This window comes from Rhamphochromis longiceps, linkage group LG5 (genome assembly GCF_057381845.1).
Source record: "Rhamphochromis longiceps isolate RC_006_pf linkage group LG5, R_longiceps_female_GT1.1, whole genome shotgun sequence".
Classification (NCBI taxonomy): domain Eukaryota; kingdom Metazoa; phylum Chordata; class Actinopteri; order Cichliformes; family Cichlidae; genus Rhamphochromis; species Rhamphochromis longiceps.
In genome coordinates this window covers 22,597,529-22,732,383 of record NC_140561.1, presented here as the reverse complement: position 1 = coordinate 22,732,383, position 134,855 = coordinate 22,597,529, and the positions used below count along the sequence as shown (strand labels likewise).

Below are 134,855 nucleotides of genomic sequence, written 5' to 3'. Positions count from 1 at the left end.
GTGAAAGGAAAAAGCTGAAAATTTAAATAGTTAAAAGTTGAAATGTGAATAGTTGATTTTTGTATTATATGATTTATTTATTACATTTTATGTGGAGTGAATAAATAAAAGTATATTTACGGTGGCCCCTAGAGACAAAGCACATACAAACTTCAAATCACGTACGAACTCTGAAGCATGTACAAACTCCAAAACACGTAAAAACACGTACAAACTCCAAAACACGTAAAAACTCCAAAAACACGTAAAAACACGTACAAACTCCGAAGCACGTAAAAACTCAGAAGCATATAAAAACTCAGAAGCACATAAAAACTCAAAACACGTACAAAAGACAACAGAAGTGCTCCAGGATGCTGGGCGCAGTGTTGAGCCTTTGTTATCTTGTGGCTACACAAGCCAGCAAGTACCAACGACCGGATTTGGTGTGTGGTAATAACAGGTAAATGAACTTTTTTTTAAATTATTTGAATATATATATGAGTGCCTGTGTATAAATATACAAACAATACACACATGCTTTCAATTGTGTAATTTAAGTGATCTAGTAGCTCTGCTTTGGAAGTTCAGTTCATGCTAGAAATGTGTTTTGGAGTTTGTACGTGTTTTGTCTCTAGGGGCCACCGCATATATTTATATATAAACATATATAAATAAAACCACTTGTTTTTACGTTAGTAATTCCTTTTGTGCATAATTTTATATTATTGTTAATAATAAATTAATTAAAGCAACAAAACAACCTGAAGAGCCGGTTCGGAGCCGAAAGAGCCGGCTCTTTTTAGTGAGCCGAACCGAAAGAGCCGGCTCTCTAAAAAGAGCCGGAAATCCCATCACTAGTCCACACCGCTGTCCGCCCTCATCGTGACGCGCTAAGCCTCCAATGGGAAGATGACTGAAAGCCTACCAACCAAGAGGCACGCTGTGGGTTACCGGATAACACGCACCGGACCCTGTCTTAACAGTAGACTCATCCGGATGGATGACGTGCAGACAGACCGACACATGAGAACATCTGGTGTATTTCTCCAAGAGCTATCATAGGTTTTAGTCCCCTTAGACATTTTATTTGTGCTTACAGGATTTATTAAACATTTATTAAACAGGGTTAAACGGGGTCTTTGTATCCATATCGTAAAACAAAAACAAACAAATTATAAAAATTAAGTTGGAATTAAGTCAGAAAGGTAGCATATATTAATACATATTTAACATATTTTCATATTATCTCTGTGACAAATATTATTTTCATTATATTAATAAACTACGAAGATCTGATAACAGTCTACATCACATATCTTTAAAGTATTTAAACACTTTTTATGGTGATCTGAAAGATGTACGAAATATGTTATTATCTTTATTTTAAAAATAATATAATATATTTATAATTTTAATCAGGGCATTTGGTATCAGCAAAATTAGTGGAAAAAATGTTGTCAGCACCTGGGGTACTGACTTTTTGTTTTATACTTTGTGAAGCACTTTGTGATCTTTTTATCTAGAAATGTGCTATATAAATAAAATTTTACTTACTTACTTACCAGAAGCTCAAAACAGAAGTCAGTATTGGATAAGCTGTTTGGCATTGGCAGGGAAGATTTGACAAGTTTATAAGGGCCCAGCCCACACACTCAACTCGCTGCTCAATCCACAAATGCATTTTCCTTACAAGTGTGGCACCATTTAAGGGGAAATAAACAGGCTTTCTAACACTATGAGATTTATTTCCAAAAAGCATTGTTACAACAAAGAAATAATTGACCAAAATAAAACAAGTGGAAGCTCAGAGGAGGACATAACCAGTTTTTGAGACACCTGATCTGGGGCAAAATGATGACCCCAATATCAATTATGGATACCAAGTATTGTGTAAGGCAGGGCTCTGAAGACGTGGAGCTCTGAGGTTTGGTTTCTCAACTGCTATCTTTTCCCCCTCATTTGTTTCTGTGATGGACTAATCTTGAAGAATCTGTCCTGATTTATTGGTTTGGCAATAACTAGGAACCACTAAATATGGATCTAATGTTATCCGAGTCATGCTGTGAACACAGATATGCTGATGAATGTTTGCAGTTTTAAGGCCATATTCGGAGATGAAGCACCTCCGTTTGGCTTGTGACATTTTTTCTACTCTAAAATCTGGTTTCCTATTTTCTGTGTGATGTAATCAGAGGACCAACTGTCTTGGTGTATGTGGGCAGCATTGTCATTTTTTCACCCAATTTCTGTATCATCTAAATTGAATTGATAAAGACAGGAAAGGTACGGTGTAATGCACTTTTAGAATAAATACTATAAATACTAATACTGTCAAACTTTAAGCTGATGCTTGTGCTTCTCATCTCCTGACAGCTCTAGGTCTGACTCCTTGTCCACGATTGTGAGGAAAATCGTTTCTGCCTCAGGCTGCCCTCTGCTTCCTATAATTTGAACACAAAATGCGAGGTCCCTACAAAGGACACTGATTAAAAGTAAAGAGGTAAAAAATAAATAAATAAATAACTAAAAAGGTAAAATTGACATACATCTCTTAAATCCTAAAGCTAGGAGTCTCAAACTGAAGAAAACAATTTGATTTTAAGCAACAGAATCAAAATATTTGCAATATTATCACTTACCCTCCCTTTTGGCCATAAAATGTGGAAACTGCCATTCCCCTCATTTAGAGCCCAACAATCTAGCACACAGTATAGTATCAAGGTTTCTTTCTTTCTTTCTTTCTTTCTTTCTTTCTTTCTTTCTTTCTTTCTTTCTTTCTTTCTTTCTTTCTTTCTTTCTTTCTTTCTTTCTTTCTTTCTAAGACTATACTGTGAAAGTATTTTTACATTGGATATAAATACAATGTGAGTGCAAAAAAGAGTCAGTTCATTTATTCCAATTCTGGTTTTTGTTTTAAGGGCAATACAGTGTTACCACACTAGATGGCAGTAAAGTCATTCTTCAACCGTCTGTCAGCGAATAAGTGTGACAATTATCCAAATAAAATTCCATTTATGTGTATTTGTTACTATAAGTGTGTCGTACTAACCCCATATATATAGTATAGTGATACCCAGCCCTCCTCGCAGTTCTGCTATCAGTCCCCCGCTTTTCTGAGGACTCATGTTTTAGGGGCGGTAGTCTGAAGCTATTCGTCCTTCTTCCTCACATATTCATTGTACAAGCCTGTAAGGACCGACTACAGCCGCGGCTTCCCAGAGACCCACGGCGGAGCTACATGAACATCCTCTTCGACAAACATTGACAATAATGGCTACTGAAAACTTCGAACTGACCGGCGATGCGGACAAAAACGGCGAGGCAGAGGTAAGGACTGCCAACAAATTCTTGTTTAGCAATATTAAGCCCCCACTAACATCCTGCTCAGGCTCAGCCAAGCGCACATTCCCACAGAAATAATTCCCAGTTTGTGGCAGTGTGGGATATTCCCGGTTTACACGGGGTTTTTCCCCCCATTTCTCTCATCTGTTCACTCCTCCTCATAATGTCGCTTGATGTAGACCAGAGTGACTGAACTTGTGTCATTCAAAGTATTAGACATGTAGTGAGCTAACTGTAGCCAGTTAGCTGGGGTTTGCTTTAATTTGCCTCAAATTCCAAGGCTAATTTGAACATTTTCTGACATTTTCCACTTGGTTTTGTGGTGTGAGAGAGAGCTCATCTGCTGTTGTCCAAAGGCTCAGTTTACTTCAGATGATACATGAGGACGGAGTTTAAGCATTGTTCTGTGGAGGATCAGGTGGATCAGGTGGACCAGCTCACCCAAAATCAGTGATAACATGTAACTAAGTGGTTTGTTCAAATAGTACACCTTTGACATGCCTTTGTGTCCGTAGTCTGAGATCAGTAGGAGCTTTATTTATATGAGATGTTTAGAGTTATCTATGACATTAAAGTAACAATGACATTTTGTGTTTTATCAAAACGTCCAAGGTGTCACTTGCATGAGAATACACTGCATGCTGACCTTAGCAGATGAGTGCAGTGGAAAGCTACAATAAAGTGTTGTGGGGTACACTGCTTATTCTGCGATAGTAGTCCACAGGAAAGACTCTGAAGTATGCAATGGGTAATCCAAACCCAAGGCAGAGAAACCCAGTCATTAATGATTGACAGGCTCATTTGAGTTGTATCAAAATTATTAGGTTACTTGATTAAGTGAATCTTATAATCAGTTTGTTACTACCACTATTAAATAGCTATTAGTTATGAATTTGATTAGTCATAATTTGAGTCGCATTAGTTGCATTCCCGATATGTCAGTAATAATTAAAAGTAATAATGATCAAGTCAGTGTGAGAGACATACACCAAGTTCTCACCTCAGAGTTCCTGTGCTCCTTAGACTGCGTAGTACATTCAGCTTGATTTAATATTAACCACAGACATTATATAAAACAGGAATGGCAGCCAAAGGTCACTCATTCCCATAGTAGTTTGGGTTATGGTGGCCTTTGGTTAGCTACACAATGAAAACCACATCACACATGAGCAACAGTCAAAGACTAAACGCAGTATTACAAGCTGATCATCCAGATTGCCCCATTAATGTTAGTGTTATGATTTCTAATCTTTACTAGTAATAGGCTTTCTTTTGATATGTAAAATAAAATAATACTGCTGATAGATGATGTGATCACATAAATAATGCAGCCCTGAGTCCAAAAAATTGAAACAGAGGAATTTTTTTTGCTCATTCTGTTTACCACTGTGTTGTCATAGCTCTTGTTGCAGCACAGTTGTTGGTAGATGTTGATAGAAAACCAAAAGCCAATTCAGAAGTACCTCAAAAAATTCTATCTGAAGATGGTTAAAGCTGTGGTTGTAAAAACACTTCCTGTCCTATAGAAACAGCTCTCTCTCTCTTGACCTCTGTAAAGACTTCCCTGCTGAGTTTGTGAGGTCAGTCCCTCGAGTTGGGTCAGAATGAGTTAAAAAGGTTGCTCATTGGCTAATGAGTTGTTAATCAGAAGTCATCACTCACCAGCCAGCGAGCATATATTGGATTTTTACATCACTATATATCAGTATTGATCTTAAAAATTGTAAATTGGTGTGGCCTTACTCTCTGACAATGTTTGAATCGAGGAAATCAGTTGTTGCACTAGAAAGCAAAGTATGTTCCCATTGCCCTTTTTACCCAACAGTTTGTTGTTTGACTCTTTTTGTTTTTTTGAGTAATGTGGGGTCAGGACATAATTCCTTTACTATAAACCCACGCTGCTGGAATGTGTTTGAAATTAGCAAGAATGCTGCTAGTGCAGTTTCATCTGAAGATCAGGGCCATTCAACTGTTTGTCAGATAGTACTGCAAGTGTCAAACAGAGACTAAAATATGCAGATGCTTTGATGATATTAATAACAATAATGGATTGCATTTATATAGCGCTTTTCGAGACCCTCAAAGCGCTTTACAATTCCACTATTCATTCACACACTGGTGGAGGTAAGCTACAGTTGTAGCCACAGCTGCCTTGGGGCAGACTGACAGAAGTGAGGCTGCCAAATCACACCATCTGGCCAACACCAGTAGGTGAAGTGTCTTGCCCAAGGACACAACGACCAAGACAGACAGAGCAAGGGATCAAACCGGTAACCTTCCGGTTACAAGATGAGCTTCCCGACCCCCTGAACCACGGTCGGCCGTAACCGTGGTTTCATCCATTAATGATATTTAATGGATGGAATCCCCAAAAGTTCTTTGCAGTTTTATATTTACGATAGGTGTTCTAACCGTTTTGGAAATAGGACTGTAATTAGTTGCCAGCCTACTTGTATCCCTTGAAGGAAGATGATTATCACATGTGGTGAACTATCTAGAAAACTTCAGCTAAAAATAGCAAAGACTAAACAAAGAAAAAGTAGCTCAGAGAGAGAGAGCACCAGTTAGGAGTTTAAGTATATAGTGAGTGAAAGCTGGTGACTCTCAATTCTACCTCATAAGTATCTTTTTCTCCCTCTGTGGCCTGGCAGGCTTTCATGGCTGCAGTCAGAGTCAGACCTCAGCCTATAATGTTGCCAACCGGTGCACACGGTTGGTGTTGTTGGGCAATTAAACCTCCACCCAGCTGAAACTTTGAGCAATTTGTATGAGAATCTCAATAGGAGAAACTGGGGTTTCACCAGTGACCATAGTTTCCTGTGACGAAAAGTTTTAATTTTTTTTTTTTTGTTAGTTCCAGTTAACTTGGAATAGAAACTGAAGATAACTACTACTTTTTTTTTCTCTTTTAGTGCTTTCTGTTCAGTATTGAATAAATAATCTTGAGTATGTCGCAGTAATCAAACATGTAACTCTGATAGTGGGATAAGTGTGGTGATTTCACCCTGTATGATGTCAAATGTATGCTCTAACAAATACTTATTCATGAGATGTTAATAAGCGTCTTCACTCACTTTCCCCTGTGTTTGGATAGAGATCATTTTGGGGGTTTTGTGACCTGGTCACTTGGGAAAAAAAAGAAATAAGAGGATGTGTGTTATTTATGACATTTGGCCCAAATCCAACTCCTTCTCCTTCTACTTGATGAGAGTTGCTGTTCAGTTTAAAAAAATACTTTCACTTCCATTAATATCGTCCACATCGCTTCTCAGGTTCAGCATGTGACATGTTGAAACAACACCCAGACATGGACAATGCACCATATTGCTAAAGACATTCAGTGAGATTTGAGAAGTCATGTGTTGACTAAAGCAGGCGATAAACAAACTCTGGGCTGTTTGTCTTACGTGAAGCTTAGTCAAAAAATATCCTGTTTCTGCTGCATTATTTTTGTCATTTATAGTTCGGAGCCGACGAAAGCTGAATACAAAAGAAAGTCATTCTTAATCATGACATGTTGTTCTAGGGAAACCAAAACTGTAAAGTGAGCCAGTTACATTTTGAAATAAATTCCATTATGATGGCAGCAGCAGAGGACTTCTCCCTCTTCTGTATATTAAAGTAACCTTGTAAATACCCCAGTTTATGCAACAGAACAAGATCGCTGTGCTTTTTAGTTAAATTGTGCAAAACAAGTACTACATTCAAGTGTGTTTATTGTGATTTAATTTAATAATTACTAAACCGGTAACTTACCTGAATGTATTAATGTTTTGAGCTTTATCGAGAGTAGAGCTGTTAAATGTGATTGTGTGTAATATTCACTGTCTTTGTTATACTTATGTTGGGGTTTGTGTTTGTGTTCAGACCCCGCGGTGGGGCCATGAGAGGCGGCTACAGAGATCCCTGAATATGAACCACTATGCCAATAAGAAGAGTGCAGCAGAAAGCATGTTGGATGTAGCTCTGCTCATGGCTAATGCCTCCCAGCTGAAGGCAGTGATGCAGCAAGGACCAAGCTTCACCTTTTACGTGCCCCTCATTATTCTCATTAGCATCTCTCTCACTCTGCAAATCCTAGTCGGAGTTCTGCTCATTTTCATAGGTAAGTCTGGAGGTTGTTGCCAGATTTCCATTTGCTTAACTTTGTTACAGTTTTCTTGGTATTTTTGGCTTGAAACCTTTAAAAAAATCAAAACATGAGCCTATAGAATTTTTTTTAATTCAGTGTAAACCATAATGTTATTATCTTTACTACTTTAATTTATAAAGTGATAAATAGGTATTATTCATAAATGTGTTCATAAATGCAATTTAAAAGTTGTTTTTTTCTAGTCGCTGTCTAGGGATGGGTATTGATAAGATTTTCACGATTCCGATTCCAGTTTCGATTCTGTTTAACGAGTCGATTCTTTATCGATTCTCTTATCGATTGCAAAAATGGCAAATATTCATTGTCAGCTATGTGAAGTCTAAGTTTAAAGCATGTACTATAACGTGAAGGAAGATTGTTAAGCCTTTTAACCAAAATTCTCAGCAAAATTCTCAACTTTAAAAGTAAGCAAAAGAATTTTAAAATTAATACGATATTTGACAGGAAGCCAGCGTAAATTTGCTAAAACTGGAGTGATGTGTTCATTCATTTTAACACCTGTTAAAAGACGGGCAGCAGCATTTTGGACTAACTGCAAGCGATGGAGAGATGAGTGTTGAAGACCCAAATAGAGAGAATTGCAGTAGTCTGTTGCGGACACTTGCTTCTCTAATTTAAAAGAGCTACCTGAAAACACTCCGAGATTCCTTACAGTTTGAGAAAGATGAGAAGCAAGAGGACCAAGGGTAGTTAGCTTAGTCAGTTAGCTTATCAAAAGGGACATGACTTCCAAAAACCATAACTTCAGTCTTATTTTCATTTAGTGTGAGAAAATTCTGAGTTAACCAGTCTTTAACATCATGTAGACAGTTTAGCAAAGCCTGCAGGGGGACAGAGACATCCAGATTCAAGGGAAAGTAAATTTGGATGTCATCAGCATAACAATGAAAGGAGATGTTGTATTTCCTAAAAATAGACCCCATGTATAGGGAGAACAGAATTGGACCCAAAACAGACCCCTGTGGCACACCACAACACAACGCAGAGGAAGAGGAGTATTGCCCAATAGTAACAGAAAAAGAACAACAACGTGTTCAAGTCTTGATAAAAGAATTTTATCATCAACTGTGTCAAAGGTGGCAGTCAAATCTAAAAGGACAAAAACAATAGAACAACCTGAGTCGACTGTTAAAAGATCATTAAAAACTCTTAAAAGCGCACTCTCAGTACAGTAATGTAAAAACAAAGAATTACCCGATTTTTTTTTTTTACCTGATTTTTGTTTCTAAGAAAAATGAGAGCCACATATGAGGATATTCGTTTAAAGAAGAATTTCGATAGAACAGTAGCAGTATAATGTCCTCGTAAGTGGATATCAGGCCCTTGTAGAGAAAAATTGAGTATTTTGGTCTAAATAACCCAAAATGTGATGTCCCCATATGTGGACGCCAGGTCCTAGGAGGCTAACGCAGAAAAATTCACTGGCTCAAACTGCTGAAAAACAGCTGAGCATTTAGAAAGTGAATCTAGGTCTAACACTGCCTGTGAATGCAGGGACCTTAAAGCAGAGATTTTTTCAGTGAAATGTTTCAAAAAGTTTTCACAGTGCAAAGGAAGCTACACTAGGAACAGTGGCACAGGGGTTAACCACAGAATAAAAATATTAAAAAGAAATCTGGGCTTGTGACTACTGGTAGAAATTACACTGGATAGGAAAGCAGATTTTGCAGCTTTATCAGTTTTCTGATATTTTGTTAAGCGGTCATGCAGGATGCTTTTTCCATTTTCTCTCTGCACGTCGTGTCTGAGAGCACGGGTGGTTTCATTCAGCCAAGGTTGACGTGAAGATTTGGTGCATTTAGATAGCATGTATCACTTGATTATAAACAGACCCATAAACATTGCCTTGTTATGTAGTGTCTCACTGAAGGAAAGAACTAATTATACATCTGAGGGCAGCAGCTGTCGGCTAATTCATATCTTATCTTTCAGTATTGATGTGACAGAAAACGGTATTGCCCCCATGTGAGGAAATGAGGTAGTTCCTAGTGACTGTGCACAAACAGTAATAATGACTAATGTTTCCATTCCTCTATACTCACGATTATGTTTTTCTTCTTCTGTTTAGTTAAGTGGAATCTAAATGATGAAAGAAATCACTACAGATTGGACATCTTGGAGAATGTGACCACAGCTTTCGTCTTTATCATAGTGGTTATCAACGTCTTCATTACGGCCTTCGGTGTCCAGCAGCCCAGCTCGAGCGATTGATTGTGTTTTAAATAGTTTTCAATCCCTACTGATCAATTTAGTAAAGGCAGGACATCCAGACAGGGAGAGACAAGATATTTATTCACCAAACTGGCTGGCATGCAGGTGTATTTGCTTTTCTGTAATTCAACCTATCAGGTCTCAGGAGAACCAGTGAACTCAGAGAATCAAGTTACATTATATTGTCTCCTGTGTGTGTGTGTGTTTCTGAGTAAAAGGAGTTCCTCAGACCATGGCCAGTCATGTAGGGGAGACCGGGGACAGTTGTAACATTTTTGACATTTCTGTCTGTAAATTGGAGCTCGTTGAAGGTAGTGGATTCAAAATGTAATGCAAAGTATTTACATGTCTCTGCTATTAAATAGTGCAGCTATTTTCTCTGCAGCACAATTACCCATTGCATGGTATGGCTTCAAACACGAAGAGTGAAATGTTACAATTAACCCCATAGTCTGGGTTAGTTGTAACATATCCTGGGGTAAAATGTAACACAATGAAATAAGGGTACTAACAAAACATTAACATGTAATCTTTGTTTATTCAACACATGAATGCACTTAGAGCCATTTATGTAGCTGTGTGTGTGTGACAGAATGCAGAAATCTAGCTTTTGAACATATTCCAACCCCCCAAAAAAGACAAATTATGGAATTTTCTGCAACTGAATATTTCATTCATTTTGGTTGGTCTTCCTTGAGTTTGGCCTCATTGGCTCAGTGGGCATTATAACCTACAACTCTTGCACCAATTTTGAACATAACAATGAAGCTGAAAAAATGTAGTTGTTCACCAGCATCGCAATTCCATTACTTTTTATCATACCTTGGTGTGGTTTGCAAAGTGCTTCAGAAAGATGAGGAAATCTGTTTCTTGCACCCATCCTGACTTATTTCCACTACCAGTACTTCCTACTGGTCCATCTCTGACACAGAGGTCTGCATAATGTATGTGTTGGAACACAAACAGTGGAGGAATTGTGTTGCCAATGGCATTAACCGCATATACTAAAGCGACCAGTGAACCTCTCTCTGCTGATGTCGTTGCCCCAACTTGTTTAATATAAGTTAAAGTAATAGTGTGGTAAGTTGTAACATCTGCATTATTGTTACAACTAACCCAGACTGTTGCTGTTACAACTGACCCAGACTCCTATAGCCATGAACTAGCTAACATTACAGCCAATGGCTAAAACATTAGCACTAAAGACCTACACAGAATATATCCCCATAGACATACAAATAACATAATTTAAGTTTGATGAGTTTAACTGCAAAGCAGATAATGCTATTACAAATTGAAATAAAATAGAAAAACTTACTTTTTGGCATACAAATTACTTTTTTTCATGTTAAACTGTCTGTGTTTGACAAAATGTGCTGATTTTTCACATGTGATAGCAGAACTGAATTGGGCATGCACAGGATGTGTCATGGCTACTGAACGGACCCACACGCAGACAGTTCTTTCAAGGAAACAAAAGGGGATTTATTTACAATAGGGATCACCTTAGTGCAAAATATATGTACAGTGAGTTGGGAGGGGGTCCAGGGCTCCAGGGAGAGAAGGGGGGGGGGAATCCACACACACGCTTCCTCTTCCACTCAGTCACCGCCACCGCTCCTCCGCACACACGCACTCCTCTTCAGCCGCACTTGCTCCAACACTCCACACACTGCCCCACTTGGACAGGTCCGGTGATTCGGTCCAGAATTCAGGTGGTTCGACGTTCCAGCGGTGAGCTGCTCTGTGCCACTGCCTTAAATAGCAGCTGGGGAAATCAGCCAGATCAGCCGCAGGTGGACACCATCCACAGGGGTGCGTGGGCCAAGAGTGAGAGCCCGTAATGAGCTCCACCCAGGCAGAGAGGAAGAGGAGAGACAAAAAACTAAAACTAACAACAACAAAACCTGTAGCCAGCGTGGGCCAACCAGAGAGACACGGGGACCGTGACAGGATGAGTCACATCATTTGAAACTTAGCCCTGATTGGAGAAATTGGAAGTGTTACAACTGACCCACATTACAACTATCCCCAGTCTCCCCTACATGTGTTGATCAGTTCTTATTTCATGTGGCTATTAACTAGTCTGTTACCTCAGATCTTATAATGCTCAGGTTACTGATGCAAATAAGTAATTGTCTGTATGCAGAAAACAAACATCAGGAGCAATAGTCACAATCACTGTGAAGGTTTCCCAAACAACAGCTAAAGAAGACCACCTGCTTTTATTTTGAAGTTCTGAAACAGGGTAGTATGCCACAGTTACTACCACAGAATCCAAAGAAAATTAACAATGGTGAGTGCATCATGATTCATTCTGTCTTGCTGCTGTAAGAGGTGTTATATGTGTAACAGCTTTACCATTCTAATAATGTTTACAGTGGGCCTTAACTGCTTTATTTTTTAAAGAGCTATGCAAAATCTGTCTAAAGAAAATTTCAACCTCCTAGCATACACCAGCTCATTGTTGACCCACCTATGGTTAAGAGTTTTTGGTTTGGTTAATGTCCACCACGTTTCTTGGTCGTGGCTCAAAAGTTGGGAGGTCGCCTTGCAATCGGAAGGTTGCTGGTTCGAGCCCCGGCTTGGACAGTCTCAGTCGTTGTGTCCTTGGGGACGACACTTCACCCGTTGCCTACTGGTGGTGGTCAGAGGGCCCGGTGGCGCCAGTGTCCGGCAGCCTCGCCTCTGTCAGTGCGCCCCAGTGGTGGCTGTGGCTACAATGTAGCTTGCCATCACCAGTGTGTGAATGGGTGGGTGACTGGATGTGTAAAGCGCTTTGGGGTCCTTAAGGACTAGTAAAGCGCTATACAAATACAGGCCATTTACCATTTTTATAGAATTTTCACCTGAATGGGAAACCCCAAATGAACCAAAAAGAAATGTATTACACCTCATCAACGGTGGTTGAAATAAAACCAAACCCTAACTCATGATGGATTACCGGTGACCTGGTGGATGTTAACAGGTTAAACTTTTTTCCTTGCTTTACGAATTAGTTTGTTTTTCTGTTTGTTTGTTGTGAATTATATGGTTACTTTTAGACTTTTTTAAATGCATTTTTAAGGATCACTGTCTTTATCCTTTAATAATCTCCTGTTACACACTGCCTATTTTTAAACAATTTGTTATACAAAATAAAACTACATAACCATCAAGTTGAGTGTTTTTTTGTTGTTACTGGTTTATTGTGCGAAGACAAGTCAGTTTTACAAAATAGCATCCCCACATGTAAGGCACAGGACACACAAATCATGACAAACTGGCTTTATGTTAACTAATTTTCACCACAAGTCAAATTTTTATGTTTAGAGGTTGTTGATTACAAGGCACAAACACAAAAATAATTTAAACTACAATTTGCCACAATATTAGCATCTGACATCCTGAGAATTAACCTTCAAACCATGAAGAAGGTTTAAGCACCATTACTAGTATATCTTGTGTGCGTTTTTACAGAAAATACTATGAAGTTGTATTTGTTTCAACATTTGGTGCAAGTTAATTTATTGCTAGACAGTATTTAAAATAGGCAGGAGAGGCACAGTATGAACAACAAGACAAAAATATCCATACTATATGATACAATATGGATTTATAACTGTAGCAAACTAAATGTAACTACTTCAGTGAGAAGTTTGACGCCGGGTTTTCAGTGCATTCAGTGGTAAGCCAAACGAGGACATTAACAAACATTAACGTCCTGCTCGAAACAGCGGAAGCAAAGAGTATGATAGATTTCCGTTCTTCAGCTGCTCGGTGGAAAAACAGGGCGCGGTAAGTGACACAGAGTCAGCTAAACAGTAACGGGGAAGGTCAAGGAACGGTTAAAAACAATTTAAAAAAAAAACATGGTTAGAGATGCCACGAAGTAGGTGGCAATGCCTTAACCGTATGTGTGTTGCAGGCCACTAGGGCCAATTCCATCCTTGTCAAGGGGAGTGCTAACCTTCTCTCCTTTCATACAACACAACCTCCCTAAAGCAGGACGTCGTCATATATACCCGCGAGGACACAGCTTGGTTTCACTCACGGTGTCACTTCCAAACTTTAGTCTAATTGAAAAGGTCGAATATTTGTGGTTTTCTTCAAACGAGTGGTTCACTATTTATGTCTTCTCTGTTTTCAGTTACATTCGATATTTATGTTTTCAATTGGTTGCAACTCTACCCACACTGCACTGCGGTAGGAAGCCGTCCCCGCATTGGTAGATGCAGTCACGTGATTGTAACATTCGCTATAAAGACATTTAAAGCATTACTTTTATGGATTTGGCTTGCCCCATGTGGCACTGGATTGTTCACACGTTTAATATCCTTTTTGTATTGTGAGAGGCGGAATTTGGGGAAGTTCTTATGAAACAGACGTAAATTTAGTGATGTAGCTCCTCTTTTAACCACAAGATGGCAGCCAGGGGCTGTTCTTGACCTAACTGAAGAGCTTAAAACTAGTTCTTAAAAAAAAAAAAAAAAAAAAATTGTTCTTAACAAATCATAGATTAAAGTCAAGAACCACCCCATTATTTAGTTTTCAAATTTCTCAGTTTGAAAAAAGTAATAAAGTTGGATGTTAGGGAAAAAAAGTTTTAAACTAGTTTTGTGGAAGCATTCCACAGCACAAATCCTCCATTTCATTTCCCTACACCAGTTTTAACCTCAACTGTATTAATCCCTCAAAACCATTTAAATGGGATACTTTCAATTGCGAAGTACCAAATGCAAACAAGCAAAATAAGCGTATATATCATTTGCACTGTGTACATGATTACCTTAAAACCCTTGAAAATATATAGTGTGTTGTGCTTTGGTAAAAGCAGCAAGAGCAGAACAACTGAAGAAGACTCCCTTTACTTTATGAGGCTTTCCTCAGTGTACCATATAAGAACTTCTTGAGCTTTTCTTTTCAGTCCAAGAGCAGCCATCCCAAGTGCCCGGCTTCCTCCAGTCACTTTAGCTTCTACACAATAAGAAAGAAATAAAAATTACCTCTGGAAAAGTGAAAATTGTTTTCACACTATTAAAATGAGCATTTATATAATCCTGACAATATAAAATGAAGTCATGTGAAAAATTTGGGAGAAAAAAAGTTTACCACTGTAGTAATAGAAGAAAGCCATTCCCACTACAAAAGTGAAACAGCCCATAAAGAAGAGGGGACCTGCAAAACAGGAAGCACATAAAAAATTAGGCATCATGTCAGTGCTAAATAATTAGACAAGTTTTGCCTTGAATAGTTTTGTCACAGTTTTGAAAGTTATTTTTTAAACATGTGTAAAGCCCTCATAGCTTAAAAGCAGCATCACTGTTTATGTTTTATAGTTTTGTTTCTTAGTTATATACATAAATAAATTACACTGTATATTACATGGCACACATGCTGGCACTAATTCTTTACTCTCCCTCCAAATCTTACCTCTGTCATTCAAAGCATGTCTCTGTTTGATGACCCGTGGAAGTTTGAGCGGATCCAAGGAATCTGGAAGCAGGATGGAATAAAATGTAAAATATGCCTACATATATAACCACAATTACTCCCCATAACCTCCAAAAAAAAACTGATATGTATGAAAGTGGTATGATATGAGAATAAGCCATTTCAGAGACTAACCTCTGAGGTGAAGCCTTGTAGGCAAACTGTAGTAGACCTCCTCAACATGCAAGTGAAGCGCCCTGTAAAATTCCCTGCATGCTTCCTCTCCTTTCCCTTGTAGGTGTGTCAAGAGCTCACCCAGTCGAACACTTGTGGGTACATCCAAGTTTCGGAACTGGACAACAGTTAACAACAGATATTATTTGTTAATCTTACACTGAAATCATTCACTATGGTGTTTAACCTCAAGATTTTCAGAACCGTGAATGCTTTCCAGGTGTCTGTATAGGAATATTTTCACTTGAAGCGATGGGACATAAATAAATACATTTATTACTGGAATTTAAACTAGTTTATGTAAGCGTGCCTGCTGAAATACAATGTTAAAGGCACCTGACGATGCTTGAGCATTTTAATTTTATGCAGCTTCACGCTTTTCTTTCTTTACTCCTGCTATCCTGTTGACTATGGTTCCATTTTCAGAATGAGGTTCTGAAAATCTGCAATCACTACAATTATAACAACTCTCCAAACCCCCTTTCTTTCTTCTTCTTCTTCTTCTTCTTTTTAAACCACAGACCTGACAACTTTTTTATAACTGAGCATGAACAAAAAACATCCGTTATTGTGATGTATTTCCAATCAGCGCACACTTTAATGATCTTTGAACACAGCAGCTTTAACCAGACATTAACACCTCCACGTATATATCACAGTAAGGAAAGATGAAACTGTGATACAGGTATGCAGATGTTTCTATAGTGGTTTTGGTCTGGGTTTCTAGATTGCTACACCCCTAGCAACCACTGCATAAACCATAGCAGCTACCATAAACAGCTATAGCGAAACCAAATGCTGCATGCAAGTGATCAAACTAGTAATAACAGCATAGTTTATACAGCTTGTGAGCTCATGGCCATTCTGTTGCTGTTTGACTGGTTTTATTATGCACTTGCAACTACACTAATAAACACCGCAGTGTATTTCTAGAGCAGTACAACTTCGATTTTTTTTAACATTGTTTTACTTGAATGTTATTCCGTTGCACCACTGTCAGTATGCGACAGAGACAGTAAAAGGCTGCTGAGGAGGACTCACTTTGGTTGCCTCCTTGTCAGTGAGGATCTGCGGGTAGATTCTGTTGAGCTGCAGGATGAGTTTATCCACGACTTCTGTGTCCAGTCTCGGGTCATGTTTGAGGAAGGTGCTGTCCTCTGTGAGCTGCTCACAAAAACTGTCTGTCGGTGTAAACGGAGGCGTTAAACCCATTCGTTATATGGGCAGTTGTTTGTCAACAGGCTAGCATTTTTCTTTGGAAGGGTACGTAAGTAGGCAGTGGTTTACTCATAGAAAAGAAACGTTAAAGCCAGTTATTTTTTCTCTCTCGAAACTTTAGCAAGAGTGGAGTATAAGGCGTGGCGAAGTTAAGAAACTTCAAAGTCCCGAACATGACTTGGAATGAGACGTTACATTATCTTTGGCAAAGCGCAAACTTCAGCTTGCCACTGCTGTCGTAATATTGGTCACTCCAAGCTAATCGGGTCATATTATAGCAAAACTGAGGGCTAGATAATGTAGAATAAGCGTTATTTGTTATTTTAGGTAAAGAAATACACAAACCTCCCATTGCAGAGTCCCCCTGTGCCCTCTGTTGGACACGCCCGCTGACGTCATGCCGCCGGCAGGGATGGGCTTACGTCAACGTCTCCCATTAAGGAAAAAGAACCTTTTTCAGCGCAAAGACTTTATACAATGCAGCTTTTGCTGTAACTAATTAGAACTGTAACAACTTTATTTGGATCTATTTGTATCATAATTGATGTATATTTTTTATGTCTATACACATAAGTGCAAAATGAGAGCTCTATGTAAAACCACCTAGTTTCACTTAATGTTAATAGCGTAAATAATGTTGCTAATGTTAGATGTGATATAGTCCATCACTGACCAATGAGTCATTCAAGCATAAAATGGGTATCCGAACTCAAGGGAGGAAGCAGCATTGTGTTTACACTAACATGTCAAATAACCAATTTTAAATAGTATTTTCAGGTACTTTGCTACTAGCTGGAAAAACACGTTTTTTTTCCATTTCTTTTAATAAATATAAGAAAAATGCAGAAGATAACATAGTTTGACAACCACAAAATACCATTTTGCACCAACATGTGATTCCCACAGAGCTATTAGCTTATTAAATCTGAGGAAGCTGGGCAAAGTGAGGAAAAACTATTTACAGCAGATGAACAGTATCTTGAAGTCATGTCCTTAGGAATTTGGGAAAAATCCAGCAGAGACCTGACACAGGACCTGAGAGCTACACCTGGCCCTTCAGTTTATTCTTCTGCTGTTCACTGAAGCCTCAATTGCATGAGAGCTCATTTTGCCTTATATACTTATATTTACATGTATGTTTGCAGATGTTTCCTTGAAAAATATAAAGACATGAGTTAAAAAGATAAAAATAAAAAACCATCAGAATTGTAAAAGTTAGATTTATTTCTTCACCAGACATACTGTAGCAGGAAGCAGTGACAGGATCTTACAATTAGGATTTTTGCTTGTGTTTTTTTTTTTTTCCATTTCAGTACTTTTTTTAAGCCTCAACCTGCCAGCTAAATGCACACTCCCTTATGAAATAAAAAGGATTTCAAATCCTGTAGTCTGAATGAACTGAGACAAATAAATACAATTACAGTTATAGTAAAAACTGCAATCAATTAGGACCAATAATGTGAGCAACAAGATGTAAAATATTATTATATAGCACAAACACTTAGGGTTCTCTTTTGTTGTCATGTCTGAATGTGGCACTTGTATAAAGAAAAAAAACACACAATGGCACTGCAGACTTATTTGAAAAGCTTTACAAAAAAAATTGTATTAAAACAGTAACTTTAAAAATTCTTTATCATGAATAGAGTTTATGAATACTATACATCTGACCTTAACTTATAAATCCTTAAATAAGATTTGCATTTTTATTCTTTTTCCAGACATAACGAGCATACTTTTAATTTGTAACCGCTCTGCTTTATCTGTTAGGAACATAGTGATACACAATGTAGTTAAGATCCCGTATTTGAAGCTTCATATTTCCAGGATCATAGAGTTATGACAATACAGCACGACAGAAGACACGGTTGTCAAGAATTCTGGCTGTCAGTATGTGTCAAATACTAAATCTAAGGCCAACAGACATCAAAATCAGAGACTTACTTCTGGCTTTAAAAGCAATCTGTGACTTTGTTGCTATGAAATAAATAAGGTTAAAGGTATGTTGGAAGACAAGCATGCACACAGAGTACAAACATTACACAATACTTGAAACAGTTAGCATCATTTTAGAAAGTGGAATAAGCTTGGAGCAAATACGTGAAACAGAAAAGTGCTAAGTCAGTCAGGCGTTAAGTAACCAACCAAACACCCATTGTGACTATTCCACCGGTTGAGTAATCATAGTGGTTCATATTTTGGAAGACTGATGGACTGCACCGGGTAGCTGGTGTGTTATTTTCTGCAGTTTTCATAGAATTTGATGCCATTTTAAATAGCTGTTCTGGCACTCTAAAACAAGGCTCTTGGCTAATACTGTTTGATATATTCTCGTCTTAGTAGTGACACGATATGGCGTGTGATTGAGAGTGGAGAAACCAGGAGAGCAGACAACTGGCCACCGACGTGCATAACCTGACGGAGCTCGTTAAGGACACTTGGCTTCATGAGTTTACTGCAAAGACAAAAGAGAAAAAAATGAAATTAATTTCAGTTTCTCCTGCATTAAGTGAGATGCACAACAAAGGTGTTGGGTGTGCTTTGCATGCAGGGTTCAGACATGAATCACCAATAGACTTTTAGGCTACTATAGGGGACAAGTTCTTCCTCTTTCCACATTACACCTGCTTATACTTCGTCAAAACAAACAAATAACTCAATGCTGAATATCGAGACCTACCAGTAAAAGAAAGAGTTATTCTGACCCAAATTATTATTTTTTTTACATTTTGAAAACATCTAGAAGAGCTGGCCTTCACTGAAATTTTGTGCCTTAGAGGTCGTTCTGCATTACAGCTCGTGACTTACACTGCGGCTGGAAGAGGCTCCCTTGCCCTTCGTTTTGGCCTTGCCTCCCACTGTTGTGGCGCTGTTGCGGCGTGCTTGTTCGTGGTCAAACTCCAAATCCTCTAGGCGCTGAGTTAATGCGAGTTTTTGCTGAATGGCCATACGTAACAAAGAGTTCAGCGTCTTCTTTTCATCCTCAGCAGCAGCCAGCTGCCTCTGCATGTCATCCAGCTGTGTAACATACTCATCACACCTGAGAGGAGAGGAGAAGAGAAGAGAAGAGAAGAGAAGAGAAGAGAAGAGAAGAGAAGAGAAGAGAAGAGAAGAGAAGAGAAGAGAAGAGAAGAGAAGAGAAGAGAAGAGAAGAGGGGGTAAACTTTACTGCCAGCAGGTGGAGCAATTTGCCTCAAACTACTGCGGCTGTCATGATTCCCCAGACTGCATTTTCCAGATGGGAGGATGATTACCACGCTAACTGACTGCACAAGTATTACATCAGACTGCTCCCACAATGCTTTGCATCTTTCTCAGAGAAATACACAGAAACGCAAAATATTTTCTCTCGAGTGAAAAAGCAGAAATATTACAAATCTATATCAATGTTCTTTTTAATGTCTCCTGTAACCGAGAAGGATTCGTTTGGTCTGAGCCACCTGATTTATTTATTTATTTTTAAATTATATTTGCCCAATTTATGTACATAATGGCTGATTTACATTGAAAGTATGTGTCGTACCTTGTAGCAAACATGGCCCGGAGAGATGAGAACGTAGCTGCGTCCTCTTTCAAAGCCTTGAGCTCATTACGGAGCTTCATCATAGTCTCGGTCACCATGGTCTTCTCACTGTCATACTTACTCTTGAGGTTGGCCAGAGCAACCTCAGCTGTCTGAAGGGAACAACATAAAAAGATTAATGTAAAGTTCTGCAGTTTTTAAATTCTGTGGTTTTTGCATCGCTATTCTATTCTATGTGTGCATTAATAAACATCGTTCCCCTGACACATACACAAACCATCCTCCCACCTGTTTGTTGGCCTTGAGAACAGCTCTGAGAGTGGCAATCTGCTCCCTTTTGGTACTAAGCAGGGATTTCAGTTTGAGAATCTCCTCCATGCACGCTTCTTTGTCTTTGTCAGCCACTGCGCTCAGTTCCAGGTTGGCAAGTCTCTGACGTGACAGCTCTGTGGTGCGGTCCACCGCTTGCTGCAGGTGGCGGATCTGGTCCCTGATAATAGCAACAAGGTTATAGATGTTCATGGGTTCCGGCCGGTGCTCGTGTGCTGGAGCTGCAGTAACTGCTGCGCTGCCGGAGTCTGACTTTCCAGATTCAGTCTCACCGATTAACCCGTTAGTGAGAAGTACTGACTGGTGATCCTTTGCTTCTTGCCCCTTTCTTACGATGGCCTTACCTTCCTTGTAATAGTCGAGCATGACGCGGTTAGGGGTTTCATTGTTGCACATGCACACGTGGTTGTAGAGATTGGCCAGCTCTTCACTGAAGGCTACGAGCTCATCCTGCGCCACATTAAGGCTGCCAAGCGACTCTCCTGCAGCTTCGCTGGCCAGACGGAGCTCCCTCTCCAGACGTGACATCGCTGCTTTATCTGCTTGGCTAATTTTCTCCAAGGACGACAGCTTTGACCTCAAGTCCTGGACGTCGCTCTCCAGCCGCGCTCGCTCATCTTCATATTGGGTTCGACACTCCTCGTATTGCACCCTTAGTGTTTTCAGCTCTTGCCTCAGTTCTCCAGCTTCAGACACTGCAACGGTGTATTTACACTGCAGAATCTCAGGCCCGTTAATGTCCAGTTCATAGTAGTCTCCGTCGTCATGGCTGTCCCTGTCTTTCTCACTGTCGAGGGCAGACTGCCGCTCCTTACTGGCCTGAAGTTTCCTCATTGCACTTAGATTTTCAGTCAACCTGTTGACCGTTTCCTTTTGCTCGGACACAGTCCCATAGGCCTGTTCCAGCTGCTTCTGGCTCTCCTGCAGAGAGTTGATCAGGGCAACTTTTTCCCTCTCAACCTACAGAAATACAGACAAAGAGTTCATTAGTCAGCTAGGCAACTTTATAGAAAAAAAAAGAGAAAGAACAAAACAGGAACGGCCTTTTTGGCCAGGTGACAGAGTGCAATTAAAGTTTCTTAACAACCTTTCAGGAACTTTTGAGTGACTCAGTTAAAGGTGTACCCAATAATACCTATCTCAGTGTGACCTGCCAATCCTGATGATTACTAGTAATTTAGTATCACTACATTACAGATTTAGTTCAGCTACTTAGTTAGTTCTCTAATTTTCTAGTACATTTGTATAAACCCCACACAGTTTGTGGTGTTCTGTGGTATACAAACTGAGTTACTGCACACATGGGTGACATTTGTCCATGCTGGTTTAGCCCAGTTTCCCTTTTTACGCTCTAGATCCACAGAATACACAGCGACAGATAAAGTTAGGGATGCATTAGACTGACAGCATTTCCTGTTTTCTCAAAACTCCTGTGATAAGATCTTAAATTCTTTTGGCCACGATAATCATCTAGCGAAAATAGCATGGCAGCCTTTCTATGACATCTACAGTAGAACTTGAGCTTTTTACTGAATGTGAAATCATGGCATCAGGTATGCTGCAGTCAGATAATGATGGCTCTTGATCCAAGTGCATCTGATGGATCTCATACCTGCACCAGCTGTTGTTTCAGTTTCTGTATCTCTGATATGTTGAGCTCACTCAGCAGGTCGTCCACCAAGCTAGGGACTGGTTTGAAGCCCTCTCCTCTCTTGTTCACTGCAGTTCTATTGTCTTCATCACTTTCACTCAATTTAACCAAGCCGTTCTCAAAGCCTCTTATTAGATCATCATTGTCCGGTTCATTGATGGCCGAAGGATCCTCGTGGAGTTTGGGGTTATCGATGGAAATATTGAAAGAGCTACTGTACACAGAGCCGCCGATGGTCATATAGTGGGAAAGCTCTTTGCGCAGCGAGGCCTTCTGCTCACGCTCTGTCTTGATGGTCTCTAAAGCTTCCGTCAGCTGCCGCTCGGCAATTTCTCTCAGGCGCATTGCTTCCTCCAGCTGGCTGTGCAGACACTGGCTGTCTTCCTCCAGGCGGCGGATCTCATGCTTTAGACCTTCAAATTCCACCTGTAGAGACAGCCAAAAATATAAATAACACAGCTAATACTTTTACACCAGTAGGCAGCATTTGTTATAATTTGTGAAACAGGCATGAGTGCATCGTGGTTGGCCAAAATATTATACACAGACCCATTTTTTGAATGTAAAATTTGGTGCGTGCTCATATTTTTAAATTGTAAGGAAATGACATAATGACTGTGTAGTGATATTAGAACCAAAATGATAATATGGTTAGTCTGACTCATAAAAACATGAACAACACAGCTATTTCTGAATGATTTCCACCCACTACAAAACTTGAGTTTTATGGCCAGTCTCACCTGGTTCTGTTTCAACACAGACACTTGTTTCTGAAGTGAGATGTTCTCCTCCTCCAACTCACTGTAGTCCTGCAGCAGTCGAGCCTCCCGAACCTTGTACTCTCTGATGTCGTCTCGCAGCTGACTGCGCTGCAGCTCTGCCAGCTCTGAATTCTGCACACAAGAACGGGGACAACGGGAGAATAACTGGATGACCTTTCATTTAAACCTATGTTCACCATTAGCAAATGCAGTGTAAACCACAAACTACACGCTTGCAATAGTTCAGCAAATAAGTTAAAATAAGGGCAAGAGTGCTTCACATGCCACAAGTCTTTGGCAGCCATGTGCAATGACGGAAGGAGGACATGGTCCACTTACCAATTCATTCTACAGAGAGCCGCGGTGGAGGACATCCTTTGTGTCACTCACTGCGGACCATTACATCATCTTTCCTGCTGGGCTCAGTGCAAACTGGCCCTCCCGCATGATAAGAAGCAGCTCTCTCACAACCAACACTGGCAACTTTTCGTAGTCTACAAGTCAACTTCAGTTAGCATTACAAGCTTTCATTGATTTCCCAATCGTGCTGCAAATAGCAGATCTCCGATGATGACACATAAAAGACGCCGATTCAAACTTTGGCCGACCATATACTATGATAAGAAAATGCTCAACAGGAGTTAAAGTGAGCATTTGAGTGTAAATTGTGAGAAGAAATTCATATTGCAGCACTCTCAATACCTACCTCTCTCATTTCCAGGACAATGGATGACAGGCGGTCATTTTCAGCTTGTGCACTGGCGAGGGAAGCTTTGGACTGTCGGAGCTCATTCTGTAACTCCAGGACCTTCTGCTGGTAGAGAGCCTCCTTACTGGCAGACTCCAGTATCAAAGACTCTTCCCTGCTCTCCCCATCTGCTGCCACCTTTCTGTGGGTTGAGTAAACATGTCCAAAGGCCTAAAGACAGACAGAAAAAACAATAGAACAAACATGTTTGATTAAGGATTTGTTACAAACCTGCTTTAAGACACATGCACACAACCACGAGCATGGCCAACATAACTAGTTAGAGACTTCAGTTAAATAAAGATCTACCATTTCAGAAAATATCACAAATGTGTGTGTATGGGGTACTGGACAGCTCTTTCTAATAACAATGACCTAAGTAAAATTCTCCATCTCAAGAGAGGAAATGAAACCACAGATAAGGAAATATACACGAGTATCAGTTCTTAGTCATCACTCTAAATAAAATTGTAGTTAAATTGGCGATGCATTTTTACATGCTACATTCACTGCGTTTATTTCTTTGGTTTTTATGAAGAGTTTTGCTGCAAACACAGATTACATTTGAAACTTATTCATACAACAATTTTGGCCAAACTGATTTTTTAATGATAAAATGTTTCCTAACATGAATTTATTTCTCTATTTAATGACGATGATGTCAGCGCCTTTATGGATGTAGACATTCATTAGCACAAAAAACATCAAACATGATACTGAAACTAGCAGAGACAACAATTATACTGTAACAGAACAGTACAATCTGCATAATAATCACAAAGATAGACTAAAAAAAAGTGGATGTGACAATAATTAAAGCACATAGGCCATAAACAAAAAACTAACTGCCTTCAAGTGTATTTGTAAATGCTTGAAGCCCAGTAATACATGAAACCATGACTAATAAAAATAGAGCACTGCAGCATATCTGTCATAAATAAATGATAGAATATTATTTTAAAATATAGAATCTTAAAAAAAGTATCCAGTATAAAATAAAATACTCTGGCTTCATACATGACTCCCACTTGGTAAAACAGTTCAGTCCCTTGAGGATTACAGAAGAACTCAAATGTAAATTTCAAAATGTGTCAGAAATTTTAATTTTATTGACATTTTGACAGGTCAGTGTTTTTCTGCAATTAAAAAAAACACTGTTCAAATAATCATCAAACACAAATCTGTATAGATATTGCTTTGATATTATAAAATAAATATTTATCTACTTTAAAACAGATTGGATAAATGGCTAGCAATATTCCCAAAGCTGCAGCATGTGTTTTACTTTCAATGTTTAACCAGCTACTAGGAACAGTCTTTTTGCAAAATGTCAGTTGAATGGTTTTACTAAGCAGGTGAACTAATTTTCAGAATAGCAGTAAATTGATGAATAATTTGATGCCATATCTGCACAGTTACGAACTAAACAGCTAAACACACATTAAGTCAACAGTTACTAAGTGGGGATGTGAGAGCAAATGGACCTCACTGTAGAGCTAGATGTCTTTTTCTGGCCAATTCTCAGTCAGACAAACAGATCTGTGTAACTAGGATCATAGTCATGGTCAGTCATGATGATGTGAATCAATAGGAGGCTGATAGAGGACGAGGATGGATGATTCCTTTACCTTACATCACTCTCAGCGATGTACTGTAGTAAGGAGAAACTGTCACAATCATGAGATACTAAGTAAATGACCCCAACAATTAGTCACTTCGTGATGCAACTATAATCTATAAACCAGAAAATTACTGGTAGTGGCAAAAATCTCACATCCTCCTTTTTAATTTACATTTCATGATATTAGACTAGATTTCCAGTATAAAGGTATTAATAAGACTGCGACCCATTTAAGCCCAGCCTACACACAATGACCTATCGCCATTTCATGTGAACACAACCACTGAAGGACACTAATAATAGAAATTGGACATTTAGACATACAGCTGACAGACAGCAATGTGGAAATGCTTTAGGATGCACTTCCTCTACTGACTGATAGACTGGATGTGACAACAGTCTTAAGACTGAACTGAAGGGAAGTTCCCGACCACCCCCAACACACACACACTTCTTTATTCTCTAATGAAATACAGACAGATTTTCCCACATGTTAGGATCTCAGTGGCTGGCGGTGCATCTCATGAGTTGCTGTGAAAAAGTGTTGCCAAGTTATCTTTGTTCAGCTTAATGTTTACTAGATTGATAGATGCCTTCACCTGTCATATTTAGCTGTAGAGGTTATTCCTCTACTGTGAGACTGAAGGGCCTTGGGGTTGGCTGACACTGTGGGTTAATAATGTCTCAACAGACAAGCTATTAGGAGATGAAAAGAAACACAGATATTCAGGGCTGTTAACTTTTTTTTTATGATTTCACCACTGGAAAAACTTATTTTTAAACAGGTTAACAGCAAATTGGCCAAACAGGCTTAAATGTGACATAAGCCACTGCAGCTACAGTCTGATTTCAAGGCCTCAGCCTTTGGAGCAAGTAATCAAAACTAATGACAGTTTTCATCCTTTAAGGCGAGGCAACATTAGGTAACACTGCAATATTTCTGCTTGGAGGTGGTTATGCATATTTCAAACTTCATATAATATTTGAGGAGGCAGGAGGGATATAAATAGACATGGCTGGGGCTCAGGGGAAGCAAACCCCACTACCGACTGCTTCTAGTTTGATCCCCGATGTCACTCTAAATTCCCACCGTGCTGCTATTATAACATGCACTAAGTTGCTCTCCTCGCCTTCACATACTGACTGATGCCAGGACTTATATCTGGCTGCGTGGCGGTGACCTCGGGTTACCTCCTTCAGCTGATCCAGTTCCTGTCGGACCGTCTCGTAGTCCGTCTCCAACTCATCAAATCGCTGCTTGAGCTGCTGTTTCTCCTCCAGCACCGCCAGCCCATACTCAGCCGCCTGGATCTTCTCCTGGGTCGTTTCGCGAAGCTCCCGGGTCAGACGCTCCACTTCGACTTGGAGCCACTGCGGCCCGGCTTCTGTCACCAGTACCGCCTCAGGATATTCCTGCTCCTCCATAGACATCTTGGCGAGCCGCCGACTCCCAACCGTAACGGGACCCAGCCCTAACTAGCGGGAGCAGCGGAGCAAACCACCAAGACCGCAAATCACTGCCTTCTTTGTTTGGGGCGCATTGTTGGGCTTAAACTGTGTTTAGCTTCCCGGCCTTTCACTCACTGCGGACCTCGACGGAGCTCAAACTGGACAACAGTTTGCTCATTCTCGATATTTTTCTGCCTCTTCTTGAAGCTGAGAGAGGAAACTTCAGTTGAGCTCATCGATTAGAAAAAAACGCTCCCCCTACACGGCATTCAAATCAGCGTGACTACGAAGGGAAATGTAGTTTTCAGTGAGGCGCGCTACCTCAAGGACTCCTTGCTTCTGAAGCCGCGTTGACTTCAAGTACCAGAATGCATTGCGTCTGCCGAGACATGACCCCACAGTTTATTGAAACGCCATCTAGAGAATCAACTGTGAAACTGCAACTATAATTACATTGCATATTTATTAGGATCTTTATTAGAGTTTATGGGTATTTTTGTTATACTCACTTGTCGAATGAACAGTAGATTAGTTAATTATAGAAATATGATCTTCAGTCACTTTATTTATTAGGTACACCTGTTCAACTGCTCGTAAGCGCAAATATCAAATCAGCCAATCACATGGCAGCAATTTAATGCATCCAGGCATGTAGACATGGCCAATATTATCTGCTGAAGTTCAAACTGAGCATCAGAATGTGGAAGAAAGGTGAGTTAGGTGACTTTCATTTAAGTTTTATGATTGATGGTGTCAGGCAGGCTGGTTTGAGTATTTTACTGCTGCTCGACTGAGATTATTGCAGACAACCATCTTTAGGATTTACAGAGAAAATATCCTGTGAGCATGGTTGATGTCTGCTTCAAGCTCATAGGAAGGCAACAGTAACTCAAATGGCAATTCACCACAACTAAGATGTGCAGAACAGCATCTCTAAATGCACAACTCGTGCAACGTTGAAGAACATTAGCTACAGTATCAGAAGACCACAGCGGGTTCCATACAAGTGGCAGCTAAGAACAGGAAATTGGACAATAGACGATTGTGGGGAAAAAAAACATTGCATGATCTGATAAGTCTTAATTTCTGCTGAAACATTCTGATGGTAGGGACAGAATTTGTTATAAGATGAAAGCATGGATCCATCTTGCCTTGTATCAGCTGCTCATGCTAATGCTGATGGCGCAATGGTGTGAGAGATATTTTCTTTGGAACACTTTGGGGTTCTTAGTACTAACTGAGCATCATTTAAATGCCACAGTCTACCTGAATTCTGCTGTTAGCCATGTCCATCTGTTTACACTGTGGCTATCTTCTATTGACTGTTTCCAGCTGGATAACTGTCTTCAAATGATCTCAAACTGGTTTCTTGTACATGTTCACTGTACTCAAATGACCTCCACAGTCATCAGATATCAATCCAATAGAGCACCCTTGGGATGTGATACAATGGGAGATTTGGGTCATGGATGTGCAGCTGACAAATCTGCAACTATCTGTAACTAAAAAAGGGGGCTAATGAATATAAATATATTTTAAAAAATCACAAAAAATATTTAATATTTTGTTTATGTTCTTCTTTATTAGAGAATGGAAAACGTTTATTATAAAAGTAGCTGGCAATTAAGTACTTTTAGAAGTCTTGTTAAATGGTCAAAAGGTATCTGTCATAAATCTGCTCATGAACTACGTTGACTGACACCAAGTTGTGGTCATGTGATCAAAGAGTGCAAAGAGTGTCGGTTTTTTTGTGTAAAAATTTGAATGCCAAACAACTGAGGACCTGATTCAAATCTAGTACTTCACAAGGTGACAGAGCACTGTCTTATTGTTTTTAACCTTTGACACACGTGAATGTGAAAGAAAAACTGTGTCAGCGGGACTTCCATTCAGTGGTAATTCTTGGTACTGACAGTCCTTGGCAGCAGTTTGAGGAAGTTGTCTACTGAATGCTGTTTGTTTTGTTCAGCTACACCTGCCTGGGGACTTCAGGAGCAGCTGAGCTGAAATGGTGTGTACACCTGCGTTTCTGCCTTTCGCTGAGGTTTTCTATCTACGATTGTAGCTCTTGCTCTGTGTAGACACATTGTGTTATAAATATAACAATGTGTCTACACAGTGTGTCTATTGCTGCTTTCACTTTCTCTCACATGCTTTTTTTTTCTTATTTCCTATCAAGCAGCAGTATGTTGTATTTTTTATCCATCAAGCTACTGATCATTTCTTTTTCAGGAGTACAAAAGGAATTTAATTTTTGACTTTTATCAACACTGTATGTATATCTATTATGTTTATTTATTATCAGCAGATTTGGCAGAAATGTTCCTTTATGTAGAATATTCATTTGAAACCTATTATTCTGAACATTTCAGATAAATATTACCATTTCTATTCAATCTGCTTTGGACTGGGATGTGGAATGGCTTTCTATAGGCCATTTCGAAGTAAGTTACACTTTTTAAGCCGCTGTTCAAAGTAATTAACCCCTGGCTGAGCCAAGATTGATTAACGACCCATTTATTATTTTTGCTTTCACTTTCAGCACTCTCAGTTCCAGTATGTCTTGGTATATTTTGCACCATAGCGTTTGAGATTCTGGGCATGTTTACTGGTAAGTAGAATTTTTTTATAAAATTCACAAAAAAATTTTAAGCGAATTTTTTTTTTCCAAAAAGAAAAATGTAATTTTACATAATGCACTGCAGGTTTTGCTTGTCACAATGTCTGTGTTGACTTTTCTACCCTGCTCAGGCCTGCCTGCCCATACTAAAAGATGTAAAGGTGCGCCCTACAACAAAGGAGGTACTTCCTGCTGCTATATCAAAGTCAGAATCCTAATTTTACATCCATATTTAGGTTTTGTATAAAAGCTAAACATTACCATCAAACTCTCCTTAGATACCTACTGGGGATTTGCTGTTGCACTATTTGTTGCTTTGTTGCACCTCCACTCATATCATGGTAAGACCACAATACTTTAAATATAAGACTTTATAGAATACATGGAATATTCAGATACTCAGGGGATATACTGTTTTAACTGTGGTTAAATATTGTGTATTTCAGTTTACACACTATCGTATGGATGTGGAATCATAACGTTTGCTCTTAGAGGAGCAAAACGGAAATACAGCTCTCTGAGGTTTGTCCTCTTTACAAACTATTTTTGCACATTCCTGTAGAACACAGACTGTATAAAGAGCAGTGCTTATCAAAGTTTAGGGTGAAGAGTGTAGAAGGCCAGTGGGAAATATGGAGAGGAAATATGTTCAGGCAAAATGCTCGATCTACAAGCAAACACGGGTTTTCTTATATTATGGCACTGATCTTCATTTAACTAAACTTTAAACTCTTTTTCTTAATCGATTATGACTGATATGAATTGTGTGGTGGTGGATGTCATTATTTCTTTTTCTTTATTCGCTCCTGTAGGGGGCATGCTAGTACAAGTTTTAGGAGCACTTCTTCAGAATTCATTCAATGTTTTAAAATATTTCTGAAAGTTGGGATTTGTATGACCCAAAAAATGCATTTGTTTGTTTTGACAGTTGACAGGCTAACAAACCCTCCTGTGTCAGTGGCAGCTGAACTTCATTCGACCATGGCCTGCAATGACTTTGCCAAATTCTTCACTGAAAAAATCCAAAAAATTAGACAAGCAATTGGTACATCAACAGCAGATCCAGGATATGTACTGTGTCCACCAAAAAACTGTTTAAACACCATGAAACAGTTTCAACCTATTAACAGCAAAGACCTGGAGGACATCTTAGGTCAACTGAACTCCTCCTCCTGCTGTTTAGATGTCCTGCCAACAAGTTTTTTCAAAAAGGTCTCAAAGACTTTAGAGTCAGACCTGTTACAGATCGTCAACTTTTCTTTATTATCAGGTGTGTTTCCAGAATCACTAAAAACTGCTGTAATCAAACCTATACTGAAAAAGGACAATCTTGACAAGACACAAATGAACAACTACAGGCCGATCTCAAATCTCCCGTTTTTAAGTAAGATCATTGAAAAAGCAGTTTCCCAACAGCTCAGTTACTTCTTAAAACAGAATAATTGCTACGATGCCTTCCAGTCAGGTTTTAGACAGAACCACAGCACTGAAACCGCTCTGACAAAAGTGTTTAATGGCATATGTCTGAATACAGACAGTGGAAAAATGTCAGTCCTAGTTTTACTGGATCTCAGTGCAGCATTTGATACAGTTGACCACAACATATTACTCAAACGACTGGAGAACTGGACAGGTCTTTCAGGAACTGTACTAAACTGGTTCAAAACATACGTAGAAAACAGGAAATACTTTGTATCAATAGGTAACTTCACATCTGAGCAGACAAGTATCACATGTGGAGTTCCCCAAGGTTCCATCTTGGGACCCCTTCTGTTTAACATCTACATGCTCCCACTGGCACAGATTATAAACAACAACAAAATAAACTATCACAGCTATGCAGATGACACACAAATATATATCACAATGTCACCAGGAGACCGAGGCCCTGTACAGGCTCTTGGTAAATGCATTGAGGAAATCAATGACTGGTTGTGCCACAATTTTCTCCAGCTAAACAAAAACAAAACTGAGGTAATAGTCTTTGGCGCCAAAGAAAAACGATTACAGGTCACCAGAGAACTTCAATCTATACATCTAAAAACCACAAACCAGGCGAGAAATTTGGGTGTAGTGATGGATGCAGACCTAAACTTAGAAAAACACATTAAGACAATAACAAAGTCAGCTTACTATCACCTCAAGAATATATCAAGGATAAAGGATCTGATGTCTCAACAGGACCTGGAAAAACTAGTCCATGCATTCATCTTTAGTAGGCTTGATTACTGTAACAGCATCTTTACAGGTCTACCTAAAAAATCAGTCAGACAACTACAGCTCATTCAGAACTCTGCTGCTCGAGTCCTCACTAAGACCAAAAAAGTGGACCACATCAGTCCAGCTCTGAGGTCCTTACACTGGCTGCCTGTCCGTCAGAGGATAGACTTTAAAGTTCTGATGCTGGCCTATAAAGCTCTGAATGGTTTAGGACCAAAATACATCAATGACCTCCTGACCCAGTATGAACCATCCAGATCCCTCAGGTCATCTGGATCCGGTCTTTTATCAGTTCCCAGAGTCAGAACCAGACACGGAGAAGCTGCATTCAGCTTTTATGCTCCTTATATCTGGAACAAACTCCCAGAAAGCCTCAGATCAGCTGAAACACTCAGTTTATTTAAATCCAGGTTGAAGACTCACCTGTTCTCAGCTGCATTTGAATAAAGCACCAAATCCACACTTTAAGCTTAAATTTCAAAACTTACATTTAACTACTGATTTTATCTACTGTTCTGATTTTATCTGTTTTGATTTTATATACTGTTGTTTGTTTGTTTGTTTGTTAATTAGTTAGTTAGTTTATTTGCTTGTTTTATTCAATTTTAAATCATGCTTTTTATTTGTTCTTGTTTCTAATGTCTCTGTAAAGCACTTTGAATCACCTTGTTGTTGAATTGTGCTATACAAATAAACTTGCCTTGCCTTGCCTTGCCTTGCCTTGAACAGGAAGCTGAGAGAGAGAACGAGAACCTGGTGGTAGTGATTTTAAAATTACAGTGGGGGGATTTACAGGAAGCTATTTAAGTGGTATTTAAGATGACGAGATGGCGACGTTTTATGTCACTGTAGAAACAAACACTGTAGTTTCCTCTTTTTTTCCACTATAAATGTCTCTGCAATCTTGTGAATGTATGTTATACCAATACACTGAAGTTCATCTGACTTTCATAAGATGGGCCTGTCTCATACCAATGCATGCTGAAGCTGATGGCTGTTCATAAATTTCATAGATACTTTCCCATTATAGTTGCAGATTGCTGTTTATGAGCAGTGCTTAAATAACACACGTCAACACAAAGGCGAATAGAAACTATTGTAAATGGTCAAAGTCAAATGCAGAGGGCTTTATTACATGAAAGTATGGTACATACAAAATTTCAAGTAACAAAGAAAGTGTTCTTAGGCTGACACGCTGGACGTAACTAGCTATTCAACATCACAGCCCACTATACCCCCTATCAGCACCGGGTGGCTCTTCTTTGCTCGACGTTGTGTAAAGATTACACTGCTGTTGAGGTCCAAAAGCAGTGCTAGAGCACAAATGAACACTGAGGTGTGTTGGTTTACGGTAACTGAAATTTCAATAACAAAAGACAATGGTGAATAGAAATAAATTTAAGAACTACAAAAATGAAAGTGAAATCATCTGAATGTTTAAATTCTGGCTCTGCATGACTGCTCTTTATGACGTGTACACATTTCTTTCACTTTGTTTCCTATTGTCTTTCACAACAACAACTCACTAAGTTTCTGTCTGACACACACACTCTATGATAAACACCGACTTGAAAACTATGCCCCACTCAGTATTACAAGCTATAGCAAAACAATATAAAACCACTGTCAGTTGAATGAATCCAAGAGCATTAAGAACACATTAGAGCATCACACAGCAGACATGTAATACCGGATTATTATTATTATTTTTTAATAGTGAGCATCCACCAATGAAAATGTCAGGTATGTCCACATCTCTGTCATTGAAATGGGTCTATAACAACGCTGGTATTATCAGTGAGGATATGCATGTTGCATGAATTTGTGTGTCTCAGTTTTTGGTGATAAATACACAAAAAGGAAGGCAAACGTGGAACTCTACTTTAATGTGTACAGCACAAAATCACATTACTTTAGTAGCCTACACACTTAGGGGTATTCACTGTGAACAAAATCAAAGAGTTGGGTGCCATGTGAATCGAAAACATACTTGACTACTAGCCTTATCTTCAGGGGTGTAATTGGATAGGTAGGTGGTTGCAGGGAGAAAGTTACTTGGCATTGGTAGAGCTGCTGACCATCTTGCGAATGGCCTGAGAAATAGCATCACGGTCGATACCGTAGATCTTCAGCAGCTCGTGGGGTTTTCCACTGCGAGGAATGTGGGACACAGCGAGACGGTGCAGACTGAAGCCAGACTCATTGACCATTGCTGAAGACACTGCTTCGCCAAGACCACCTGTGGAAAAACAGCAAAGGAATATATAAAAGACAAATGTGAAAGACAAATCCACTTAAATGCATTTTTAACTGTCTGGTTAATGTGATGTCTTAAGGATGGGACATTTCTAACATGGTCATCTCAGGCTGTGTGTGTAAAGTCCTAAATTCAGAAGTAAATAAAAAAATGAAATAAAGGTAGCTATATAGAAAAATTATGCCTTTGAATGATATTGTTTTACATTATTTCTTATAGATGTAATAATGTAGCAAGTACTGTATTTGTAATTTTGAAGTACTGCCCAATTGTGTCCAAGAATAAAAACATGGAGCGGGAAGTTCAAGCATATTTGGCTCCCATTACAGTATCCAAAAACACTGAGCCTCTGTGCACACATTACATAAAGGGATAACAAAAAAATCATTACAGCTAAGTGTAAAAATGATCCCCTTGAACGTTGCACCACAACTGTTCCAGATGTACAATGAATGAGATGCACAACATCAGACAAATTACAGTTGTTAGATTTCCTTTGTCCAGCCTCATCCATGCCATCACCCATCCCCTTTCTCTTAGTAGGCACAGGCCAGAGCTGTCTGTGTTATCTAGGTCACAGTCAGCCCCATGGGCACCCGCTTAGCTAAGGAAATCTGACAGCACTCTGCCTCCATGGCTGTCGCACTTACAAAATGCACCACAGTACCAATACCTTGCCTGCAATGAAGGCACGCGACAGGCGGTCTCAGCCCTCAGCCAATAAGCAATTGCCAGCACAACCCGTCTACATCAGTGAACCAATGGAAACATGCCACCACAACACTCCCAAGGATATGCGCCAATGACGAGGCGCAGCCGCATTATGCTACTGAGCTTGTTGCTGCTTGGTTGGCGATAGGCATGCAATATGCAAAATCCAAGCAACTTCTATATAAACCTACCTTCGTAGTAGTGGTCCTCGACAGTGAGGATCCTTCCCCTGGTAGCACGTGTGTGGTCGATGATCGTTTTGACATCCAAAGGTTTGAGTGTGAAGGGGTCAATCACTCGGACAGAGATCCTCTCTGGAAGATGAAAAATACAATGCATAAAGATACATCATACGGTTAACCGAACCACAGCGATTGAATATAGGATAATATAGCAGTTCTGCCAACCTGATAAAGAAAGCATAGTTTGTGCAAGAAACACAAAAACTAAGATCAGGCTAACGTTTAAATGACAAACTGAACACAGAACCATTCAAAACCTATTCTAAGGAACAGCAATGGTCTAACAGATACATTCTAAAAAAAATAGAGATATAAATCTGACCAGCTAGCAGCGGATTACAATGTTTTTCTTGTAATTGTTCTGGATGTGTCGGCACATATCTTGCGGACCTTTCTTTAGATGTTCAGCTGCAGCAAGGGCCTCGTGCAAAGTCACTCCAGCTGCCACCACAGTGACCTGGTCGTCCTTGCTTTGGTACACCACCTGTCAAAGAGAAGGAAATGTACCCTCTATAAGCTGTAGTGTTTCGAGTGATTATTTTGGAACAATAATCTGCCATTTCTGCCTCATGTGTTTATCTCTCACTGTCTTAAGAGAAGCACAAATAGTGTCTCACCTTTGCCTGTCCAACATGGAAGTCCTCATTGCTGTTGTAGATGATAGCACAGTCTTGGCGGCTGGTTCGGATGTAGCAAACACCCTAAATGAAAAGGAAAATGAAAAGATCATTACTGCAATAGATGATCATGTAGGGGAGCTGTAACGCTGCCATTTTTGTTTAAGTACCTTTGTGGTTGCAGCCAGTTCCACAGCCTTCTCTGTAGACACACCATCACAGGGATAGAAAATGGTTGCTGTGGGAAGGGCCCTGAACATAGCTACGTCCTCCAGACCCATCAGGGCAGGGCCCTCCTCTCCTGCAACATACACATTTATAGTTGATTTTATGCATTCAACACTGAGGAAATCTTCAAAAGTTATCTACTTGTTAGGTGAGCTGAAGCATGCAGGTGCACAAGCATAAAGTTCGGCTGCATGCAGTGTACCTGCACTAACAGAGGGACACTTGGTTCCCTGTTGACAGCTTCCAGGGCAGACACGAAAGGAGAAAAGGGGGAAGTTTGAGTAATAGCTGTAAGGTCAAGGAGGGTAAATGGCAAGGAAAACACAGCATTAGAGGGGAAAAATAGAAAGGATTGAAACAACTCACAAACTGACACAGACTTCTTTGTATACACTTGTGCATTTATTAAGGAGGCTGTGGATATATTCTGAGGAACTGGGTGCTCTGAAGTGGTTGGATTCAGTGTAAGAGGGGATGAGGGTGAATTTGTGAAGGTGTGAGTTTGGTGACATGTATGAGAAGGGTTTTTATGTGAATTGCTCATTGGCAGCAGTCTACTGACCGGTGGACAGACCGCAGTGAGAGCCGCACAGATTGATGTTGCTTTCTGAGATCGCTGCCATACGAAGCTGGTCATAGGCGCGAGTGAAAAAGGAAGCAAGAGTGCTGGCAAATACCACATTCCTCTCTCGGGCAGCACATCCCATCGCAACGCTGACCTGGGAAATGAAATCATTATTTCTTAGTACCTTTGCGAGCGAGGAAACCTTCATGTGCCAAACTAAAGAGACACAGGCTGCAAGAACGTCACCACAAAAAGATCACCCAGAGGGTAAAATATCTGTAGTGCAAACCATATTTGAAAGCCTCTTTGAACTAAAGACCACAGTAAGCAGAAAGTTTTGCAAAAATCTCTGAAGCTTATTTTACCATATGGACAGGATCAGTGGCATACCTCCTCTTACAAATAATTTCCTTTGTCCTGTCTCCAAACCTTTCCACAGTCCCACATCTTCTCTTCTTTCTCAAAAGTAACATCTGACGCTACATAAATGAATTCAACGAAACTCCATTTGTTTTTGTTTGTAACTAATTAAGTTTTTGTACACTGAAAAACAGAACATGTTGGATTTACTTAATTCAATTGTGGACATTGGTTGCACACAATTGTTTTGCTTTGGCAGACAATTAAACAACTGAGTTAAAAGAAGTAACAGTGCTAACCACCACACCACAAAGCTGTCCTTCCAGGCTTAACAAAAGTAGGAAAGCTATGATTACAAGGCTTGAAACAGAATTTTCTGTTTGTCCTTGACATGTCATCTCAACAAGAACAAATGAAGTTGTTGAATTTCAAACAGATCCAACATGTTTTAATTACATTCACCATAGAAACATGAAATTATTTTGCTCAAATTACAAGTTAGACTTTTGTAAATGCAACAACCAACCAATTTCCTTTTTTTCAGTGTAGGTGAGTCTTGCATATTTTTTTAATTTCATCTCGATTGTACCCTTGAACTTTTGACTTTTCTCATGCATTCAGCCAGATGGTCCCACCCTCTGTAGTGATTAATATTTTACTTCTGAATACACTTGTCATAACTGCTTATCATCATGGAAATGCCTGACCTACATTGAAGCAGGCTGCTGCTGGGGACATGAAAAGACAAGAAATTAGAATTCGATTGCCTCTCTTCAAATTAGGATCTGATAAAATGTTGACCGAAGCAAAATAAAGGGGTTTTCTAACCACTGGTGTCAGCAGCTGCCACATTGATGTAAAAGGAGGAACTTGAGTTTTTTATGTGACTATCCTTATATTACAGGGCAGGTACAGACAAGCCATCTATAATTTAATAACATAAGCTCAGCTCAGCAGCTATGGCAAGCTAGGTTGTGCAGACAGCAAACGAAGAGCAGTTTACGGAGAAGAATCGCTATTAAAAAGCAACTCTGTTACATCTAAAATGAAATGATAGCATTAAACTAAAAGTGACAGAATGATAGGATTCACATCTGTTTTTGAAGAAATATTTTTTATCAAGAAAAAGGCGTAAATTTGACCAAAGATCATACCATGTTTTGCTGAGCAATGTAGCACTCAACAAAACGGTTGGGATGCTCATTCTTAAAGATCTCTGAGTAGGTGAGGTTATTGGTATCTCCATCAAGGGCCACAACACGTTCATTGTAGCGTCCCAGCTTGGCCAGTGCCATTCCGTATGCCTTCCGTGTGGCAATCTGCAGAGAAAAGGAGGCCAAATTCATCAATCTTTTTACAACCTGCAAAGGTTGGATGCTGCAAAAGGAAAAACAGAACACAATGATTTACAAATCCTTTAAACGCCTGTGGTGATCAGGCCTAACCTCCTCTTTAGTTGTACTGAACTGTACTGTTGTACTGAATTCAATTAAAAGTATTCCGATCAACAATTTTTAATAACTGAATTCATGTTAATGTATTAACTGTGAAAATTGTGATAGTTAATTTGTGACAATTTGTTTTATTTGTTTTTTTTTCCCTTTATTTTAATATATATCCCAAATTGGCTCTTTACTTCTGTGGAGTGTTTTGCATGCCTAAGTGATCCCAGGAGCTATGTTTTCGAGGCATTTTGCCCTGGTTGGGTCTTCCAAGGCAGTTTAGTTCTGGGTGATGGACCAGATCAAGAGCACCTCTGTGTAGAAAAATCTAGACACAGATGAGCCCCGTTCCCCAAAAGCCAGGCTTGCCGAGCACCTGGTTCCCAGGCCTTAGTCCATGGGGCCTGGATCAGCCACATGGGTCCACCCTCCTGTGGGCAGACCACCTGCAGAAGGGGCTGCAGGAAACCTGTGCTTTGTATATTGGGAGGCAGTTGAAACCACAAGCTTTTGAAGGGGGTGTGAATAATATGGACTTTAGGCAACACTGTTTAAAACCAGGACTCTCAATGATGAACACAAACCACATTTTACTGTTCTTATATGAACAAACGTTGGTTTGGTTAACATTGTCTATGCTTTCATTTTTAATGAATCAGGCTTTCGCTTTTGTGAAAAATCTATTGTGTTTGCTTTGAGTAAATGCAAATTCAAAACATTTGCTACAATCAAACATGATATATTTATATACCAATTGGTTTTAATTGCTACTTCATAGACGCACAAGTTCAAGTATGATTGCTTTTGAATTCTTGTCTTGATCATACACATCTTACACATATTTATTCTTTTATTTATACTTAAATTTATGCTCTAACATATCCTTTTGCTTATGTAGATTCCCACAGAGTGGTGATCATGTCTAACCTCCCCTTTTGTTGTCCCTGCACTGAATTAGTTTCCATAATTAAATGTTAAATGGACTGATTCTTATATAGTGCTTTACTACTCTCCCAGAGCCCTCAAAGCACTTTATAAGACATGCTTTAGTCACACCTATCATACAAGCACCTTTTTCTATGCTTAAGTGCTTTCCATCTAACATTCCTACTCTGATGGATGCATCGGTTAGTATCTTGCCCAAGGATATTTGGCATGCAGACTGGAGCATGCAGGGATCAAACCACCAATCTTCCGATTAGTAGATGGCCTGCTCTACTTCCTGAGCTACAGCCACCCCATACTTGGCTCAAACTTCACAGTTTCTGTGCATTTCTTTGTAATATTTTCAGTTAACCACAGAGTTTGTATGATTTGCAAATGTCTGATCTAAACTTATTTACATTTCATACAACATTCCAACTTTTTTGTAGACACGGTTGTTTGGGATTCATTCATTCATTCATTGCTACCTGGAGAATAAAGTATTTGTATTCATGTCCACTTTACAGACCTTTTCTCCAGCCTTGTAGCTGGGTGCGCTTGGCATCCTGATGTTTCTTAGGCTGACAGGTGGGGAGTCCTCAATAGGAGCAGGTGGGTACAGGTGCTTGCTGCTACTCATGATACGGCTCTGCAGATCCTTCATGACCATGTCAGCCATGTCTTTGGGCAGAGTTTTGGCGTGCCAACCCAGCTTATCCTCTGCAGCTGAAAACACAAAAAAATGCTCTTATGTTCATTTAATTCATATGCACACATACATTACTCGGTAGGTGCCATTCAAACTGCAAAACTGCAGTGTACTTTTGAATATCATTTATTTTAAAATGAGTGCAAAGGGTGCAAAGATGAAAGACAATATTTACCTGGAATGCCTTTGCCCTTAATGGTTTTGGCTATGATGGCAGTGGGTTGGTGGCATGGCTGGCTCAGAGCCTTGCAAAGCTCCTCTACGCTGTGTCCGTCGACAATGATAGCATGCCAGCTATAGACACACACATGAAAAGGCTTTCGGTATGTCTCACACATATTTATGTGAAATATAGGAAATAAGAAATACGTAAATATGTGAAATACAGAAAATATAGGAAAATACAGTCTTCCTTCAGAGCTTATACCATAAACGGATGCTAACCAGCCTCTAAATCAGTATGGATTTCTCATATGCAATTTTACCCAAAGGCTTCACAACGCTTCTGATATTTTTCTACATGATGCTGCAAGGGTGCAGGGTCACTCTGGCCAAGACGGTTGATGTCCATAATGGCCACCAGGTTGTCAAGCTGGTAGTAGGAGGCAAATGACATGGCCTCCCAGACAGCCCCCTCTGACATCTCACCATCCCCCAGCAGACAGAAGACACGGTAACTGGAGAACAAGCCAAGATTACATGATTATACTGTGCATACTGTATTTGTGTTTTATGTTTGTGTAGATGAGGGTGATGTGTTGTGGATGTGAGAAAAAAAAAGTCATATCTGAGGAAAACGCCTTTCCAGTCAGGCTTGTTTTATCGCCATTATCTGACACCTGGATGGGTAATCAGCTGTGACGTGTTTAAGCTTCCTGAGGGCTGAGATGTGACTACTTAATTTCACACCTACCTTTGTAACTTACTTTGCCATAAGAGCCAAATAGTGTTTAACTAAGACCATTTTTTGTACTGTTATTCACCTATTAATCACACACGGTCTGAAATATTAGCAGATGAATCAAATGTCATCAAAGTAGCTGCTTATACAAAGGAATATTAAAATATGACAGCGTTCCACTTTTGTGGCAACTTAAAACAAATAAACAGTCTACGGCATAATATCTGGATTTTACTCCAAAATGAAATCTGCTTGGGTGGTAAAAATATCTCAGGCGTGACTGCTGCGCCTGTGATTATTAGAGCAGAAGAATTGTTAGAGCAGATCATGTAGCTGCAGTATACACCCACAGAATGAAAGAAAATCCTAATTCAAAGCACTACAAAAAAAATACGATGCAACGCTGTGTCAATAATTTAAACAACTGAGTTGATATTTTCATGTAAAGCTGCAAAAACACCTTTTTTTCCCATAGGTGTTTTGTGTATTGCGTGTGGACAAGGAATTACCTGGATTTGTCAAAATATTTCCCAGTGTAAGCCATTCCACAGGCCACACCAAGACCCTGCCCCAGCGATCCAGTGGCGACATCCACAAATTGTTGTTTCTGAAATGTACACAGATCAAATAAATCAATAAACTCTGAGTAGAGTTTGTGCTCTTTGAGTCCTGAGGTGTGTTATAGGTACAGTATGTGGCGGCTTACGGGGGTTGGGTGCCCCTCCAGGGTAGAGTCAACCTGGCATAAACTGAGCAATTCGCTCTCCTTGAGAAAACCTGTTTCAACCCATATGGAGTACAACGCAGGAGCAGCATGACCCTGAGATAGACATGAAAAGAAGCAAGGCATTACAATTACAAAAGGAACAGAGGCTCTCATATTCAGACCAGCGGAGCTTACTGACTCTCACCTTAGACAGGATAAAGCGGTCGTTGTTGAAGTTTCTTGGGTCTTCAGGGCGGTACTTCATAGTGTGGAAGAAAAGCACAGACATGATTTCTGCCACACTGCAGCATGACGTGGGATATCTGCACAGTGTATGAGAGGGTGCTATTAAAATGAATCCAAATAAACAGCAAACTCAAAAACACAGAAAATACAGGTTAAACTTTAATATGTTTATTATTAGTAGCCTACTGTATTTGCATAAAATCCACTATAGCTATACATTTATGGTACTGTCCCAAAAGGCTGCAGTATCACTCTAGGTAAAGCTAACACAAAGCACACTTAATTAGCTAAAATTTCAGCTTGAGATGCCAAATGAAGATTCTATTCAAAAGAGTGCAACACAAAAAAGTCATAAACACCACTTCAAATTGCTTTTGCAAAGACAATCACACAGAGACCCGTAAACTGTTAGTATATGCTGCCCAAAATTAATTGTAGCATTAAAATATGTTGCATCTATAAATAATTGGCATTAATGCATTATATTAAACCGCCAACTTCTGTCACAAAGAAATCACAAATTCCAGCTCCATGGAGTCTGAAGGCAAGTATTTTGCTGTGTTCAGCTCGTTGCTATCCTTTCCATCTTTCCAAGCATTCGAGATCAATAAGTCATTAATTCTAATAAGTCTTGGAATATTTTAAGTCAAGTAATATTTCTCGGTGCTCAGTGTTTTTCTTTTCATATCACTGTAGGCTTAACACTGCAGAATTGTGCAATGTGGAGTTAGGCTCCGATAAAATAATTTTCTTGCTATTCAAAATTAGACATTCATAATCAATAAGAGCTCGAAGGAGAAATTATATTAAAGATTACAGGCAGCTTTTCATTGAAATTTCCATTGAAGAGGATCGCATGATTGCAGCGGCCACACAGTACTCGAGTCTATTGCTACGTACAGTTCACCCACCATTATACTATACAGGGTAGTCTGCTCTGTTGAATTGTTCATAGGGGTATATCTAGTAAAATAGATGATTATAGACAATTATTATCTTGTAACCAAAGTAAATGTAAAAAAAAATCAAATAACCTAAATTCTGTTGATGTCACCCTGATCTGTTCATGTTTTTCATTCATTTCTGCTTGCACATCAAAGATTTGGAATTTTTTTTAAACAATTGTGTATCTCTAATATGCTATAAATAAAGTATAATTACACGGAAATAACACAATGTAGATATTTACATTTTCTGAAATAAAATGCTAAAATTATTTCAGCCAAATCTAAATTTGTCAAAGGAGGAGAACAAAAGCAGAACACATTGTTCCTTACATCCTAATCTGTTCATGCATAGTTCATTGGGTGTGACTATTTCTGTTGATGAGTGCACGATGCAAAGGAAAACTAGGTTTTGCATTATGTTATGCACACATTTCTTATGTTTATATGTGCAGTTCATTTACAATCTTACAGCAAAGCTCGTGTGCAAGAATCAGTAAATGCAACTTACCCGCTGCCCGCTCCAGTTGTTGCCTTGATCGAGTTGATTCGGAGGCGGTTGGCGATGTTCCTCAGTGCTTGCACTGTCTGCTGGTCAGGTTTGTGGTAATCCTCCATGAAGGCGATATATTGAGTTTTAAAGCACCAGAAAAATGGACCAACTACAATCCTCTGTTGAATTTGTGTGGTTTTAATATGTGTGTGTGCGTGTGTGTGTGTGTGTGTGTTGCCAAAGAGCAAAGCTAGTGTGAGTGTGTGAGTTATAGAGGCAGGCAGAAAGAGAGACAGAAACGAGGAGAAACTGGATTTAACCTACCAGGCATGTACACACATGGATGCACAGGGACACACACACATACACACACACACACGCTGACAGACACAAAGGAGGAGGAACCCAGTGACGTGCACTGGGCGTTACTGCTAAAATACAACGGCATACACCAAAACTATATACCTTTTACCAGACTATGTTTTGACAGCTAAGGTCACAAAAGGTTGTGAAAGATCCCAGAGGGTAATTTTAAAAAAATGTGTCTGTGTTACAGTTCAATTCTATCCCTCCTACAAATCATAGAGCTGTGTTTAACCACATGTCCTGCCTATTTAGTTATGGGTGAGTGCATGCAGTCTATCAGTGTGATAAGGTTAAGAAAAACAAAACAAAAAACTCTTGTCTTAGAGTGTGAATAAATACATTAACAAGGAAGAGGAGCGCCTAAAAATCAAAATGATGCCTTCCTCGTCCTTGGTTTGTGACACGACTGATGATGTACTGAGAAACTTTACCTCGGGAAGGCTGTGATATTTCTCTGCCATATCTAGTTGCTACCAACAGAGTTTCTTCTAGATGAGTGGTGCTCAGAGTCTTGTCCAATGAGTGGAAGATGGGGAAACATGTCCAAGGGGGATTCTGTCTGTACCTGGTGGGTGAGACTCTGGGAAGAGGTCTTTTGTGATTGGGTAGTGTTAAAACTTACCTCATTTGGAGTGGTTAAGCGATTTGTGGATAAAGAAAAAGAGGACATAACTGTGTCTGTTAACATCCGAGATTGTGTACCTTCACTAGCAACTTAGAGCTCTTTGGAAGGAAGATGGCAGGGATAGCTCAGTAGGTAGAGTGATCAGAAGAATCCACTGAACGGCTACCCTGAGGTACCCCTGAGCAAGGTACCGTCCCTACACACTGCTCCCCGGGCGCTGGATTGGTGCCTGCCCACTGCTTCACTGAGTGAATTGGTTAAATGCAGAGAAGTAATTTCCCTACGCAGATTAATAAAGTATACATTACATTCATAGTGCTAAAAATGTTTCTTATTTTATATTCAAAAACACTTCCCCAGGCCGATGGCTTCCATCCAAGCCAAAGATGTGAGTCTGTCGAGGAGACTGCCTCAGAGTACTTTGCTCTGGAGTGTTTCATCAGACTGCAAGGTGTTCAAGACTATGTTAATCATGCTGGTGGATGCTTGAGTCAGGAAGGTGGAGGAAGTTGGTGGAAATATCACTTCACTCTTCTAAAGATGTCACAATTGAAATTAGACAGTAATGGTGACAAAACATTTTTTTCCTACAGAATCATCATCAGTGTTGGTCAAGTTACTTGAAAAAAGTAATCAGTAACTAATTACTGATTACTTCCCCAAAAAAGTAATCCCATTACTTTACTGATTACTTATTTTCAAAAGTAATTAATTACTTAGTTACTTAGTTACTTTTTAAAAACACGATTTACAACCTTAAGAAGTGATAAAGTGATAGATCTTTCAGCCCAATTCTACTTTTTCTACATAATCCATCATACAAAATGTAATCAAATGGAAAAGTCTCTTTTTTTAACTTGTTTTATCAGTTTTAATCTTTTAACTTTATGCATCAAGCAAAAATGTAATTATATGCAACATTCTCTGACTTGAATAAATTAGTTTAACATTTAAACCTATTTTCTGCACATTCCAGGACATAAAATAAAATATTTTTTGTGTTTACACTCACTCTTTCAAATAGATGCAAGTAAAACACAGCAGAAAATAAATAAAGTCAAAGACTAGCGGTCCAGTTGCTCTATTTTCACCTGTAAAGCAGGAGTGGGGTAGGCGGAGGTTTACCCTGGTGCAGGTGTGCCGCGGTCAGTTGAAGAATCCGCGAGTTTCTCTGTGAGTTTCCCATTACGTCGTTGCGCACTCGGTGCTTGCTTGGAAGTTTAGGGGTTTTTTTCGCTGTAAAAAGCAGTTTTCTTCCCACGATGGACACTAATGTTTTTGTCACTTTTTATGGAATCAAACTCAAAGTAAGGTCAGTACTTCCACGCTTTAAACGCTGCATGCTCATACGCTCTCCCACAATCGATATGATCTGCACACAGCTGTTGTCACTAACGGCGCACTCGCTTACGTCACTGTCGTGAAACATTCTCGCAAAAAATCACGGTTTTAGTAACGCAGTAACGCAGCGTTCCTACGGGAAAGTAACGGTAATCTAATTACCGTTTTTGCAATAGTAATCCCTTACTTTACTCGTTACTTGAAAAAAGTAATCAGATTACAGTAACGCGTTACCATCTCTGATCATCATACATCTTCAGCACCTGCTAAAGCATTAATAAGGAAACATCTTTGAAGGTGGTTACATCAAGACAGAAGCTTACACCTTTTCACTTTCCAGCTAGCCATCCAGATATTAATGATGCTGAAAAGAATGATGGGGATTAACTGTATCATCTGCAGGAAAACTCTGATAGACCACTGGAGGAACTGCGGGGAGCCAGCTAAATTTTCATCTGCAAATTCTGACACCTCCCTCCAGCCCTACAGCTTCATTCTCAAACTCTATCCACCCAAAAGCAATTTAACCTTACCGTTATTCCTCTCCACCTCTGCCAGACTCTGATAATACAATGGAGGACTCTCAGCTACCTTCAGGTCAAGGTTCCTCACCTCTGTTTACAGATCTACCAGCTCATCCACTTCATCGTTTTTATTTTACTGTGGTAAAAGAGGAAGATCCCTGTAGCTCCACAGTGTAGAGATTTACATATTTCTCTTACAGTTTGTTCCTGGGAGGAGGCACCAATTCATTTGGAGTTGTGAGAAGGGAATCCAGTGTAAAAACTCTCGTGGAGCTACATGGTGTGGTGACCCATTGTGAAAACTACAAATCCCTTTTTCTTCTTGAAGAGGAAGATCCTGCTGAAGGATTTACTGGAGGTTTTGATACTTTGTGCACTGTATAAAGGCTGCATGTGGTGATAAAAAAACAAAAACAAGACCAAAACTCTTGAAGCATTAAACCAAACATTTGTATTATTATAACAACCTGACTTATCGTGTTGTTCAGAAAGCTAATTTTGGGAAAAGAGGAAGACCAAAGAGAAGATTCATGGATGTGGTGAAGAAGGGTTATAGAGTTGGTGTGACAAAAGAGGAGGCTAGGGATAGGGTGGTAGTACCACAGTTCCTCTCTTGGTCTTCTATCAAATGCTTTCTCTAGATCCACAAAGACCACCTCTGTACTTCTCCATCAACACTCAAAGCAAACATCACCTATGTAATGCTCTTAAAGCCACTCTGCTGCTTGCTGATTGTCACCTCTTTTCTTAACTTACCTTCAACAGCTCTTTCCCACAATTTATGGTATGCCTAATCAGCTCTATCCTCCTGTAGTTACTAACGTTCTGCACATCACCCTCGTTCTTGAAAATCAGTATACTTGTTCTCCATTCCTCTCACTCCCCAAAACTGTGCTAAACCTGGTCAAAAAGTCCTCTTTCTTAAACTTGTTCAACAGGTCTTATGCCTCTTTCTTTGAACACTTTCCTGTACTTCTTCATTCCACCACCAAGTCCTTGTTCTCCTGTCCACAGGATGTAACACTTACTTGGAAGTTTCCCACAACTGTACTACAGGCAAGATAAACTTTACTCGTCACGATGAGACTTCTTCCCCTTCTCTGTCAGTCCCTGCATCCTGACATGTCTCCAGTTGTCCCAAGTTCCCTCTGACTGTCTCCTTGGTGCATTTAAACCCCTGTTCCTCCCTGTCCCTGAGATTCACTTTTAATGTGTATGTATAATACAATACAGATAAATGAAAATAGAGTCCTTGAAATGTACAAAATATTGATAAAAACAATTATCAAAATGGAGGCAACTTTGCCTGTGGTACAATGTATACTATGTATGAAAAGACCTTTACTACAGATACTACTATGGCTCTGCAGATTTTTTATTTTATTTTAACCTGTGTCGCCTCACCTTGAGGTTGGCAAATCTGTCTATCACTTTTTGGTGATCAACGCTCTCAAGCAGTTTAACAGTTTCTGTTGTGCCTGTCACTGTTCCCTGTCTGTTTTCTTACCTGGTTCTTCCTGACCTTGTACTTTCTCCTCACGTTCCCCTCTTTCCTCTCTCCTTCTTTGGACTGACAATCATACACATATAGATTGTATTCAATTAGATGAAAAAATTACATCAATATGAAAAAAATATATTATTAAGATCACTAATAAAAAAAAAAAGTCCTCTCTCAGTGTACTTTCAACCAAAAGGCAAATAACCAAACCACATGTACATCTAATAAAAGATATAAATATTGAAACACTGATCCAACATTATTCTTGATTGACGGATCATTTGCTCTTACAGTTTTACCTGAATGTTGTTCCTGGGTTTAATATGGGCACATGCACATATGACAAAATAACCAACTTCTCTCATTCCATTTCAAACAGGACAGTATCAACAACAGTAAGCTACAGACAATTTAAAGTTTTAGATTTTAAATAGGCTGTATAAATTTCGATGGGAGCAACATGTCAACGGTCAAATGTGGCTGATTTTACTACAGAGCAGGACGGACTGTAGGGTAGCAAACATTGTTGGAAAACACGTTTCCAACACTGCAGGGTACCTGGTGTAATGTTTTTCAGCTAAAAAGAAACATGGTCTGACTCCTACCTAACTATATAAAGAGTAACTGAAGGTTAAATGCAGCTAATATGTCCTGTTTTAAGCCAGGCTCCGCTGTCTCAGCCACCAAAGGGCGCTGGAGCCAGAGTAGGGGAGAGGCGAGCTGGAACAAACCATTTTGGGAGGGGGGGGGGGATATCTATACTTTTGTTGTTAAAATGTTACGTCAAAACCAAGTACTGAATGCTTTTTTATATTTTTAGTAGTGTGTCACACAAACAGCAAATATTGTAAAAAAAAAAAAAAAAAAAAAAAAAGAGTAAGAAATCTTTGGGGGTGCTTTGATTCTTTGATTCATACCCCCCAAAATGGGCTAAAATCGCCCCTGATCTACAGTCTTTGCGAACAGCATCTGACAGACCTGTAATTATGGGGAGGGTTGTCCTGCCATCTAGAGGAAAATCTTTGATATCACATTGGTCTATTTCTACATGGGTACGTGCTGTATCTGATGTATGAACCAATAGCATCTTGGAGACAAATCAATACTCGGTGCACTCTTTTGTCTGCGACATTTTGGTAGGGGGACCTGAAGTTCAGGTGTAGGGGGCAGGGTGCAGGGGGTAGACCAACAACATTTTACAACATATAAGCCCATGTTACATTTGCTATTAAGACTGGAACTTAATATAACTATTATTATTAGATATTAACAACACGGTAAGCTTAAATTCAAAAGGATGACTCCTTCTAGAAGAAAATCATTTTACTTAGCATCCATATCAAAACATATGTCGGCACTTATAATAAATTATAATTAATTTGAAGCGTTTTCTAAATTAACTTTCATTTCAAACGTCAAATGGACCCTGATACAGACTGTCTAAATGTTTGCTCGCTTTGCACAGAAATAAGATTAAAAAGCATCTCTCCTGGTAGCTACAGTTTCACCATCTTTCTCTCATAAATGTCATTTCAGAATTGAGAGCCACGTCTCTCTGTTATGTCTCTCCCAGTATTATCATTTATCATTATCATAAATTTGCTTTTGTAAAATGTTTTAGAATATTTATCAAGCAGAAAACTTCAGCAACACATTACACATACAGATATAATAAACAAATGCAAAATAAACAGCCTATGTAAGCTTTCAATTTCTGTTTTGATCAAATGACACTTACTGAGCAGTCTTTACCTTAAAAATTCCTTGGAAATGCAATCACTGTACCCTAAGCTAGCACGGAAGTGCGGGTCATACTATACAGAAACAGTTTGTCATATGCTGATCTGTAAAAACAGCTCAGATTTAGAAATGATGGCTCCCAATGCATCTGAGTAACTTCGAAAGAGAAACAGTGTAACTGCCAATACAGTAATTTCTAAAGTTACTCAGATTACGCTCACCCCATCTCTGCAGCGCTGGCTAACGTCACGTCTGAACCGTGAACGCACCACAGGGATGAGACAGGAAAATGACGCATGCATGCGGGGTCATGTGGTCATTTAACGGTCTCTGTGGCATCAGCTGAAAGAACCACCGGACAGCAGCTCATAAAAGCTGAAATCACTCGACAGGATTTTGTATTAAACTGCCAATCAGACTTCATTACTCATTAACTGAGTTTCACTTTGAACCCGTTTGTATATTGGATCATGCAGTAATACAAAAAGGATAGAAATATGGAAAGACTGTCCATCTTTATTTCTGAATGTTTTCGTGTGTACAGTATGCAATATGCAGATATCAGAAACTAAGTTTATAATTAACACAATATCTTGAGCAATTTTATTTAATTTTCTTAGTTGAAAATGTGTGTGTATGTGTGTGTAGGCATCAGCAAGGCATAGTGTGACAAATGCTATATGAACAGTCATTATTTTCCAGTACTCCATTTTGAAAGTCCTTTCGTCACAGCCAAGAGTATTCTAAACATTAGACACCAGAGGACACTGTCTCCCCATAAATGTTGTATGAATGTAACCAAAAAAAATGTTCCTCTATACTATTGTTATACTATAACAGCCAGGGGTGTTATAGTGGGGGAATCATTAGAAGAATAACATATTTATTCAAAGATGAATTATTTGGTCACTTCGCAGAGAAACCAAACAAGTATTTAGTAACTCCAACAAGATCCAAACAAACTGAAGTGTGAGCTGAGAGTGTAACTACTACAATTGATCAGCCCCTCGACTGTCCCTGTTTCAGTTTTCACTTGATCTTTACAGTCATCAGATGATCTCTATGGATTCCTTCGCTCTTCTGTAGCTTCGGAGTCAGGTCTCAGCACCTGTGCATTCATAGCCAAGCTGATGCCATCAGTTGAGCCTCCTACTGCTATCCTGGTTCCACCGACGTTGTCCTTCTCTCAGTTTCCAGCAACTCCTCTGGGCTCCTGGGTCCTGTCAGAAAAGCTTTGCTTCACAGGGCCCCACAGGTGCCAGCCAATGGTGGCATGGGAAGACAACACCACGTGGTGATGTTCAGCCAATGTCTGACACCCACAGTTGCACTCTTCCTGGAGGGAAAGTACATTCAGAGATCATAAATGTTTCTATTTTTAATCTCTCTGGCAGAAAAAGAGGAGCAAAGCCACCACTTTTGAAACAATGCCTTTAAATAACACACAACATGTGTGTGGTTGCACGAGCACAAAGCAAAAAAAGAGATTCATCATCGTTGGCTTTGAATGCTTAATGGCATAGACAGAAGACACAGATGTACACACGTATACAGCCCAACATAATGTGCATATGTACTCAGGCATGCTGACATATGAACATGAGTACACTTGCACACAAATTATTCTCACATTCATATATATATATATATATATATGTACACATATTGCGCACACAAAATGTTGGTGCTTCTCTTTAATACCAGTCGTTCCTTCAGGCTTGAGCCTTTTCCACTCTGCTCTTATCACTCCATTTCCTTAAAACATTCTGCAGTCACCATGATGACATGGTGCTTGCCCTTCTATCAGAATGCTGCCTGTCACTCAAAGGTCCCACCCACTGACAGTGCATGATACAAAAGCATGGCATTTGCGATTGAATTATCAACAGAGCACTCAGTCATTCAAATGCTCAGGACAGGATTTGGTGACCACCCTGTGAGTGCAGGTCTGGGTTGGGCTGAGATTATATATGCTAAAAAAAAAGGTGGAAATCAAAGAGATGTCAAAGTATATCCATATCACATTGGTGCTATAGTTTATTGAGACAGCTGAAGCAAATAGTATTCAGTGAGCAATTTAAAGAAATATAAAGGTTTGAGTGAAGAGCTTTAGCTAAGCAGACAAAGTGGATGAAGAAAAAAGAACAAAGAGGGACGAAGATTCATAGAGGAGAGTGTGTGAGCAGGGGTTAAGGCTGAGGGTGTGTTGTGGGCTCAGCAGCGAATTTGACGATACACTGGGAGAACAGCTGCGCTGCAGGGCTTTCAGGCTCCATCACTACTGCTCTCCTTCAAGCAGCTCCACCAACACACTCCCTCTCTTACACACAAATGTGCACACAGCGCTCATAAACATCACAAAAGCACTGATTGTTGCATCAGTGCACATGAACGTGCTGTAGCAATCGCCAGGTTTTCAGACGTATGTGGTGAAATTTAAAATACTTTCAAAATTCCCAAATTTTCTTTTACTGGGAATTTTTACTGCGGCCAGGATTAAACTGGAACAGAAAGAAAATACCAATAAGGCAGCTTATGAGCACTAGCAAAGGCCACCTTAAGGTATATATGGTATAACTAATTTAACTAATTCAATGCGAGACATAAAAGACATAGAGTAAAAGCTAAGTGCATTGAAATTTAAATAGAAAAATAAGAGCTTTTACACCATGAATTGCAATTGAAAAACTACCTTCAGAGATCGCCCATACACTACATATTCAGTCCAGCAACAATGAGAACATGAGGCATGTTCTGCAGGTAATTTTATTTTGCTGCTTTTCCTGTACATGGATGAAACACTAAAGACAAAACATCTCAGCAGGGACCTGTTGAAAAAATATCGACAGGGAGATTAAAACGTCACTGTCCCTTTGTCTGGCAGTGTAATAAAAAATGGTTGAAGTTAAACTAATTTTCTCGCGTGACGCATGGAAAGTATTAAAGGCGTAAAATCTTTTAAAAGTTCATTTTGGTTGGGAAAGTTTGGTGGTGCAGTGGTCCATGGGGGCCACTGCAACCTCCGTCTGTGTTTTTATTCCATTTTCAGTGATTTTGAAGGAGACAAATTTGAACACAGTCTGACTAAAAACATGGACGTGCTGTTACATGCTCAGTGCTTTTCCAGGTGAGTGAACCCTACAACATTTAACTATTATTTCCACTATCTTCACTACCATACGGTCGTCTCTGCAGCGAAGCCAGGTTCTGGACATGAGGCGAAAAAGAAGAAGAATGCTTTGTATGGGTAGAGTTTGGTTAGTACTAAATCATTACACAAATAAAGTCAAATAAAGCCCCCACTGCCAGCTGTTAACATACAATGTTGTAAACCACTGATTGTTATTTTTGTTAAAACATGGGAAGCAGTTAGTGTCATGATTCGGCTGTATGCAGGCAGGAATTGGACCCAAACGCAAACTCACTGGAAACAGGACTGAACTCAAAATGGCAGCTTTTATTGCTGAACACAAAACTCCACAAAACCTAAACTGGGAAGAATTTAACAAAACACACACAGCTTGAGGGAGATCACGACACTGACACAGAGAAACACAGGGCTTAAATACACTGGGAAATAACGAGGGGACTGACAGAGCTGGGAGAAATCGGACATAACGAGACCCAAGGGAAGCGAAACTCAATACATTCACGTAGGACACAGACCTTCAAAGTAAAACAGGAAATGTAACATAGACGCAGACTTGACTAGGGGAGACAGAGCAACTAAGAAACACAGAGAACAATAACAAGGAGACACAGAGGGCAGCTACTAAATACTCAGAAAACTAGAGAGAATACAAGAAAGCCAAACTAAGACACTAGACTAAAGAATAAACTGGGGCAACAAAGAGAACTAAGATCATAACACAAAAACTCAGAGACACAAGAAACTCAAAACACTGGGTCACCGACCCACGACCGTGACAGTTAGTCTGTGTGAGCTTTGCACACAGACTAATTTCTCACAAATGAAAAACTTAACTCGTGAGAAACAAATACAACCCCACTTTTTTAATCAGTACAAAAAAGCAGAATATAAATATGACACATTGTTTTACAGATTGCTATTTCTTGGCTGGATGCAGCGATTCCTTGAAGTCTTTTCACTATACTTCACAATGATACATTTATGTAATAAACAAACAAGATATAATGTTGATTAGTCAGCATTTCAAATAGAGGTTGGCTTCTATCCAAGCAATTCCCCTGCCAGTCTCTGTTTTTTATGCTAAGGTAAGCTGTTCTTTCCAACTTCTTTTTTAAAGTATAGATAAGAGAAAGGTATAAATATTATTATCTAACTCACAGCAAGAAGAAAAAAAGCATAGTATTATTATATTTTCCAAATTTTCACATGCCTAAATACCAGTTAATGATCTTTTTGTCTATAAATTGGAGTAAACCAACTGTATCATCCCCTTCAATGGAACTTTTTTCCTTTAATGTGTCACATATTTGTCCATACTATGATTACATTATCAACAATGTATGATGAATAAAGTGACTTTTAAACAAACATTTGTCCTCAGAACAGTTTTGGATTTAATTACCAACACACACACACACACACACACACACACACACACTACTCTTCTATATGTAAATAATTCAAGATGATTCTAGAAGGAACCATTATCCTTAGCAGACAGGTAAGCTGATACAGTTACCGTCCCTGCCTCCTCACCCAGGTGTATTTTACCCCTCACCAACTGCTGCTGCAGTTAACTCACTGACTACTCCAGCGGGGACGAAGAGGGGCTTTTTCTGCTCTTTGTTGTCCACTGGAACATGTAGGTGAGACGGAGGCCTCCCTCAGCTGTTAGCAGGTAGGACTTTGTAATACCATACTGAGCTGTTTGTGCAAATAACAACAAGGGAATGTAGGAATTATTTCAGACTCCATTTTCATGTTGTCTGTGGGATGTTACTGAAGGAAATTTGGTGAACAGTGAATGTGGTTGAACTGAGATACCTACACTTTTATATTACATTACCACTACCATGTCTCATTTTACTTATTCATAGCTACTGCAAAGGAACCTGTATATAGTCTCTGAAATTAAAATGAAGACAAAAGTTGTTAAATGGTCTTCTATGTATAACAGATACAAGTGTTTTGTGATACTGTTGTGTATGCCAGATGCAGTCTTTACTTAACGATTTTAATGATGATAGTAGACCTGTATAGGAGGTATATATCTTTTTTTACAAAACAACAGAAGGTAGTGAATTGGACTCATAATGCATAACGGAAAGAATCTTGCTAATGTCAGTAACAATATTTTTAAGTAATGCATTTGCTCAAATGTTTCTGATAACGATTTTTAATCTCACTCAGAGAAAAAAATCTGTAGCAAAGCAAAATAAGGTATGACTCATCCCCTTGTTACATAGCACACATGGCTGAAAGGAAAGTGTTTTGTATGTTTGCATACATCTGGAACATTCGGTTATTTGCTCAACAGCTGTAATGGGAGAGAGGTAGGTGTTACAACTAGATCAGGCTAGGTGGTGTTGACTTACTTTCTCATCATGAAAACATGCAACATACTGTCAATGAAAAGGAATCACACTCGCTGACAGGAGGTCTGTGAAAACAAATAACAGCAATCATTTATATTTGTATAGACGGTATACACCACAGAAAATATTTTTAAATCAAATAGTGAGCATCGCTTTGAATGATTACCTTATATAAGTAGATGCAGTTCATTAAATTTAATTGGCACCCTCCATAACAAACCCCCTATGGTTGCCAGAGTAAACATTCCCTTTGAAATATTATATAGCAGCACGTTAACAGTGCAGTATGTATTTATATATGCAACTAAGGTACATTTGTTATAAGGCTATTCCATGTGAGCTATATCACATTCATCACATCTGTGAAGTGATAAATGCAAACCTTTTGGTTTTGGGAGATGAAGGGATCACAGATTTTATCAAAGAATGTAAATCATTGAGATCCTGCTTAACACCCACTTCTGAGCAAGAACTGACCCCCTTTGTGTCCCACTGCTATGCTTTTAGTGCTGGATTGTTTTAGAAGCCACGATAGGGTGCTTTGTGGTTACAAAGCAAGCAGGTTAATTAGTTCTGTGCTTAAATAACTATGGAAACAAATCACAGAGGATGGTTAAAGGCCTGAATGTTTATGATAATGAATAGTTATTATAATTTAAGTGATGATGGAAAAAATGAATTATTGCAACATTATACAAAAAAGTTGTTTTCCACTGTTTTACTTCACTTCTTCTTTTAATAAGATGCGATAAGCATGAACTTCAGTCACCAGTAACTGTTATTTTTATATATATGTTTAATTTTTTTATTCTGAAACACACACACATAATTAAAACACCCAAAATCTGATGCCAGCAACTTATTTCCCAAAAAAGGGGGGATGTTGTGTTGCATTAGCTGTTCTTTCCCACATTTTGTCACATTACAGCCACAAACATGAATCAATTTTATTGCAATTCCACGTGAAAGACCAATACAAAGTGGTGTACACGTGAGAAGTGGAACGAAAATCATACATGATTCCAAACATTTTTTACAAATAAATAACTGCAAAGTGGGGTGTGCGTAATTATTCAGCCCCCTTTGGTCTGAGTGCAGTCAGTTGCCCATAGACATTGCCTGATGAGTGCTAATGACTAAATAGAGTGCACCTGTGTGTAATCTAATGTCAGTACAAATACAGCTGCTCTGTGACGGCCTCAGAGGTTGTCTAAGAGAATATTGGGAGCAACAACACCATGAAGTCCAAAGAACACACCAGACAGGTCAGGGATAAAGTTATTGAGAAATTTAAAGCAGGCTTAGGCTACAAAAAGATTTCCTAAGCCTTGAACATCCCACGGAGCACTGTTCAAGCGATCATTCAGAAATGGAAGGAGTATGGCACAACTGTAAACCTACCAAGACAAGGCTGTCCACCTAAACTCACAGGCCGAACAAGGAGAGCGCTGATCAGAAATGCAGCCAAGAGGCCCATGGTGACTCTGGACGAGCTGCAGAGATCTACAGCTCAGGTGGGGGAATCTGTCCATAGGACAACTATTAGTCGTGCACTGCACAAAGTTGGCCTTTATGGAAGAGTGGCAAGAAGAAAGCCATTGTTAAAAGAGAACCATAAGAAGTCCTGTTTGCAGTTTGCCACAAGCCATGTGGGGGGCGCAGCAAACATGTGGAAGAAGGTGCTCTGGTCAGATGAGACCAAAATGGAACTTTTTGGCCAAAATGCAAAACGCTATGTGTGGAAAACTAACACTGCACATCACTCTGAACACACCATCCTCACTGTCGAATATGGTGGTGGCAGCATCATGCTCTGGGGGTGCTTCTCTTCAGCAGGGACAGGGAAGCTGGTCAGAGTTGATGGATGGAGCCAAATACAGGGCAATCTTGGAAGAAAACCTCTTGGAGTCTGCAAAAGACTTGAGACTGGGGCGGAGGTTCACCTTCCAGCAGGACAACGACCCTAAACATAAAGCCAGGGCGACAATGGAATGGTTTAAAACAAAACATATCCATGTGTTAGACTGGCCCAGTCAAAGTCCAGATCTAAATCCAATCGAGAATCTGTGGCAAGATCTGAAAACTGCTGTTCACAAACGCTGTCCATCTAATCTGACTGAGCTGGAGCTGTTTTGCAAAGAAGAATGGGCAAGAAGTTCAGTCTCTAGATGTGCAAAGCTGGCAGAGACATACCCTGAAAGACTGGCAGCTGTAATTGCAGCAAAAGGTGGTTCTACAAAGTATTGACTCAGGGGGCTGAATAATTATGCACCACCCCACTTTGCAGTTATTTATTTGTAAAAAATGTTTGGAATCATGTATGATTTTCGTTCCACTTCTCACGTGTACACCACTTTGTGTTGGTCTTTCACGTGGAATTGCAATAAAATTGATTCATGTTTGTGGCTGTAATGTGACAAAATGTGGGAAAGTTCATGGGGGGCCGAATACTTTTGAATACTGTATGTGCAGAATCTAGTTCAGCATTGCTTTGCTGATATAGGCAAGACCTTTCCTGCTAAAAATGGCAGCATAAACTTGTATAAGTAGTTCAGCATTGATAGAGTCATTAAGCATGTGCAAGTTTTCTCTGCCATGTACACTAACACAGCCATGTATCTGCTTAAATACTGGCTTATAGAAACTCAAGTGAGACTTGTTTTCAAAAAGGAATTTCACATTTTTGGTTTGTCAGCTCAGAGGAAAGTTTTTCCGCCTCGCCTCAGTCCATCTTAAATGTAAAGGTGGTAGAATTTATGAATGTTGTTTATATTTGCCACTTTTTTTTTTTTTTTTTTTTTTTTTTTTTAGCATGGTAGAGTTTAAACTTCCATTGTTGATGGAACAGTAAGCTATGTTTCTGGCAGTGGTTTTCAAATTTCCTGAGCCCATGCACTGCTTTTCACTGCAGAATCTTGTCTATACAAAGCTGACTTTCCGATTTGATTATAATATATTTTAGGGACGGCATTTTAAAGTTTCAGGTTTAATATGCTTTTTTTTTTTATATGAGCGTAGCGCTTAAATATTCGGAAGTCAAGTCATTTTTCAATTGGATCTCAACTCTTGAAAGGGGAGTATACATACATGGGGTGGGAGTTTATTGAGCACCAGCAAGTTCTAATCGAGTAAATTATATGACTGACCCAGTTTATGACTGATGTCCTGCTATTTATTTATTCATTTTAATTTTCGGGGTTTCAAATGGATTTTAGACATATTTGGTGGTACATTCTCATAAGACAGCCTTCCGAGGGAGTTAACAGGTTGTAATTAGTTTAAAGATAAGTTTATGTTCTGCAACAATATCCGGAAGGAAAACTGAAAGGTGTCGCTTTGTTATTTATTTATTATTTATTAAAGAGGCGCTGTCACTGGATAGCCCGCTTGACCCAGCAACGATCTGTAGTGTGCAGAACCATGAGTCGGAAGCAGGAGGAGGAGAGCTCGCTCTCAGCTGGACACTGGTTTCACTGTTGACTGGCTCCGTGACGATAAGCAGGCAGCAGACGAGGATGCTCTGTTGTCTGGTGCGCACTCTCCTGTCTCCAGCTCTCCACAATCACCATGGAAGAGCCTAATTAATGCACAGCCTCTCCGTGTCTCTCCCACTCCCGGAGCTGATGAATTTTAGAGCGCCGTTAGAGACGGGACCTGCGTTTTTCGCCCTCCGAAGCTCCGGACTCGGCTATCCATCGGAGAGGACCGCGACTGAATTATAAAGTCTTCAGAAAAGGTAGCTCACAGCGTGGTGCGGGTTCTGCTCCACAAACTGAAGTTAGCCTCTTAGCATAGCCGCGTTTTCCTGCATGCAGGCAATGATGTTTTTTTTTTTTTTAATGTATATTTTATTATTGTCAGAGGACAGCAGATATTAAAGGCCACTTTCCTCTCGATGCTGTCCTGTTCTGTAGATTCACAGATCTGTCGCCTTGTCATAAACAATAGCGGCCACTGGTAAATTGACATGAATAGAGCTCTCCAGGGCTGATACCAGGCTGATACCTTTTCTGGTCATGTGGACCGTCCACTGTATTAGCCCCGAGTGTGAGAGCACCGCTGATTGAGGTTTGTTGTAATAACGTTGCCAGCTGTTTCTGATGGGCAGCGGGGACCATCTGACGGCTGTGCGCTGCTCAATTTTCACTATGAGCGCCCGGAGTCCAGCCTGTCATTTCACATCGCTGTGTTTTTTTTTGTTTTTTTTTGTTTTTTTGGGGGGGCGGGGGGTGACCATGTCTTACCTTGGTGGTGTCCAAGGAGAAACACGAGGACGCTCGATGATGGTTATTTTGTCACGAATTGCTCATGGAAATGTCAGTATCTGTTTCCATCACGGTCGCACGGTCGACGACGTCGATGCAGCAGTGAAATTAATATCTAGAAAAATTATGCATTTAATACGCATTGTTCTCATTTTGAGCTTGCACACTAGCCTTGGCTACATGATGGCAGGAGCGTAGTGCAAAAAGAGACGTAAAGCAGCCAGTCTCGCTGCAGCGAGGTGTAGAGCCATGCATTACAATAATACACATATCACATTTTGTGTGTGTGTGTGTGCAATAAGAAGATTAGTTCTTCTTGGAGCATCACTGCAGTGTGACCTTTTTGTGTTTCTTCCTCTGCGGGCCTGCTCGCAGTTCAAGGACTTACACAGCTGATGTGACCAAGTGATGCCTGAGAGTGGCAGCTCTGAATTGTGGCATGTTGCTTTTATTTCCCCCCCCCCCCCCCCTTGTGAAATATGGTTATTTTTAGACAATTTGGGGCAATTTACTAATCCCAGACTTTGATCGTTACATCAAAGCCAATCAAAGCCTGCTATATTTGTTGAAGGTGATCAGGTAATTTCTCTGTTTGAGTTACTCACAGGACTGTGGAACCAGGATTGCTTATCAGAGAGGAAAATAAAAAATGGGTTAGAGTTTCACTGAGAATGTGCTTTGGTATCTCTGTTAGATTAATTATCATTCCTATCATAAATTATAAGACCTTATAATGTTGCAAACATTAATTATAGGCATGTATCGATATGGTTAATGCTCTTTTTTTTTTTACATCATTAAACTCCAATTGTTTGCAGTTCCATTGGGAGCACCTCCTGTGTTGTATATATGTTTAGTACACAGCAGATGACAGGGAAAGAACTGTATGCTGATTTAGCACTATTATTAGTCGGAAAGATTAGAGGTTATTCCTAACTGTCAGTACTGAATATAAACAAAGTTAAGGCATGGCAAAGCCAGTTTTATTTACACAGCAGGGAAAATTAGAGAAATGAAGACGAGAACAACATAAAAATAGTAGAATTAATGGAAATGCTATCGATCAATAATGTTTTAAAACAATAGCAACAAAAAAAAATAATTCACAACATTCAGAAATAAATCATTCACTTTGTCCAGGGTGTATTCAAGCATCTAGGGTCCAATGTAATGGAGCTTTGAATGTATGTTGAACAGACTGTCAGGACTCCAGGTCCCAGGGCGAACATGGATATGAGGAAGTAAAGCCATTCACAGTTTTGTATCCAGAAAAAGAACCTTAAAATCTTTACTTGTTCATACTGGATGCCTTTGCAGCAATTGAGGTAGGTTCAGTGTAATGAGCTTTGTGTTGTTACAAAAAACAAACTGTCTTTCTCACATTTTTTTCAGAGGCAAATTATGCCAGCAGCATCAGAGTCGGACACCCTGGTGACTTGCCACCTCATTGGTCAGACTACTCTGCCCTCCTATAGTCTCCCGGTCTACCCTGGCAGATCCATGCTGCTGGATGCTCCTCACAGAGCCACGCCCGCACCATGAGCGCCAACGGGCCTGCCCCAGACCCAGCCCCTACCGCCCCAGAAGCCCCTCCCACCTCAACGACCGCCCCTGCTCCGGGTCCAGCCCCGGCCTCAGCCCCAGCACCGGCTCCCACGGCACCACCTGCTCCCCCCGCTCCACCTGCCCCAACATCCTCTACCATCCCGGTAGGTGCGTTGGCACAGAAGAAGCGGCAGCAGTATGCCAAAAGCAAGAAACAGGGCAGTAACGCCAACAGTAGGCCACCGAGGGCTCTGTTCTGTCTTAACCTCAACAACCCTATACGCAGGGCCTGCATCAGCCTGGTGGAGTGGAAGTATCCTTTAAAATGGTGCATGTGCATGCTTGTGTTTAGATTGGACAAAAGATAAAGGCTGATAAAAGAGTAGATATGGGCAAAGGAGGAAACTGTGAAATTTTGGTGTTTAGAGCTTTATGTAACACATGTAATTACGTATTACATCGAGTTATCTAATAGCCATTAATAATTGGATGTATCATTCAGAACTCTAAATAATTTGATGATCATTGAAATTGTAAAATAACATCTCAGATAGAAGCAGTATGGCTGCAAAGTAGCAAAGTCTTTGTTTCTCTTCATATGAACAGGATAGTGCAGGATTTTGGGTCACTGTAGCACAGAAACACAAAAATGTTTGAAAATATGTTTGTATGTGTGAGAAACTGCGACAGGCAGCTTTAAATTTTTTATGACCCTTGATAGGGAAACAAATTTCTGCTGATCCTTTTCCTGATCAATGAAAACTGATCATTTTTGGTGTCTACAACTCTTGGATCTTAGCTACGATAATTAAGTAATGATTATTGATGACTGCCACTAAATGTAGACTTAGGTTAACTAAATGGTAAACAGATTAAATTTCTCATGGTTTACATATTGTCTGCTTATTTTGGAGCATTTTTGTGTTTAGTAAAGCTTTGAATTCAGTTTTTCTAGTTTATTGATTCTGATGGAAAACGAATACACTTAAAGTCACAGGAAAAGAAGTTTCTATATTATCTTAAATGCTGATAAATATATATATATATGTATTTTAGGTAGGCGCAATGTAGCTTATGTGCTATTTGAAGCATGTCTCTCCAATAAAGACAGAGTGAACATTACCATGTCATTACGGGTGAGCTTTATAGACGAAGCAACTGAACCCTGGCACAGCACAGCTGTGGTGGTGTTTTTGCTGGAACAGATGCTTCTATCACAAAAGCCGTCAGATGTTATAAAGTAGATTGCTCAACATGAATCACAGAGATATATTCATAAGCCCTCTTTTCATGTTTGTTGAAAAAAAAGTCTCTGGGGATTGACTACCAGTACACTTTAGGAAATGCAGCTGTAGCCATATCAGGTGTCCCAAATTGCTCTGCATGGACTACGTGCAACAGCACGGCACAAATGGCATTTCTTTCTCAAATGTTGTTGGAATAGGGTCGTTTTTCCTTTTTTATTACATTTTTGAATGACAAGAAGCTTAAATTTAACCTTTCAGGATTTGAAAATGAAAATGGAAAGCTAGAGTAAAATATGTCAGTGCTTACTGTAATGGAGGACATAATGGAGGTGAATGCTTTTCCCACTGTTTTAAAAATTTTAGTCATAAAAATCTGGCACGGTTCAGCATTTCATTAGATCAGTGTAGCTTGTCATAAACCCTCTGTTGGGATTGCAGTTGTTTTTTAGATGCAAGCGTTTTTCTTTCTTTTCCATTATTTTCCATCATAGATATTTTTACCAGTTTTTTCAACTTTTTTGCCTTTTTCAGTCACGTTATATGCATGTGTACGCATGTGTGGCGTCATCAGTGCAAATTATATAAACTTGAAAAAGGGGTAAAATTTGCATTATTATAAAAACCAAATCAAAACATTAAATGACAAATACATAAAAACAAATAAAAATAAATGAGAGCTAAGATTCATGAAACAAAGCTCTGTATTCTACTGTATAAGTGAAGTATTTCAGTAAGTATTTTGTTAGATACACGATTTCAAAAAAATACAGAAGTTCAAATGTGCAGTTTTTATCCATATAATTTATTGCTTCATCTCTCTGTCATCATTTTCCTTAACTTCCTCTCTCAGGCCATTTGATATCTTTATATTAATTGCTATTTTTGCCAACTGTATGGCCTTAGCTGTTTATATCCCTTTCCCTGAAGACGATTCCAACTCCACTAACCATGACCTGGTGAGTAGTTTGTATCTGTTGGTGTCTGCTACATACACATTGCTCCACATAGTAACAATATCAACTAAGAATGTCAACTTCTTACTGTCTTCTTAATGATTGGATAATTAGTAAGGAATATAAAAAATATTATTTTTGCTGTATTTGTGATGAAACTGAAGGAAGATTGTCGAGTGCAGTGTATGCTGTACTCTTCTTGTCTGGTTAGCTTTCATCAGATTATATTATCATTAAGCTGTTTCACGACACATTATCAAACGTGTTGTTGCTTTATAATCCTCTTTAAGTATATAGATTGATAATATCATTCTTCTGAGATGAAGATACCAGAGGTTTTGCAGTAACAGCAGGACACTGCATAGAGACAGTGTTTTCTGTGTATACAGTAGCTTTATTATTTAGCATCTGCCGTGCTTAGGAGAGAAATACTTAGACACCCATTCTCACGGTGCTTTATCATGTCATCGTTTTCAGGTTTTATTCAGCGTTCTATTTTTAGAATTTTATCGTCATTGCACCACTCTTTGCACCTTGTGCATTTATGTCTGTATGATGAATTATGGGGGGCGTAGTTGTTGTAAGCATTGTTCCACAGCTGAGGATAAGTGGATTCTTCAAAGGCCAAACAGATGCATAGAATCTGCGATGCTCGCATGAACAGAGTTTGATAGTGTTTAGTGTGTTTTGAGTGGCGTGTCGAGTGAGTATGAAGACATGAAAGGATTTGAAAGCTCTATTTATGAGCAGAAACATGTGAGTGAAAGGTTATTGGCTTGCTCTAAATGACTCCTCTGACTGTTATGTTGCTGAACGTGCTGTGAAAGATAAGCTACAGCTCTGGTTAAAAGTGAGTTGGTCTACTTTAGAAAGGTGTGCTGCGTCCCAGTTTGACCTCCTGGAGGGTGACCTCGGGGTGTTTGTTTACACAGCACTGCTACATCAGAGAAAAGTGGGCCATCTGGGACGTTACAGTGCCTGATACAGTATTATCTACCATATGCTGTCAAGTTCAGCTTGGAGTGAAATCCAAAAGTGGTCTATTAGAATCGTAATGGTGACAACTAGATGAAACTGTTGTAAAAGAAAATACAGAAAAAGAGTCTAGAAATAAGTAATACTTAGTTCCTCTTCTCTGAATATGAAAACATATTTTATTTGAAAACTATTGTCATTCTTTTGCATTGTGAATAATGATACAAAAGGCTTTTTGTGATTTAATTTGTGTGTGTTTGTCTGCCTTTATATCATAGAATATCTGTAGTAGGAAAATGCTTTAATGACAGACCATACATTTGAGTTTTATTTGAGCATTGAGATAAACTACATGCAAATGAATGAGAGCTTCATTGCGCATTAGATGGCTGTTGAACCAAACAGCTTTCAGGGACAGATGCCACTTACTAATATGTGTCTAGCTTCAAACTGTTAATGGACTGTGTGGCTGCTTGCTTATTTTGTACCAGTAACTTTGTATAGTGTCTATAGCTTAGATCTTTTTACAAATGCACCTTAATGCACTGTGAGCATCATGGTGGCATTTTAATCAGTTCAAAGTGTCTGAATTTACATATATGTCTGTTCAGATATGAATTAGTTTGGCAGCAAAGTCTGGGAACCTTTTAAATGTTGAGTTAAATGGTTACCAAATACCTTCACTTATTAGGAGGGATACTATTTGCCACATAGCAGTTATTGTATGTGTCTTACTTCTTTATGTTTGTTGTCTGAACTTGCTCACCGTCTTCTAGTGGTTTACATAGGAGTGTCAAATTGGATTTATGAATGCACCCATTAAGAATTAACGAAAAACCTCAGTGCCTGTCAGGATCCAGGACTGAATAGTACATTTATGTGGCTCTCATGCTTCATGAACAAGGCCATTAAGCAGAGATGAGACGATGGGCTGATGAGTAGATATGAATAGATTTATCATGTATTGGTGTGCTTTCAGTAATTTTTACAGTTAGAGCTTTAACTTTTTAGACGTATAACTCTAACCTACTCTGTATTGAATTCATACAGAGGCTTTTTTAGTACACTATATAGGTTTTTTTTTTTGCTTACAGCGGTTACACTGATTATTGCCCAGTGCTACACACAGCTTCCTCTTGCTTGCACAGGCTTTTGGTTTAATTCTGCAGAGGCAGCATATAATCAAATACTAGAGGGCAAATAATGCAATCTTTTCCTTTTCAGCATCGCTCGAACAATAGAAATCTTTATAGGGCAGGTGTGCCAGCTTGGCCTTGGTTGTTCTACAGAACTCACGCTGTAGTCACAGGAGGAGCACTAGAGAGAAAAACGCTGAGCTGGTTTTGTTGTAGCAGCCAGCAGGTAAGGCTGGAGTGAAGATTGCCATTTCACACTACTCTGCTCTGCAGCCTCACAGGTGGACTGATATGAAACCTGAGTTGCTGTGCTCAGAGGCTGATGTGTAAAGCACGGAACAAATGATATCCGAAAGCTGCGATAGCATGCAGGTTTTAATTCACTTACAAAGCACAGAGACACTAAAACCAGCATGCAATACGCTGCTGTGTAGATGTGTGGTTGTGTAAACTATATTCAGGACAGTCCCTGCATGTTCTGTTGAAATCACAAGATAAAATACTCAGTCTGTGCATTTTACACTGTGTGCACAGTATGTAGGTGCTGCAGAGCTGCTTGACTTGGAACATTACATTGCTGCAAAGTCACAGAGGCCTTTATAGCCTGAGTCTGCCCATCTTGTTAGTAAGGCTTGGTTAAATGCAGCAGCTCATTATAAATAGAAAGCAATTTTCTCCTCAGGCGGAACAGAGGGCATAAGATTGGGGTCTAGCTACCACCAGGAGGCACAAGTGAGTAACAGGATGTAGCCAGCACACAAATACACACATGCACCGTGAGACCACAAACCCTTGTCAGGACCTTATAGTCATATTTTCATTAATCTCTTGCTTAGTTTGCTCTCTGACTGCTCTTCTTTGTTTAGTCATTTCACTTCAGTAATAAGAAATGTACACGTAACCCACCCTACACGTGACTGCGTCTCCTCCACACCCACCTTGTCCAAGGGACAGACAAATAGTCTGTGACCCTCCTGCCTTTGCTTTAAGGTCATTTCTGACTTATCTATCTGAGTCTCAACACCACAGGCAGCTCCTGCTGAAGGTAGCTGAGCAAAACAATGACCTTTTCACGGTGAATATGATTCATACATCTTATCCTTTGTCAGGCAACATGCAGTGAATTGCGTCTGGTATCAGGTAGTGTCTGTGCCCATATCCCTGTAATTGCGTAACTCTGGAGCTGCAGAGCTATTTATTTTACTGGGGACAAAAGGACACTAACATGTAAAGAGTCAGTCTTCAACCAACAACGAGGTCATTTGGATGCCAGCAGAGAATGATCAATTCTGACCAGTTTCCCTTTGGATGCTGTTACAATTTACTGTGCCACAATTTTTAAAATACAAATAAATGGTATAAGTTTGATATGGTATAATGGTAATGGTATAAACTGATGCCATATATGGCTTCAAATATACTACAGAATAACTAATCACACAAATCCACCACCATGTATCCCCCTAAGCTTACATTCAGTCAGTTACAACACAGTGCAATGCCAACTCTACTAAAATCACATAGATATGTCACACAATGAGCAACATGTTTACAGGAACTAAAAGAAGAGAGGCTATTACATGTGAAGTTAACATGCATGGGACTCTGTCCTAGGCATGAAATGTGCCTATTGTGTACTAGAAAATGAGCAACTATCAGCGTCATCATCAGTTCTGATGTAAATACGTACCAACAACTATCAAGGTGCCAAACTTGTGACCCAAAGCCAAATGCCTGCTGACTGATCACAATCATCAAGTTTTTCAGAGTGACAACGAACCACTGAGAGGCATTCAGTGCTTCCTGTCAAATCTGAGGCACAGCACAGCAAAGTTTTCACAACTAATTATAATTTGAACATGTCTGGATTATTGTCAGTCTCACTTTTAAAAATGTTTTTACACGGCTGGAGATTTTAGAGATAATGTTTTGAATATTTTACACCAACACTTTCATTAGTGTGTTGAACATAATCATTGCACTTAGGTTCAAACTCCACTTCAGTAGTACTGGTGGTTTATGATGTGTACAGCTTGCCTTTGTTATTATCAGCAAAAATATACAATATACACTATTTCCACTTTATATACGCAGTGGTCTTTATGGTATGTCTCAGCAAAAGAATGAAGTGGCCAATTTAAAAAAAAAGTTATGGTCACCATGTGTCTTTATAGACCATATGCTGTTCACAATTATAATTTAACACAAAAAGTGCCAACGTGGGCTTGGAGGTGTAAAAGGTCCCACTATCCCTAAGCTTTTGGAGGGAGCTGAGGGAGCAGATGACAAGTATTGTATAGGAAGTGCTGCCAAGGTTCACATGTCAGTGCTTTAGTGGCATGTTGTGTTATAGAAGAGTGTAAATGTAAATGAAGCAGTTGGCTTTCTCTCTTTGTGTGCGTATGTGTGTGTGTGTAATGGCTGGCACAAGCAGTAACGCCTGGACCGTGGACTCCCATAGAGATGATTGTAGAAGTATGTGTTTAGTCACTTAACGTAGCTGCTCATTTGTGGCTCACACTAGCTCTGTCCCTGCTTGTTATCTTGAATGTGTAGTTTTGCACATGTGCCTAAGTGCGAGAGTGTGTTTGTCTGTGTGTGTGTTTGTGTGTGTGTAATTGAGGTAGAGATGGAGAGAGGCAGAGCTATGCTAGCTTTGTGCAAATGCTGTGTGACTGTGCAGCCATGATAATGTACAACAGCCGAGCATGTGCAAAGGCTGTGCATCAAACAGGCCTTCTTAAAGGGGAAAACTGTTTTAGGAAGAAATTCTGTTTTTTTTTCTATAGACGCGGAATCATTTCTTATAAAAATATTTTCATCAAGATTGCATGAGGAAAAAGAGAAGTTGCCATTTTTTGTTTGCTGTCCTAAGCGTTTGTTGATTTGCTGTTGATGATAGATGATGATTAGAAATATAATGTGATGTATTTGAATTTCTATTTGCATGTTACACTGACAAACTTTATACCAACCCTTCATAAGATTCATGAGATCCAAGAAAACCTTCATGACCTCTCTGTTGAAAATGAGTGTTTGTGGTTTTATTTCAGTTAAAACAACATTTTCATATAAAATATGTTGTCGTCCCTGGATTTTGTCGTAAAAATTTTACATGTATGTTTGTCAGTTTTGGACTCTTTATATTTGGTTGTTCTAATATATGAAGTTTAGATTTTGGTGATGATTTTTGTGAATGTTGGATTCCTGTTTTGGGGCCTTGTCTATAGTATAATGTAAGTCTTAGTTCTGGTTTCCATTTGCATTATCCTTTGTCTTATTTCCTTGTTCATGTCTTGGTTTCTCTGTGTTCACGTGTTATGTGTCAGTAGTTTATGTGCCATGTCTTTTGGCATTTTTTCTGTTTTATTTTGAAAGATAGTTTTCCTTCCTCTGATGTGTTAGTTTTGCTTCCTGTCTGACCTCCCCTGATTGTGTCCACCTGTTGTTGATTACTTTGACCTGGGTCTCATTCAGTGAGTGCTATAGTTCTGGCAGTGTATACACTGTATATGCATCTGTGTACCTCTTTGTCAAGTTTGCATCTCCCATGTTTTCCTAGGTTGTTTTGTGTTGTTTCCTGTCAGAAGCATTGTTGCTCTGTACAGGTCATGTGGTATTGTAGATAACTGCTGTAGTGTAAAAACTCAATCCTGTTTTTTTCCCTCCACTGAGCTGTAACTGTGGCGAGACAAACTACCTGATCTCTGACAACAGCAGCATTTTCAAATGAGGAAATGACAACAGTTTTATTCAGCAGCTACATCGCTGCTCAGCTGTGTGTCGACTATGTAGCTTTAGGGAAAAGCTATCACTTATCTCTTATGCAACAAATATGTGTATATATTATTATGTTTCCTTTTTTTCTTTGTTGAGACATTCATTTTAGCAGTGTGGGTAAGATGACCTGTACAGTAGTGTTTTCCTTGGCTGAGTGACATCCACATCTCACACGCAACTCCTGCCCGCCCCCACAGTACTTCAGATACGCACACATAAGCTACACAAAAAGACACATTTATGTGCTGTACATACAAACACATGAACAAATACAAAAGAGAGCACAGGGCAGATGCGCAGTGCATTATGGTATTTCTTAGAGTAGTTGCCAGATTTCAATTTGTTGCATTCCTGCTTTTGTTATTCTTGTATTTGTAATCAGTAGTTAAGAATTACTGAAAATGCTACAATATCTGAGAAAAGTATATGAATACCATATTACAAATATTCCAGTTTACTAAACATATGACTAACCGGTAATCTGATTACTGTCTTATTAAAAGATGTACCTGATAAACACTTGAACAGCCATCCCAATATAGACTGCACACTCAAGCACAGATATTTACTGTGAAAACCTGCAGGAGTAGGCGGTGAAAAAGCACTAAATATTGGCTGCCCTCACCCCCCCCTGGCTTGGCTGGATGGCACTGACTGATCTATACAGACAGGGGAAGGAAAGAGAGATGTAGAGGGCGTGGGGGAGGGCGATAGCGGGAGAGTGAGAGTGTATGTCTACTCAGTGCAGAATCAGATCCGTAATGACACTGTAATGTTTCTTTAAGATTCGAGAGATATCTGCTCTCAAACTGTCCCATAGCTGGTAACTGTGGAATTTATATTTGGACGGAGTGTGTATACCCTATATTGTTCTACATATGACATACACTCAAACATGGACTCAAACATGCATATTTATACTCTGATTTCCATCTGTGGGCTCGCTGTCTCATACTCAGATATTCCTACAGGTACGTATACAGTAGAGACAATCAGGTACTTATGAAAACAGAGCAAACAGCAAATTAAATGTGCACTGCACATGTTATGTCAGAGGAACCTGCACATATTTTCAGTCTAATTGTGACCATTTTCAACACATCTAGAGGTTTAAAGTTTAATGCAATAAAAAAGTTTAACCCTGGTTTATGTCATCATCTTTGTGGAGATTCCTGATTTATTTTTGATATATTTTTATTCCAGTCTTATGTTCCTGACTCCTAACTTATTAGCCTTCGTCTTGATGATGTGGTTTGTGTGTTCCTCCTCAGCGGTCTTGACTCTCCTGCCGAACGCTGCAGTATGAAGCCAATGGGGTGGTGTTGGCAAACATTTTAGAAGAAAAGTAAAACTGCAGCATTACAACAATATCAAGCAGTTAAACACATAATACAGTCTAACACCAATGAGGTTGAAGAATATCAGTGCGTTAGAATAAAGGTATTAAAAGCTCTGTATAAATGTGTGAGCACTTTAAGTGCTTTGGTCAGTAAGACTGTAAAAGACTATAATAAAAAAATCTAGTCTATTTAAAGTCGGGACAGAAAACTGGCAAAAATGCTGACTGTGTAAGTGGGCAGACTTCTTAGTATAACAGCTCTATGATTAAGACATAGGGGAATCTGATGAATTGCGATTCTTATTTCATTTAGTTAATATTTAGATGCGGGTAAAACATTTTCAGCTTTTATTTTTCAGTTTAAGAATCTGAATAACTGATCAGTTAGTAGGCTGAGATTTTGTGCCTGTTCATCTCTAACCTGCTCCAGAGTAGGTTAGGTCTGCACCAGAAGTTGCTGTGGTCATGTAGTGCATTAAGAAATTAACTGTCTTCTGGTCAAACCCAAGATTAACCATGAGGTCTGAGGTTGTGACAATAGGTACTTAAGTATTTTCCATAATGTTTATAATGTCACCAGATAACAGGACAATAACTGTTTTCTGTGTTTCGGTCATCTCTGTAATTTTTCCTTTAATTGTTTTGATCTGTTGCTCATACCAAGGCTCATACTGAGGCTGCTGGCCCGTGCCTGGCTAGCTCTGAACTCTGGATCACTTTAGCTGCTTGTCCTTTGTTAGCTTCTTTAAATGTTCATGTTAAGCTAGGTAGGTGAAGTGTAACAGTCTGATCTGATTTGTTGTTATGAATATTTTTGTGGTGGTCTCCGTGTACTTTACTTTAGTGAAGTTTGTGTTGTTACTCACGGTGAAGGGTTCCAAGCTCAAAACATGTTACTGTGTGGCTGCGCGTGAGTCAGCGTGCAATTTTTTTTTTTGTCTGTGCTGCTGCGCTGTGTTGTGTTGTGGACAGAGATGGGCAGTAACGTGAAACGCGTTACTGTAATCTGATTACCTTTTTCAAGTAATGAGTAATGTAAGGGATTACTATTGCAAAAATGGTAATTAGATTACCATTACTTTCCCGTAGGAACGCTGCGTTACTGCGTTACTAAAACCGTGATTTTTTTTGCGAGAATGTCTCATGACAGTGACGTAAGCGAGTGCGACGTTCGTGACAACAGCTGTGTGCAGATCAACAATGGATAATATATCGAGTGGGGAGAGAGTATGAGCGTGCAGCGTTTAAAGCGTGGAAGTACTGACCTTACTTTGAGTTTGATTCCATAAAAAGTGACAAAAATATTAGTGTCCGTTGTGCGTGGGAAGAAAACTGCTTTTTACAGCAAAAAAACCCCCTAAACTTCCAAGCAAGCACCGAGTAGCTACGACGTAATGGGAAATTCACAGAGAAACTCGCGGATTCTTCAACTGACCGCTGCGGCACACCTGCACCAGGGTAAACCTCCGCCTACCCCACTCCTGCTTTACAGGTGAAAATAGAGCAACTGGACCGCTAGTCTTTGACTTTATTTATTTTCTGCTGTGTTTTACTTGCATCTATTTGAAAGAGTGTAAACACAAAAAAATATTTTATTTTATGTGCTGGAATGTGCAGAAAATAGGTTTAAATGTTAAACTAATTTCTTCCAGTCAGAGAATGTTGCATATAATTAAGTTTTTGCTTGATGCATAAAGTTAAAAGATTTAAAGTTTAAAGTTTTAAAAAGAGACGTTTCCATTTGATTACATTTTGTATGATGGATTATGTAGAAAAAGTAGACTTAGGCTGAAAGATCTATCGCTTTATCACCTATTCAGGCTGTAAATCGTGTTTTTAAAAAGTAACCATGTAACTAAGTAACTAAGTAATTAATTACTTTTGAAAATAAGTAATCAGTGAAGTAACGGGATTACTTTTTGTAGGAAGTAATCAGTAATTAGTTACTGATTACTTTTTTAAGTAACTTGACCAACACTGGTTGTGGATGCATGAAACGGACCAGCTCATAATGAGACTTATGTGAGATCGACCAGTTGAACGGACATGCTGAAAAAGGGCTGAGCGATTGGTGTATCTTTTAGCTTGACATTCTGTAATTACCTTTTTTGTGGTGGTTATACCTATTTTTGAAGGAACATCAGGAAACATCAACAACAGGAAAGATTTTGTGAACGAGAAAGTTTATATTTTTAATGAGAGTAAGAGATTGGTACTTATCTGCATATTAAAGATAAATTAAAACATTTCTGAACTGCTCACATGGCATGATATGTAAGTTGAAAATTGATAAGCTAACAAACTTGGCTTTTATTTATCACGATATAGATTTGAAAATTTGCGATAACGATATAACTGACGATATAATTGACACTAGACAAAATACTTTACAACTCCACAATTTTATTATTGCAAAAAAAAAAAACCCCATCAATGTATTTTCACTTAAACAAGCTCAAAGTTGTATAAAAACGTAACAGTGCAAATGCAAATTCCTTGCTGACAGTTTAACCAAAAGGCATTTCCAGTGGAAATTGGCCGACATATCCTCAGCATAACCATGTATAATATCCACAAAACTTAAAAAGAGCTTATACACACACAGTATGGTAATATTACGTTGAAGCACCGTATGTATCACTCCGCGAGGCTCCTGCCTACGATAGCCGTAATGCTCCGACAATCCATCAAGCGGTGCGGCTTCGTAGCTTAGCAAAGTCGTACTAAAACATTTGACAGATTTTTGAGCGCCGTGTACATAAAATCGTTTCGAGGTCAGTAAACACAACCAGAATCCAAACATAAGGCACACGGGATTATAAGGGGCACTGTCGATTTTCAGAAAAATCAAAGGTTTGATTTTAAGTGTGCCGTATTTACCAAAAAACACGGTAATAATGACGGCCCGCTAGCATGCTCTACCAAAAATAGTGCTTTGTTGTGTATCTGACGGACGAAAGCTAAACCAGTTCTACACCACTGAAGTTGCAGCATTTTTACAAACCAATTCTGGTTCATCCGTTTCATTCAACGATTCGCTTTCGCCCTTGTCATTCTCCGTCACCGCCGTGCCTTTTTCGCCATGTGCGTATGAAAACAAAGCCACTGGGCATGCGCGTTTTACCCATATTCTATCGCAATATTTCATTTTCTTGTCGTTGGCCAACATTATACCGGTATTACCATGAACGGTATGATATGGCCCAGCCCTACTTTTAGGGGTAGTATGGCAGGTTTCTAGGGTATATAAAGATTACTGTTATTAATATTTCACCTTCTGTGCAGTCTCGAAACCAAGCTAATGGTCTATAAGCTCTGTCTGTTTAAACCAGAGACAGAAGTTAGAGGGGTATTTCTATCTATCTTCTTGCAAAATGATGCATGTTGATTGGTTGCTAGGCTGCTTTGTTAAAACTATGTATTCATTCAAGAGCAATTTCAGATTTAAATATTAAGCCACAGTGTTTTAACAGCATAGACAAAATTACACAACAAGCTTTATGTCTTTAATTTTGTAAATCTAGAATTTTGTCATTTCTGTGTGAAGTCTAGAGAAAGCTAAATTGCAGCTCATGAGCATTGCGGACAGGCCAATCTGAACTGTTAATAGGTTCACATTACTGCTGTCCGCCTGGCTCAGTCATATGGCGTGTTATGTAGAAGAATGCATGGTTCAGTGGGTTAGCATCATATGTCATATGGTGAAGTGAGCTCTGTGAGATGAAGTGAGCTGTGCCTGTAGACACGAACACTTACCCTGTGGCAGAGAAAGGCCAGTTGGGGTTGTTGCTGTGGGGCTTGAGGAGGAACTTGTGTTATATCGTGTAGTATCCTACTCTAAGTTTATTGCTTTTGCCGTTACGGTGCATTTTTGAGTCTAAATATGCAAAGTAAGCATGTGTAAGCACATGTGCTTTATGTGTCGTGATATACCTAAGAGGATGGCAGTGATGTAAACTATTAACTACATATATCGTTCATAAACTGTATTAGACGAGGAAACATGCTACAGTAAGTGTCTTTACAGCACAATAAGATGAGTCAGAGATATTTATGGTCATCCCCAAAGGCCTCTTTCCTTGCTCTCTTTCTCTTATTGTCTCTCTCCCTCTTTCTATTTCTGCCACCGTTGCTGATGAATGAATAAATTGCTGGTTAATTGAAAGGGAACGGTTATCATTTGCTATTATATTTAACATGCTTTCACAAACCAGGAAGTGGTAATTTTCACACACTTACTGTGGCCCTGAAAGCTCAAATAATTCCGATAATGTTAATAATGGGTGTTTTTAATATACAGTCATTGCTAAATTGCTAGTGATCTATCTATAGATATATCTATATCTATCCATATATATATATATATATATATATATATATATATATATGGATAGATATAGATATATCTATAGATATATCTATCCATAAAAAAACACCCAGCGCGCCCCTGCGGGCGGTTTATCCTTCAAGCTCGGGTCCTCTACCAGAGGCCTGGGAGCTTGAGGGTCCTGCGCAGTATCTTAGCTGTTCCCAGGACTGCGCTCTTCTGGACAGAGATCTCCGATGTTATTCCCGGGATCTGCTGGAGCCACTCGCCTAGCTTGGGAGTCACCGCACCTAGTGCTCCGATTACCACGGGGACCACCGTTACCTTCACCCTCCACATCCTCTCGAGCTCTTCTCTGAGCCCTTGGTATTTCTCCAGCTTCTCGTGTTCCTTCTTCCTGATATTGCTGTCATTCGGAACCGCTACATCGATCACTACGGCCGTCTTCTTCTGTTTGTCTACCACCACTATGTCCGGTTGGTTAGCCACCACCATTTTGTCCGTCTGTATCTGGAAGTCCCACAGGATCTTAGCTCGGTCATTCTCCACCACCCTTGGGGGCATCTCCCATTTTGACCTCGGGACTTCTAGGTTATACTCGGCACAGATGTTCCTGTACACTATGCCGGCCACTTGGTTATGGCGTTCCATGTATGCCTTGCCTGCTAGCATCTTGCACCCTGCTGTTATGTGCTGGATTGTCTCTGGGGCATCTTTACACAGCCTGCACCTGGGGTCTTGCCTGGTGTGATAGACCCCAGCCTCTATGGATCTTGTACTCAGAGCTTGTTCTTGTGCTGCCATGATTAGTGCCTCTGTGCTGTCTTTCAGTCCAGCTTTGTCCAGCCACTGGTAGGATTTCTGGATATCAGCCACCTCCTCTATCTGCCGGTGGTACATACCGTGCAGGGGCCTGTCCTTCCATGATGGTTCCTCGTCTCCCTCCTCTTTCTTGGGTTTCTGCTGCCTGAGGTATTCACTGAGCACTCGGTCAGTTGGGGCCATCTTCCCAATGTATTCTTGGATGTTCCTTGTCTCATCCTGGACTGTGGTGCTGACACTCACCAGTCCCCGGCCCCCTTCCTTCCGCTTAGCGTACAGCCTCAGGGTGCTGGACTTGGGGTGAAACCCTCCATGCATGGTAAGGAGCTTTCTTGTCTTTATGTCAGTGGCTTCTATCTCCTCCTTTGGCCAGCCTATTACCCCAGCAGGGTACCTGATCACGGGCAGGGCGTACGTGTTGATGGCCCGGATCTTGTTCTTACCATTCAGCTGACTCCTCAGGACTTGCCTGACCCTCTGCAGGTACTTGGTGGTTGCAGCCTTTCTAGCGGCCTCTTCATGGTTCCCATTTGCCTGCGGGATCCCCAGGTACTTGTAACTGTCCTCTATGTCTGCAATGTTGCCTTCTGGTAGTTCAATCCCCTCAGTTCTGACTACCTTCCCTCTCTTTGTTACCATCCGACTACACTTCTCCAGTCCGAACGACATTCCAATGTCATTGCTGTATAGCCTGGTAGTGTGGATCAGTGAATCGATGTCTCGTTCACTCTTGGCATACAGCTTGATGTCATCCATGTACAGGAGGTGGCTGACAACTGCTCCGTTCCGTAGTCGGTATCCGTAGCCAGTCTTGTTAATGATCTCACTGAGGGGGTTCAGGCCTATGCAGAACAGCAGTGGGGACAGAGCATCTCCTTGGTAGATCCCGCACTTGATGGTAACTTGTGCTATGGGCTTGGAGTTGGCCTCTAGTGTTGTACGCCACATCCCCATTGAGTTCCTGATGAAGGCTCTTAGGGTCCCATTGATCTTGTACAATTCTAGGCATTCCAGTATCCAGCTGTGGGGCATTGAGTCATAGGCCTTCTTGTAATCAATCCAGGCAGTGCACAGGTTGGTCAGTCTGGTCTTGCAGTCTCGGCTGATTGTTCTGTCTACCAGTAGCTGGTGTTTTGCACCTCTGGTATTCTTGCCAATTCCTTTCTGTGTCCCGCTCATGTATTGACCCATGTGCCTGTTCATCTTAGCCGATATGATGCCTGACAGGAGCTTCCATGTAGTACTGAGGCAGGTTATTGGTCGGTAGTTGGAGGGGACCGGTCCCTTCTTGGGGTCCTTGGGGATCAGGACCGTCCGGCCTTCAGTTAGCCATTCCGGGTGTCTCTCGTTAACTAGCAGCTGGTTCATTTGTGCTGCCAGACGCTCGTGGAGTGCAGTCAGCTTCTTCAGCCAGTAGGCGTGAACCATGTCGGGCCCTGGTGCTGTCCAACTCTTCATACTGGAGACCCTTTCTTGGATATCTGCCACTGTGATGGTTACTGGACCCTGTTCAGGGAGGTCGCTGTGGTCTGCCCTCAGATCCACTAGCCACTGAGCATTGCCGTTATGGGTTGCATCCTTCTCCCATATGCTCTTCCAGTATTGCTCCGTCTCCAGCCTTGGTGGTGCTGTTCTCTTATTGTTCCCTTGCCACTGAGAGTACACCTTTGCTGGTTCTGTGGAGAACAGCTGGTTTATTCTCCTGCCTTCTATCTCTCTGGTGTACCTCCTCAAGCGGCTGGCCAAGGCTGTGAGTCTTTGCTTGGCAGTTTCCAAGGCCTCAGGTATGGACAGCTTGCTGTATTTCTTAGGCACCTTATTTGTCGCACCTTTCTGCAACTCCGTTAGTTGGCTAACCTCCCTCCGTGCTACTTTGATCTTGCCCTCTAGCCTCCTTCTCCATGGTGGGTACTGCCCCTTGTGGCTGTTCAACTTGTAGCCAAGCATCTCACTGATCACTGCTGCCGTATTGTAGATCAGCTTGTTAGTGTCGGTAATCGTGGTTGTAGGTATTGCCCGTAGTGCTGCATTAACATCATCTAGCAGACCTTCTGAGGGTACTTCACGTAATCTTGGTAACCGGCTACGGGGGATCCAGGTTTCAAGCTTGGCCATGATCCTATTTTTCAGGTCAGCTCCTCTCGCACTCAACGATCCTTCTCCTATCGCACTTGGGGCTATGTACCCGGGTGGGGGTGATGATATCTCCCCCCTGACCTGGCGTCCTGACTCCTCCTTGCCGTAGCATTTGTGTTGTACCTCGTCAATCTCTAGCTGTGAGAGCAGTCCCTTCTTTCGAATGTTGGAACACTGAGCTACTAGTTGTTTCGCCGTCATTGTGGATGTTGGGTAACGAAGAATCCATAGGTCCCTCATCCTATTCATGTAGCCCCTTCCGCCGGGGTTACTTGCGTAGTAGCATTCCAACAACGCCCTGTTTTCGTCCCTTGCCCACCGATGCCTTCTTGTTCCAGTAGCCCACTTTTCGTCAGGGTGCCCTGGTTCCTCAACACCTGACGCGGACCTTGTTGATCCGGGCGACGTCCGAGCCGGCATGCCTTCATATTTATCTGTCTCGCTCATGTCTGCGGTAGGCTTGCTTAGCATAGGGGGTCTAGCCTTAGGACCCTTACTGGATACAGACGCCCCAGGCAGGAATCGAACTTGCGATCCTCTGTTCCAAAGGCGTGTAGTTTAATATATATATATATATATATATATATATATATATATATATATATATATATATATATATATATATATATATATATATATATATATATACACACACACACATATGTACACACACACATATATGCATAAGTGTGTTGGCTGCTTTAAAGCATATGATTTGACTTTTATTTATATGTTTTTGCTAACCAACAACAGAAAAATGCAAGAGACCGCCTCTCTGTTTGCTGCCTCTAAAATTGTTCAGTTGTCTCTCTGTCACTTTCCTTCCATCCTCACATGAATCGTTCTGTTCTCTCTGCTCCCTGTGGCCTCAGCGTGCTCTGTCATAGAGGCAGCGGCCGTAAGCTTAACTCAACCTTTTACTTCAGTAACAAAGACACCCATGTCTCTTATTCTGGGCTAAGTGCTTCTCACAATCTGCAGTAAACTGTTGGGAAAACGAGCCCTGCAGCCCACAGTACCCCTGCATTTATCGTGAAAAGGAGCACAGAAAAGGGATTAAAGACTCCCTCAGGCAGACGAGGTTATTATGTATATTACAGTATGTGTGCATGCATGCATTTTTCCGCAGTGTGTTTAAGGTTAAATTCCTGCCTGTGATACATTTAGTGCTTGCTGTACTGATTGGCAGATATTTTGAATGCCAGCCTTTGTGCAGTTTATGCTGACCTGCCAAGCTTGAAAAATGCAAAGAGCTTCTTTCTGATTTCACATCTTAGCAAAAGGTGCGAGGACTCTTCTAAATGGTGCTATGTCACCTTTTAGTGTGTTCACCCCCATTTTCACAAACATCTCACTGTCTTAAATGCACATACTACCTTTGCCCGCCTCTGTTGTCAGATCCACTCCCAGTTGACCTCAACCTGATGGCTTAATGTTCCTGTGTTCTCTCTGCCTTTGAAACAACCGGAGAAAGGCGCACTGCTGAGTTACACCACTCGTTCTAATCTGTATATACCCTCTAAAAACACAGATTTTGTTCAGAGAGTGTTTGTCCCTTTTTTTAACCTCTATAGCTCTCTGATACATTCATGCCTTTCATTCCAAACTAGTCAATTGGTTTTAACCATTTTAGCATGGCTCTTACTGGCTCTTTTGTAGATTTGCCCTTTTTTAGTGGTACACAGTGGTCACAATTTTATTTTAATTTTGCATATTCAAAGATACATTCCAGGCACTGAAATGTTTTCAGGATTATAGGTGAAGCTTACACAGGAGATGCCATTTCCATGGGATTTATGTTGATTCCACATACAAAAGTTGTCCAAGTTGTTACAAGAAAAGTTAATCACTGTGTTTGGTCACTGAATGGCTGTGAACAGGCAGCCACACAATGTCCACTTCATACACTGACTAGTATTACCAACACTTAGAAGCTGTGAAACTTGATGTCTACATATCTATGTTGCAGGCAAATCAGGAGTTTCAGTTTCCCTTTGGAGGTCACTTTTTCTTGGCTTTCTGACTCTTCTCTCTCTGATATTTTTCTAATAGCTGTTGTTGTACACAAAGTTCCCTTTAATAGGAAGTCCATCAAAGACATTCAGGCAGTGTTGAGGAAGGTTGTCCTGCAGGCAATGACACACTCTGTCATCGAGCGTTGAAATGTTTGCAAACCAGTAATCAAAATTTAGAAGATACATCTAAAAAGAAAAAAGACAATTTACACTAACATTGATGTCCTTATCTTTCGTTTCTGTCTTTTCTTGTGCACCGTGTCAGTATTTCTGATCTTAGGGTGGAACATCATTGTTCAGTGCTTTGGAAGTACGCTATGAATGAGTGTTTACCTTTTTTGGCCTTTTGCTTTTTAAATGTCAGTAAAATCAATGTGGGGTTGTGACAAACTGCACAGCAATCTGGTCTGTTTGTATATTGTTTCCTATAGTGTAACTGTATTGTGTATTGTCATTTCTGCAAACCTGGGTTATTTTTGTGTCCTGATGTATCAGTTCAGTGCCTACTGATCAATGAAAGTTGACGAGAATATTGCTTTGGAGGCACATTGTTCTTGTAAATTATAGATTTACTGTATTTTTAAGTAGTTAAAACAACTTAATTTTTTACATTTAATTGTAAAATATTTATAAATATTTTTGCTTCGACAAAAAGTCGTTTTCTTGTTGCTCACCAGTAAAATAGAGCTTAATTTATCCTTTCATAGGCACTGTGTCTTTTGCACCTATTCCTGTACCTGTGTGTGTTGAATCTCCAAAACACTGTCTGTATTAATACCTTGCTCATGTTTTCGTTTTTTTTTTTTCTTTCTTTGCCTTTTTGTGTATCTGCAGGAAACAGTTGAGTATGCCTTCCTCATCATTTTCACAATTGAGACCTTTCTGAAGATTATCGCTTATGGCTTGGTGATGCACCAGAATGCGTATGTGAGAAACGGTTGGAACATGCTGGATTTCGTCATTGTGGTGATTGGGTAAGTTTTCAAGTTAAATGATAAATGCTCTGTATGTAAATGGTAAAAGGACAATGGTGGATTCTTTGCTAAACCTTGACAGAATGCTGGCACTACCATAATGAGATCCTCTGCAAGCGATGTAGTTGATGCAGTCCATCAGGATATCAGGACAAAGCGTGTAATAGGCATGCTGGTCCACCCTGTCCATGGGTGGACTGGGAGCCAACTAGTTTAATCAGTTCCGGAAATTAAAAACTCTGGAATATACTTTATGTTTTTTACTCACTACCGACTTTTAACTTTAAATATATTATCTGCCCGTGCTGGTACTGCAATTTCTGCATGCAGTAATGCAGCTTCTGCATGTGTGTCTATTTCACGTTTGGTATGACTATGGTTGTTATGAAAATATTTCAGTTTGTAAGTCATTGATTGAAAGGGAAATGATCATAACCAAAATTCACACCAGGAGAATTGGTTGGCTGACAGTTTTTAACAGAAATGTTACCACTTAGTTTTTGTCAACCAGATACCAAAACTGTTATTTATGTTAGTTCTAGTTTACTATAATTATTATTTTGCAACCCACTACCTGAACTTTGGCCAGATGGTGGGGTTTGAAATCTAAAATCTTAGGTTCAGTTTTTTTTTTTTGTTATTTCATTTATTGACACAACTAGTTGCGATTGTTAAATTTGTTAATATTTATGTATTATATTTGCTCGTTCTATGTGCTGGTTTGCAGGCCAGGTCACAAGGTTTAGCTATTTTTAGTCTCCTTTTAGGATTTTTTTTGACTTGTGACATTTGCAGTTTACAGTGTTTGTAAGAGGAGAAGTCAGTATTAAAGCTAAAGTTGCTTAAGCCTCTGCTCCAAGTGGCTAACAGAGACCCTCATACACCCACAGTATATGACCCAGAAAAGACAGAGAGAATAAATCAGAGCTTTACCACCACTGGAGTGAGTCACCATCTCTCCATACTTCATCTCTTCTCCAACACTCCCTCCCATCTTTCCCTCTCCTCTCACTGACTGTCTTTCTCTCACGCTGCTCTCCTTTGTCTCTGCAGCTTGTTCTTATTACTGCCCCCTTCCATTTTCATATCTCAAATGGTTCATGCTTTACACCTCCCCACCTCTCTCTGCCCTCATTCCTATCTCTTGCACACTCTCCCCGTGTTATCTTCATCCTTATCTCAGCCTTATCTCTTTTTTTCTCCTCTCTCCTCCCTCTTTCTCTCCTCTAATACACACAGTCCAGTGGGTAGCTGGGTCAGATCGCTGTCTGTATGCTGCATGCAGGGTTGATCTGCCATCCACTCAAATGCAAAGACGGCTGTCCCAACTATTAAATGTGACTGCAGCTTCTAAAATTTGAAATGACATATTTGAAATAATTTTGCGAGGATCTGATGAAAATCGTCACAGTTCAGTCATCAGGATGTTTGTGTGTCCACTATTTATTCTATAGTAGTGTGTAGGGACTTCATGACAGGCAAACACACTCCCCATAGAGAAAAAAATAATCCAAAAATAGTGTTTTGTTTTAACTTGAAGAACTATATTGTTGGGTTTAAACCTACATTTTAACATTTATTTTACCAGGAAGTCAGACTTTTTTGCAAGTGTACTATGGTACACAAGCTTGAACCCAGGACTTGCTTGCTATGAGGGAACAGTGCAAACCACTGAGCCATTGTACTGTCTTGAAATCTACAAAATGGATTTCTAAAGATGCACTGATCAGAATTTTAGATTACATTGGATAAAGTCTTGGATGGGAAGGAATCATTAATGGTAACTAAGCTGTAGAAAATGATCACATGACAGTTTTTAATCGCTAATGAATGTCTTTCTTTTACTTTTCCATTTTGGTTTCATGTACCACAGCTTTTTTTTACACATACTAAACCAAGGTTTGTCTTATAAACATACTGGCTCAGATAAGGTAAATATTTCTTACACTATATGCAGTTAATCTTAAATAATACATTAATATAAATACATTTTTTGTGCAGTTTAAAAGCCAAAGAGAAAACTCAGAAAGTTGCATAAGCTACAGAAGTCCTTGTGATTTATTATGCATTAAAGCAAAGTTTTTACTATGTTGCAAAGAGTGGACACATTTTTGGCAACATATTTAATATACTACACTGATATTCTTGCTGTAAAATATCTACTGCAGTGTTGGGATGTGCATTATTAAACATTTTTAGAGATATTTCTCTTCACTGGCTGTACTTGGATAAGGTTTTGAAAAGATTGTGGTCTGGTTTATTAAAAGGTCCGCCGTGCTTGAAGCTTTGAGCCAACTCTGACCGAGTTCATAAGTGTTTCAGTGAATTTGTTAAAAACATTTTTATAATCTAGCCAGTGATTGTGCTGGACTTAAACATAACTGGAAAACTATTTTGCAAAGGAACACGTTTCTAGGAGGAAGAGTTAAACTGTGATTTGGTGCAAATAGGCTTAAACCTGTAAACCTATTGGAGTGACCCTTTGAATATTGACACTGTGAAAACACCTGCTTCAAATAATCTGATGTTCAAAATCCTTCTGATTTACTTTATGAAATATGTTTCGCAAAAAGGTGTCAATATGTGAAGGAGGGTTTTCTTTTAAGCATGACTGGATGACTAATAAACCCCCAGTGGCAGGCGGTCAGTCTTACAGCTGTGACTCAGTATAACATAAGCCGGAGCAGACTGTGCTTAAAGGCCATCAGAACTCCTTCCAGCGCCTATCGGCAGCTTTATTCCCTGCTTTTAGTCCGCAGCTTTGATGTAATGTGTTGAGATGATTTTCCCTCTTGGCTAGATGAGGAATGTCTATCTGAGTGTAATGAAGGGTCCTCTTTCTTGGGGAGGGATTTGTTCACTGCTGATTTTACTTTACGACCACGGAAGGGGCCACTTCCTATGGTACAGTTATCTCTTGTATACAGATCCACCGTGCACCAGATGTCAGTGGATGTTATATTCTGGGCTTAATCTGGCTGGCCAGACATGACCTTTAAAAAAATGTCCCTTTATGCCTAAATTTGGGAAAAGTGAAAGTTCAGACATTAATATTTTATTGTGAAATGGAGTAGGGACCACAGCAACTTAGCCACAAAGTGTGAGACCACATAAAGCATGGTAGAGAGCATGTGAAGGCATATGTGTAAAGGTCACCAATGATCTGCTGACTCAGGAACTGCAGAGCTCCAAACCTCCTCTGCCATTAACATCAGCACAAAAACTGTGTACTGGGATCTTCATACCATGGGTTAGGATGTCCCAGGAAGTGTCATATACAGATGGCCCAGTACTTTTGTCCATAAAGTGTATTTTATAAATATCCATCTTTCAATCTAGTGATATCTGATCTGTTTAGTAAAACAAAATACCTCTGCATGTAAATAATATTGCACATTTTTCTATAAGTCTTAGTATTTGTGAAAGTTACAGAACTTTGTTCATATATTTATTTGGTTCCGTTGCTCAACAAAGACAGAAAAACTTTTGTTTCTCTGAAAATCTGTAATTTGATCTTTGGTGGCGGGTAGATTAAAAAATAATACGTTAAATACATATTTTTGTATGCTGGCTTTTTAGCTTGCAGACGTTGTGGATATGTGCTTGTGTAATGTTTGCTGTTTGCAAGATGCGAGCATTTCTGCCCAGACCACGCATACAGTAAGGAGGGGCCAAATCTTTTGGAGATCCACATTTGTTCCATGGACCTTGACTGTGACACATGCTGGGAACATATGTAAATAGCCTACTTTCACTTTTTAACAAAATCCAAATTAGTATGACGAAGTCGTCTTTTCACCAAATTTTTGCTGGGTGGGTAGGTTTTGTTGGTACACTCAAACTGGGCACTGACAGGTTACAATGCTGTCATATTATCCTGCTCTTTCAACATATCCACTGGCTTTTCTTTTTTTTTCTTTTGAAGCGCTGCATGTAGGGCAAGAAATATCTGGGAGTTTTTTTTTTAAAGTCTTAAAATTGTTTTTGATTGTATCATTATCAGTACGGTGTTTACTAACCATTTTGATGCAGTCTAAAATGATATTTACAGCGGATTGTGGTTAATAAAGGTTTCAGACTGCTTTTTATCAAATTGTATCCTGGAGATTTCAGTATGGCTTGTGGGTGGCTGTAAAGTAAACTGATGCCACTACATAATAGTTTCACAGCTAAATGATACTTTGAGGGAATAACGGCAAAGTGAAAAGCTTTCAGCCAGGCAAAATTTTTAATGTCAAAAGTGTTTGTTGGAGACCTTAAATTGACTTAGTGACATTACTGATGTGAATAGGAGCTTATGAACTATGAGAAAGTAAGACTTTTAATATATTCTCACATTTTGTCAGAATCTGAAGGTTTATTAACCCCATTTTAGCGCCTCGTACATTCAACAACATACTTGTTACATCTTAGTTTTACTCATGCTCGTGAAGGTTTGTTTCTTAATTACAATAAATTATTGACGAGTGAAAATAGTAGAATTGAATGAAAACTGGCTACTCTGTGCTCAAGTAGAAAAATGCTATATAAGAATCAGCACATCTAATGCTGCTTAATCTGTTCTTTATTTCCTACATTAATTATTGAACTGTCAAAGGTTTGCCATGCTTCTTCTCGAAAATGATCTTTAATCTTTATCTACTATTTGTTAAAGATTGTCAGCACTGTTCATTATGTACCTCAAATGCAGAGGTGACTAATGTAAGGATTTTTCTTTGTTTTCCAACAGACTCTTTAGTGTTGCATTGGAGTTTTTGACCAAAGAAGAAAAGGGAGAAGTTGAAGGAGATAACCATGCATCAATGCATGGGCACGGGGGTAAGCCAGGTGGATTTGATGTTAAAGCCCTTCGAGCCTTCCGTGTGCTGCGCCCCCTGCGGCTGGTCTCAGGAGTACCCAGTAAGAGAACTTTTAAGCTCCGCACGTTGGCAACCCATATTTATTAAATGTACATAATTTTTGCATCTGTCGTACAATAAAATGAGTCTTTTTTTAATAGAAAAATGCAGGGCTAAGGGTTAAACACGGCAAGTCCAGATGGTCCATGTGCAGTCCCTGAGGACTATTTTCTTTAAGCATCTACATCAGCAACCAAGGGCCATGTGCTCTCAGTTCCATAATAATAAACAAACTTACAGAAAAAAACACGACATGCTTATGAAAAATATACGAGGCAAAGATGTTCTGAAATACAGTGGGGCAAAAAAGTATTTAGTCAGCCACCGATTGTGCAAGTTCCCCCACCTAAAATGATGACAGAGGTCAGTAATTTGCACCAGAGGTACACTTCAACTGTGAGAGACAGAATGTGAAAAAAAAATCCATGAATTCACATGGTAGGATTTGTAAAGAATTTATTCGTAAATCAGGGTGGAAAATAAGTATTTGGTCAATAACAAAAATACAACTCAATACTCTGTAACATAACCTTTGTTGGCAATAACAGAGGTCAAACGTTTACTATAGGTCTTCACCAGGTTTGCACACACAGTAGCTGGTATTTTGGCCCATTCCTCCATGCAGATCTTCTCGAGAGCAGTGATGTTTTGGGGCTGTCGCCGAGCAACACAGACTTCCAACTCCCGCCACAGATTTTCTATGGGGTTGAGGTCTGGAGACTGGCTAGGCCACTCCAGGACTTTCAAATGCTTCTTACGGAGCCACTCCTTTGTTGCCCGGGCGGTGTGTTTTGGATCATTGTCATGTTGGAAGACCCAGCCTCGTTTCATCTTCAAAGTTCTCACTGATGGAAGGAGGTTTTGGCTCAAAATCTCACGATACATGGCCCCATTCATTCTGTCCTTAACACGGATCAGTCGTCCTGTCCCCTTGACAGAAAAACAGCCCCATAGCATGATGTTTCCACCCCCATGCTTCACAGTAGGTATGGTGTTCTTGGGATGCAACTCAGTATTCTTCTTCCTCCAAACACGACGAGTTGAGTTTATACCAAAAAGTTCTACTTTGGTTTCATCTGACCACATGACATTCTCCCAATCCTCTGCTGTATCATCCATGTGCTCTCTGGCAAACTTCAGACGGGCCTGGACATGCACTGGCTTCAGCAGCGGAACACGTCTGGCACTGCGGGATTTGATTCCCTGCCGTTGTAGTGTGTTACTGATGGTGACCTTTGTTACTTTGGTCCCAGCTCTCTGCAGGTCATTCACCAGGTCCCCCCGTGTGGTTCTGGGATCTTTGCTCACCGTTCTCATGATCATTTTGACCCCACGGGATGAGATCTTGCGTGGAGCCCCAGATCGAACGATCCTCGTATCCGTACAACATTAAAAAGTTTTTGCATCTCTGTGTGTGGAGTGAAGCTGTGGAACAGACTAAGTAAAGATATGAAGCAATGTCCAAGCATGGCGCAGTTTAAAAAGCGGTTTAAGGATATGGTTTTTACAGGGTACAGGGAAAAGGTAGAGATTTGATAGGGTGTTCTTGTCTAATATTTTCATGTGTGTGTGCATGCACGGGTTTGTTGGTATGGATATATATATATAATTGTAGGCTGTGTATCCTTGAGGTGTTAATGGGGTTATTGAAAATGTGTATATGTGCGTATGTGTGTATATACGTATGTATGGATAGATAGAAACATATATGTGTATATATTAAAAATAAATAAATAAATAAATAAAAAAAAAATTACACATAACATATAATGTAATTGCAAGGAGGTATTTCTGTAGTCTATTGATACTAGATAGTGGAAAAGGGGTGGGATTAAATAAGCTTATGCTTCTTCCTGCTCCTTTTTGAACATGGACGTTATTTGGAGTTGTGGTTGCTCGTTTTCCTTTTGTTTGCTTTGTTCATTTGTCTCTTTTAATTCTATTTTTTTTAATACTTTTTCAACATGTTCAAAATAAAGATTCAATCAATCAATCAATCAATCGAGGGAGATTATCAGTGGTCTTGTATGTCTTCCATTTTCTGATGATTGCTCCCACAGTTGATTTTTTCACACCAAGCTGCTTGCCTATTGTAGATTCACTCTTCCCAGTCTGGTGCAGGTCTACAATACTTTTCCTGGTGTCCTTCGAAAGCTCTTTGGTCTTGGCCATGGCGGAGTTTGGAGTCTGACTGTTTGAGGCTGTGGACAGGTGTCTTTTATACAGATGATGAGTTCAAACAGGTGCCATTCATACAGGTAATGAGTGGGGGACAGAAAAGCTTCTTACAGAAGACGTTACAAGTCTGTGAGAGCCAGAGATTTTCCTTGTTTGAGGTGACCAAATACTTATTTTCCACCCTAATTTACGAATAAATTCTTTACAAATCCTACCATGTGGATTCATGGATTTTTTTTTTTCACATTCTGTCTCTCACAGTTGAAGTGTACCTCTGGTGCAAATTACTGACCTCTGTCATCATTTTAAGTGGGGGAACTTGCACAATCGGTGGCTGACTAAATACTTTTTTGCCCCACTGTATATACTGAAAGGAGTATCTACATTCTTTCTACATTGTTATTTATATTTATATACTTGAAAACCATAAATACTTCCGTTTGTTTATGTTAGCAGTCTGTGAAATGATTATACAGTTGTGATTACGTTTTATGTATTTATGCAATTTAAGCTAAGTAAGATCAAGAGCAAACAGAATTAGCCACTTCACCATCTGGAGCCAGGAATCTAATTTTTGTGTTAAGAACAGGTACAAAGACTGGTAGAATTTGTAGTTTGTGTTTTCCATTTGGTACTACAAAGTACGGCCGGGCTTTGTGTAAAGTGTTTGTTTTTCTTTGCTTAGGTTTACAGGTGGTGTTGAACTCCATCATTAAAGCCATGGTCCCTCTCCTGCACATTGCCCTCCTGGTCTTGTTTGTCATTATCATCTATGCTATTATCGGCCTGGAGCTGTTCATTGGTAAAATGCATGCAACCTGCTATTTCCCCAGTACAGGTGAGCACTTTGACTTTTATATATAAAATCAAATTGTTTTTTTAAAATAAAGTAACAAGGAGTTGAGGTTATTGTATGTCAGCTGTGATTTTCCATTAACAACAACAGATTAAAGGTATAATCAGGATAATGCTTAGTCTGGTGATTTGCTTACCCAGACAAATGAGTACAAGGGATTTTTATCAGGACAGGTAATAGCTTTATCAGATACAGTAATAGTTCCTGTGCTTTAATTACTTATTGGGTGTGGTCATAATCTTCTTTGCCTCTGTCAGTGACTATCAAAAACCATACCTGACCTCCCTTCTTGCTCTGTGTCAAACTGACACAACTTTCATGCTGAAGAGAGCAGGGTCTGTTGCTATGATGCAGACATCACGCAGCAGTTTTCAGTAAAACAGTCTACAGTGTCCAAGCCTCAAGGCGGCACATTGGTCAGGAACGTGTGCGCCATTTTTTCGTCATTCACGGGGTTGTGCACTGTCAATTTGTCCCCCCTGGGCCAGACTGCCAACCCAGAGTTCTACTGTAGCATCCTGAGGTGTCTCAGAGCGAGGCAGCTGAAACGACCTGAACTGTGGTGCACGTCATTGTGTGCCAGCGCACAGCTTGTTTTTTAGTCACATTTAGCTCAGCGCTGCTTCATACTGTTCGAGTTTAAAGTTCAGGATTTTGACACACTGGAGAAAATTCAGCATTCATTGCGGACGCAAAGTACAAGTAGTTATAATGGATCTTAGGTAGCAATCGACCTATAGAAGCATTCGTCAAACAGTTCCTGCGCTGGTCAGGGAAGACTGGCCAAGATTAAAGGTGATATAGTAAGCTAGTTTGATTGTTTTTATGGGTATCGTTAGAGAAGTTTATGATTATGCCTCATATTTGACAAAATGAAGCAGACAAAGATGAGTCCCAGACATGCTTTTTCCAGTTAGAACTCAAATTATGTTATTTATTTCATATAACCTCTAATGGCAAACAAAACAATATGTAGTGCTCTATGAACACTGACACAGTTAGCTCTGAGAGGGATGATGAATTTTCATAAATTAATGTGGCAAGTCAAATCAAATCAGGCATGCCAAACTCAATCTCGACTGGCTTGTTTTCTCCTTAAACTGAAATATAACTCTTAACTTAGACAAAAACATAAAAGTATGTACTGCATGACTGATATATTGGATTACGTGACAGAAGTTATTCTCTAAGTAGTTTACTTCAAACGTCAGGAATTTCCCAAGGGGAACAAGTCCATGTGAGGGGTTGTGAGATGGAGCAATATTTCACAGAAATATAATCATTTTAATAGTTTGTGAACTAAATCTTCAGAGATGGAAATACCTCTTTGATGGAACTCACTGAAACATAAAACCTAACCACAAATGTTAGTTAATCGTTCCAATAATGTTTTGTATAATATGTTTGTATATTGTGAAACTGTAAATTGAAAAGTGGTTCGTCTCTAAGATATATAGATATGTTATTGTCAAAGTTATTTAAAAGTCTAAAGTAGACTTTTCTACTGCTGAACAACTGTAAATGAGAAGAATAAGACAGCTGCTAAAGAGAGTATTTGGTATAAGATGCAGTGAATCAGAGTGCTCTTAGTCATAACACTGTTTATAGTAGGAAATCCTGCAGTTAAGACTAGGCAGTCTAAAAAGCAACTTTATTTGCAGCACTTATGTTAAGTGTCAGATTATTTAAAACTCTCTTTCTGTAGATATGATAGCAGAAGAGGAGCCAGCTCCATGTGCGATCTCAGGGCATGGGCGCCAGTGCCCCATCAACGGCACGGAGTGCAGGGAAGGCTGGCAAGGTCCCAACGGTGGCATCACCAACTTTGACAACTTTCTGTTTGCCATGCTGACGGTGTTTCAGTGTATCACCATGGAGGGCTGGACTGATGTGCTGTACTGGGTGAGTCTCTCGCTCTGTGCACCCAGTTCAATAACCTGTGACTGTCACATTCTTTCAGCTTTAATGTCTGCTCAAATCAAACACACAACACCAATGCGACTGACAGTCTGATGATGAAGCTGCTGATAATTTCCTGGGGCGGCTCTTACCACTCTGATATGATTGATTGGCTAAATGATTGAATTCAATCAACAACTCATCAAATAAAACGATACTGTCCTGACAGTCATCAGCACTCCTAAGACTTGCTCTCTCTTCCTCCTTTCTAACAGTTTAACACCCTTTTTCTGTCTGTGCATCCTTCCTTCCTTTTCCCCCTGCTCTCCTTTCTCTGCGGTGACCGATCCACTCCTGCAGATGAACGATGCCATGGGCTTTGAACTTCCATGGGTGTACTTTGTCAGTCTTGTGATCTTCGGCTCCTTTTTCGTTCTTAACCTGGTTTTGGGTGTGTTGAGCGGGTAAGCACCATCTTCTCTTTCAAAACAGAGACTTTCTGCTCCTTTGAGGCAGAAGGTTTCTGTCTTTGTATGTGTCCATGTTTGTTGACGGGCTACTTTTGGCTTCTGTAGGTCAATGACGCCATTGGATGGGAAACACCGTGGATTTATTTTGTCAGTCTGATTATACTGGGATCCTTTTTCGTGTTAAACCTTGTATTAGGTGTGCTAAGTGGGTAAGAGGCAACTTTTGCGGTGGGTTTGGTCTGTAGTGTGCAAAGTGCATGCACTTTGGGTTTGCTGTGCTCCTTGACACTCACAACATCATCCCCAGGTGATTGCAGCAGATGGCTGCTCCTCCCTGATCCTGGAGGTTTCTTCCTGTTAAGTGGAAGTTTTTCTTTCCCACTGTCACCTAGTGCTTGCTCAAAGAGGGCCGTTGATTATTGGGGTTTTCACTTTATTACCTATAAACATATAAGGCACCTTGACGCAACTGGTGCTGTGATTTGGCGCTACATAAATAAAATAGAGTTGACTTGAAATTGAATTAGTATGTGTATTTGGGAAATTGTGCGCCAGAAATGCAAAAATCATTACAAGTAATAAAGCAGTAAGTGGCCAGTCTACATTAGAGTCTATTTTGTTTCTTAAGCGCTCCTCTCTGACCTCTGTTGATGTCAAACTATTACATCCTTTCCACGGCAACTGCAAAGTGAGCGTTTCTTCCCCCACCCCCTCGACAGCTCACCCAACCTCCTGTGAAAGAAATTAATCTTATTCCTCGCCCTTCACTCCCTCTGCACGCCTAAGCTCTCTCAAACCCCAGTTTGCTTTCCCTGCTCTGTGGAGTGGGGGGTGGGGTATTACAGTACAACTAACTCTGGCTGGTTGACCAGCGAAGAAAACCTGTGTTTTTTTTTTTTTAAAGAAAACAAGATTAACATGACAATCGAGTCAAGCATTCCTACAGTGCATGTTGGCGTCTTTAGACTGGCATGACCTGTCAGCACCAGTTACCTTGATACAGCTTTACCTGTTGCTGGCTTCTTGACACTGGACGTCTTCACTTTTTTGTCACACATGTGACTTTTTCATTCATCTTAATTTTTTAGTATACCAGCTTAAATACAGGTTATTCTAATAAGACTATCTCACAATGCACTGTGGGTAGATACAGTCGAATCTCGTTGTTTTCAAGTTCATTGTCTTATATAAACTATAAGTTTGGATACTGTGCAAATGCTGCAGTTCTCTTGAAACAATCTGTCTACCTGAATTGCCTTTTCTGTAAGATGAAGATGCCCACCTGACAGATACACTACTGTACTGCCGGGCTCTAAATATAGCTCTGTGTCGTCTCTTAAAGGCGTACATCTCCCTCCAGTGGCTACATTTCTGAAAAACACACAAGAAATTAAAAGGCTGTGACTAAAGAATGTAGAAAAGAGGATATACAGAAACTCATACACAGAATGTCTTTATTTTGTCGGGAAAATGATCTAGAACAGAACAACATGTTTGTTGCTTTCCATTTTGTGTGAAACAATTTGTTTCTTGTTTGCTGTGAAACGTCCCATGTTTGTCTTTAATTCGTGCATTACTGTGTATTTGTTGGTGTTTCTGTTTGTTTGTTTTTTTTTGTTTGTTTTGTTTTGTTTTGGGGGTTCTTCCTCCAAATACAGAGAGTTCTCCAAGGAGAGGGAAAAGGCCAAAGCTCGCGGAGACTTCCAGAAGCTGCGTGAAAAGCAACAGCTGGAGGAGGATCTGAAGGGTTACCTGGACTGGATCACTCAGGCTGAGGACATTGACCCTGACAATGAGGACGAGGCAGATGAGGAGAGCAAGCGTAACCGTAAGCGCCGTCTGACCCGCTTCCTTTTTCCGGCCGTTAACGCTACGCTACCATCACAAGAGAGCTTCAATGCAAATAACTGGTTGAAGCTACTCTTGCCATGTCAAGGATAAATATCAAGTAGTGTACATCATTACTGGTTTGAGAGAGTTTCTTTTTTCTTGGTTAAAAGCAGTATCTTCAAACCAAAAATCACTCTGGAGAAAGAACGTGACATTGCTTAAATCAGAATTGGTGCTGTGTCCTGACTTATTGGGTCTAAAGTGCTCCATTTTTCATATTGCCCCAGATAACTGGTCAATTACGCTGAGACATATTGAGAACAGATAGAGGGGGTATTAATTAGAAAAAAATCTTAATAATCTAACACATCATTTAAGTCCTCTTTGCTTTTAGCCCAATAATTCTGCTTGAATCAAGCAGGAAGAGGGCCACCAGAGATTTGAAACCAGCATCATGGAAATCTTAATTAGGTCTGATTGAGCCCTGAAATATTCAGTTTTCTCATGCAAATTTGCAAAAATGGATGCTATAATGGAGCTAGACAAGGCAAGTTGATCAATTGTGCCAGCTGATCACCACAGTTAAAGAAAAACAAAACAAAACAGGACTATAGTGATTTCAGAAGGACTCCTGGGATTTAGTGATGATCCACTGTGCTTCTGAATAGTCTACCTTTTGGTTATAGAGAAGCAGAGTACACATACTGACAAATGCGTAGATGCACAAATATCGACACAGAGGCCAGTATTGACATCCATATGTGGATATGTGAAAGGTGTTTGAAACGAAATGATCAGACTAGTTTTGTTTCCAGCCTCCATGTATGTCGGTGATGGAAGTGGAGCACTCTGTAAGCACCAGTGAAAGGAAGGAAAGGAAGGAAAGGAAAGGAAAAAAAAAGAAACATGTTACTCAAGCAGTAGAAAAAAAGTGATCCAAATCCTCTTTATATAAGCGGCACACATGATCCAGAAAAGAAAACCTGCAACTGCTTCATCCTAGAGTTTGAGCTTGGGTTTTCTATTTTTTGCCTTTTGTCAACTCATTATGATTTCCCCACGTCTGTTATGTACTCCTTGTGTATATTCCTGCCTCTTCCACCAGTCTATTGCTCCAATTTTTCAGAACAGCGGTGCTCTGTAAGTTTACCAGAAAGCAGGAAAATCGCCGTTAATTGTGCCGTGTTAGAAGAAGGGAGTCCATACTGCTTTTCTAAAACATCCATGCTGGCTTTATAGTGTGTGTCCACGAAACATGAACCCCTACTAACATGTTCAAAGGTAAATGCTTTAATTCGCATGGTCACATGTTAGTACAGGGCGCTGCCACCTCCAGACGCTTCCTTTGACTAACAGCTCTCTGTGTCGTTCTTCTGCCCTCCTCAGTGTCTGCGGTGTGGCTCCTGCTGCTCTTGTCGTGGTTGAATATTGATATTTTGAAAACTGTTGTTGTCCTGTGGTGCTTGTCTGCTCTGACCCATTTTGATAGCAGCCCATTCTCGCCCCCCTCCCCTCCATGTCCCTCTGCTGTGCCGTTGTGTCTGAATGCATTGGCTTGCATGCATTACACATGAAGGGGTGACTCTGGCTGACCTTACTGAGAAGAAGAAAGGAAGGTTTGGGTGGTTCAGCCAGTCGTCCGACACTCATGGTAAATCCTGTGGTTTCCCTCCAGTGTTCTTTAGCTTTTGTGTGTGTGTGTGTGTGTGTGTGTGTGTGTGTGTGTGTGTGTGTGTGTGTGTGTGTGTGTGTGTGTTAGTGTTTTAAGATCAAACTGATCTGATACAGAAAATTTAGCTCATATTTTCTCAAACTATTAAGACTAGACTGAAATGTACATTGTCATTACTGCAATATTACCAGTCAGTGTCATATTACTGACCAGGATAGATTAATAAGTCTGTTGCTTTGTGGGTGTGTGTGTGAAACCTGACAAAATATACCATCACATTGTGCTTTACAATTGTTTTTTACCTGTTGTGTCCAAACATCACAGCCTTCTTACGTTTCTCCTTATGTCCTCGTCCTGAATAAAAACCCCTTGTCTCTTACCTATTAAACTAGTCCGATATGGAAGAGCCGTACAGCTGTGCTTGATAGCAACCACACCCTGTTTCCCTCCCGTGTTCCACTTCAAATGCAGGAGCTCAGTATGAATGTAGGAAACAGGGTTAAACCCAGATGACTACTCCAGCAGTCAGCACTATTTTCAGAGCTGAGAGCTGTCCGACCACTTAGGAATCAAAGCCGGCACGTCTGCGTAAGCTAAGCAGGAGAGCACACCACGCTCGCTCACATGAGTTAAAGCACCGAGACATTTCACACAGTTAATCATCATCAGTCTGCACACACACAGTCTTTCCAAAGTGCTGGCAGTAGTTTGAGTGTAGCATTTCAGAGACAGTTTAAAGAGCTCTGTCTTCCTCTCTCGGCTCCCGTCTTCTCTCCGCTCCTCGTTGTCTGCATCAGACAGCTCTCACGTAGCAGCTGTCCACTCGCCTGACCCACGTCAGCTCACTCTCAGCACTTGGTAAATGATACTGATGATGACAGTGATGCAGAGCTGTGGAACTTAGCACGTTCCTTTCATTGAGGTAGCTTTGTGATTGCACTGTGGCTTTGGAGATTAAAATCACTGTCATACAGTTCTTGTTCACCTGAAAAGAGTTTCTGAATTCTCTTTGTTTATATGTTTCTTGTGCATCTACGTTCTTGTTGATACAATGGGAACATTCTTTACACTTGCTCCTGATGGGAAGCATGCGTTGTGCCTTTCTGAAGAATCTTCTACCATTGCAAAGTGCATAGATTTTGTTTATATATATATTTTAAATATGCTCCCTTATTTGATGCCACAGCAAGCGTTCCAGCCAGTGAAACAGAGTCTGTGAACACTGAGAATCAGAACGGGGAGGATGAAAAGACGCCATGCTGTGGACCTCTGTGGTGAGAACTTTGCACCATGAACCTGTACACAGGATTTCTTTCGGTGTCACTAATTTCAGTCAGCACAGCCATTTTGCTGTGTCAGTGCCTGCTTTATCTCGTCATATGTGTTTAAAAAAACTGGTAAACTTCATGCTGCAAACATTGCAGCTGCACTTTTTTGGGGTTGATGTCAGTTAACTACATGCTAACAACTCATTTCTGTTACAAGATGCATTCATCAACTTTCACTTGTTCTTCTTTTCAGTCAAAAGATTTCAAAGTCAAAGTTCAGGTCAGTATATTTGTAGGTAGGCGTGTCTACATAGTGCATGTAGCTGTTAATATATGGTTTTTGCCTGCATTCAATTACACTGATTTTTATTTTGCTTGGCTTCTTTTTTACTGTATTTTTAATGAGATGTTACAGGGAATGATAAATCAACAACTTTTATATAGTCAGCATGTGCTATAAGGTATTTTTAGAGAATAGGCTTACACAGTACTTTTCAGCTCATTTACTGTACTGTATGACTTGCAGAAACGCATTGATGCAGTCCCCTGTGGGCATTCACCCATACTTCACTGCGTTCTTCTTATTACACACACTTTCGAGGCACACACTTTCGAGATTTTCTTAAAAACACTGCAGTGATGAGTTTGTTCCATTGTTTTGACTTCATAATCTGTGTGACTGCGTCTTGTGTTCTTTATGTGCAAACTGAGCCTCTATGTGCTGAAAGTGTCCTTTGCCATTGCAGTCGGCGCTGGCGCCGATGGAACAGATTCTGCCGCAGGAAGTGCCGTTTGGCTGTCAAGTCAGTGCCTTTCTATTGGCTGGTCATCATCCTTGTGTTCCTCAACACCCTGACCATATCATCAGAACATTACAACCAGCCTTTGTGGCTGACACAGGTGCAAGGTACGAATTACAAACGTCTCATTTTGAAATAAAATGAATGAATTTGTTTAAATGGGTTATCTTCTATTAATTAGTGTTTTTTAAAGGATTACTTAATGTAACATGTTGTCATGATGTTCTCATGAAATATCAGAATATTTTTACTAATTTGATTTTTTTCCCATCTTCTCTATTACTGTATGTATTTTGTGGATGACTAAGGCTAAATTGTTTTAAATGTCATGATTTTTATGCAAATAATGTGTTTCATTAATGTGAATTGTGTAGATTCATAGCAAGATTTTGTCTAACTGTGATAAAAAAATAAAGAAATAGAAATAAAAAATAGAAATGAGGTTGAAGTAAAAAAGAGTAATAATTAAATGAAGTGCACACAAAGAAAAAGCTACAAGAAGCTGCAAGAAGGTGTAATATAAAATATTTGTGCAACCAGAGGTTTGATCTACTATATGTTGCATTAAAAGACAGAAAACCCCTCCAATACATAATGCATCACTCTCTTTCACTATTTATTCATCTGATTTAATATCTTTTCCTCTGCTTTTCAGATGTGGCCAACAAGGTGCTGCTGGCCCTGTTCACATGTGAAATGTTGGTAAAGATGTACAGTCTTGGGCTGCAGGCTTATTTTGTGTCACTCTTCAACCGCTTTGACTGCTTTGTTGTGTGCGGAGGAATCACTGAAACCATTCTGGTGGAGCTGGAAATCATGTCTCCACTCGGTATCTCTGTGTTCCGCTGCGTGCGCCTGCTGAGGATTTTCAAGGTCACACGGTAAGACTGTCAACATGCTGTGCGTTCGTGCTCGTGTGTTCACAGTCTCGTGCCTGTGGAGTTCGATTAAAATCCCGTCCGTCCTCCTCTCTCTTGGTCGACCTTCTGTTTAGACACTGGCAGTCTCTGAGTAACCTGGTGGCATCGCTGCTCAACTCCATGAAGTCCATTGCTTCCCTGCTTCTGCTGCTCTTCCTCTTCATCATCATCTTCTCCCTGCTCGGCATGCAGGTGTTTGGTGGAAAATTCAACTTTGACGAAACCCAGACAAAAAGGAGCACCTTCGACAACTTTCCCCAGGCCCTCCTCACTGTGTTTCAGGTATTAACAGAGTTCAGATAATGTCATACAGTAAAATCTGACTGTTAAATACAAATACGCAGCAAGTGAAATAGGCTGAAAATGTAAATAAAATTGGTGAAGGGTGTGTTTCATACAGATGTAGAAGAATTTGTGGCAGACTAAACAGATTCTGTGAACAAGCCATTATATGAGTCAGTATTTGCCCATTTTAGAGATTTTGGTGTATATGTCAGTTCAGAAGTAACAAGAAGTTGTAGAACAGATTTATAAAAACAACTAAACATTCAAGGATCGTGAGTGTGCCTGAAGGCTGAACTCAGACGCTTTATTGAAAACCCAAATGTGAATTGTTGAGAGAAGTTTTTCAAAAGAACATTTTGATCTCTTTATATGGCATGGTTTGTGAGCGGCAGGCTGAAAGGTTGTGGCAGATTGAGCACAGCGGACTAAAGTGAGACACTGTAGACGGGAGAATTGTACCACAGATGAATGAGCAGACAGACACCACACATGAGGAGACACAGGTTAGCAAAAACACAGAATTGAAGTGCTGCTAGTAAACCTCTGGAGAGAGGTGATGTACAACCAGGGCATACATGCAGGAGGGGCTGGACTGGAGATTGGATTTTAGTCAGGAAAAGCACAGCCTGAAATATTACTACTATTACTACTTTTAGGTAGCCACTATTAGGAATACATGTTCAACTGCTGGTTAATACAAATATGTAATCATGTGGCAACAACTCACGACATTAGGGTAAGTAGGCGTGATCAAGACAACCTGCTGAAACTCAAACTGAACCATCAGAATGGAGAAGAAAGGTGATTTAAGTGACTTTGAATGTGGCATAGTGGTTGGTTCCAGATAGGATGCTCTGAGTATTTCAGAAAGTGCTGATCTGCCGGGATTTTACAACACAACCATCTTTATTATTTACAGAGAATGGTCTGAACAGAAGAAGTTATCCAGTCACCAGCAGTTCTCTGGCAAAAATGCCTTGTTGATATCAAAGGTCAAATGAGCAGATGAGCTACAGCAGCTAAGAATAGGAAACAGAGGCAGTTCACACTGGGTCACCAAAATTGAATAATAGAAGACTGGGAAAATGTTGCCTGATCTCATTAGTCTTGAATTCTGCTGCGAAATTCAGATGATGGGGTCTGAATTTGGCATTTGGCAGATCTGAATCCAGTTTAACACCTGGGATGTGGTGGAATGGGAGATTTACATCATGCAGCCGATCAATCAGCAGCAACGCTGTGATGCTGTCATGTCAGTATGGCACCAAATCTCTGAGGACTATTTGTGGCACCGTGTTGAACCTGTGTCATGAAGAATTAAAGCAGTTCTGAAGGCTAAGGGAAATACCAAGGTGTACCTAAAAAAGTGGCCGTGAGTGTCAATTCCTAAAACAATTCGGCATAAGACCACAACGTCAAAATGCATATGAATGCCAGTAAACTTGTTTCAACATCCACATCATACCCACAATCACTGCAAATTTACTGCAGCTCTAACATGTTCATTGTAGCCACCCTGCATCGTATAAAGCAGCTGCCACTTATTATGCTTGATGTTTTTCAGTTGTTGTGTTTCTCACATAATAAATATTGTGAACTATTCAGATTCTGACTGGAGAAGACTGGAATGCTGTAATGTATGATGGGATCATGGCGTATGGTGGCCCGTCCTCCTCTGGAATGATTGTGTGCTTTTACTTCATCATCCTATTCATCTGTGGAAACTGTATCCTCGCTCACACTGACAAAGGTGTAGCTGTTACAAAGAAAACAATAATTCTTTGTATCCACTGCAGACATGTGTTATTGATTAGTCACTAGAATTTTACTTTATTCGTAGTGGGAGAGTTGTTCTCGACTTAACACTTTACTCAGATATCCTCTTGAATGTCTTCTTGGCTATCGCTGTGGACAACTTGGCAGATGCAGAATCTCTCAACACAGATGAAGGAGACAAAAAAGGGTGACCGTCCAATATGTCTCTCTCTGACAACGAATTACTTCAAATATTTGCTTGGATAATTGGTCAAACTCCAGTCTGCATTTATAAAAATATCTGTGTTCATTACAGGGACAAAAAAGATGATGATAAAGATGACAAGGTATTCTTTTTTTAATTTTATTAAGTCAGAAAACATGTTTACAGTTTGAAAAGTTACGCGTGTTACACATTACATATTTCCTGCTTTCGTTTAAGGAGGAGGAGGAGGACAATGACGACACTGCAGCGGAGGAGGAGGATCCTGAAGTCCCATCGGGGCCTCGGCCGGTCATCTCCGACCTGGTAAAGAAGGAGAAGATCACTCCTATCCCAGAGGGAAGTGCCTTCTTCATCTTCAGCAACACAAACCCGTAAGCTGAAATTATGTTTGTGCAGACACAAACAGGTCGCTATTCATATCACACTGATGTCTGCTGTGTTTTTGTTGTTGTTTTTCTTCAGGGTTCGTGTGTTTTGCCACAGACTCATTAATCATCACATTTTCACCAACCTCATCCTGGTGTTCATCATGCTCAGCTCCGTCTCCCTCGCTGCTGAGGATCCAATCCGAAACTTCTCAGCTCGCAATATTGTAAGTTTATAAACCCTGTCATAAAATTTTTGAACTTCAAATGAACAGATTAATAAAGTCACATAAATGAAGTAAAATAATTTAAAAATAACTTTTCTCATGTTTGCCTTTGCGTAACAGTTTGTGATGCTTCTATAAATGACCGTACTCTTGGTTTTGCATGTTTTAGCCCATTTATTGTAATTACTACAATCAGGGATCTCAGACTCTTTTTACATTGTGGGCCACATAGGAAGTCTGTCAGCACAACTCTTTGGGCTTAAATTAGTCAAAATTGACATGTACAGATAAAGTTCTGGGAGCTCATGGCCTGTTCTGCAATCATGAAAAAAGGTTTTTGGTCATTCCCAGAAAATGTAATTTTTTCCAATTTGTTAAGACTGTGGACCCACTATAAAAAATGCACAATTCTATAGATAGTGAAAAACAAGAATTTTTCTGTTTATCTATTACTTGACTTAAGTGCAGTATGAATGGCGGTAGGTGAGCTTTTTATCAGTAGAAAAAGCTGTAAAACCTTTGAAAATACGGTTAGAAATTCGAAATTTGTGTCCCCCAGTGAGCTGGATTGGAGTCTTTGTCACCTGAGCCTTGTGCTTGGCATCCCTGCTATAGCTGATCTTTGTACTTTATATGGATGATTTTGCAAAGCATACTCTACATGAGTTTATACACTTTTGTAAAAACATAAAAAAGTAACAAAACAAAAGATGCATTTTACTTTTAATATAAATCACTTATTTTCCATAGTAATCAGTAATAGGATGACATTCAATACTCTTTTTACTGCAGTGAAAATGGTATGTATTAAATTCATGTCTGTTATTTCTGCACTTCACAATTTCTTTATCTTGAGCCATGTGATTTATTCTCTCTTTAACCTAGAGAAGAAAGCATTAGATACAGTTTATTTTCTAAAACATATATTCAGTGTAATTGTCCTGTCAGGACACCGGGATAAGTACTTGAAAATCTAGTGTCTATATTGAAAGCGGACATCTGATCGCTCTGTTCCTTCTGGTCCTTTCCAAGATATAGAGATCAAGTCCTTAATGGCAGCCTTTTAAATCTAAGACACTTCAAGTTCACATTGTCCTTTTATAGTATTGTTTGTCTTTTATTGTTTTGCATGTGATTGCAGTACATTTAGTAGAGCTTTTGATTAATTAGTTGGGCATGCATGTGCTTTACAAGAAAATAAGAAACACAGTAGTCCATCAGACTAGTTCCTGGTTTCTGTTCCTCGATTTGCACTTCCATTTAAAAGCAGATTGAAGCTCCTTGTCTGCTTCAAGGTGCAGACTCGTTTTTTATGAGCTAAAACAGGCAAAAACAGCTGTAAGGTCAGTAAGTAACTTTGCTGTGAGTTCTTCACTCTAACAAATCCTTTCCAGAAAATGCTTTCATTTTTTTCCCCTTTCATCTTGTTAACATGTAATGTATGACGCTGCACAATGAACTGTCTTTGTTAAACATCTACGTTGCTTCTTACAGATACTTGGTTACTTTGACTATGCTTTCACGGCTATCTTTACTGTTGAGATCGTTTTGAAGGTAAATTCCCTGTGTCCCCTGTGCGTGCTGTAACTAACCACACCCCATTAACATTCCAAACGTCTCGTTGCCTTCCAGGTCCTAGGCTATGCAGATTATGTCTTCACTAGTATGTTTACATTTGAGATCGTATTGAAGGTAACCCCTTAAATGACAACGAGAGCCTTGCTGCATTCTCTCCTTGTGTGTCACCCGCCACTCAGTACAACCTGGCTTGTTTGTTTCCTTTCTCTTATTTACTTTTTTCTTCATGGCACCTCTTTTAAAAAGCAAAAAAAAAACAGCAAAAAAAAAAAGAAGAAGAAGATGAAGCGAATTTTGGAATTGTTAGTCACTATTTTGAACACACGAACACAAACACAAGATTTGCTCAAATTGCACTGATGAAAGAACTGTTAGGGGAAGGAAACATCATGAACATTTACATTATACTCACATGGGTGTCACTTCATTCGGGCAGTCATTGCTGAAATGATTTTGATGATGCAGATATGTAATACGTAATGCAACCCCCTCCCGTGCGATGCAACACAATTTTTTAACGGGCTGCTCAGACATATCAGAGCATTGGCTGAAGTTGAGTTTGAGGTCATCTTCAGAGTGGCGGTGATTGAAAGTCGAAAATCAACTCCAGTCAAAGCTAACTCCATGCCTCTCGTACTGACTGCTCCTCAGATTACCCATAAAAGAGGGGGCAAAATCAACCATGCTCCTGCCGAGCATGGTTCAGTCTGCTTTCCCCGACTGAGTGCATAGAAATGTGGAGTTTTCTCTGCAGCTTTTTTCTTTCTTTTTTCAGTGGGAGTGGGCAAACACTTGCCAACCCAGTGCTGTTTGACTCTAAATCGTCCACTGCTCTTAGTGAGCAACTTCATCCAGTCCTTGTCTGCAGGTCTCCACATTTACATGCACTCTTGGAAGGAATCCTTTACTTTTATTATTTGAAGAAGAGTTATTTTGGCTGGTTTTTCTTCTCTGCCTGCTGATCTCTGGAGTTTTAATTGGGAGCTGCTTCCCCTTACGCTGAACTATTAAAGAACATAATGGAATGTGCTTTAAGCCGACGGTCCACATGAATGTGACAGTAAGGCCATTTCTATTTTCCAATCTCTATAACTAGAGCTCTTGCAGGTAGTAAATATCCCTGACGTCATGGCAACAAAATGCATGTTTTATTGCCTCCCATAGTAGATTGCGAAATGAATGACTTACTACTACATTCATGTAGCTAAGGGCCGTGGGGGTGGCGATGGTAGATTTTAGCCTCCTGTTTCACTGCTCTGAACTCGCCACCCCGAATCAGAGTGATCTATAAGAGTGTGGAGACGTGTGCGGGCGTGTGTGTTTGACTGTGAGATAATGGGAATGAGTGCTGAGAATGAGTTTTTCCTATTTAAACTGTTAGCTCAGTGTGTTTGTTTGTTTCTGTTGGAGTGTGAGGAGTGCAACACTGTATTTGTTTCTGGATGCTACATGTTTTTTTGTTTTTTTTGGTCATTTGCTCTTTTAACTTCCTCTGTCCTCTCCTTAGATGACGACATATGGAGCTTTTCTTCATAAAGGAGCATTCTGCAGGAATTACTTCAACCTTCTGGACCTGCTGGTGGTGGGAGTCTCCCTCGTTTCCTTTGGCATTCAGTGAGTACAGAAAAACCAGAACATATTTGCATTAAGCTTTTTGCACAAACAAAAAGGTTTCATTCATAAGAAAAATAGTTAAAGGAAGAAAGTTAGGAAATAAACTAAAATCCCCTTTGAGCAATAATATAGAGGTGAAAAGAAGTTCAATCATCTGAGCACTTTATGTCATTTTTGATCTTTTGGTTGAAGCAGGCCATACAAGCAGAGTGCAGCAGTTACTCCTCCTGAAGTGGTTCTTGACCCCTAAAAAAGCTCATATTTCTCTGATTCTTCTTTTTTACAAACTGTTATTATTATTTGTTTACACTCAGGTCTTCTGCCATCTCTGTGGTGAAGATTCTTAGGGTCCTTCGAGTACTTCGACCCCTGAGGGCCATCAATAGAGCCAAAGGCCTGAAGGTGGGTGCTACTCGAGACCTTTTCTAGCATGTCTACAATAGCCACTATCTGAAACCTTAGCTTTAAACATTTTTATCTGTGTCTTACAGCACGTTGTGCAGTGTGTGTTTGTGGCCATCAGAACTATCGGTAACATCATGATCGTCACCACGCTGCTTCAGTTCATGTTTGCCTGTATAGGCGTGCAGCTGTTCAAGGTGAGCATCTCTGAGTTTGAAAAACATCAATAATACACATCAATCCAAAGAAGTTCAAAATGTGTAATAACAGCAAAAACGTTTCCTTTTCCTTTTTCCAGGGAAAATTCTATCGCTGCACAGATGAAGCTAAGTCCAGCCCAGAAGAGTGCAAGTGAGTTTCATCCCATCTTGCTCCTGAACTGCAGATGTCCTGGTTTAACATCACATGTTGGACTTAAACCTCCATGCAACATGTTTTGTCACAGGGGCACCTACATCCTGTACAAAGATGGAGACGTGAACCAGCCAACTGTCCACAAACGGGTGTGGCACAACAGTGACTTTAACTTTGACAACGTCCTCATGGCCATGATGGCTCTGTTCACTGTGTCCACCTTTGAAGGCTGGCCTGCGTAAGATTGAAAGATATCATCACTGAGCTGATTACGTTTTAGATAATGTACGGAGAAAGCCTGAATTTGTGAATCTGAATCACGTGTTGGCTTGTTCTCATCTTTCTTTAGGTTATTGTACAAGGCCATTGACTCCAACAGGGAAAACCTTGGTCCCATTTACAACTACCGTGTGGAGATTTCCATCTTCTTCATCATCTACATCATCATCATCGCCTTTTTCATGATGAACATCTTTGTAGGTTTTGTGATCGTCACATTTCAGGAACAGGGAGAGAAGGAGTATAAAAACTGTGAACTCGACAAGAACCAGGTCAGAGTCATTAGAAGCACAAAACATTATGTGTAAAGTATGACGATTAGTTTTGAAGGCTTTTCTCTGGGGTTCCTCTCACTTTGTGTCAAGAAAAACAAAACATCAACAAAGTAGCAAGACAGATGAAGTTCTAATGCTGATGACCTCCTTTACATTTTTAATATTGTGTCTCATTTAAAAGGGAACGTTAAGATTGTTCTTAAATGATGATGTTAAATATTTTGTGTATTTGTGTGCAGCGTCAGTGCGTGGAATACGCTCTTAAAGCCCGTCCTCTGAGGAGATACATCCCAAAGAACCCATACCAGTACAAGTTCTGGTATGTGGTGAACTCCACTGGGTTTGAGTACATCATGTTTGTGCTCATCATGCTCAACACACTCTGCCTGGCTGTACAGGTAAGAAGTCAAGTATTTACCTGCCAGACAACCAGTCATCAAAGAGTCTTTGAAGTTATGGATTTTTCTACTTGGAGAAACTTTTGTTGAAGCATACACTTGTGCCACATGAGTGACCTCGGTTTGAATTTTCTGGGACGTCTGTTAAAGATTGTGGCATTGCGTTAACACACACCTGAATGCTTCAAACCGGCAAACTGCCAAAGCCTCTGTTATTTTATAGAGGTACTTGCTGATAATCATTTAACCAACCCCAGAACATGGCTGCTCCTTACCCTCTGAATGCTAATGGAAGCAATAAAGGTGTTTTTAGTTTTTTCCCACTACTGCATGGAGTCCACAAGACTGTAAATGTGCAGACTTAAATCATTAGAGTATCTCGTAAGTTGCTGTAAGTCTTTTCATTAGTATGGATGTGTCAGCCTGTAAAATGTCATTTTCAGTTGCTCAGGTTTTGCTATTTTTTCTTGACAGAATTATAAGAAGCAATGTGGTGAACATAAGTGCATGCAAAAGTACTAGAGTCACAGAAAAACATAAAAAATGCAAACAGACTGTTTGTTCAGACACATCGCATTACTTTCCCATTGTATATTGAATACATTGAATCTTTATGTTAACCGAACATCCCCATCTCTGTCTGCAGCACTACGGCCAGTCTGCACTCTTTAACTACGTGATGGATATTCTCAATATGGTCTTCACTGCTGTATTCACTGTGGAAATGGTTCTCAAACTCATCGCTTTCAAACCCAGGGTGAGCTGACATGAAGCATCAAATTAAGTCCAGCTATTAAACGGATGCATTTGCTGTGAAATGCTTTTGCTTATTAGAGTAACTTTTCAACATTATGAGATGAGTTAGAAGGACAATACCGCTCAGATGTATATACACTAACTAGTAGTCAGTTAGCTTAGCTAATCATAAAAATATGAAGGGGGCAAAATGTGCCATACACAACTGGCAAACCCAAGAGCTGACTTTGAATGGTAGGTCAGTCCCCTTAGACACCTCAGTTCACATGTCCAGCCTTACAGCAGAAATAAACATGTTTGCAGCCTGCTATAGAAAGAGATTTGGTGGTAGCATCTAGAATACTAAACCATTACTTTACAGAACATCACAAACCCGTTCATAATGATGGTTATCCAGCTTTTATGTACAGTCTATGGTTATATTCAGTTTCTTTATACACTCAAAAAAATCTGTTGTTCGATGAACACAATTTAATCACAGCACCTTTTTCCACGTGATTTAACCAAGTACAATAACCCATTTTTGACCATGTCAAACCAACACATTTGGCATTTGATGGTTTAATGTAATCTGATTACTCTGGATCAACGTAGTATACTTACATTGACTTGAAGTGATTCATTTAAGTATGTAAAGTGAAATTTGTTTTAATTCTTTTTACACAAGTTAAAAACTTTAGGAAAAAATAATGAAATCTTGTTGTTTGAACAACTACTTTGTTAATCAAGGCAATTACTGCTAGTCTTTCTTAATGAACCAATATGGGGGTTGATTATTTCATAGAGACAAACAACCATTTGCACTTACATTCATGGGTAATCTAGAATCACCAATTAACTTAACCCTAATTACACACTGCAAACCAGCCAGATTGTGGATTTGAACCCAGGCCCTTCTTGCTGTGAGGCAACAGCACTAACCATCACACTATGCTGTCAATCCAGGCTTAACAAAACTAGGAAAGCTATGATTACAAGGCTTGATGCAGAATTTTCTGTATGTTTTTGTCCTTGACAGGTTAAACCACAATAAATAGCTATAGCATACACGTGGTGTGGGTGTAGTTGTCTGCCTCTTAAAACTCCAGCGATTTCCCTGCAGTTTGACATTTAATGCGATCTTGTGAATTTCGTGAGTCCAGGCAACTAACCACTCTTACTAGATTGTATCATGTCATCTCAACAAGAACAAATTAAGTTGCTGAATTTCATGCAGATGCTACATGATTTAATTACGTTCACCATAGAAACATGAAATTATTTAGTGCAAATTACAAGTTTGAATCTTGTACATGTAACAACCACCCAATTTCATTTTTTTGAGTGTACGAGCTTGCAGAAAATAACATTTCAGTATGACTGTTAGGTAAAGCAACGAGTGGTATCCATCTCTTCAGCATGTTTCTAAAACTGCGATTTGTAAAATGTTCAGTTATGTTTATTAAAGAAGCAGCATGTGGACATGTAAATATTTGTTTCCATTTCCCCTTTGGCGTCCCTGCCTGCTGACAGCTCTGTGTTGAGAAGAAGGACAGGATGCTAGTAAGACAAACACGTGTGGGGTGCCGTGCTTCCATTTTTAAGCTAAAAATAATCTTTTTTTTTTAACCAATTTTTTAGTCACAGAGTGTTCATGTGTAATTTTATTGTTAGCATGGAATTTGTGCATATTTAGTGTTCTGCAATCAGTCACAGTCTGTATAATCACGAGCCCTTCAGGTTAAGTAGCTAGCAGGGGTTTCCGTGTGTCCTTAAATAAGCAGTTTGTTGATTTAAATTTCAGTGTGAGAGTAAAGCCTTCTTGTTCTTGTGCTGATATCACATTTGACTCGCCCCACCACACGCTCAACCTCACTCAGGGATATTTTGGGGATGCCTGGAATGTGTTCGACGCCCTGGTTGTGATTGGCAGCATAGTAGACATTGTTCTCAGTGAGATTGATGTAAGTAAGCTCAGCTTGAAGCACCCCGCTGCTCTTTGACTTCTTTCCTTTCAGACCACCTCCACAGCAGGTTTTAGGGGCAGGACTCTGATTTCTGCTGCTTTGTCTAACTTTTTCCTCCTTTCTTTCTCTCTCCAACCCTTCTATTTCATTACAACGACTTCCTTTAAATTTCCACTCTTGTCTGATTGTCTTCCCCTATCCCTTCCCTTGGTCTCTCACTTTCATCCCCATCATTTCCCCTTACATGTACCTTCGTGCACTAACAGCACTATTTTGCTGATGCTTGGAACACATTTGATGCCTTAATTGTTGTCGGTAGTGTCGTCGATATCGCTATCACAGAAGTTAACGTAAGTACTTCTTCTTTCTGATTTGTAAGTTGAACTGAAGCCTTATAAGAAAGCCACCTGGCAAGTTTTAGTGTTATTAGCTTAAATTTACTGTGAATCTTATCTAGCTTCCGTTATAAAATATAATAGAAATGTTGAAAATGCATCCCTAATAAAAGAATTTAAAAAGTATGATTTAAAGCTGGCTGTTGGCTTTGTTTGTAAAACTTCAGTTTGATTTTCATGAAGCTTTTCTTTCATGCTAAATTGACCTAACTCAGATCTCTCCTGTTGGAGTTCTGCTTCTGTCTGTGCTGCTGTAACTTTTGTTGCAGTTTTTGACAGGACATCGCGACAAACTTGTTGATGAACGTGTTGATTATTCTGTTTATTCTTGGACATAGCAATGTCAAAACCTCACATTTCTTTGTGAACTGTGGCCAGAATTTGGTCCAGAGCAGGATGGTTTCTGATGTAGTTGTCTAACTCTTACTCTTGTTTATTTTGTTTCCATAGAAACTTGTAGAGGCAAGTATGGCAATGAAAAAATGTTGTTTGTGTGTAACCTTTTGTTGATGACAACTTTATCTTTGGGACCCCTTTGCTATGGACTAATGACAAAGACAAAGAGATTTTTGTAATTTCGCAGTACTTTAAAAAATTAATATCGAAGCTCATTAAAATAGTAGATGATTGCTTCTCTTTATAGCTTTCCCTTGATAAAAGAAACGTCTAAAAACAAAGACTGGACGTCTGCTTTTGTGCTTTTTTTGCTTTGAGCTTAGCTAGGACAAAAATAGTAAAAGAAAGTTCCAACAAACACCCAAATGTTGCATTTCCAGATAATAACTATGGTGAATATGGTGCTTACTATAGGGGTAGCATACCAAAGGCTTATCACCCAAACTGACCCTCCTCCCGCCTCCTGAGTGCTCTCATGTCTGAGCTGCAGTGCTGTTTTTCTGGAGTAATTTTTCATGTCTTCTTAGTTTGTGTTCCAAAATGTGTGTCTGCATGAGTGCACAACAAAACATTAACTTTGTTTGAAGCATAAGACACAGTGGTGTGTTTTCAGGTTTTTTATTGTTATGCATGTGTGTTTAATGTGTGTTCAGCGTGTGCTTTCGGTTGTATGTGCGAGTGTATGCAGAGGAGTGTGTTAGTGTGTGTGTGTTGGAGACGTGATGTTTATTTCACATTGTGGTTCTATGACATGCTTTTTCATGGCATTTCTTTCTTATTTGCACTGCATGTAAATGTTCAGATATTCTAGTTTTGCATTTATTCATAACAGGAGATCTGTTATGAGGATGTGTTTTGAGTCAGTAATATTTTTTTTTCTACTTGCTTGCTGTGTCAGTCATGACTCGTGTCATTGCTCAGATTCTTACCAGACTACCGTGACCTCTCCAAATGCATGCTGGGGTGTCAGACACTCACCTCATCCCCTTAACATCCTTTCCATGTCCCGCCTCTCGCAGATGGCGCTTGGCCACCCGCTCCATTCCCCTCCGGTCAGTTTTTTCCATAGAGCCTTGTGCAGTTTGTCCTTGTTCGCTTGCTACACTCCTCTTTACTTCCAGACAGAATGGCCCTGGTGCTCAGAGCTTGGAAATTCTACACAACATTAAGGGCAATAATGTTGGGAATTAAACCGATGAACCTATGAAGCTCAGCGTGTTTGGGAATTCCTAACAAAGGTTTACTTGTGTTTCCTAATGTCACCATTTAATGTCCTTAAAGTTGTGTAGAGGCCACTGTGGCTTCACATGTAGCTGCTGTAATGCATCAATCAGGGAACAGATCAAGTCACAGAGTGACCTAAAAGGAAACGATACTAAAAGTTAGGCCTCAGTTGTAGTGTTCACATCAAAGTAAAAATTCAGGTAAGGTCTGAAAATTTCCCAGGAGTTCAGTAGGCACGAATTTAGTGTGATTTTGTACACTTACAATGATGGTGGTTTAATGCAGCTGAGTCTGAGGTTCTTTGATGATCTTGTGTTTGTGTCTCTGTGAGTGATTGTCTCTGTGTTTTGTTCTGTCTTCCTGTAGTGAGCTCTTAAAGCTCAGAATGGAGCTCATATGTAGCGCAGGTGTGTAGACTCCAGTCAGGTGCATGAACACTCCCACAGCAACTCTCTACTTTTTCCTTCTTTCTACCTTTCTGCCTTTCTTCTTCTTCTCCCTGTTTCAGTATGGCTCAGTCTCTCTGGTTTTCTTTTCTGTCCCAGTCTTGGTCTCTATTGCTGTTTCCCTCCTCCTGCCTCTTTGTCTGTGTCTTTCTCTCTCTCTCTTTTCCTTCTCTGATGTTTATTCATATCCTTCTGCACCGGACTGTGAGAGCGCCCTGCTATGGCAGTTTTGTTGCAGGGCACTACTGACATGCATGAGTTGCTGCATTGCTATGAGTTCACATCATTCAAAGGTCTTGCGTGTGCGTGCAGTGCTTCCCCAGCAACGTGGCAATGCTGAACGCATGCTCCATCGGCGCTGTGGCCAGGATTACCTAAAGAACCTCCTCAGGCTAATTCTATTTTTTTTAATCATTTCTGCTCATGCTGCACCTCATAACGACAGTTTGCAAAATATTGACTCAAGCCACATCTGTCTGATTATCTTATGTTGTCAGTGCTGAGCCTTTCTGATATTTTCCACATGGAGCTAAATGCTTTTTTTTGCTGTAAAATCACATTATCATGATACAGGCTCAGCCTAACCACCATCACTATGACTGATGTTTCTTTTCTTTTTTTAAAAGTTTTGCATCTGGATTTTGTTTGGGGATAAATGCTCGCTGATTACAGCTGATGATATCAAATGATTTATTTGTCAATTGACATGAATTGCAAACAAAAGTTGTGTATGGGTATGAATCTGTGCGAGCGACTGTGTGTACATAATTGATCATACTCAAGCTCTTTTGGTCAGCAAATTTTCAGTCACTTAAAATGACAAACTATTAGATTGTGAACATCCTACTTGTACTCTCTTGTGTCTATTTGTGCCATAGATAATGCTTCAAGCGCACAATATATGATTTTTGTGCAGTCATATGTTGATGTGTACCTGTCTGAATCTGAAGCCTGCAGGGTATATGTCGAGATACAGCAGGACTCTGTAAGAACAGCACATGATGCTTTTATAGCAACATCGATTCATTGCATTTGTCAGTTAGACGTAACAACTCATTAACATCGTCTAAGAGGATCTCATCATCATTTAGTCTCATCAATAAAAACCATTACACCGGGGGAGTGATAAAGTTGTGTGTCAGTCTTAAATGTTGATTCGTATTTAAGTAATTTTATGTTGTATGTCAGTCAACCCCACATAGAAATGTTAAGTAATGTGAACTTGTTGTTTGGCAGTCTTTTAAAGTGTTAAGATAAGATTTAATGGTAAATACATGTGTGTCTTTGTCACAGTGAAACTATAAGACAGTTTGTCCTGTCAGTGAGAAGAGTAGTGACTGTGTTCTGTCTGCGTCTTTGCTGACGTGTGCTGGTGTCGTGTGATTTTAAAAACAAAACAAAACAAAAACTATCAAATGTGTTGTTCCACGTTTTTGGCCCATTGTGTGTTAGACCTGTGGCCTCTGTACAAGTCATTAATACAGGTCTTTGATTTTAAAGCCAACGGAGACTCCTCAGTTGGATGAGATGGGGGTAAGATGCTCCACCCCCCACACCTTTAACTCTGTCAGGGCCATGCCATGTTTGGATTTGCATTTCTCTGTTTAGTCTTCTGTTGTCAGTTACACTTTCTATGATCTGTTGCTTATTTCAAGTCCATGTTATGTACTATTACGTTTTCACATTCAGGTTTCCTTTCTCGTTATATTTCTTTTCTTCTTTTCCTCATTTTGCTTTTGTTAGCGCCTTCGCATAAATCCTCAAAACATTTGCTTTTAATTTTTCCTTTTGTTTGGAGTTATTTCGAAGGAGAGTGTGTCTCTCAAACGTGACGTTTGTATCCTGTTAGGTGGGAGCGGTTTTTAAGCCGCTCTTCACGTTTGTATTGTTGACACTGCTACATGGTCTCTGCCACCATTCTTGGGTGGGGTAGTGACCCATGGATGACCCCTGGGATCAGGTCACCCAGCTCTGACCTGTGAACCTCCTGGCCGACCCGTTCGGGTTGGTCCCACTGTGACTCCGCATGCAGTGACTCTGGACTGAGGGTGCCATGCTTGTGCAGATGTGTCCTGTCAAGTATGGCAAGGTTTTCTCCAGCATGCTTGCCTCCTTGCTTCCTTCCCTGTAGGTCTTTACAGTGACAGGGAACCTGACAGTGCTTTATACACAGGCAGAAACAGACACATATCAGCTGCCGCAGACTGCCTAACAGACTTCTCTAGATTGTGTTTTTTGAAGTCTTTACATTTGTTTTTGAGAGCTGCAATCATATCTGAAAGGCATAGCGGTCAAACCAGAAAATCTCTGCTCAAATAAAAGCAAAACTCTGCTTTGATTTAAAGATCCAGTTTCAGTTTTTCACTATGAAAAGATGCAGTGCTGCTTTCTCAGCTCATATGTAGCTGGTACAGACGTCTTGGATAAGACTTCATCATCCCATAAAGCACAGCCGGGTGCTCTGTGTTCACTATAAACGTGCTCTGTTGCTCTTCTGCTGCATAACACTGAACGTTTCCTCCACAGAACACAGAGGACAGCGCTCGAATCTCCATCACTTTTTTTCGTCTGTTTCGAGTCATGCGGCTGGTCAAACTTCTCAGCAGAGGAGAGGGTATTCGCACCCTGCTTTGGACTTTTATTAAATCCTTTCAGGTGAGATGCAGCACAAATGTTTAATCAATGTCTAAGGGAAAAATGGAAGTTGCTCATATGAATCTTTTTCTACTTTTCCCCTGTTTTTTGCCTTAAGGCTCTGCCATATGTTGCTCTTCTGATAGCCATGCTGTTCTTCATCTACGCTGTCATTGGCATGCAGGTTGGTAAACTGGACAGAAAATACTTTTTCCACAAATTTTTAACCACAACAGTAAGAGTGCAGTTGTATTCATTTGGCAATGTTTCTCTAACAGGTGTTTGGAAAGATTGCAATGGTTGATGGCACTCACATTAACAGAAACAACAACTTCCAGACCTTCCCACAGGCCGTGCTGCTTCTCTTCAGGTCTGTGGATAACTGATGTCAGGCCATCAGGAAAATCAAATTTGTTTTCTAGGTGATTAATTTGTGTGCGCCATGCCTGCGTTTTCTCCAGGTGTGCCACAGGTGAAGCGTGGCAAGAGATCATGTTGGCCTGTATGCCAGGGAAACTGTGCGACCCAGAGTCTGACTACAACCCCGGGGAGGAGATGACGTGTGGCAGTGGATTTGCAATAGTTTACTTCATCACTTTCTACATGCTCTGTGCTTTCTTGGTACACAAAAATGAAACTGTGTTTATCTAAGGATTCATTATCAGTTATACTTGCGTGGTGTGTATTGCACTACCTTATCATTTGCAGCATCAGTAGTGGGAGTTCTGTTTCTTAAAGATATCAGTTTTCACATCGCAGGTTTAATATGTGTAACATATTACTATACATATAACATTTGATCATTCTTACACCTAGAGCTAATATGAAATGGGGCAAAAATGAATAATCTTTAAAATCATCATAACATAAAACAACAGGTCCAAGTTATGTGCATCATAGCACAATAGTGTCAAAATAAAAATGTCCTTTCTATAAAATACAATGTGTTCCTAGAACCCTATGTATACTGTATGTCTGTTATTTTGAAAAAAATACTTTGTAAATATATTAAGACCTTTTTCTTTTATTTTCGTAGATTATTAATTTGTTTGTGGCCGTCATTATGGACAACTTTGACTATCTGACACGTGATTGGTCCATTCTTGGTCCTCACCACCTTGATGAATTCAAAAGAATTTGGTCAGAGTATGACCCTGAGGCAAAGTATGTGCTTTATTCCTCATCTGAATATTCATGTTCATGTTCATTTTTTAACTATGTCCATTACTTTCTATGTATTTTTCTCATATAGAGGCAGAATTAAACATCTGGATGTTGTAACCCTTCTTCGTCGCATCCAGCCTCCACTGGGTTTTGGCAAGCTGTGTCCTCACAGAGTGGCTTGCAAGGTCTCCTCTCCTCTCCTCTCCTCTCCTCTCCTCTCCTCTCCTCTCCTCTTCTCTTCTCTTCTCTCCTGTCATTTTGATTAATAATTTCAGGTAGAAATGATGATTATTTTACAACAATATTAAAGGCTTGTTCTCTTCTTTCAGAGGCTGGTAGCCATGAACATGCCTCTGAACAGTGATGGTACTGTTATGTTTAATGCCACTTTGTTTGCACTGGTGCGGACAGCCCTAAAGATAAAAACAGAAGGTATAAATCAAACATGAATGACATTTCATTAAATTGCTGCTAAGAGAACAAAGAAAAATATTCCCCCAAAATTCAGCTCACGCACACACTGCATTAATTGTTCTCAACTTCAGTTTAAATGGCTGTAAAGTGGAGGGCTGGGTTCTCAGGGATGCTTGTTTCCCTGTGGTGCAGGTAATCTAGAGCAGGCCAATGAAGAGCTGCGAGCTGTCATCAAGAAAATTTGGAAGAGAACCAGCATGAAGCTGCTGGATCAAGTGGTGCCTCCTGCTGGTGGTTAGTGGAATTAACATCACAGACACCTTCATGTCCTCTGTTTGACACACAAATCAGCCTAAAGCAGCCTGCAGAAAACACACACACACAAACCATATGCTTCCATGCTGTTCACATATAATTACTCCAAACAGGTATTTTGTAACCAAGTCCTTAAATAAACCTAACACTCACGCTCACACTGAGACAGTGTCACATATAAATAAGGCTATATTGTGCTGTTTCTGCTTTGTTCATCTTCTCCCTGTTGTCCCCTCAGCAGTATGTCTTTTTTAGTCTGTGTGTATTCAGTACACACTGCTCCCTCCCGCCTGCCCTGGATGCTGATGGAGGCCACTGACTATCTGCTGGGCTTTGGGCTTGCATGGCCTTATAGACCACTGTGCAAGAGCATGCTTCGTCTTTCTCTCCAACATCTCTGTCCTTCCTTCTTTATCTGTTTCTTGTCTCTACTCTCTCTCTTCTGTCTTTTTTTTTTTTACTGCCTGAGCTTTTTTTCTTCTCATACTTTTGTATCTCTGTGTCCAAAACTTTGAAAACACTTCAGAATATTCTGAAGCAGTTCTGTTTTAGGGTGGTGGCATGGAACTAGTGTTGCCTCTCTCTCTGATCTCTGTCCCCAGCGTGCTTGTTCAAAGTGATTCAGACCCCTGCTTCAGAATGATTCTCACACACTCGTACATGCTTTTTAAATTCAAAAAATGGCAGAATATACATGCAAGAACACAAGCTTTGAGTACAGTATTTAGAAAAAAAAGCATACATAATATTATGTAGGGGCATACATGAGCACAAGCATATGAAATTACACACCGACATGTATGATGCATACTGTAGTTTTGCTTGCTTGCATGTGCTAAAGCAGTTAAAAAACATTCAATAGCATCCTTTGACATCCAAGAAAGATTTAGAAAAGAAAATTTAAGAAAAATTTGAACAAATTAATCAAGTGGCCTAAATGGAAAAATTGTTTTTGATACACATTTAAAAATTGAAAAGCCTTTCTGTTTTCCTGTCATGATTAACTGAACAGAATTAAAATTGTTCATTAATTTCCAATGAGCTCAAATGCTCTTGTTGATCTTCTCTTGAAGAAGAAAAGACTTTCTGCAGAGCAATAGTAATCATTTAAAGTTTTATCAGTCCTTTTAATGTTGCAGGTGTTTGAACACAAATTCCTCCAATTAAATCATCCACAAGTCAGACATACTTACATACATGTAATCTCACAGAAATACACACATGAAGACATGTTGGGATATGTTCATTCTCTGTCCTTTCTGATACACAGCAAATGATCCTATTTGGTACATAATGAGGTAAAGTATATACACCATCAAAATGGATTTATAACATTTGGTTAGAAATCATTTGGTTGGTGGAGGTTAAAAAGTGCCTCGCTATTCTTAAGTTCTAAGGTGGTGAACCCCCACCACCCATAGACGAGGGAAGAGAAGAGTCTTTCCCTCTCTCTCCCAGGGTACTGTGTGTTGCTGACATAGGAAGCATTTGTGTGGTCTGTTCACTCAGATGATGAGGTAACCGTGGGGAAGTTCTATGCCACCTTCCTGATACAGGACTACTTTAGGAAATTCAAGAAACGTAAAGAGGAAGGCCTGGTGGGTGCACACCCTTCCCAGAACAACACAGCCATTGCTTTACAGGTGAGTCTTACGACACTCAAGTGTGTTTCTGACAACGTGAGACGGGCTGTTGAGACCTTTGTTAAAATGGATGAATGAATGAACTTTGTTAAATCTGATATACATCTCTGTGCATTTCATTCAAAACTCATCAAGAGTGCTGATGTTATGGTTTGTGATCCAGCAGGACGTTCATGATCTTGGTGTACAGTATGATTCTGTGATTTATGTTTCTCTTGTGTGAATTTAGTACTTGTGTCTTCTGTGTCTCAAAAAAATAGCTAGATGTTGATGTTAAGTGCACATCACTGTCTTCAGCCACCATTGCATGTATTTTCTGTGCATCACAGTCCACGACTCATGAATTTCACATGCAAAGCTTGTTGCAGTTTCTGTTACCTTATATCGTATGATATATGGCGTCAGTATAGTCCCATATATCACTGTCAGACAAAAACATGACCAACTAGTTTCTTTATATTTAACTTTTTCTATGTATTCTGCTATTATATAGATCTACAAAGAAAAGAGTGAGAAGAAAATTATATTTTTACATTATTTACATTTTATTTTTTTCATCCAACTAGTGGAAAATATTTCAGAGGGAAAAAAAGGGACTGAAAGGGCTACAAAACAACATCAGCAAAAGTAAAAGCGAAATATACGAATAAATACTTTTTTGGAGTAATGTTAAGTAATTTGGAAGTGTAAAAGTAAAGTAAAGTAGTGCAGTAATGAGTACATACAAAAATGATTTAATTTAAAGAAAAAACATAAAAATGGGAAGGTAAGTTAATAGCAGAATAAAAATGAAGATAAATAAAAAAGTAAAACGAATCAATTATATAATTACATGCAATGCTTTCACCTGAAATGTAAATTGCTCTCTTTTTCCAAATTAATAAGATGTTTAAGAAATTGGAATCCAGTCATTTTAGGCACCACACAGTCAACATAATCTCCCGTTCTTGGTGATAGGAAGGCAACTGCAGCAATCAAATTCTTTGAGTTGTTGATTTCTCTTTCTGTCAAGTTTTATTTGACAAATTGCAATCATTGCAGTGAAAATCGAATACTAAACACAACATATGGGTGATTGAACATACATTTTTCTATATTTAACTCAAGAAATAGCCATGAATCACATTTTTTTATTCATATTAAATTACTTCCTGCAGTACTCAAAGTATTCCCAGTATGTGACAGAAGCATATCTGGAATCTACCGAAGGCTACATTCAGGAGAGCACATCTGCCTGTCTCTGTGTTCTCATCTCTCACAGTCTGAAAGTACTGTAAGTGTCAGGTGTTGTACAGCACAGGTGCGTGTATGTTCAGTATGTGTGGTGGTTGTGCCTGTATGATGTCAGAGTTCGCACTGTGAGTTTTAAGATGAAGGTCACAACCATAGCTCTTAGCCTTGTTGTTGTCATGGTTCCAGGCTGGCCTTCGTACGCTGCATGATATTGGGCCTGAAATTCGCCGGGCGATATCATGTGATCTGCAGGATGACGAACTAATAGACTTTATTCCAGAGGAAGACGAGGAAATTTATAGGGTAACTGATTCAAATTTACACAAAGGGAAATGTTTGTGCTTGTAAATATTAATTCTTGTTCATGGAAAGGTACGTGTGAAAAAGCTAGCTGTAGATGGAAATGGAGTAGGAAGCATTTAGCAGCTAAATCTGTAGCAGAAGCATTAGCTTCAGATTTTATATCTGCAATATGTAAGTTTTTTTTCTTCTAATGAGTTCATTTTGCTTTATTATGTTTCTTCTCCATTTCAGTTCCAACAATCTAAACAGTGTTTTGTTTTGCTCGCACATCATGCCATGTACCAGCTTCCTAACTTACTTTTGCACATATATTTTTCTTAAACAATATCAGCCCTCAGACTTAACATCAATAGCATTTGTCTTGTAAGAAGGAGAAATGCTGGTGGTTTTACTGTGAGTGTTCCTTCACAGCGTAATGGTGGACTCTTTGGTAACCATCTCATGAATGGTGGTCATCGGCGATCCAATGGGCATCAAACCAATGCCACTCAGCGCCCTCTGCAAGTGCAGCCTCCACCTCACTACGCCCACATGGAGCAGCCAGTAGGACGCCTGTCTAGAGCCAATGCAATGTCCCATCCCAACCACCATCATCACCACCACCACCATCATCACCACCGCCACCACAACTCCTACGGAAAGTCTCCCAAATCTACCAACATAAACCTCAACAATGCCAACGTGTCCAGTCTTCCCAACGGAGGACACCATCGCTACTACGAACACGCACCTCCCAATGGCTATCCAGGTCTACGCAGCTCCTATTATGATTACGACAAGCCACGGACACCCCAGGGTCAAAGGTATCCACACAGTGATCATTATGTCATGTTGCAGAATTAGATCAAACAATATAGAGTGAAAGTGGATTTATATAAATTTATATAAACCTGAAGCTCCATTCACACCCTGTTGTTGTATCCTTTGTCTCTGGCACATTTTCTTTGGCAGTGTGTACTTACTCCCATTACGCGTCAAATGTTGCAATTACATGTGGACTAAACATGTAAAATATTACGTCACATCAAGACGTGCTCAACATGGACTGTTGCAGCAGGAATTTCAATACTGTCTGAACTAACTCATCTGTAAGAAAATCTTTGTAGAAAAGTCAGATACCACGTTTGTATGAATGTAATTACAAGTGTATGTTACAATGAATTTGATAATTATGGAAGAACATATAGCACTAACACATATTAAGAGGTGTCCTTGTCTTCATTTCTGCCCAGTGATAGTCACGAAGAGACTTCTTATGGTGTACAACAACACATAAGAGGATTTATTTTTAAAAACATCACTGTGGTTATTCACTGTGTGAGTGCTTGCTGTTGTCAGACATCGGTGGACAATACTGCTACTGTGTTTTTCCACAGGCAGATTCTTATCAGACTTTTCCATTACATTAGCCTCTACTGGAAACTTCATTCCACCATGCATCAAAAGCCTACTCTTGTACTGACACTTAATTTGTGACCAGTAGCACATTTTTCTTCTGATTTCCCATCTTCTGTTTAAACTACATTCTCCAGTATTGGGCCTGTTTTTCCTTAGTGCCCAAGAAGTTTGGGGGACAATTTCATTGCTTCCTCTTTATGAAAAAGAAATGATTCTCAGATTGTTTCTTATCTTAAAGATAGATAATGGAATTGTCAGCCGACAGTGGAGTCATCGCCGTCACTCTCTGTTCTTCTTGTACATATATATGAGAATGCTGTATATGCTTCATATACTGTATGATATATATGTCACACTTTCTTCACCCAGTTTCCTGTGTTCTCTCCTTCTCCCTTTCTCCTTCCTAACTAAATTCTTTCTCTTGGCCATCCCTGTGCTTTCTTGGACAGAAGGCGCTACTATGAGACCTATGTTAGGTATGTTGTTTTTCTAGGTTTGGTTCCAGCAATGTGTCTCAACAGCAAAAGAAGGACTTTTGTTTCATTTTGACTTGGTTTTGGAAATTGTTGCATCCTTGCTAAGTCAGTGTTTCACATTACATGCTGGCCAGTCATTTTGCTTTCCTAGTTGTTATGGCACAGTTGTGTTTATGCATTGTTGGATAAATAATAGAGAAATGAATGTGAGTGGTCAGCATTGTGCTGAGAGCAGCCCTGCTTAATGCATGTGTAAAAGTGATGCGCTTGCTTTAAAGGACTACCCAGATGCTTGAAGACAGGGGAGTGTATGAGAATGTTTGAAATGAAGTGAGTGAAAATCACTACTTGTGTCCACTTCTTCTGTTTAGTGCACATTTCCCGCAACACTGCATATAGTTAACGTCATGACTTACTAGAAAGAGATGTGTTTTAATTAAAGTAGTGAATGTCAAAGTGGATGGGGTGTTTACATGGCAGAGATAACCCACGACTTCTGTTTGTCTTGGTTTGGTTGTAAAAGGGTGGTCTCTTGAATTGCTGCCCCCTGTAGGCTTGTGTCTGCATGGCAGTGCATGGCAGTATAGCAGTAACCCCCATAACGACAGTAACAGTGTGCATGCTCTAACCCCTCTGCCCTGGCTCTTTCACAGGTCCCACAGAGGGGATGGTCGCCATCCCACCATCCGAAGGGAGGAGGAGTTTGATGAAGACCATTTCTCCGGGGAGTATTACAGCGGGGAGGAGTTTTATGAAGATGACAGTATGCTGTCAGGGGACAGGTAACAGTCTTTTCACAGTTTTGCAGTTTGCAGTTGCAATTTCATTCTGACTTGGCTAGAAATTTATTCCAAAGGTGTTTTGGATAATGGATCCCATAATGTAATGTTCACCAGGTATCAGAACAGCGACACGGAGTATGAGACTCCCAAAGGCTACCATCATCCTGACAGTTACTACGATGATGATGAGCAGCCTCTCTACCGCGACTCACGGAGGTCACCAAAGAGAAGATTGCTTCCTGCAACACCTCAAGGTATATTATGACCATCATTTATATATAAAAGATAGACATGGCTTTCTTCTCTGAAAGTGGAGGCTGATATTTGAATGCATTCTTTCTAATGGCCAGTAGGGGGCAAAAAGGAGTCAATTAGAAAAATAAGCATTATGCTCAAAAAAATCTTTCTCAATCAGTCTACACTCTCAGTAATGACTTTATTTAACACGGCCTGATGTTCATTTAGTCAGTTATGGTTTGATATAGAGTAAGCAGACAGGAAAGAAGGGTATGCTTTAGGGTATTCTTATTGTGTGATTGTCGCTACAGTAATAGTGTCCTTGGTTTTTGGTCAGATCCTTCCCTTTCATGTGGGCTCTGGTTCCAAAAAAGTAAGGTGGCTAAAATATTAAAATTGTTCATCCTATAAAAACAGCCTGTGATTGTCGTCCTCCTTGACCTGGTGCCATGTGTCAATGTTAAATATTGTAGAAAGCTTTTACGTGAGGCACACCCCTCTTTGCTTTTCATTTCTTCATAGCTTGTTATTACATTGTACATTAGTACATTGATCAGAGCATAGATTTTCTTAATATCTGAAATTATTAAAGTGGCAAATGTTAATCCTCTATCCAGTTAAGGTGATTTTAATAGATGAGCAACATAAAATAGCTGTGTGGGGTTTTTTGTGTGCTTGTGGACAAACCTCACAAAGCTGTAGTTTTCTTTTAAAGGTTGTACATGTACACAAACTTTGCTTTTTGTTCGTTTTATTGTATTGTATTACTCGTAAGTTTGAATTTCTCTCATTGTTTCTAAGTTAATGCTCACTGCTCTACTCTGGATTAATTCAGGTAATAGAAGGCCATCCTTCAACTTTGAGTGTCTGCGCAGACAAAGTAGCCATGATGAGCTTCCACATCAGCGTACTGCTCTACCACTGCACCTTATGCAGCACCAGGTAACACAGACATTCTTTAAGTTACATTTTTGGCCTTGGGTGGAGTGACATTTGTTAGTAAGTTGCAGATTGCATCAGCTTTCTTAAATTAATTGCTAAATATCACAGAAAACTGTTGAATCGAGATACTACACAGCTATGAAATAGCAGCAAACAGAACTGCTTCCCAAGTGGGTGGCACAGTTTAACTATACTTCAAGTCACTTTTGTGTTCCACCGTCAAAATCCTCCTTCTTCACCCATCAGGTTATGGCTGTAGCAGGGCTGGACTCTAGCAGAGCCCATCGCCTCTCCCCAACCCGCTCCACCCGTTCTTGGGCCACACCCCCTGCCACACCGGCCAGTAAAGACCAGTCACCATACTACACCCCTCTCATACGTGTGGAACACCCACACAGGGAGAGTGTTGTTGGTAGCCAAGTGTCTGTGCGCAAGAGCTCCTGGTACACAGACGATCCCGAGTTCTCCCAGAGAACGTACTCACCTGTGCACCTGCAGGTTCCTCCGGAGTACCATAACCAGTACCACCAGAAAAGAGGCAGTGCAACAAGCCTTGTGGAAGCGGTGAGTTTAAGGCTGTTTGGTGGAATAGTTACTGGAAATTTTGCATGACCTGGGCTTTGATCTCACAAGCACATTTTCAGATTTATTGTGTCATCTGAACAAAACACAAAACACAGTCCTAAAAAAATCCACACTGAGATATTTTTCTTCAAATTCCTCCGAACAGGTTTTGATATCAGAAGGACTTGGGAGATATGCCAAGGATCCCAAGTTTGTCGCTGCCACAAAGCACGAGATAGCAGATGCATGTGAGATGACGATAGATGAGATGGAGAGTGCAGCCAGCCACCTGCTGAATGGAGGAATGTCCCCGGGTATCAATGGGGTAAATGTGTTTCCCCTTCTGACTCCAAGGGATTATGAACTGCCGGACACCGCAGCCAGCTACAGTGATGAAGAGCCAGAGACAGAACCCAGAGGTCCTTACGAGGAGGACCTGGCAGACGAGATGATCTGCATCACAACTTTATAGCAGAGGCTGGAGGATTCTACACATTAGGACCCTTATAGATTTGCGAAAATTTAAAAGAAATGCATCTGTTGGCTCTGACCCAAAGAAGTGCCTTTAAAGTGAAGAGAAAAGGCATAGGGATGAGAGACACACAAGTCCTGTTCGTTTAATTGTTCTCCACCTGCCAGCCGTGGAGGTCACAGCACAGAGCCAGTTACCATTCCTGTTGAGCACAGAGGGACAGACTGGATCTTCCTTCCAAAGGCTTTGACCTGATGGTAATATACAGGTTCTGCCTGCAGCCAGTCAAAGACAATAACGCTGATGCCAGTGAAAGAGATGGACCAACTGGCAAAGGTGTGAGATGCTCTAGAGGGTGGGTCTCTAAGGGTGATGACAATCAGATGTTCGATGTCATTACCTCAGTCACTTTTTTAAGGTTTGGCATATCATGCAAGTTTTCAATGCAAGCATAGAAAGGCATATCTCCTCACATAGTTTTTAGAATAACTCGACCCCTTCGTCGTTAGCGCAGATCGTTTAAAGATCGCTAGAGCTGAGTGAAATAGTGAGATAGAGAGCTGAGTTGCACCAGATTATGCAGGAACTAACAGTCCTACTTATAGCATCATTCAACTTGAGATATGTACTTTTCAAGCAACTAAAGCATTTGTGATAAATGCACTAGCAGGCAGGTTATTTTAACACTTTAGAATAGCCTGATTAATATTTCATAGTTGATATGCTGTAAATTGTATTATATAACAAAAGAAACTTTGTAAAGAGATATTCTATATTTTGTAATTATGTATCATTTAAAAGATCAGCAATATGGACCCTTGTGACTCATGTTATACTATAAAAGCAGACTTGCATTATTTTATTAGGTAAACTGTTCGGATATTTATTTGCTTTTTTTTTTTTTTGCCAATATGCACCTTTTATTTTGCCTATGACGACAGCATTCTTTAGAGGTTCTGCTTATGTGGCGACACTACCGCACAAGATATGCTTTGTTTCCTTAGCATAGGAGTACACTTGTTACTTCATCAAACCGACAATGGAGCATTTTTAGAAGGCAAGCCTCAAGGATCCAGTGCTGAAATTTCTCACAGATGTGACGAACACATTTGTTTGCATATTTTGTGCACAGTATTTTAAAATGCGTAGTGCATTAACAATGCTGCTTTTTTTCAGTTGGCTTCGGAGTCAAACCTAGGTTTTTGTCAGCCCCTACTGAAATGCCTTTTTGCTGCTGAAAGAACGAAAACTGATAGATGGTAATAACAGGGATAAATTAACACTTTCAAAGCTCATGCTGGGAATTTCACTCTTTGTTGGTCATGGCAGGGTTTCGTTAGACCTTTGTACCGAATCTTAGCTATCACATCTTAGCCTTCATGCTGTATGTGGAGAGGGCTTAGGTGGCATAAGACACATGCACACATCCAAGGGCCGGAAACAGCCCCAACATGTGTTCTAGGTGAAAGTACTGAGGGTGTCCTGGTGTCAGGATGCTGCAGAGAGGCAAAGCAATACTAACCCCCACACCCCCAACCTTTCTTTCTCAGCCTCCCTGGTTCCTGCGTATAGTATACCTCGTTAGGCATTGGTGAAGACATATCATTGTCACAGCTTATCTGTTTGTCCCAGTATCCCACAGTGGATTCGTTGAGATTAACTAGGGCTGAACGTGGATTTTAGTGTGACTGTATGAAAATGAATGGCAAACCCCACACTGGGTACGTTTAAATAAAGGAGTAGCTGGAGCCCACAAGTTTAAAAACACAAGGCAACAAAATATCTTTTAACCATTCATCATCCGTTTTTCTCTTGCATAAAGATACTGGACTAAATAAATTGAGGTGGGCTATTTCAGGCGTTACCATAGAGCGTTTAAGGGTTAATGTGACCTGCTGTTGTAGGCGAGTGCATACTGTACTCTAATTCAACCGAATACTGTCATGAAAATGTAGGTTTTCCATTTTGTGTGCACATTGAAAGGGCTCTTTGAATTGTTTGTGAGTAAAAAAAAAAAAAAGTGTTGTAGTCCTTTTGTTGATAACTGTCATAAAAAGGACCAATGCACATAAAAGGCACATTGTACTATTCGTAGCAATTACAGTACTGATGAACTGAAGATATGCATTATTTTGTAAACACTTTTAAAAGTTGTGTTAAACTAAAGATTAAAAGAACTTACTTTTACCTCATGTCAGGGATTCCTGAAAAAAGAAAAAAAGAATATAATGATTTGGTTCAGTCTACCAATGGTATTTAAATATTAGCACATAGCTGTTTGTCTTTGCACAAGTAACTGTATAGTGCTTTTTGTTTCTCCCTTTTCTAAACAGATTTGTGTATTAAGGTGAGACAATTTTGTACTTTTTGTGACTGTGTGTATGGTTTAGTGGAATCTATATTTGTCATTTACACCTCACCTCATAATGCTGGGAATGAAAGAGTATTAAAAACATTTTTCAAGGTGCACTGTTCCTCTGTTTTGCAGGTAGGAGAAAAAATAAAATAAAATGATCAAGTACCAGTTTACAGAGAAACACATGTTGATTTGAACGTTTCTATTAGTTTTCTTCATCTTGTTATGATTATAATTACTATTACTACTATTAATGTTCAGAAAGCTGTATTAAAATAGAAGATAATGTAATATATGTACAATATGGAAAGACCCATGGTAATGTTCTCTACTTGAAAGTCTTGATATCTGCTCCTTAATGTTTTTATTGAGTAAACATCTTTTCTCTTAGTAGCAAATGCTTTACTATAACCCTCTAGGTTTTGTATCAATACATTTTTTGTATTTTTTATTTTATTTTATTTTGGCCTTGATTTTCTTTGAATCGATACTGATATTTTATTTTCTATTGATCATCATTGAATAAACTTATGCTGAAATGCTGTTCTAATCTCTTTGCATTCTACACTTTTTAGCAGACAGACAGTTGCTGTGAGTGTCGCCTCGCAAATAAAAACAAATAATTCAAACGCATAACTTCACTGACGTTTGTGTAATGTGACAGAAGACGTCTGCAAAATGAATTTTTACAAGCATGTTGCATTTGCACATTTCAGGAAGGAGACACTTTGTTTATCTCCACAGTTGTTGTCGCCTCCGATGCCTCATCGTCCTCCCATGGCTCTTTCCCGCACATCAGGAAGGGTACAGCGTATTTACGGAACTAAAGGAAACATATATCACAGTCTATTATTGTAAGTCAATAATAACATTTCTGATTTATCAGCATATACAGTAGAAACTATGTACATTAGATAGGCTTTTAGATTGTAGGTTATATCATATACAACAAAACAAACACTAACAGTGATATTAAAGTGTGACAAAATAAAAATAACTTTTAAAATGTAACTCATTGCCAACCCTACACATATGCTTTAAAAAGAGAGTATAAACATATAATAAGGCTTTTGTAAGCACAGAAATATGCTTTTTTTTTTTTTTTTTTTTTTTTTTTTTTTTTTTTTTGGCCTGTCCCGTTTGGCTCTTTTGCCATCAGAATTGTTGTCTAAAGGCAAAGAAAGATTCCCAACGGATTTACTTTACCAAACTGACCATCCCAGCCTTGCCGTAATGGTCCATTTGATTCACCTTTTATTGTTTATTTTATTTTCACTTACTGAATACGGGACAGACTTGACTGGGGGAAAGAAGGGGAGAAAGAAAGAGGGAAAGAGAAACAGCTGAGAAGAGGGACGGGGGAGAAGGGCAAAAGACAAAAACCAACAGAACGGGCAGAGAAAAAAAATGCATATATCAATCACCTGGATCACCTGCTGAGAAAGAAAAAAGAAAGCAAGCAGAAGAGAACAAGAGTAATAGAATAAACAACATCACAATGATATATGGGAATATGACAGTAAATACTAAATGTTAAACATTATTGTGCAGCACATAAGATCAACAGAACACAGTGTGCTTTGAGGTAGGAGCCAAAAAGGGTGTAGTTTGTGGGTGTGATCACCCGTGTGTACACCTGTGAGCATGGACGCGCTTGTTTTTTGTTTTTTAAAAGGTTCCTTCATGTAATAATCTGCTAGAGGGTGTGGGGGGGCCACAGCCCCGTCCTCCAGGGCGTGAAGCAGGTGTGGAGGAGATCAAAACTCCAGACATCCAGAGGCCCCCAGAACACAAGAGACCAAGGAAGACCAACAGAGGGGCAGCTGCGCCACTGTCCCGGAAAGAGCTGAGGAGAGTCCCAGATGAGGGCTCACTCAGCAGCCGCGGAGCAGAAGCCAGGGGGAGTTGCAGTGACGCGCCCGTGAGCTCCGCCGGCAGCCAGCTGCGCCTGAGTGACCGAGCCCCAGGCCGAGAGGCCGGGGGCACCCCACCTCCAAAGTGGCCCGAGCGAGCCCCAGGCTCCAGGCCCCGATAAGCGGCCGCCAAGGAGTGAGCCGGTGTGTACCTGGACGCCCATCCCCGGACACAAAGAACCACCAACGCACCAATGTCTGAGGGGGTCCGCCACTGGCAGGGGAAGTGGTGGTAGGGGGAGATAGGCCTCCAAACCTTGGAGGGCCTGAGATGTCCCCAGAGAGGTGGCGCCTGACACCCAACCTGACATATAGACACAGACATACAGGCACACACAGATACAAACATCCATTCCCACCCTCATGCTCTCATATGCACTTACTCCACACTCAACCAACGTGGAGACAGACATAAAGAGACGCTGTACACACGATCACACTTCCCAAGCGTACTCTACAAACCGGGTCTAGGTGCCCTCGCCCCTGGAGGGGGGAACTGCACCCAGACCCAGGTGGTGTTTCCCTTTTCCCTGCGGTGGGGGGAGGCAGACCGCCCCGACTCCGCAGCAGCAGGAAGGCTCCACACTCCAGACCGCAGTCGGACGGCCAACTCCTCCTCCTAGCCCCCCTGCTCCAGCAGGTCGCAGAGAACGGGGGTGAGAGAAGACTCCAAACCTCCCTCCACCCGCTCATTGTAATGTTGATGCATGTGTGTTCTAAGGTGCATTTAAAACCCAGGAGGGCATGGAGCTACCTGCCAGAGAGCAGCAGGTAAGCGCATGGTCCCTCCTGCTAGCCCTCAATGTCTACGTGTATTTAAAATTGAGAGGTGGGCAACGATGCCAGGGGTGGGGTGTACACCCTGATGGTACTTTGGACTCCGTGTATCGTGCCCACCCCCAAGATCCTATATGTATGTGTAATGAGAGTGTGAGTAATGTGAATGTCTAAGTTGTGGGATAAAATTGAGGCAGAGGCAGCCAGAAGGGGACAGAGGGGGGGTAGCCTCCTCTGCACCCTGGTGACATACCCCTACTCCAAGGCCCTGCATGTGTGGGTGGTTGTGGTGGAGCGGGAAGAGGGAGGCAGCTGGAGATGGGGAGGGAAGGAAGGGAGGGGCAAGTGACCCCTCCCTGGGGCCAGCTCCCCCGCTGACCCCAGTAGGCACCCCCATACTCCGCGACCCGCCAGGGAAAGGGGGCCCAGGCCCATCCAGACCGGGCCCAGTGCAGCAGCGCCGCCCGGCCCCACAGAGCCCGGGACAGTCCACCCAACCCCACCACAGAGAAAACTGCACCCACCCCACCATCCACTCATCTTCCAGACTACATAAGACAATAAACACCCAGGCTGAGATCTTCCTCCACCTCTCCTGTATCTCCCCCTCCTGCAGAGGGAGCTCCTGAGGAGAGGAAAGCTCCTGCAAGATGTGACAATCTCCCCCACCAGTTGAAGAGCCCCCCAGGTGGCTCGACGCACCGGCGGCACCCTGCTCCAGGGCTGGGCCCCCATGCACCCACCCGCCCACAACCCCGGCAACACACCAACCAGGACAGAAATATGCATTTAAGAAAAACATACATGTCTGTAACTACAACCCCTCCTGTGTGTCTATTGTGTCTATTGAAAATATGTTTTACTGGCTTTATGGGAGAATTGATCATATGTGAAGGTAACTGTAAAATTAAAAATAAACAAAAATAGACTCTAAACCCTTTGCTCGTTTTAAACTGGGGTGAAATGGTTTATTTACTGTAGACAAATTTAAAATTTTCTCATTAAAACTGGAATATTCAACGTAAAATATATCAAATCTGTAAGTTATATAATACCAACAGAAACAGTGTTGTATTTATTCCTGTATTTCCTGAATAGCTGTGTAATACATTTTATCCCCACTGGGTGGTGCTCATGTGACGGAAAAAAGTTGATTCACTAGTTCCCCTCAATGTGTTTACCATATCTGGCTGAATACAATTATTACCTGCTTATTGAGGTAGATATAGATGATGGGATTGTACACAGTGCTGCTCTTGGCCAGATAAACAGGCACTGTGCCCACCAGAGGATGAATCTTCACATCTGGGTTGTACACCACAAGCATGGCCAGGGTGGCATACGGCATCCAGCTGATCAGAAATGTCAGGACCATCAGGATCACCATGGACGCCACCTTCATCTCCCCTTTAGCCACTGCGCCACCTTCCACACAAGCCATCTTTGATACCTGTAAAATGGTGTGTTACTGATAGGGTCACTAAAGACATTTAGAGAGGAAACATCTCTGCAGTAAGATTCAAGACTGAACTGAAAGTGACAAGAAGCCCCAGCTAGACACTAAACACTTTACTGAACAGGATTAGAATTTTAAAAAAGCTGGTAAGAACTGATTTAACCTTTAAAAAACAGAAAAATAAAACACAGTATCATAAAGTTTACACACTTCTTATAGTATATTGTCTTTATTGTGAGTAGTATGTGTAGCCTAAAGCTGTCAGTTAAATATGATAAATTTAAAAATAAGAGATTTTACTAGTGATCAGAGTTATAATGTAAATTCAAACACATACTTCCATTGCGCTACAAATCCCGCAGATGACTTTAACACCATAACTTAAAAGTATGCGTGTTATTTTTACAACGCTGATCTATAATAGCTCACCCGGTGTAACGTCCACATTAGCTTGGTGTAGGATACCAGGATGATGGCAAAAGGAACAGCAAAGCACACCGCAAAGTAAACCACGATGTAGGAGACATTTTGAGGGTCTCTGTTGTGCCAGTCTGGCGCACAGGATGTCCCAACACCCTCCAACTCATACCTTCCCCATCCAAACAATGGAGGCAGGTTCCATGTCAGGGACCACAGCCAAGATAATATAACACCTCCAACTGCATGCTTCTTTTGGAAGGTAATTTGTCCCAGTGGCTTACACACCACAAACATCCTCTCCACTGCGATCAGAGCAACGGTGCACAGAGATGTGATACCTAAAATAAATAAATAAGTAAATAAAATAAAATTTGAATTTTCACGAACGCTAGTGGAGGTGAAAGTACTTTTAATGACACTGTACTCCATGTGGTATTCTTTGAACTTACCAAACAAGGACACAGCAAAACCTTCCATCACACAGCCTGTTCTGCCCAGGGAAAAGTACCCTTGGGCGTTGTTGACCACAGAAAGCACTCCTCCGGTCATGGCTGTGCCCAGATCAGCCACAGCCATGTTCATTAGAGCATAGTTGAGCGGCTGCCTCAGCTGCTTGTACATGAGGGACACAATAATCACTGTAGCGTTGAGGGTGATGGCCGGACCAGTAAAAATGGCCATAATGATGGACAGAATGATGAAGCCAGCCCGTGGAAGAGAGGGTTCCCCCTGCGGACCCAGGTAAAAAGAAGCATTTTGCAAAGATCCAGAGTGCTGCATGGATGCAAAACTATAGGAAAAAAAGTGGTATGGTCGTCTTTTCTTCCCTGGAGGTGCTCAGAGTTCAATATCTCACTACTCGAGTGTGACAGTGGAGATTAGACGACTCGAGTCTAAGAATAAATCCTCCAGATCTGGACTTACCAAAGAGTAATTCCTCCAAAATGATGGTCCTTGATCCCCCACCCTTTTCTTAATTGTAAAAGGATTTAAACAGGCAGTGCTTGTTGCTGCGCTCAACCCACTGAGCAAGTACAGAAGAAAAGCAAGACAATACAACAAAAATAAAAATACAATAATATAAGATTATTTGTGACTGCTCCCCCTCACAGAGGACAACTAAATCAGACTGCTGATTTAGTTGTCTGTGAAATGCTTAGAGAGAGGTGTTTCACAACATGTGCTAACTACTGTAATTAGGACTGTGTGCCCCAAAAAGTTGATTCTGTTCATCTAGACGTTGCGTTTTCTGTGGGAGAAACATTTTCTCACTCATCCTAGTGACTTCTTGAGATGAGGACATATATATATATTTAAAAAAATCAAACTGTAACTTTTTCAAATATGCATCTTTTAGTGCTACTGCTCTGTATAGAAAAAGCATAGGCATAATTAAACTCTCTAAGTTGCTAATTTTGAATACAGTAGCGTAAGAAACATGATCATCTTTCTTGGAAATTATTTTTTAGATCAATAAAATGACAGTAATAGTGTAACAAATTAGTTCAAATGTGATTAAATTATCCTTTTTTCTTCAAGAGTAGTTTTATCTTTAGGATTTGAGTGAGTTGGGGAAGGAAGGGTCCGAGGATTTAAAATATTTTTCTCTTGAATGTTGGCATAAAAATGTCTTCAACAAACTTAATTTTGAAACTATATTACTAATAACAGATTTCTGTCAGAAAGCAAAACATATATATTGAGTATTTTTATAGTCTATATGAATAAAATATTTACTTCAGGGTGACAAAGCCATGAAGTGCTTGTTGTGTAGGATAATGACAATGGTAAATATATCATTGCATTAATTATATTATGTGGAATTAGTTTGATGTGAACAATTTTGTCTCTCTGTGTGCAACAAAGTTTATTCTGAAGGCTGGCTTAAGACTAGTTCTTAAAGAGAGATTCGATTAAACAAGCGATGAAGTAACCGGTTACGTTTTAGCTACAAACTCATGTAACAGGCTGTTTGGACTCAGGATTACGGTGATGTGCTATTAATAACTCTGTATTAAAGTTCCACCTAAACCCAGAACTCAGACAAACAACAACAAGATGCAAACACTTTAACAAGTGCAAAGGTTAGGTTTGAACCTAATCATCAAGTAAAAATAAATATTTTTATTTGATCTATATTTATTTATAACAACACGTTACAAGTGTAATATTACTATTATATTACTATTTCACTGCTAGCTGGATTACTAATTAATGTGTTACACAAATTCACAGCAGTGATTAAAAAGTAAAGAAAAAAACACAACCAATTTTTGATGATGAAATGTGATCTGTATTTATATGTTAGACTTAATAACATATGGCACAGCAAGCCAGAACAGTTCACTCAGTCATGGCCTTTGCTGAATACATAAGACTGAATGACCATTGGAAGTGGCCTGAATTAAGTTATCCGCAGCTGCTGTTGTTGCAAGGTGAGGTTAATCCTCAAGATTATCAAGAGAACAGGTGTCCGATGTTTAACCCTTTAAGAGGCTTATTTTCAATCAAGTCAAGACACAGATTACAACTGTTTGGGTCGTGGGTTCCAGAGCACTGATGAAAAGATTTTTTTTTCTTTTTTTAATTCAGATGATAGCACTTCTCTTTCATTTTGAAACAAAATCTTACCTAAGTGGTAAAAAAAGAAGCCCATCCCACTATCAGAGGCCGTACTGTTGTCGGTTAACATTTACTTGAATTCTTGGAAATTGTCTCATCCAGGAAAACTTTACTTTTCATACCTTCATGAGAATGTTAAAACTGTTTTCAGATCACTGAAAGCACTTTGATATTGAAATGTTGTTGTTCCAAATTACTTCCCCAAAATATTTTTGACAGATTTGAACACATCCAGAACATCTCCTGGGTAAATCTATCTGCTCATAAAGACCGTGTTGTTGTTGACAGCTCTTGTTGTTGACAGCTCTTAGGAAAGCTATTGTACTAATCTTACTTGTGTAACTAGAGAGCACTTTGTGCTACACAGTGTGTTACTGTGTCACTACTCCTCACTCCATGTTCCTTCAGTGCCCTTGTTTGACTTTTCTGACTTTTCTGTTTTTACCTTGATGCTATTGTTACCCTGCTAATAAAGTATGCACACAGTAAAATTAACAGCTGTTATTTAGCTTGCATGTAATATTGTATTTATGCATGGTATAACATGACTTTGGTGGGTAGATCTGTGTTTAACAAAACAATGTACGATAAATAAATATATATATTATAAATTCTGCGAAATAAATTTGGAAATATTTACTTTTAGTTGATGACAGTAAATACAGATACTCACACTGCTTTCAGTTAACCATTTACTCTATGTTCATTTTCAGAGGCACAACGGTAATTTGATGATCTAACTTAATTTCAAAGATAATATTTGTAATATTTAATTTTAATACTTTGATGTCAGTTGCTGTGTTTCCTCTCTTGAGATGCTTTGCCAGATCTTTACTGCAGCCACGTTTAGTTGCTGCTTGTTATCTGAGATAATAAGCAGCTGAGATCAGGTGACTTACTTTGCTAATAAAGAACATCCCATTTTTTTGTCTTAAGAAACTCACTATCCAAGTGCTGTCTGGTCTGTTTAACATTATTTGGCTGAATCTAAACAGAGTATAGGCCTGCACACTTCAGCCTCTGTACTTGTATCTCAAGTCACATCATCAACAAACACTAATAGCTTAGTTCCACTGGTAGCCGTACATGCCTGTGTGATAACATGGTCTCCATCATGTTCATCAGATATTTGGCATGCTTTAGATAGCTGATTCTCTCCTTCTCCTTAATTTTCTCTTCCCATCTTTCTGGTGCCAGTCAATCATGGTATCATATCTCCAAACAGAATTGTGGACTTGAGGATTATTTTAGATGTTTGTTTGTTTGTTTGTTTGTTTTTTACAGAGTCTAACCTGGCCTTTTTGTTCTTGAGTGTATTCAGTGTTTGCAGCCCTCTGTTTTTCCCCATTCATGAAGGTGTCTCAACCATTACTTTCTTAATGGTTATCATTCAGCCCAGTTCAACATTTACACACCTACCTAAAAGTAATGCATATAAACACCAACTGCCCTAACAAGCATGTAGTCTCAGGTATACCTTTAGCTCAAGGCTGGACAGTAAATGAACAGACTTCAGAAAAGCCCAGACAGTCCAAGAGGTCAACAAAGCACAAATACTCCAGGGTCTTTTCAACTACAGAAGAATCAAGTTCAAGCCACTCTAAACTAAACTAAGTCTGTTTAAAAAAAAACAAGAACAAAAAAACAAGCCTGCATTTAGGCAACTTGTTCAGATATCAGGCAACATAGATCCATATCATGACAATAGAGGTCAAAGGGCATGGACCAAATCCATCCCCCTCACAATATTATTATGACTACACCTTGACTACGTTTTACTGCTTGGAAGTCTGTCTTTTGGTGAACGTTTTCTGGGGTGGGACCAGAGGGTCCATGAGGACCAATATAGACTGGAAGTAAAAGCAATCAAGCTGGAGTTCAGGAGGAAAAGTGTCAGGGATCAGAGAATGATCAAGGAAATAGATTGCTTTCCCCTAGAATCACGTTTTTTTCTGATACACTATAAACAGAGTTGCTTAGACAAACCTCAATTGATCATATTTGATCTCATGCTGCTGTAAATCAAACTCAGCACCTGATTAGCTGAATTATGACTTAAGCTAATCAGACTCTACTTTCAGCTGATAGGGGCAGTAAAATTTACAGATCAGTAAATAAATTTTTACCTGAAAACACAGATTTATGCTTAAAAAGAGACCCTGGAATAACTCGGGTTCTCTATAGGCTGCTTTACATAAAACACTGCAGCGACGAGAACAAGATATATTGAAATATACCCAAGCTGCATTCTGTGGGTGGAGATCATAAGAAATGTAGTCAATGAACTCTGTATCCTAATACATGAAAACCTCAAACCATGCCACTGCTTGCACAAGGACAGCACACCTTGAGCTACAGTAAGCGTCTTGAACTAGCTCGATAAAAGCAAAGGACCTTAAGGATAATAAGAGCGAGTTGCTTTTATTTACTTAATTAAAGCTTTCTGGGAGCCGCTGAACAGAGCGGGCGGTCAGAGAGAAGACATTGGATGATACTGTCCGTCATCCAACATGCGGGCGCCTTATCGACACGTCGCAGGCAGCAGAGGCTCCTCACAACTTTGATGTATGATGCAATTACTAAACTAATAAAAGCTTCAAGTCGAAACAGGATTCCCGGTGAGGTGATGGTGGCACGGAGGGGGGGGGGGGAGGCGTGCTGCATCAACCCGTCTGCTGCCTTGACATCATTATCGCCTCCTAATCAGCCTTTAAGGTGCAGGACGATGGGGACATCTTTCGGCCTGACTGAATACCAGAGAGTGAAAACTGCGCACAATCCAACACTTTTATTGCAAGCCATTTAGTTGCACCTTCACTGTTTCCACAAGAGAGGAGCTTATTCACAACTCCCCAAATAATTCGCGGGACTGACGTTTTTAAAATAAAGTTGCACTGAGTGACCATGATTGATTCATTCGGCAGGATTTCATCCAATCATAGACGAGCTTCTTTCCCCCCCTCTACGGTTACCCATTAGTGTTTCTTCTCTTTCATTCTGGTTGACTACCCGCATCTTCGCTAAACCAAATAACTGAATGTTTTCTTCTTCCTTTGTTGTGCAGC

General features: G+C 40.0%; 7 protein-coding genes and 1 non-coding gene across 8 annotated transcripts; 3 read left to right on the top strand and 5 right to left on the bottom strand.

The window, feature by feature from the left end:
* The first annotated feature begins 2,958 nt into the window (after nt 1-2,958).
* Nucleotides 2,959-13,003, top strand: ninj1 (ninjurin 1). The gene is made up of 3 exons (XM_085406678.1): nt 2,959-3,309; nt 7,192-7,429; nt 9,546-13,003. The coding sequence occupies exons 1-3, from the start codon at nt 3,253-3,255 to the stop codon at nt 9,686-9,688; spliced, it is 438 nt and encodes a 145-aa protein (XP_085262804.1). The 5' UTR covers nt 2,959-3,252; the 3' UTR covers nt 9,689-13,003.
* A 190-nt stretch (nt 13,004-13,193) lies between these two features.
* Nucleotides 13,194-16,945, bottom strand: card19 (caspase recruitment domain family, member 19). The gene is made up of 6 exons (XM_085406677.1): nt 16,898-16,945; nt 16,376-16,515; nt 15,296-15,452; nt 15,101-15,163; nt 14,780-14,845; nt 13,194-14,644 (listed from the first exon to the last, which is right to left on the bottom strand). Exons 1-6 carry the CDS (start codon nt 16,902-16,904, stop codon nt 14,535-14,537), a joined length of 543 nt encoding a protein of 180 aa, XP_085262803.1. The 5' UTR covers nt 16,905-16,945; the 3' UTR covers nt 13,194-14,534.
* Nucleotides 13,532-13,659, bottom strand: LOC146670005 (U6atac minor spliceosomal RNA). The gene has a single exon (XR_014911907.1). It is a non-coding gene; the product is annotated as a U6atac minor spliceosomal RNA (small nuclear RNA).
* An 807-nt stretch (nt 16,946-17,752) lies between the features above and the next one.
* On the bottom strand, nt 17,753-26,848 carry LOC146670003 (protein bicaudal D homolog 2-like). The gene is made up of 8 exons (XM_085406675.1): nt 26,378-26,848; nt 23,524-23,736; nt 22,797-22,949; nt 22,018-22,482; nt 20,364-21,365; nt 20,076-20,227; nt 19,361-19,592; nt 17,753-19,007 (listed from the first exon to the last, which is right to left on the bottom strand). Exons 1-8 carry the CDS (start codon nt 26,615-26,617, stop codon nt 19,005-19,007), a joined length of 2,460 nt encoding a protein of 819 aa, XP_085262801.1. The 5' UTR covers nt 26,618-26,848; the 3' UTR covers nt 17,753-19,004.
* An 18-nt stretch (nt 26,849-26,866) lies between these two features.
* On the top strand, nt 26,867-31,670 carry LOC146670002 (uncharacterized). Its single transcript, XM_085406676.1, has 8 exons — nt 26,867-28,646; nt 28,868-28,907; nt 29,008-29,079; nt 29,178-29,246; nt 29,387-29,437; nt 29,534-29,596; nt 29,702-29,777; nt 30,184-31,670. The coding sequence occupies exons 1-8, from the start codon at nt 28,644-28,646 to the stop codon at nt 30,185-30,187; spliced, it is 378 nt and encodes a 125-aa protein (XP_085262802.1). The 5' UTR covers nt 26,867-28,643; the 3' UTR covers nt 30,188-31,670.
* Nucleotides 31,671-32,586: 916 nt separating this feature from the next.
* Nucleotides 32,587-43,094, bottom strand: LOC146670001 (transketolase-like). The gene is made up of 14 exons (XM_085407949.1): nt 42,839-43,094; nt 41,343-41,460; nt 41,138-41,251; nt 40,941-41,038; nt 40,016-40,207; nt 39,706-39,824; nt 39,351-39,547; nt 37,610-37,774; nt 36,093-36,249; nt 35,473-35,603; nt 35,303-35,386; nt 35,076-35,169; nt 34,635-34,757; nt 32,587-33,714 (listed from the first exon to the last, which is right to left on the bottom strand). Exons 1-14 carry the CDS (start codon nt 42,943-42,945, stop codon nt 33,527-33,529), a joined length of 1,887 nt encoding a protein of 628 aa, XP_085264075.1. The 5' UTR covers nt 42,946-43,094; the 3' UTR covers nt 32,587-33,526.
* Nucleotides 43,095-58,009: 14,915 nt separating this feature from the next.
* cacna1da (calcium channel, voltage-dependent, L type, alpha 1D subunit, a) lies at nt 58,010-125,112 on the top strand. Its single transcript, XM_085406673.1, has 47 exons — nt 58,010-58,179; nt 60,101-60,566; nt 62,351-62,456; nt 79,818-79,957; nt 84,687-84,856; nt 87,719-87,871; nt 89,595-89,791; nt 90,149-90,252; nt 91,917-92,086; nt 93,665-93,739; nt 94,947-95,034; nt 95,282-95,308; nt 95,775-95,935; nt 96,484-96,709; nt 96,823-97,030; nt 98,639-98,759; nt 98,909-98,996; nt 99,105-99,135; nt 99,231-99,385; nt 99,477-99,606; nt 101,101-101,160; nt 102,692-102,798; nt 103,113-103,200; nt 103,290-103,397; nt 103,499-103,551; nt 103,646-103,792; nt 103,904-104,105; nt 104,348-104,506; nt 105,153-105,263; nt 107,475-107,558; nt 112,196-112,324; nt 112,422-112,487; nt 112,582-112,673; nt 112,765-112,924; nt 113,340-113,467; nt 113,556-113,652; nt 113,797-113,899; nt 114,074-114,175; nt 115,706-115,839; nt 117,259-117,375; nt 117,787-118,178; nt 119,223-119,249; nt 119,903-120,031; nt 120,146-120,285; nt 121,104-121,210; nt 121,457-121,774; nt 121,941-125,112. Exons 2-47 carry the CDS (start codon nt 60,247-60,249, stop codon nt 122,244-122,246), a joined length of 6,336 nt encoding a protein of 2,111 aa, XP_085262799.1. The 5' UTR covers nt 58,010-58,179; nt 60,101-60,246; the 3' UTR covers nt 122,247-125,112.
* Nucleotides 125,113-125,288: 176 nt separating this feature from the next.
* LOC146669999 (parapinopsin-like) lies at nt 125,289-130,016 on the bottom strand. Its single transcript, XM_085406674.1, has 4 exons — nt 129,618-130,016; nt 129,178-129,506; nt 128,500-128,742; nt 125,289-125,425 (listed from the first exon to the last, which is right to left on the bottom strand). Exons 1-4 carry the CDS (start codon nt 129,946-129,948, stop codon nt 125,315-125,317), a joined length of 1,014 nt encoding a protein of 337 aa, XP_085262800.1. The 5' UTR covers nt 129,949-130,016; the 3' UTR covers nt 125,289-125,314.
* Between the last annotated feature and the right edge of the window lie 4,839 nt (nt 130,017-134,855).

Excerpts from the sequence above, each read along its gene's own strand:
- LOC146670001 (XM_085407949.1), bottom strand. The coding sequence starts at position 42,945 with ATGGAGGATTACCACAAACCTGACCAGCAGACAGTGCAAGCACTGAGG. Across the intron at positions 35,604-36,092 it reads TCACTGCGGTCTGTCCACCG|GAGAGGAGGGCCCTGCCCTG; the intron begins GTCAGTAGACTG and ends TGTATGTTGCAG. Across the intron at positions 35,387-35,472 it reads AACTGGCTGCAACCACAAAG|GGTGTTTGCTACATCCGAAC; the intron begins GTACTTAAACAA and ends CTTTTCATTTAG.
- cacna1da (XM_085406673.1), top strand. The coding sequence starts at position 60,247 with ATGAGCGCCAACGGGCCTGCCCCAGACCCAGCCCCTACCGCCCCAGAA. Across the intron at positions 98,997-99,104 it reads GATGAAGGAGACAAAAAAGG|GGACAAAAAAGATGATGATA; the intron begins GTGACCGTCCAA and ends TGTTCATTACAG. Across the intron at positions 113,468-113,555 it reads GAGTATGACCCTGAGGCAAA|AGGCAGAATTAAACATCTGG; the intron begins GTATGTGCTTTA and ends TTTCTCATATAG.
- LOC146669999 (XM_085406674.1), bottom strand. The coding sequence starts at position 129,948 with ATGCAGCACTCTGGATCTTTGCAAAATGCTTCTTTTTACCTGGGTCCG. Across the intron at positions 129,507-129,617 it reads TTTTGCTGTGTCCTTGTTTG|GTATCACATCTCTGTGCACC; the intron begins GTAAGTTCAAAG and ends TATTTATTTTAG. Across the intron at positions 125,426-128,499 it reads ATATCTACCTCAATAAGCAG|TTCCGTAAATACGCTGTACC; the intron begins GTAATAATTGTA and ends TGTTTCCTTTAG.
- ninj1 (XM_085406678.1), top strand. The coding sequence starts at position 3,253 with ATGGCTACTGAAAACTTCGAACTGACCGGCGATGCGGACAAAAACGGC. Across the intron at positions 3,310-7,191 it reads ACAAAAACGGCGAGGCAGAG|ACCCCGCGGTGGGGCCATGA; the intron begins GTAAGGACTGCC and ends GTTTGTGTTCAG. Across the intron at positions 7,430-9,545 it reads AGTTCTGCTCATTTTCATAG|TTAAGTGGAATCTAAATGAT; the intron begins GTAAGTCTGGAG and ends TCTTCTGTTTAG.
- LOC146670003 (XM_085406675.1), bottom strand. The coding sequence starts at position 26,617 with ATGTCTATGGAGGAGCAGGAATATCCTGAGGCGGTACTGGTGACAGAA. Across the intron at positions 22,483-22,796 it reads CTGTGTTGAAACAGAACCAG|GTGGAATTTGAAGGTCTAAA; the intron begins GTGAGACTGGCC and ends CTGTCTCTACAG. Across the intron at positions 20,228-20,363 it reads TTCTCAAGGCCAACAAACAG|ACAGCTGAGGTTGCTCTGGC; the intron begins GTGGGAGGATGG and ends TGTTCCCTTCAG.
- LOC146670002 (XM_085406676.1), top strand. Across the intron at positions 28,908-29,007 it reads TTTTGACTTTTATCAACACT|ATAAATATTACCATTTCTAT; the intron begins GTATGTATATCT and ends TGAACATTTCAG. Across the intron at positions 29,247-29,386 it reads GATTCTGGGCATGTTTACTG|GCCTGCCTGCCCATACTAAA; the intron begins GTAAGTAGAATT and ends TACCCTGCTCAG.
- card19 (XM_085406677.1), bottom strand. Across the intron at positions 15,164-15,295 it reads TACAAGGCTTCACCTCAGAG|ATTCCTTGGATCCGCTCAAA; the intron begins GTTAGTCTCTGA and ends TCCTGCTTCCAG. Across the intron at positions 14,645-14,779 it reads TTTCTTCTATTACTACAGTG|AAGCTAAAGTGACTGGAGGA; the intron begins GTAAACTTTTTT and ends CTTATTGTGTAG.